This window comes from Cricetulus griseus (genome assembly GCF_003668045.3).
Source record: "Cricetulus griseus strain 17A/GY chromosome 1 unlocalized genomic scaffold, alternate assembly CriGri-PICRH-1.0 chr1_1, whole genome shotgun sequence".
NCBI classification, from domain to species: domain Eukaryota; kingdom Metazoa; phylum Chordata; class Mammalia; order Rodentia; family Cricetidae; genus Cricetulus; species Cricetulus griseus.
The window spans coordinates 185,700,005-185,821,900 of NW_023276807.1; the positions used below are offsets into that span (position 1 = coordinate 185,700,005).

Genomic DNA, 121,896 nt, shown 5'->3' on the forward strand with positions numbered 1-121,896 from the left:
TTCACACACTAACACAAATACAGCTCTGACCACTGAGTGATGAATTCCTTTCAATGTATCCTCAACCACACCCTCAGGGACTATTTGCCCAGACTTGAGCTTTCTGGGTCTGGCTGTGTGAGGTCCAACAAGTGTGTGCTCGGCTGAGCATTCAGCTGCCTGCCCTTTTGGCTATATCACCCATGTGTCTCCTGTACAATGCAGGCTAGTTGTCCTCAGTTACCACAAGTTCCTCATCCATAGATTTAACCAACCACAAACAGAGAAGATTTGGAACACACAATTATGTACTGAGTGAGCACATGGTGCTGTCATTCTTCCGTCAACTATAGCCTAACAGCCATTCACATCGCATTTGCATTGTATTTAGTGAAAGAAGTCATGTAGAGATGATATAATTATACAGGAGGGGATGCAGGCTCTAGCTAATGCAATGCCATATAAGGTGCTCACCACCCATAGTCTGCTGTCTGTGGGGAGAGCTGGGCTGCACCTAGGTCTCCATGCATACAGAGAGATAGATGTGTTGAACTGTGTTGAAGATGTGTTCACTCTTCTCCCAAAGAGGCCTAAGGGCAGAGGCCTTGCATCACTCTGGCATCTAGTCTTGCAAGACCCCTTCTAGTCCACCCTAGCCCTCTCCTTTCCATGTAACCTTCCTACACTGTCCCCTACTCATGTATAGCCTGGTCTTTTGTCACATGCTACACATAGGTCACTAGTCCCAAGTTCCTAGATATCCTGCATTCCCAGACCATGTCTGCCATGGTCTTTGGAGCCTTTGTATACATGACAGCTCCCAAGACCTTTGAGCCTACGCACAGGCCCATGTCGCTCACACCTGTTCCCATATGAGTGAGGCCCAATTCTAGGTTCCTTGCTACTCTGTGGTTCTCAGTTGCCTCTGTCCCTGTTTCATTCCTACTTTCATCCCATCTCCCTATTGGACTCAAGCCTGAGAGTTGGAATAGAGTCTGCATTGACTTACAACTTAGTCCTTTGCTTTTTCTGCCCAGGGTATGCTTATGTGGCTGCCTGAGGCCAACCTGAGCCTTTTAAAACAGATTCCTAGGTGGTCAGGGCTCTGGAGGAAGAGAGGGGAAGATGATGTGAGGTTTGCTTCACAGTGGCCAGTAGCCACTTTCTTCCCCATTGGAAGCTTGAGACTAACCAGGTACATTGCAACTTGGGCTTCTGCAGTCATGAGTTGGAAATGTTCTCCATAGGCTCATTCATGTTGAATGGTTGTTCCCTAGCTGGTGGCGCTATCTCAAGAGGCTGAGGAACTTTAGGAAGAAGAGGTAGGTCACTAGATGAGCCTTTGGCACACCTGTCCTCCACTACTGCAACTCCTGTCTTGAACTCTTCTTCCTGGTCCCCGTGTGTCTGGCGCATGCTCCCTCAATCATGAAGTGAGTTGCAGAACCATGTCTTCTCCATGACACACTGACACCTCTGAAGCTGGGATCCAAAAGAAATCTTACTAACCTTAAGACTGTGGTGTCTTAGCTACTGTTCTAGTGCAGTGACAAAATACCATGACCAAGGCAACTTATGGCAAAAAAAATGTTTAATGGGGCCTACCAGTCCATGACAGCAGGCAGGCAAGCAGGCACAGCATTAGAGCAGTAGCTGAGAGCTCACATACTGATTCACAAACACAGGGCAGAGAGAGAGCTACCTGGGAATGGTGTGGTCTTTGGAAATCTCAAGCCTGCTCCCAGTGACATACCTCCTCCAACAAGGCTATATCTCCTAATCCTTTTGAAAGAGTTCCACTAACTGGGGAATAAGTATTCAAATATATGAGACTATGGGGGGCATTCTCATTTCAACCACTATATGTGGTCACAATGACTTGAATGTAATCAGTTCACCCACAGTCTTAGGGACAGACCAAGCAACAAAAGGGAGGGTCACCAGTGAACAAACAAAATGGGGGACACCTGCTGGGGTCTACAGGCTCCAAACCTTGCCCCACAGAAAGCATAAGAAGTCACATTCACTGGATATGGAAGTTTAAGTGTCACTTCAATTTCCTCCCAAATATGAAAACGGCATGATATATCTCAGCTAACAGTATGGAATGGCTTGTGGGGGCCATTTCCCTATTATCAAACATTTGGGCCACATAGGGACAGTAATTCTAAATCACACATGGAGACACAAATTCTAAATCAGAAAAAGTCTGTCCTTCTGGGAGAGTATGCTTAGCTGCATCATTTCTACAGTGCACGGTAGTACCCACAGGAGAGGCAGCTCTGGGAAGGGCGGAAGGATGCTTCTCACTGTCCTCTTGGCTGTGGGAATATGAAGGCCTCCCTGCTCTTCCTTGGGCAGAAGTGTCCTGTGAGAACCCGGCGTGCAGGAGGTGCCCAGCAAAGGCTGGTGAGTGCTCCCCCACTTGAGGAGCGCTGAGGTTCACAGGCCATTGGTGGATGTGATTCCTGTCTGAGGCCACGGCCCTTTGGCTGATGTGTGTGTCTGCCTCACTGAGGGAGGGAATTGTGTTGGGACAACTGGAAGCCTCTTTTCATTCCTCTGCCAAATGGGCCTCATGCCAGAACTATGATCCAGGGCATCCTTGCCAAGTTTCCAGGCTCCTGTCATGCTACACTCCTACCCTGGGGGGACCTCTGCTCTGTCTCACTTCTTGTGAGACAAATCAAACCGAAGAGAGTTGGCTCGAATAGAAGATGAAGACTCCTTTCTGTGCACACACTTCTGGGGAGGGGATGAATTCTTAAGGATCTTTTCTATGAGATGCCTGTGGGGAGGTGCCTATGGAGGGACCCCTCAGGCACCCATCACTATCCCAGGGTGGAACACAACACAGAGGGACACAATGCCAATAGCAGCAGTCTCCAAGATCAAAAAGAGACATGTAACTTGGGTCTCTAAAGGCCAGTAGTGATTGTGGCATGCAGGGCATGCTGCAGCCTTCATAGTGCCCTGAGAGCCACAGGCAGTGGGAGCCACTGTAGATGCTGTAAGGATAAGCACAAGAGGCAGATCTGGACTCGGTGCTTCTTTTGGGTCCTACCACCTTGAGCTTCCCAGCACACAGAAAACACCCAAAGCCACTGGGCATCCCTAAGTGGATGCAGAGCCTGCTGCCCAAGTACCAGGGTGGAAGATAAAGTCAGACTTGGATGAGAGGCTGTCATACCTGGGGCATCTGTGTGGTAGGCTGGAGCCTGCATCTAGAGCAGGTTAGTGTCAGATGACGGGCAGGACCACATGGAGGTTCTCTATCACAATGTGGCACAAAGCAAAGACGTGGACCCTGGGCAGACCCTCAAAGGAAGACTCCCCACCTAGAGAAAATATCTGAGGCATTGGCCATCCCATCAGTGAGGAAAGGAATGAGAAAACCCAGCCACAACAGTTCCAGGGGTACAGCACTTCAGGAGAAATCCTTCACTGGGGGAGAAAATGGTCCTAGAACAGGACACGGCTTCTATTTCCTTTTAATCTGAAAAAAATAAAATGGTTGACCTTTGCTCCCTTTACCTGCAGGTCTGATGAGGTAGAACCTGGAGGGAACACTCCTCCTGTAACTCTCTGGGAGCTACCCTCTCACCTCTCAGGAGTTCTCTCCTAATAGTTCTACTCCCCGTTCCCTCCTCCCCCCTCCCCCACCCCACACATTTTCCCTTTCCTATGTCTCCATTTCCTCCACAGGATCCTGCATCTACGACACAGTGTGTACTTTGTCCATCCAAGCGGCTCTGCCCCCTGCTCTGACTACAGGTTGTTTTCTCAGTCCCCAAAGCCACATTCCTTCTGTGATAGTTCCCTGGATTCATCCAGCACCTCCTGGGAGGCATGCACTCTTTGATCTTCATTTTATAGTCAGAAAAACTACAGCCCAGAGGTGCCAAATGACCTGCTGAAAGCAACCAGCTGGCTAGTGGCAAAGTAAGGACTCCACCCAGCCCTGTGTGGTGCCAGGGTCTGTGCAATAAATCTCCAAGTCATAGAGTCTCTGATAGATTAATATAGTGACCCGTAATGGGGGTTTGTAAATATCTTTCAAACAAATGAATTTAGACAACCTTCATTAAATTTTAACACCCCTACCCCATACCTACACAGTACAGTGTGAAACTCTTGTTGTGGTGAAACACCAGAACTTTCCCCTCAAGGGGTAAGAAATGCCTTGGAGCCAGTGAAGGCAGTGTACTCCCTGCCCCACATTAGTGTCTGCGTGGGCAGGCAGTAGAGTGTGACCTTCGGGCCCAGCAGCAGGCACAGAGCACTGAGTACTGAGCACTGGGCCAGGGCTGCTTTCCTGACACAGTATCCTTAGTGTCCTTCTACACAGCTCTCCTTCTTCCCAGCACATCCTAGAAAGCAAAGCCCCCCACAGAGACCTCATGGAACAGATACCATGTTGTTAGTGGAGGGAGTAAAATGGGCTGATTCCCCTGTTCACATTCAGAGGCTGTGTGACACTGGGAAAATGATCCACATGCAGCTGTCCAGTGGAGAAAGCCTTACACTCTGTTTAGCACACAGAAGTTGCATACTTATGGGTCCTCTTTGTTTCCACTGGGAGGCAGGAGTGAGTCCCTGAATAAGAACCTACTTCAAAGCCCATGTCACCCCTGATCTCCAGGAGGCCAGCTGGTATTATGCTACATACACAAGGCCAGTGGCAAAAAGTGTCCCTGTTCAAAGCTCATTACTTGAAATCCCACCATTCACCTTAGAATAAGTGAAATTTGACAACTCCTTTGGTACCCACATCCAGGGCATTGAACACCCAGCTCGTTATGTGAGGATGCTTTTCAATGTAAACCACTGCTGTGCTGAAGATGCTGTTGAGAACTAATCCACATGGATATATCGCCAGCTGGCCACCAAGATGTCACCAATGGGAAGGAGTCCTCTCCATAGAGGACTTGGGATTCAGATATTGTCTTCATGGGTAAGGAAACTTCTTCACACATCCCGTTAGCAGGAACCTGGTCCTAGGGCATCCTGTCCATGTCCACTCCACTAAAGATGAAAACATCTTAATAAAAAGTATTTTCGACAAATAACCTGCCACTGCTGTTTATCAGCACCAGGCTCTAACTAGCTGAGATAGCTGGCCAGTCCCCTAGTGCTGAGCTGAGAAAGTAAACATAGCTCCCTTCCCTGTTTCAAAGTCAGGGGTGAGTTCATGTGATGTCCAGTCAATTTCCTATGGGCACCAGGAAGCTCACATGAGGAAGGTGTGTTGCTCAGATTTTTAAATTGTGCTTTTAATCTTTCTGTAATCATCATCATCATCAATAAAAAGAAAGACTTCTCAGTAAAAGCCACACCAGAGGTAAGATAAACCATATTGCGAAAATGCTTACCATGTAGCTGAAGGCGGCACTAGTTTGCCAGGAGCCTGTAGTCCTGTGGAAGCCACCTGCTGCCTTGGTATCTTGCTTAGGAGAAGCAGATAGCATCTGCCTCATAAAGCTGTTTGCTCACACACTCCAGGTAGTCCCTGGACAGCCAATGCCCACATCCCTAAGCTGCATTGTTTGCCCAGGTGTGGGGGCCTGATGGCAGCACACTCTGATGACAGTGTCCTGCCTCCAAGTTTGGAGAAACCCTTTCTTCCTTCCTCCTACTCCTCCTCCTCCTCCTCCTCCTCCTCCTCCTCTCCCTGTTTCCTCCCTCCTTTTCTCCTTCCTTTTCCACAGTTTTAGTCCACCATCCTGGATGAACTCTCTGCAGTGGATACCAAGTATGGGGCTGTGCCAAAGGTCCCTGTGTGGGATTGGGGAACCAGTGTTAGCCTCTGTGGCTTTAGCTCCCTGTTGGCTGGATGACTTTTAGCAAAGGCACCTCAATCTGTAACCTGGGGACAGTGATGTGCACCTCAAGGCTAGTGTGAGTACCACTAGCCATAGGGGGTAGACAGCAAATGGTTACTGTTGGACACAGTCCTTTAAACAGCCATGCCGGTCTGGGTGGGGCCCACTGAACAGCCATCCCTATAGACAGGACCTGTGGGGGAGGGTAGGATGGTGGTGCCAGGCTTCATATTCTCAGGTCCACCCACCTTGCATTGCTTATGTTAATGTCACAGCTCAAGAGCATTATCACCAGAGGCCACGAGATACAAAAGGAAAAGTCTTTTTCCACCCCAGCGAATAGTGCTCTGTCTATAATTAGCACGAGTTTCCAGGAGCCCCGGGCTGGGTGGGGGGATTTGCCCTGCCCCTGCTGGTTTGTTAGTGCAGTGCATTCCTGGGGCTTCTGCAGTCAGGGCTTCCTTTAGCCCCTATCCTTCTCAGGCAGCTGTACCCCTCATTAAAGAGTTAGCAACATTGGCCATGCAAAGCAGAGAGCTACAAGCCTTGTGCAGCCACCGCGCCCCAACCCCCTGCCTTATCAGTGCTCCTGGGCAGTGTTTGTTCTGGGAAAGCCAAAGCTGGGCTAGGGCGGAAATCATGGATCACTGGTGTCATGAGCTAATTAAAGACTCTGGGGTCAAGTCCAAAGGGGAGGACACAAATTTTCCCACCCAAGACCTCTCTGGTAGTGCATAGCTACAGGCTGAGGAAGCTGAAATGCACGTGTGATAAATGGGGACTGTGGTGGGACTTTTTTCTTCACAGAGAGAGGCAGAACTGACCCACCTTGTCCCAGGGTATGGCTGCTTAGCTGACCACAAGTTGTGGAGCACCTAGCCCAGCACCCAGGTTCAGCAGCCTCTGCTTTGAGACAGGGAGAGGGGGTATGCATGGGCTGTGGAACTCTCGGATTGTAAAATGAAGTTCCCAGAAAAAAAGAGACATGCCTGTGTAAAGATTCTACTGGCTCACTGGTTAGAACTTCTGTGAGTATGGTTGAATTAGAATGGTGCCGGTCAGGAGCCACACTCTCTTGGGTTACCATTAGCTTTTTATGGTTTGTTTGTTTTAATATTTCCCTTTATTTCAGTGTATTTTAATAAAGTTGTATAATGAATTCATTTTTAATTTCATGCATGTATATAATGTATTTTTGTACATGTATATAATGTATTTTGATCATATCTACCCCTCACTCCCCTCTCCGACATCCCCTAACAACCTCCCATTATGTCCCCCTCCTTACTTCATACTTTCCTTTTATAATTATCTATTACTTATTTAATCTTTTAAACTATCAAGTCCAATTAGTAAAACCTATATACACGGCCACCTTCCTAAAGAAAAGTAACTCCCCCTCCCCCAGCAGCGACCAATATCTCCTCAACTAGGAATGTGGCTTAGGGAGCTGCCCCGTCTCCATGCTGGACTTTTGAACTTGGCTTGATCTTGTGAGTGTCTTGTGCAGGTAACTATAGCTACTGTGAATTCGTGAGTGTAATGGCTCCTGCAAGGTGTTAACTCCACTTCAGTGATTTCTGCTCAGGTGCTCAGAGTAGGAAAGCCATGATCACACATTGCACATGGGCAGAGATAATGCCCCAGATATGGATAATGTGTTCTCTTCTCCCCACTCCACTGAAGTCATTTCGGGGACCTGAGCCCAGTGTGTGATTCCTAAGGACAGGAAGTTCCAATGCAGCCTGGTTGAGCATGGCAAACAACACTACACAGAACATTCATTCATTTAAAGATGGACCCCAAAGCTTACTGTAAGCCAGGGAGAATATGTGTTCTACTTTCCCATCCCAGAAAGGGTGGCGACCGTGAAAGTCAACAGCACAAGACTCCAGCAGCTCCCTGGCTCATTGGTTGGGACCCCCTAACAAAACAACGCCATCTAATTTGCAGTGAGGGTCAGTCACTTCCCAAGACTATGTAGCATGCCCATTCAACACACTCAGCTACCTCTAGGATCCCAGGATACTCTTTCAGCCCTTCTCAGGAGCCTGTTACTGGAGGTGGCCCTATCTGTGACCCATAGCATGCCAGGGGCAAAAGTGTTATAAGACAATGCAGTAATACCCAGGAGGTTCTTACCCTCTCCTCTCCTGCAATTCTCTATGCCTAACTTGTGGTAACTATGTTCCTCAATGTGTCACTCAGTTCTGCTTCTTCTGTCAGGTGGGACCTCACATTAACTGAACATATACTGTTTTCTATAGGAGGCTTTCTGAATATTCAGCTTTCTATCAATAAATCTTTATTAGAAATTAATGTTCATCTGTTTGTGCATTGTCTATGGCTGACCTCAAACCATCATCACAGAGGTGAATGGTTGTGACAGAGACCATAAAATATCCAACATTCATTTTCTGATTCTACACAGAAAGTCAGTGTCTCCTAAGGGGTTTACAAACAAGTTTAGTTAATCTCCATAATGTTTTTTGCATGCTCAACTCTGTTTTCTATTTAAGGGAACCTACTAAGACTTAGCAAAATCATACATACCCCTGAGGGCTCTTGGGAGAGAAGGTGAGAGCCAAGCCCTCATCTCTGTTTCTGAAGCTCACTCTCAGCATTTGTCATGTCAGAACAAGAGGAGACTGAATCACTTTCCAAGGACACTGGAACTTTACCTTCTCCTGAACCAGGAAGATGCTTAGTGACAAGACCTCAACTTTCTCTTTCAAAACCTTAGTTAAAATCAGAAGGCAAACGACATTCACCTGGTTATCTCTCCATAGGCCCTCACATAGACAACTGGCATCTCCCTCTCTCAGGTCCAGGCATTAGGCACCAATGGACAAACTGGGTGGCTAAGACTCTGTAGGGCACACGAGCCAGTTAAAGATGGCACTGAGGGGAAGTCAGATGGGTGAGTTTTGAGTTGTTTACAAAAAAAAAAAAAAGATGATTGGTTGCCTAGATTAAACCAGATGAGGTCACTGCATGAACAGCTCCTGTTCACTAGGTAAAGACTAGGGCACCTAAGTACATGCTAGGCTGACCTTTAAAACCATTGGCTGGCTGTTTTCCCATTGTTCGGTCTTTTCCTTTAAAAGATGTTTGCTGTGTGGTAATAAACAAGTTCCTGCTTGACTAGACTCCCTGCTGTGTCTAATTGTCTCCAGAATCCCGAAAGGCTGGGAATTGGCAAGCAGCATACTTACTCTTCCTTGGACCCAGCTCAACCTTCCTTGGTTGAGCTAAGACCCTGCATCTGGCACCCAAACCTGGGGCACGAAGGACCTAAATCTCGGCAGAGGCCAAGCAGTCTCTCGGAATAAGTGAGACCCTCAGTATGGGTAACTCTATATTCAGTAAGAAGAGAGAAGGAGAGGAAACAGAGAAGTCCGCCAAAGATGAAGTGAAGGAGGAATGGGCCAAACCATCCACCCCAGATAACTCCAGACCTCGACCTTACACTCCCAGGAGTGAGGAGGCTGGGTCCTCCTATACTGCCCTCAGGGAAAATCAGAGGGACCTGGACCCCTAAGATCTACTGGACAATTGCAGGTCGAGACCTGGAGGCCCAGTTTAGGTGGAGGCCTACCCAACCAACTCCCAAGGGTTGGGAGGATGCAACTAGGGTCCCCCAAGCCTACCCGGTAAACTTGGCCCCTGGGCCGGGCAGGCCTCTAGACTGGTATCCTTGGAAGGCCAAGGATCTTTAAGAGGTCCACAAGGCCGTGGTGGAAGATGGCCCTAATTCCCCCGTTGCAGGACATCACCTACCATCCTTGCATCCCTAAGGATTGCCTGGATGTGGCTAAGGCAGTCCTCCTAGTTCTCAGTTTACCAAATGCTGTGCCTTTTATAAGGAGGAATGTAGGCTATGAGCTGAGGCAAATAGACAAGCTAATCCTGCCATCCCTATTACCTATGCTATGCTGTTGGGAATGGGAGACAGTTACTCCACTGGGGTTCAGCAAGCAGGGATCCCTGAGCCATATCGGGATCAGGTGAGGCAGGCTGGGTTGAATGCCTGGGCTAAACTGGATGATGGGCCTACTGAGTCCTCCATAGCTGGTGTGAGGCAGAAGCCCAGCAAGTCCTTGCCAGAGTTTATAGACTGGCAATAGAGTATTTGGCACAAACTGCCACCAGGAGACCGCAGAGAACAATTTATCAAACTGCTGGTATGGGAAGGGATGAATGGGGACCATAGAATGGCCTGCGCAGTTCTCTGAGCAAATGGGTGGTAGCCTCCCAAGATGTAGGTACCCAACAACACCAATTCTAGTCTCTGACCCTGGCCTTACAGGCACAGATGACCACCATGATGGAGGCCATCACCCAGGCCCTGGCAACCCAGGGTCAAGGGTCCTCGAGGCCGCTGAGAAAAGGGACATGCTTTAGATGTGGGCAGGAGGGACATTTTAAGAGACTGTCCTCAACAACCCCCCTCCCACAAACAGGCCAGGAGGGGCTAAGCCCCCCTCTACCCTGTGTCCTCAGTGCAGGAAGGGATACCATTGGAAGAAGGACTGTAGATCAAAATTTGACCTGGAGGGGAAGCCTTTAAACTAGAGGAGGGGCAGCCTCCAGCCCCATTTAAAAAAGGAGGAAGCATCTCTAAAGGTAGGATTGGAAGGTCTCATATCCCAACAACACAAGCCTACTGGACTTGATTGAAGGACTTCGTCCAAAAAGAATGACCATTTCTACAGGCAATAAGAAGTTTCACTGTTTGTCATACACAGGGGCAGACAGGACAGTATGCCAGGAGTGAGGAAGTACTTTCCACCTGGGAGCTTGCACCTGGGCCCTCAGTTTTGTGGGTGGGAGGTAACTCCCAATCAAGAGAAACAATGACCTTAATGCACTGGACCAGCCCAGATGGGGACCAAGGAAAGATAACTCCCCTTAGTGATCATGTTAGACCCCCGAAAACTCAGGTATCCGGGGTCCCAGGCCACGTTCGTGGTCACCCCAATCACCAGGCAGATTCGAGAGCTTGCTGCAAACTGCACCAGGCTTTATTGTAATTTAACGAGCTAACCCCATGTTAGCTCGGGTCTTTCACCCACCCGCCATGGCGGATGGCTAGAAAAGACAGTTTGAAGCCGCTGCGCACAGATCTTTATAGGGCAATGTAAGGGGAGTGTCTAGGGGTACGAACAGGCTCAGAATTGGTGTGCCTCCAGGCTTGGAGGGCTTGCCCTGTGTTGATTGATCAACTGGTTGTTATGGCCCATAGGCCCTCCCAGGGTGGTTGCTATGCTCTCTATGTCATTGCTGTGTGCACACCCAGGGTCGTAAAGCATAGTGCCACCAGCTAACTTCTGATTGGTTCCTTGTCACGAGGCAGGCATCTGACTTTCTAGTGACTAACTTCTGATGGGTTCCTTGTCACGAGACAGGCATCTGACCTCTAAGTGACCAAGGCAGGTTTATGGCAAGCACGTGTTCGGCTGTTATGGCTGCTGAAAGGGAAGCTGGTCCCTTCAATCAAAGGCCAGTGATTACTGCCAATTTGCTGAGATAGGACATGCTAGGTCAAATGGACACTGTTGTGACTACAGATCATCAGGCTTTTTATGAGAAAGAGGAAGAGGCACAAAGGGTGGGAAAGGACTTAAAGGGGGTCACAGAGAAGGATTTCTTTCAACCTCCACAACTACAGGGGGGAGGTCTATCTGGGCATACCTCCAATGATAAGGGCCACTGACCCCCGAGTGCTGCCTATCAGATGGGCACCAGGAAAACCCGTATGGGTGGAGCAGTGGCCGCTGACTAAACCTAAATTGCTAGCACTCTATCAGCTGGTGGATAAACAATTAAGGCTGGGACATATTTGCCCTTCTATGAGCCCATGGAACACCCTGGTGTTTATAATTCAAAAAGTATCTGGGGCTTGGCACATGCTCCAATATTTGTGCAAGATGAATAAGAGGTGGACACCCACTTAAGGACTCCTGCTATTCCCACAGAATATACATTTATGGTAATTGATATTAAGGATTGCTTCTTTTCTATACTGCTACATCCAGAGGACTGTGATAAATTCGCCTTCTCTGTTTCTTCACTTAATATTCCAAACCTGATAAACATTTTGAATGGGTAGTGCTACCACAGGGAATGGCCAGTTGCCTGGCTTTCTGTCGAAAGTATCTTGCTACTCTCTTAAGGCCTATGCTAAAGTAAGGAGTCAATAATATATGTTTATATGGACGATTTAATTTTGGGACACCAGGATCCAGCATATCTGGAGGATTTTATGACACAGGTCCTCTGTGTCATAAAAGGGGGCTTTACTGTAGCTCCAGAAAATGTCCAAAAGGTGAGCTCCTTCAAAGTACTTAAGTCATGCCTCACACTGACACAGTCTAGCCCTCTTAAGCCTGTTCTGGAGGTGCCTGAATCTATGAACCTGACCCAGCTCTAATGCTTACTCACAGAGATTAATTGGCTAAGACCCACAGAAGACATGATACCCCATATGCCCTGCTAAAGGACAAGGTGCCTCATGATAGTATAACTATGACAAAGGAACACTACAAGATGCTCCTTGTCTTTCAGAAGGCCTTGGACAAATGCTCTCTAAGGAGGTATTCAGTGGCTAGGCCCTTGTACCTTTGGCTGTTTGCTGCAGCCTCCCTGATTACAGTGGTTCTAACCCAGAAGGGGAAGCCTTTGGAATGGATCCATATGTCTTTGGGAGGAACACACCAGGTCTACTCTAAGTCAGATCAGCTCGCTGACACCATCATAAAGGGCAGGACTCAAGCCCAGCAACACTGTGGGCTAGACACCCATACCATTGTTCTAAAACACAAAGGAGGAACTAGCCCCCATTTACAACTAGAAATGGCTTTATTCACTATTAATATTTTAAATTTTTCTAAGGGAGCAACTGAATCTAAGTTCCAAAGACATTGGGGCCACCTAAACCCTAAACCCCAAGTGAAGGTCAAATGGAAAGACCCTCTAACATCCCGATGGAGGGGCCCAGTGAAAGACTTAAAAATTAGCAAAGAAATATAGCCCAGATAAGGAAACTCTTCAATCTGAATGTAGGGCAGCCTAACCCAGAAACTAAGGCCACTACTATGACTTAGGGCCTGGAATTTACCAGCTTACAAGGCCATAAGATAACTGGGTACCAAGAATTCCCAGATGGCCACCCTCCCCGAGGGGCTCATGTAGGAAACAGATTGCCCCACTGGCCAATGTGTCAATAATTAACAATTAAGGGTCCCTATGAAACAAAGAAATAGCTACCATTTGCTCAAGCAAGATAAGCATATCCTGAGGTCTGCAGGTTTTACAACTGGTGGGTCAGGAGGCCATCTGATTCCCAGCCCTCTCCTCAAGACAAAGGGCCTCCTAGGAACTCATGACTCTGGTCATGACCCTCCCTAAGCTTGTGGTTTTTGCCTTTAAAAACACCTGTGCCTGGGAGACAGGGCTGCTCTCTAGCCTGCATGCTGAGAGAGCCCGTTTGTACAAACGTCCACCTTTCATTAAAGCCTCTTGCTGTTTGCATCAAGTTTCTGCCTCCTCTCTGGTGGTTGGGGTGGCCACAGTCCTGGGAAAAGATTCTGGAGGCCTGAGCTTCTGGGGGTCTTACACCCAGACCCATTAGTTGCAATGGGAAGAGGATTTGGATGTGTCTTCCCCATAGGGGAGGGGAAGCACCCTTCTGGTTTCTGGACAGAAATCTAAAATTCCTGCCTGCTCCTACAATGTAGGAAGATGACCAAGAATAGATTGACCAACAAGGAGAGGAAACAATAATGGTGATACCTAACCATGTCCCTTGAGAAGCTCTTGTGTTCTTTAAAAATTACATATAATGTCCTGCTTCCTGACTGCTCTGACACCCCCATTGCTGATACTGACTACTCTAGTGACCACCAAGCAGAACCCTCATCATTTCCAAAAGATGATGTGGATATTGATCGATGCCACCAATGGAGATGTCCTCAACAGCACCATGAATGAGGCAGTCCCCCAGACCAGATGACCCATGTTCTTTTTCGACCTCTGTTCTTTTTCGACCAAGGATCTCGAGACTGGTCTTCTCTTCATCAAGGACAGTCTGAATGTGGAGGGTTGTGGGGGTGCCACCTGCACCATGTATCGCACCCCCAATCCCTGGGCTGCTTACATGTTTTCAATAGGGCAGCCTTTAGGGACACTTACTTTTCCATATGCCTAGGAGCAATATAACAGCAATGGACATATCCAAATGTGGTGGGGTGGACACCTTCTATTGTGCACAATGGAGGTGTGGGAACAGACTCCTAGATAAGGCAATCTCCACCCTGTGGGTTCCTTTATAGTAATAACCTTAATTTGTGTCTTTGGGCCTTGCCTTTTCAATAGGTTGGTGAGATTAATCTGAACAAAGACTCAAGAGACTCAATTGATGACCCTTCACATGCATTGTAATAGGCTCAGCCCTGAGGATATCTCCCTTTTGAGTGAACCTTGACAAAAGGAGCTATTAGAGGTGGAGGTGCCAAGGGGCCTGTACTTCCAAATGAGGCGGGCCATAGTCTAAAACAAAAAGGGGGAATCTGTAGGGTACAGGAGCCAGTCAAAGATGGTGCTGAGGGGAAGTCAGATGGGTGAGTTCTGAGTGGTTTACAAAAAAAGATGTTTGGTTGCCTAGATCGAACCAGATGAGGTCACTGCATGAACAGCTCCTGTTCACTAGGTAAAGCCTAAGACACCTAGGCATGTGATAGGCTGGTATTTAAAACCATTGGCTGGCTGGCTGTCATATCCCCCACCCCCTGCTCTGCAGCATTTTCCTTTAAAAGATGCTTGCTGTGTGGTAATTAGCGAGCTCCTGCTTGACTAGACTCCCTGCTGTGTCTAATTGTCTCTGGAAGGCTGGGAAAGAACAAGCAGCACTTACTCTTCCTGGGACCCAGCTCTATCTTCCCTTCCACGGTCTAGAAAGTCAATGGGCAGTGAAATCATGAGGTTTCCACTTAAGGTCCTCACCATGTTCTACTTCTAATGATTCATCTTCACATGTGGTCACCTACCCATTAAGCTGACTATATTTTAAGTACTCCAAAATGAGCCATCTGAATCAAGAGAACCCATCCCTGATGGCATTAGTGGAAGTGACCACTCATGGCAATAAAGTTACCTTTCCTGTGACTCAGAAAATTTACTTTTGCTGGACCAGAGACTGTCTTCTGAGAGCAGGGTGTGTGTGTGTGTCACTTTCTAAGCATCAGATGGGATCTGCAGGTGGGCAGTGAAACTGTGTTGTGGCTTTAAACACAAAGACTGAGATTAGTCTTTGAAGATATTGGCCACGAGCCTGTGTCCATTTCCTTATCTACAATATGGAAGAAGACCCTAAGGATCCTGACCTCAGAGTTGTGGGGCATGCAACTCACAAGAAGAATTAGCTTTCGAGATTAGCACAGGACCTGTCCATGGCATGTGCTCCCGAAATGGCAGGACTCATCAGCATCAAGATCAACAGCTGCTGCCTCAGCTCACCATCACTGTCATCAGCATCAGCACCGTCACTAACCTCCCCACTGCCTCCATTTTACAGCCTCCTCTGCTGTCAGTGTCTGCTAGCTGGGGGTTTCTGAAGGCCTGGGACAATGATTAAGAAGAGCAGTAATGAATACAAATGGCTCCCTGAGCACCAGAGAGGCTGTGGTGGGCGGAGTGGCCTCTCAGCACTAGCCATCCTTGCTCCCTCTGGATGGCTCTGTCACTCTGCTGAGGCTGGCTTGATGAAGACAGATGACGAGGTACTACAGCAGAGCCGAGCATTTAGTTAGAACGCTGCTCTCGCCAAAGCAGAGTAATTGGAGGCAGGTGCTAAGAGCAATTTAAATAAAATGTTGAGTTAATAAGGACAGCTGACAAGGATGTTACAAGTCCCCTGTCCAACTTTTCAACAGGAATTTGTAGGCAACTTGGAGGCCTGAGAAATAGTGACTTAATTTCCTACATTTCTCTTTAAAAGAAAAAATAAACAAGAACAACAAATTGCAATTTTTAAAAAGCTTATTTCTTCTCACATTGGAGATTTAAAAATGGCCAGAGAAGCAGCCAGCATATCTAAGACACCCATGATGGAGCTTACTGAACGGGTCTCCCTGCCTCTTTCAGTTCCTGCTGCCCTGACTCCCTAGCCATCTACCCTTCCTCTTCCAATCCATCAACCTTGGCCTGGGTGCACCTCTCATCTTGCACCATGCAGACCACGCCAATCACCAGAGCAGTTCTTCTGGTGTGTACATGGCACCATCCTCCTGCAGAAAAATGAGGAAGAGCTTTGTCCCCTACCAAGTAGAGCTATGCCACTCAGGACACCTTGCTAGGTCTCCACAGCTCATGCTTGGCCCTAGGCTTCTCTCATCACTCCTGGCTTTCCATAGCTGTTCCAGTATGGTATGAACCTCTGAAACCTTCTTAAACCTATCTAGAGGGCCTACCATCTCCATGTCTTAACACCCTTAATGCCCTCCTTCACTACTGGCACTCGGTTCTGGAGCGCCTCTGAGCATAGTCACAGCAGGGAACCACCATAGTCTCTAAATGTTCTGCAGATGCACAGCTGGCTCTCATCACCAGAGCACTCTGAGGTGACAGTGGACTCTGTCAGGCACTGTGAAGCCTGTATAGCAGCATGCCAAATGTACCTCTTTGGGTCCCATAAGAGGTGCCTGCCTCTCCCTGTACAGTTTGGTACCACTCATCCACAAGAATAGCCCCTCAATGCTTTTTGGATGACATCATGACAGTGTCGGCAGCCACGCTTCTCAGCCCCAGTTTGTTATTACATGTCAAAACTGCGTCCTGGAAACATGCAGAGAGAAGACAGAGACAGAGAAAACATTTTATCAAAATGACAGACAAAAGCAAAAGGCCTCCCATGCACTGTCCAGGGAAGGCTGTCTCTGAGTGTCCCCTCAGGCTTTGTCTTCAGTCAAGTGAAGTCTTGTGGAGACAGGCTGTGAATTGTCCACTCCTCTGGCTACTCCACAGAGTCCAGAGGAACCCATCTCAGCACTGAGGGAAACCTCAAACATCCACCCGACCCTATAGGGAGAACCATGCTGTGGTTTGACCCTTTCCTGAGGGATGGTGTTAAACTTCTCAGTGCCCAGTGAGTCCTTGTCTTCCAAGACAGGATTAGTGACCACAAGAATGTGCTGTTCTAGTGTTTTATCTATTTTGCAGGTAGTTACCCACCTGCCTGTTGCTGTGGGGCTGTCACTAGAAGCCAAGCAGGTATTAGCAACATGCTCTTAGGAATCCTAGACACCAGAACCATCACTTCTTTATAAATCACACCTTCAGGTTCTCTTTTAGGGGTAAACACCCCAAACCACATAGGATCAAAACCGGCATTTCTGTGTTATCTCTAAACTTGTAACCTAACTTCACAAGACACCAGAGGAAAGTTGCTGTGAAGAGCAGCTGCTCTGAGGTGAGAAAGACCCTGTGGTATCTTCACACACCCCCCCCCCCGCCCCCAGTCTTTCCAGTAGAGCTGCTGGGCCAGCTGTAGGGGAGCTACCCCCTCCCCTGAGAACAGTGTGTATGCTCCTACGCCACTCTGGGGGAATGGTCCCTTATGGTCCCAGCCTGCTCTTTCCTGCCTAGCCATAATTCACTCCTCTCCAGGAGACCTGGTGGAATCCAAGCCACACAGAGGAGGCCTCACATCCCATCCAGACAGCTCTGTTCTCACTGGTGAAAATGGCCCTGGGAACACACTTCTGGCAGCTGTGACCACACTGACTTACCCTGAGCTTGAAGCCCAACTCTCTGGCCACGTGAGAATCTCTGCACATAATGTCCCGATCCCTTTCCATCTCCTATTCAAGCCAGAGTTACTCAGTGGAATGCAATGATGTGAGGGCTGTCTCACGGTAGGCTGGGCCAGGGCTGCACCCAGCTTATCCTTCATGCGCCCCGGGAGCCCTTCCACCTCCCACTGTGCCTCCAGCCTGGCCTCCACAGTCCCAGCCCTTCAGATCCTTCCAGAAGTTCTACGGAAGTTCACATTCAACATGTCCTAAACTGAACTCTACAGATTCCTCCAAACTATCTTGCGCTCCAAAGAATGACATCAACGACAACCAGACCCCCATGGCAGAAACCTAGAAATCAGGGCCAGTGAGATGGCCTAGCATGTAAAGATGCTTGCTGTAAAGTGTGATGACCTGAGTCCAATCCCCAGGACAAACATGGTGGAAGGAGAGAACCAAATTCCTGGGACATGTGCCCATACACATATATACAGACTTAAAAAACAAATAAATGTAATTTAGCAGCCTGGAAATTTTTTAAGTACTCATTAACATCACGTACCTAATGATTAGTTAGCTCAGTGGGCTGCCTTTGATCAAATCCAATCTGTCCCCTCCCACCCTCTATTATTTTCCTGAGTCGGGTCTTCAGTTTCATTTGTCTGGGCTACTTAACTACAACAGCCTCCGAGGGTCATTTTGTTTTGTTCTCCAGGCAAGATATAGCCAGAGAGGATGGATGACCTTGAGTTTCTGATCTTCCAGCTTCTGGCTCCTGAGGGCCAAGATCACAGGATGAGCTACCAAGCCCAGACTATGTGGTGCTGAAGGTCCAACCTAGGGTCTTGAGTGTGATAAGCAAGCAATTACCAACTGAGCTATATGTCTAGTCTTGACTGGCCTTTCTGTTTCTCAGCTGGACCGTTTCCAGTCCACCTCCAACACCAGCTTCAAGATGATCTCCCTGGATGTCCAATGTTATCTCACCGTTCCTGTCTACACCCCTCAAAGTATCTCATGGACTATAAGGAAAACTCAACACTAGTGCTACAGAGTTTGAAAACTTGAGCACCTGGCTCAGGCCTGTGCCCTCAGATGATTGCCTTTTCCTATTGCCCCCTGGCCACTCCTTTCATTTCTCTATGACCCTCATATTCTGATGCATGCTGCTCCCTCCCCAGGCCTGAGAGCATTCTAGAACAATGGATCTCAAACCTGAGTGTGCTTCAGAATCAGCCATGAGGACTTCATAAAGCACAGAGTGCTGGGACCCTTCTGGGTGTTGATGGGTGAGTCAGCTGTGGCCAGGAAGCTTTCACTGACAGTGTCATGTTTTTATAATTTGGGTTTTTTATTTTTTATTTATTGATTTTTTTGAGGCATGATCTTACTATGTAGTCCAGGCTGGGCTTGAATTCAAGATCTTCCTTTCTCGACCTCTTGAGTATTTGATTACAGGTGTGCACCTCCTATGCCCAGTTCTAGGATCACATATTCTTTCTTTCTTTCTTTCTTTCTTTCTTTCTTTTTTGTTTTTTTTTTTGTTTTGTTTTTCGAGACAGGGTTTCCCTGTGGCTTTGGAGGCTGTCCTGGAACTAGCTCTTGTAGACCAGGCTAGTCTCGAACTCACAGTGATTCACCTACCTCTGCCTCCCGAGTGCTGGGATTAAAGGTGTGCGCCACCACCGCCCGGCTTAGGATCACATTTTCAATGATGCTGATGCCACTGCTGCCGGTCTAGTGGGCACAACAAGAAACTCAATTGTAGACACACTCAGAAAGGACTCTGAAAATGTCAAATGAATGGCTGAGTGCACAGGTAGCTGTTGTGGGATTTCCATCTGTTCAGCAAATGATTTTCGGGCCAGCAAGCCTTAAGGTGTGGTCTTGTCTCTGCCTACGTAACACTTTAAAAGCTGAAAGACAGGTTTGAGCACACTCTCTTACTCTCGAGCTCTCTTTTGTGATGGGTCAGAGATTGGATCACAGCTTCCAGCACTCCTGGGGAGAAGGCTGCCGTGGTCTCTACCTCATTTGTCATTCGAGAGTGACTCCCCAGTAAATACCTGCTATTCCTTTATATCATGCTCTCATGGACTCACTTACAATTGCCATTTACAGGTAGCACACACTCTGACCCACCAGAAGTTTGAAGCTGACCCATAAGGATCTGTTGATTGGGTTTCATGCATGTGAGCAGTCTTGGGTGGAACTTCTGAGTAAGTCAAAAGAGATAAGTAACATCCTGCCTACCAATGGTCCTATGGACCTATCTCAGGCTGTGTCTGTGGTTAGGGCCCAGCTGTATGTCTTGAGGGATCAACATCTTTCCCAGGCATAGAGGTGGGAATTAGAAGACTTGGGCCTGGGCCTCTGTCTGGATTCCTGTTACATCATTTGGATTTCTTTACAGACTAGAGAGTTTACAACATCGTCAAAACACATGTTTTTGTGATTTTTCCAATAGCCTTGATTCCTGCTACCATGTCCTGTTCCCAAATCACTGCCAAGCACCACCGGCACATGCCAGCACACATCTGAGCTCTCAAATGCATACAACATGTCCCTTTTCATATGGGTGGGGCTTGGAAAATGAAAAACAGCCAGTGTATGAGTTATCTTAAAAATGCCAGTTCCACAATGCTGCCTAGAAGTGGGCAGAACATCCAGAGACTTCATGAGTCTACCGGGTCTTGGTGCACATAACAAAGACCCCAGTGCTATCCAGGTAGAGGCAGCAAACACTAGAGGATCATCAAGAGTTCTAGACCAGCCATAGTGAGATCCCATCTCCAAAGCAAAAGAGAGCTGGCCATCTGGAAGGAGGGAGACGTCAGGAGAAACCATTCCTGCTAGCATCTTCCTCTTGGACTCCAAGCCCATAGAACTTAAAGGTTGGTGATGGAAGCTGTACAGCCCATGGGTAATTATTTAGAACAACTGGGGCAAACTTCACAGATGCCCAGGAACTTCCGCCAGTGGAGCCCCACCTTCAGGGTAGACAGTCAAACAGAATGATCCTTTTGAAGACTTGGATGCACCCTCTTCTAGGGGAGTATTCCTCAGCTCCAGCCAATCAAGGAATCTTCAAAGATTTCTCTTGAGAACCTCTAGCACCCACACTTCACCATGAGTTTTATTTTGTTTTTGTTGTTGTTTTAATGCAGATGTGTGCCTTACATTCCAGGACTGAGTTTGTCTTCTCAATGACATTACCCAGTCCCAGATGGCAATGCTGTAGCTTGGTCCCTTGGGCTCTGTTCTCCCAGGAAGATGTGCTGCACATCCTGTTGCTGGTCCCCAAAGATGTGGCATAGCTGTTTGTGTGAGAGACTTTCCATCAGCCTCTTAAGTTTCCTTCCTCTTGGGGCCCTGCCACGACATCCCAAGGGGATTCTTTACAGGCGGCTACCACTGGCTCTCTTCTTGCTTCTACCATGGGGCCTTTAGAAGTCACCTGGCTCTTGGTGGGCTTCAGGATCTTACAACAGTGAGCCTGGGAGTTGTCCTCGAAGATAGCATGCAGGAGGTGAGTTCTTATAAGGAGACTGACCACAGTTCTGCCTGGCTGACTACATGTCTAGGTATACACACAGATCACCATCTTTGGGGTTCATGATTTGCTAAAATGACTCAAAATACTCAACAAATGAATCTTCTCACTATCAATTTGTTGTAAATCCAAGAAAAGCAGGAGGCAGGGTGCAGCCACTAAGCCAGATGGAAAGCTCTTGTCCTGTGTGTATCAACAAGAATCTGTCAAGCCACCTGGATTTCAGTTTTTATTGGGGTTTCATAAGATAGCCATGGTTGAGTAGATCACTGGTCACATGATGGAATGTACTTTCTATCCCTGCACTCCTCCATGCAGGTCAGAGATGAGAAGGGCTAAAACTCAGTCCCCCAAGATGGTGCCTGGTCTTCCTAATGGCCACCTGCTTTAATTCATTCAGACTATAAAACAAAGTATCATAGTTGGGTGGGTGATGAACAACAGGAGTTTCTCACACCGTTGGTGGCTAGAACATGGCATCACAGTTTCTATGAGGACTTCTTTGTGGTTTATAGCAGACACCTTCTCCTTGCATTCTTGCCTGGAAAAAGAGGGCAAGAGAGCTCTCTGGGGTCATTTCCAAAGGGCTCTGACTCCATTCAGGTTGACTCTAACTCCATGATGTAAATAATTTCTCAGACACCATTGCATAATCTTTCACCTTAGGTAGGATTCAATATATGCATTTGGAATAATGTGTATGTGGCAAACAGCATGCTCCTCTCGGTCAGTATCATGCAGATGGATATGCTCGAGCCTGCAGATTCTCATCTTGCTCTCATTGCCAGGATAGTCCTGACCCAGAAGTGCCACCAAAGATTACTTCTGGGGTGCCAAAGCAGAGCCTCAGAGGCAGGAGGGCCCACTGAGGGGTGGATGTGCCCTGCTCTGTCTTCCAAGAGATGGAGAAACATGGGGAGAGGAGTGACATGGAGGAGCAAGGCCCCTTGCTGTCCATATGGAAAGCTTCTCACTGAATTTTTCTTGAATGGAGTTAGATGGAGTTGGGGGTAAGAAGATTGGAAGGAGGAAGGAGGCCCAGTCATGTGGAAGATTCTGTTTATACAGAAAAGTGGGAAGGGGAAAAGGTGGAACCCATGTGTTTCAGAACCCAAACTCGGTAATTCCATGACTGACTGGCTAAGATGGACAGAGCAGGGACCTCCAGGCTTCTGGAACAGCCTTGGGAATGCAGAATGCCAGGAGGGCTCAGACAGAGAGGAGGGGAGCTTCTTTGTAGACATATTGAAGAGGAGAAAGTGGGGTACTAGGCATGAGGACACTTGTGTGTAGACTTCAGCAGTGAGGGCTGGAGCCAGAAACTTGGGGTGAGCCACATGCCATACCGTGGCTGCTGAATAAGTCAGCCAGGTCTTGAGGAGGTATCCTGCTGAGAAGTCCCAGAACCCCTCCTCCAGGTTCTCGCTCTTTCTCCTGGTCATGCCTTCCCAAGGAAAAGATCTGGCGCCCATCAGCTTGATGATGTGAGCCCATTGCTGCTTTCACTGTACCATCCTGTCTTGGGGCAAAAGTTTTCCCAAAGAACCAAACCAGAAGTATGTATGCCGTGGATGTTCCCCACCCCTCTGTCTGACATTGGTTTGGAGGAGAACTTGTGATTCCTCAGTGACAACCTTTTGTTTCCTTAAAAATCATAGGGGAAATGAGATTTTCTGGCTTGTGGTGATGTGTGCTATGAGCATTCAGTTGGGGGCCACATCATTGCAGAAACACAGGAGACTACCTGCCCTTCCTTTTCTGAGCACCCACCCTTCCCACAGGCCTTTCTTCTGGGCTCCAACATCTTATCTCCAGAAACTGGCTTTGTTGCATCTCCAGAATAACTGTGACATTCCTCCCCGCACTTCTTGCAGCCTGCCCCCACCCCAGCCCAGCAGAACTGCTAATGCAAGCATTAGGGGCACATGGGGCCATTGACCAGAAGAAACACGGCAGCTTCAGAATCCAGCTATACAAGGTCAGAAACCCCAGTACCTCTGTAAAGAAAGAGGTCATTAATGCCCACCTCTGTGTGGGGGTGATGAATTTGGGAAGATGGAAGTCTTGAGAAAATGCCTTTGTAAGATCAGGCTGTGAGAAAGCCTGTAGAGACTTTTCTTAATTGGTGATTGATATAGGAGGGCCCAGTCCACTGTGGGTGGTGCCATCACTGTGCTGGTGGTCTTGGGTTCCATAAGAAAGCAGGCTGAGTAAGCCATAATGGACAAGCCAGTAATCAGCATCCTCCATGGTCTGCATCAGCTCCTGCCCCCAGGTTCCTGCCCTTCTTTAGTTTCTACCCTGCCTTCCCTTGATGAACAGTGATGCTGATGTGAAAATGTAATAAGTCAAATGAACCCTTTCTTCCCCAACTTACCCTTAGTTATGGTGTTTCACCACAGCAACAGGAACTCTAACTAGGACCACCCTCTTCCTCCATGAAATGAACATAAAGAGCTGCTCTAAGAAATCAAAACCTAGTGTGACTTAAGTTCCTGTTCAAATATGACTCAGGTCTAATGGTAGCTGTTTTCAGTGAGCTTATCTTCTAGACATGAACTTGTGCCCCAGAACAGAGTGGGAATGCACCAGGGCGGGGTGGGTGTTTAGTAGGAGGTTCTGGGAGATCTGCTTTGCCAAGATTCTCTGGCGCTGCAGTGGCAGGCTCACATGCAGGCAGTGCCACCTAGTGGACATTCTTGCTACCATGAATGCCAGGCTAACCCAAATACCCACCCATCCCCAACACACACACACACACACACACACACACACACACACACACACACAGAGGCACACTAGACACACAGATGGTCACCACACCTTTCTGCACACCGGAATCTAACTGGGCCCTACCATTGTTTGCACCTGCGCACAGCTGATCCCCAGCCCCTCTTTGTGACTCATTTAGGCATTGGCATCAGCAACCCTAAAGCCATGCTTCTTTCTCCTTCCAAAGGCTCATTTTGGTGACTGTGTGAGGACAGCCAGATGGTCTGAAACGGAAAAGAGGTGAGCTCACACTGGGACTAGGGGTACAGTAGTGTGTGCCAAGCTTCAGCCCATGAGGTAGGTGTCACTGTCACAGGCAGGGTAAAGGTACTCGCCCAAGCCCACCCAGTAGTGGGATGCTCTGCCAACATCAGCCTGCATGGCAGTGTGTCTAGGTTCCTACAAGTTTCACAAATGCCTATCTGTAAGAACTGCTTGTCTGGATCATTAAACTCCTTTCTTCAGTTGAAATTCTATTTGAAATGGAATTACACTGGTCTATAATTCTAGCTGTGGCCCCAAAGAGATTATGTGACACCCAAACCCCAGCTCCCAGTAGCCTTTATCAAACCTGACCTGGCCTCCTACTGGAGATGCTGTGTGTGTGTGTGTGTGTTTGTGTGTGTGTGTGTGTGTGTGTGTGTGTGTGTACATTTGTATATGCATGCATGCATGCATGTGTGCTGTGCTTATATCTATGTATATAAATGTATGTTTGTGAGTATATATATTACATGGTATGTATTCTCTCTGTAAAATATGGTGTGTATAGTGGGTATATTAATATAGTGTGATGTGTATTGCTATATACATTGTGCGACATCAGTTTGTGATATGGATAATGTAGTGTGGTGTGATTGTTGTGTATGTATCTATATGGTATATGTCTGGGTTGTTGAGAGTGTGTAGTGTGTGGAATTGTATATGATGCACAATCTTTTGTGGTGTAGTATATGTACACATGTGATGTGTGCTTGTGTGTTGTATGTAATGTGGTATATGGTGTATAATATGATGTGATGTGGTGTGTGGTGACTGTGAATGTGAAGATTGTTTAGTGTGGTGTGTGTGCAGCATGGTGTGGTGTGGAGTATGTGTGTGCATTGTGTCTCTGATGTGGAGAGTATGTGGTATGGCATGTGTACAGTATGATTTGGTATGTGTCTGTGATGTGGAGAGTATGCAGTGTGGTGTGTGTACAGCGTGATGTGGTGTGTGTATGTGTGTGTGTCGAGTGTGTTTGCTGAAGTCAATGAGAGATGGGGTCAAATCCTAATTCCTCCTCTGGCATCAGGGCGTGCTACACCTTGATATCTTGCTTCAAAGCTGGGCCACTCCTAATGGCTAGTTCTCCAATATGAGCTCACTGTAGAGTCTTGCCTTCTGTTTGGTGTCCGTCTTTTTCTCCCTCACTGGCTCTGATGCAAGCTAGCAGTTTCCCTTTGACATGAAAAAGCCTAGGTGGGAAGAACAGAGATAGGCATTTGTTGGGAGCCAAACCAACTGAAGACTTCCTCATGGGCCCTGATGAAAGGACAAGGGGAGCTTTAGTTCCGTGTCCTTGTCTAGGAGTAGACTTGGCAAGGCATGTCTAACATTGGAGCCAGTACATCAAGGTTGCTGCAATTTCTCAGGACCCAACTCTTCCCCTGGGCTGTAGTTATCAGTCCTTAGGCAGCTGTGTCTGAGGTAGCCTGTGTTCTCTTTGCTAGCATTGTCTGTCTTAGCTTGACTGACTTTAGCCATCCCCTACTCTGCACTCCTGCAAATAGTATATAGGATGCTTGCTGCTTAATAAACTTGCTTGGCATAAGTCATCAGTTTATGTAAGTCCTCCTGGTCCTAGAAATTGTTTTTGTCTTCTTTATTTCTCATCTCTGTTCATCCCACTTAACACCTTATTCCTGTGGGTTTGGGACAGGTATCAGCCAATAGGCAGCAAGGAACTGAATCTTGAATCTCACTAAAAACCCTAATGGAGTGTGGAGAGGAGCCACCTCCATGGAGTTTTGAGATGACACAGTCCTAACCAAAACATGATTAAGTCAGTATCTGAGAGCCCAGCCAGATTACTGACCTGGAATCACATGTTACACAGGCAACAATACTGAATACACTGGGTTATGTGATGCACCAACTCAAAGCTGGTCCTTCCAGCCCCACACCCTGCACCAAGTGGAGCTTGGACAGGCCATCCCTTGAGGCCAACTCACAGTGCAGCTTCACCAGCTAAATAAATTATTTTAAGGCACTAGTTTGGGGCAGATTTTAAAGAGGTGAGCAATTCATGTGATGAGCTGAGATCTGAGTTAATGTCTGTTCAGCCATGGCTGCCTTCGTGGTTCTCCTTGAATTCACCTGGGGAACTTGTCAGGATCCATAGAGATGGTCCAGCTTTGAGAACACCGTAAACTTAGGCTGTTCATCCCACCAGGCTCAGCCTCCACCAGGAGATCCTTTTAGGCCCATCTTTACATTTCAGTTTGTGCCCTAGTGGCAAGGGTACAAGCCAAGATAACCACTAATGACTCTTCAATTAGTCTGTTTTCTGTTACTATAACAAAATACCTGAGTCTGAGTATTTCCAATGGTGAATGGCTTGCAGTTTGAGAGGCTAAAAGTCTAAGGTTGGGTGGCCCCATCCCTTTGTTCCCCACCGAAGAGTCCTCTTGTCTGTACCTCAACATAGCAGCTATCATTATAGCTAGGGAGGGAAAGTCACATAATGAGACAGAAAGTCAGAGGGATTGACTCATCAGTCAGGTTCACTCTTTTATAATGCTCTGCTCTGACATTCACTGAAGCACTCCTGCAGAACCATGTTAATACCTCCAAGGACAATACCTCCAATGACTTAATCACCTCCCATTAGGCTCTACCTCTTAAAGGTTCCATCAACTATGAATACCATCACACTGGGGACAAAGCCTTAAATACATGAACTTTTAGGTAAACCACATCCAAACTATTGCTCCCTGGGTGCTTGTGCACTGTTCTTCCCTTGAAAGTCGCTAAAATCTGTGTTAATGATAAGACATCACCCACCCCACTCCCTGTGATTATGTTACCTACTTGACATCAGGTGGCAAAAATTGTTAAGGGTCCCAATCAGTTGACCTGAAGATGAGATTTTCCAGGCAGATCAGGAAACCTTTAACAGCAGAACATTTTTCCTGATTATGAGAGACCAGGTAATCATATTTGAAGTCTGAAGGGCTTAGGAAACTTGGAGAAAGTTCTCTCTTCCTAGGAGACAGGAGACCATGAGACTAGGGCCCAAATGACATGTCTAGGAGGCAGAGCAATCAGCCAGTAGGAAAGCATGACTCTCAACAGTAAGGGTCAGGAATTTGCCAAACCTCTGAGTGAACTGAGTGAACGAAGCACAGACTCCAGAGTTCCTGGATAGGACCCTGACCCAGCTTATCTTGATTTCAGTCTCGTGGGAGCCAAGGTAGGTATGTCAGTCAAGCCCAGCAAGACCTCTGACACAGAGCCCTAAGTGATAAATAGCTGTGTCTTAAGTTGCTCAAGTGTAAAATTTGTTGTATTTAAAAAAACATCACTGGGACAGAATTCCTGTCCCAGGATGCCCTTCATCGGAAGCATCCTTCCTGTTTTCATAAGAGACTTCATGGATAATGACTAAGACAGGAGTCCACAGCCTTAGGTAAAGCCCCAGGGCAGGCTGAGCCTCCACAGTCTGTCAGAGCCTTTGTGGGAAGGCTGAAACCCAAGTCTGAGTGACAGTAACATGAAACTTATCAATCCCCAATAATCAGATTCCAGATGTCCCGTGACAGAGACTAAGCCAGAACTTAACAGCTGGACTCTTACACTTGGAAACCATCCTGATTCCATCAATTCCAGACAGTAGCAGACTCACTGTTTATCCCAGTCTCTCTGCTAAAGGAGTCAGTACCAAACCTCTGCCCACAGGATATAACCTGCTCCCTGTCTGCCTCCAGCCTTGACTCATCTCAACTCCTCTGAACCCAGCTACACTCTGACAGAAACCCCTTGCAAAGATGTGCACCTTGTTAGTTGTAAGGATGGGGCCTAATAAGCCAAAGACCTTTGCCTCCTTGGCCCCCAGTCTCCTAGCACACACCTAAGGCAAACAGAGCAGGAGTTCCCATCTCTATTTATTGTATGAATATTCTGAGACTCTTTGGCACAGAATGGAACTTAGTACACAAAGGCAGGGCATTTTTTAGTCACCACACTTCTTAGAAACTTCTGTTAAAGTCAGCTGTGTTGTCTTAGTTATCTTCAGCTGTCAACTTGACACAGCCTAGAGTCACATAGGAGAGTCTAAATAAAAGAATTCCCAGATCATATCAGCCATATATGTAAGGGATGGTCTTGACTGAGTATTAACATGGGAATATCCAGGCCATTGTGTGGGTAGCAACATCCCTAAACTGGTTTGCTTGGGCTACATAAGAAAGCATGATCCATTAAGCCAATAAAAAGCCATCCTCCACAGTTTTTACCTACAAGTTTCTGCCTTGAATTCCTGGCCTAACTTCCTTCAATGATTGAGCATTAGCCAAATAAACCTTCCCATCTCGAGATGCTCTTGGCTAAGAGTGTTTTGTCACAAGAATGCATTAGAAAATCACACTAGACACATGCCCACTGGTAATAACCTCCTCAGAGGAAGCAAAAGCCAGGCACACCATGCATTATACGGAAAATTATTTATTAAGTGAAAGGTTACATATTTATCATCAAATCGAGCAGAGGGACAGGGTTTGACTCCCCAGTTCCTTATTAATTGTCTTACCAACATGGATTTTCCATTTATTTAACAGTAAATAGAAACCTCCCATGGTGATTGGGTTTGCAAACTTTTTAGTACTAGTAATTTGTTTTTTATGCAAGTTAGGGTAATACTGTTTTTACATTCTAGGGCCATATTATTAAATCTATATACTTCATAATTGAAGATTGTTTCCTTTGTGACAATGCACTGCTACCCACTGCCTCTACATGCTGTCTGCCTTCAATTTATTTCATCTGTTAGTAACATCGCTCTGCTATATGGGTTTGTGTATCTGCTACAGTTCTCCTGTCCCCTGAGTTTTTCTGTGGCTTATTTTAATTGTCACTTATAAGCAACAGACAGCTAATTTCCTATGGTTCTCCCTCCCCCTCCTCCCCCTTTCGTCCTTTCTTTCCCTCTCTCTCCCCCTCCTTCCCTCTTTCCTCTCGATTAAATCAGTCCTTGCTTCTTCTCTGCTTTTGAAATTACGCATTTTTTTTCTCTTCTGGTAATTGGTATCTAACTTTTCCAATCCACACAGTGAAGTTTATCCTTTCTCTCAGGAAACTTCAGTGATTTGTTAGTTCCACTCTTCTTCCAAGTACAACATGGACTTTGCCAAACTTTAAACACTTCTTCATCCCTTTTCAGTGTGCTGTTTCTGTGTGGTTAGTTCTCTCTCTCTCTCTCTCTCTCTCTCTCTCTCTCTCTCTCTCTCTCTCTCTCACACACACACACACACACACACACACTGCTTTTAATTTTTATAATCAAAAGTTAATTGTACACATGGTCTACATTAAGACCCCATGCCCACCTTAACTTCCTGCCCCTCAGTGTTTGTTCTCAAGCCCCTTGGAAAGGCAGGCAGCCTGGATGCACAGTTCTGACGGATCCCACTTCCATCAACCGCTGCCAGTCTCCCAACAGCACCAATCTGCTCGCAGGTACCAGGATACAGTCTCTGGAAGTGATTACACAAAGTACACGTTCTGACTGGGGACCTATCACCTCTCTGAAAGCCCTTTAGGGATTGGCCACAGAGCACATTATTTGCATCACACATAGACACACAGCACAGGTGTGCAGCTGTGCTGTCTCCTTGACTCATGCTGACATTTTACAGGATTGTTTTGAAGAAGGGGCGTAAGAAATGGGAAGTGTTTAGTTAGGCAAGCTCAAGCCACTCTTTCCAAGTTTCTTAAATAATCTTTTCATTTTCATCATTTACATTATAGTATAATAAATATATTAAGTTTCTCTGCTTATTATTTCCTCCATACTGGTTATAACCAACCACAGAGGACTTTGATATCTTGAAAGCAATTTACTAAATAGTTGCAACCTCATAGATTAAAATTGCTTTCTGTGATCCGACCTGCACAGTTCTCTGTGATGTCTGCTCTGTGCCAAGCAAGGACTTCTCAAGCATGTATGCTGGCCTCACCCTTTCACTGAGGTTTGGAAGGAGACAGCTTTCACAGACTCTGTTGATGCATTCCTCTATTCTTATTGTTATCTTTCAGTTTTGTCTGACGTGAAAGTCAGACAATCATTGTTTTTGAAGAGAATTCTGCTATTGCCACTCCATATGCTCCTAGCATTTCTGAGCAAGGAACAGAATCTGCTGTTACACTGACCTAAAAGTTGTATGTGTATGCATGCAATGTATGTATGTATGTATGTATGTATGTATGTATGTATGTATGTATGTATGTATTATGTGTATAATTACTTATTCATTCATTTATTTAGCAAACTTGGTCATATCTGATTTAGGACATCTACATACAAAGCTGCTAGGAACATGTATTTTATGTGTGGGCAAGAATTTCCATGCACCTAGAATAGATGCCCAGAAATGTTATCTGGGTCACCTGGTTACAGTATGTTCGGTTATATAAGAAGCCACCACACTACTCTCCAAGTGGCTGACAATTTAAGTTTGCACCAGCAAAGCTTGAGACACCCAGTACCCCCATCCTTGCAGGTGTTTCTCACAGTTTTTAATCATGATCACCATTTGCATTTTCCCCAAACAGTATCTGTTCAGTGTTTATTTACCAATAATAAATATAACCTCTTCAGGAAAATGTTAAGGTTTTTGCAATTTTCTTTTTTTCTTTTTCTTTTTTATTTTATTTTATTAGTTCTAGTTAGGGAACAAGCTTATTTCAAGTCCCTTCTCCCTCTCCCTCCCCTCACCCCCAACCCTCCTCCCCCATCCCCTTCCCAACCCCCACCCCATCCACCCACCACTCCCCAGGCAGGGTAGGGCCCTCAATGGGGGCTCTGCAAAGTCCACCAAGTCTTCCTATGCTGGTCCTGGGCCCTTTCCCATGTGTCCAGGGCCAGAGTGTAACCCTTCACGTGGGATGGGCTCTCAAAGTCCCTTCTTGCACCAGGGAAAAATACTAATCCACCACCAGAGGCTCCCTGGAGTGCAGAGGCCTCCTTATTGACATCCATGTTCAGGGGTCTGGATCAGTCTTGTACTGGCCTCCCTGACAGCATCTGGGGTCGATGTGCTCTCCCTTGTTCAGGTCAACTGTTCCTGTGGGTTTCTCCAACCTGGTACAGACCCCTTCGTTCTTCATTCCTCCCTCTCTTCAACTAAATTCCCGATTTCGGCTCAGTGTATATCTGTGGATGTCTGCCTCTGCTTCCTTCAGCCACTGGGTGATGGCTCTAGGATGGAGGTTTTTGCAATTTTCTAATCATCTCTTTATACATTAAATCATTTTTTGACAACACCATACATGTGTATAACATATTCTCCAATCAGCTTATTTTGGACAAAGGATTTTTGAAAGCCATTGTATATTCCAGGTATGAGTCCTTGGTCAATGCATGACTTGTGGGCTTTCCTTTTACATCTGAAAAATATTTTTACAATATCTAGAATCTGAAGTTGATAATTCTTCTTTCAATACCTAAAACACATTACTCAAATTTACTCTGGTTTTATAGCTTCAGATCATACTGCCACCAGCATCCATACAGACAACGCGCTATTCCTCCCTGCCTGCTTTCAAGATGTCGTTGTCTATAATTGTCAGGGTTTTCCTATTGTGCATTATCTTGTGGATTTGATCTGTGTTTTATGTTTTGGAATTCATCCTACTTAAAAGTCTTATGCCTATGTCTTTTTTTCACATTTTGAAAGTTTTCAAACATTGTTCTTTGGAATACTTTGTAAACCTTATCTCCTCCTCCTGCCTAGCCCCGTCCTGGAACTCTGTTGATACTAACATTAGACCTTTCTCAAGACTTCTTTTCTATTCCCAGTGCTCATTCCTCTTCACTCCAAACACATCAGGCGCTGCTTTTCCTTTCCCTCTTCCTGGACATCCGTCTGACACCACCTCTTGGGGTTCCTGCTGCACTATGGGCGGCTCTGCTCAGTTGCATTTTCTGGGACTTCCTTACATTCTTACACTGCTAAGTTCTAAATCCTTGACTTTTTACAAAATTGGGACAAGGTCTCATTATGTAGCTCTGGCTGGCTGATCTGGAACTCACGAAATAGGTCAGGGTGACCTTAACTCATAGAGATTGGTCTACCTCTGCAACTCACAGATATCTGCCTGCCTCTGTCTCACAAGTGTTGAGATTAAAGGTGTGTGCCACCATGCCTGCCATTAGTCTTTGATTTCTAACTGTTCCTAAGCACACAATCCCAGTAAATTTTTATTAGTCTTATGGCTTTTGTGACCTCTTTGTATTAGTGGTTGACCCTGAATTTGGCACTTCTAGCTCTGAACTCCCCCAAGGTTCTCTCTCATAACTTACATTTCAACATCTCCACTAAAGTGACAACTGCCTGGTCCTCTATTTCATCTTCCTCTGTCCTTAAGTTGTGTTCCCAAGTCTCCATTCTCCTTTCCATCTTTATTCACCAGGTGACTAACATTCACCACTTGGGTGATCTCAGTGGCGTCAGTCTTGGAGTCTCATCATGCTTTCCTATCATGTTGGATGTTAGCATTCTCAACCCACGCCTGTCCATCTCCCCATGTTACGAATGCCTACTGCTTTGTTAGTAATTGACCTGATTTCTCATATATACTAGATGCTATCACACACCACTCCATGACATGGCTCTAACACTTGGAACATTGGTAGGAAAAAGGGTTTGCCTCGCATTTTGAGACTCCTGTGATTCATCACACTCCTAAGGCTCCCTCATGTCAGAGATGCTGCCTGCATCCCTGGACCTCATTTTCACTCTATCTCTGCAATTAGCCACCAGAACAGGATATGGACATGACAGCAACCTCTAGGCTGGCCAATCACTTAGAATTCCGCTCCCCTTGCCTCTGGTGACCACCAGTTCTACTCTTTCCAGCCCTGCAGTGATACATTTCCACCCCGTTGTTTCTCTATCCCTCCAGAGACACGCCAGCTGCAAAGTCATGTCCTCTGCTGTCACACTGCTAGTCCCAATCTGCCCTTCCATCTTTCTGCAGGCCTTGCTCACCCACTCTTCAGCCCTGTTCAGACCAGCATTTCATCCTGTAACTTTCTCCTGAAACTATTTTTAACTCTGTCTTCGTGCTCAGCCCCAACTCCTGACCCTCCACTCCTGACATTTGTCTATTCCCACCGTGTCACCAATCAACTCTAGATCAGCTACCGCCTGCCTGCCTTTCTCTCCTGGCTCTGTCACCCTGCAAATGTATACCTTGCCCCCCAATAAAGCAGTGCTTGCTAGCCTCCAGAGCTCCAGCACTGCTCAACAGCCTTCTTCCCCAGCAGATCCCCCAGCAGCTGTTCCCAATCTTCCTCCTCTTCCGGAGCCCTCAAGCCAGACCCCGCTTCCTGGACTCACAGCAGATGAACGCGCATTATAATTTATCGAGAACTTCATTCAATAATGACGTTCTCACTTTCTCTCCCTTTCTCAGAATGTCTCTATCTCCCCCCAGTGTGTCTTTATCTGAGAAATATCCTTCCTCTTTTCAAGACAAACTTTCCCCCCTGGACTCTGGATCCTTCTCCTTCATGATTCCTTCCTGACCTCCTTCCATTTCTCTGTCTCATAGCTTCTTCCTGCTAAGTTTAATATTTAGTTTTATTAATACATACTTATGAGGTACAAAATATTATACACATCTGATGTAGATAGCTCTCCATGAATTTGGATATATGCACACACCTGTGATGTGTCACCATAGCCAAGTGAATACATCCATCACTTCCAAAAATATTCTTTTGTCCTTTTGTGGCTCTTTGTTTTTGCAGGAACACAATGCGAGATCTAGCCTCATAAGATTTCAGAGTGCACACCAGCATGTCAATCATGTGGGTCTCTAGAACTCATCTTGCATAATAGAAAATTGATGCCAGTAAAATGAAAATTTCCATTTGTCCTCCTTCTTTGAGCCCATGGCAACCCCATTTCATTCTCTGCTTTCTTGTAGTAGATTCATGTAAATGGAATCACAATGAATTCATGATTTATTTCACTTAAAATCATATCCTATAGCTTTATCCATGTCACAGCTACAGCGTATTTCCTTTGCCATTGATTTACCAGTGGATAAATTCATGGGAGAATGTATGTTATGGGATCTGGCAAATATGAGTAATGGAATCAGTTACTGATGACAGGTGCTCCCAAGATAAGGAGGTGGAGTGATGAGGTTTGTGTCAGGTCTGCCTGTCATACTGTTATGATATTCTGGGCATATGGGTGCAGAGACCTCACCAAGATCCCAATTCAATTCTTTTAGAGAAATATCTAGAAACAGGATTGCTGGATCATATGGTAGCTCCATTTGCATTTCAGACAATTGTAGTGGTTGTACCACTCTGTGGTCCCAACCATAACAGTTCTGTGTCCTCCACACACTTAAACAGCACTTTTTAAACTTTTGTCCTTTTTGTAGTTGCTATCCCAACTGGTGTCAGGTGGTATCTCACTGTGGATTTGACCTGGATTTTGCTTATGACCGTGACAGTGAGCACTTTTTATGGCACTTGCTGGTCATCTGTATATCTTCACAGGAAAAATGCCTGTCCAAGTCTCTTGTTCATTTGTAACTAGGCCATTTGGGTTAAATTGTAGATTAAAATACATTTTAGATATTAACTTCTTATCAGCTAGATAGTTTGCAAGTATTTTCTCCTGTTCCATCGACTGCATCTTCACTCTGTTGTTTTACATTTTCTGTGAAGAAATGGTGCAATTTGGTGTTGTTCCATTTGCCTATTAGAGTCTGGTTACTCAAAGAGGCTGTAAGGAAAATATTCGTGACATCAGTCTTGGTGATGGCCTTTTGGATTTGAGATAAAAACATTTGTAACAAGAAAAATCCATCACCAAGACTGATGTCATGAGTATTTTCCTTACAGCTTCTTTGAGGTGCTTTGGGTCTAAATCTTCAGTACATTTGGAGTTGGATTTTGCTTATGGTGTGGAAGAAGGGTCCAATCTTATTCTTTTTCTGCATATATTCAGGTGTTTCAGCACCATTTGTTAAAGAATCCTCCTATATTTTGGCATAACTCTCTTCCACAAAATTCATGAAAACAAAGTTTATTTGTGAGTTTGAATAATAAATTCAGCACGTGCTGCTTCTTGAGCATCTTCCATTTGCCCTTGGCCCTCAGGTGCCATTGGTTCGGCCCTCAGACTTCCTAAAGGCCACGTGTAATGGTTCTTCCCTTGTTCTCATTCTCCACAGCCTGCTACACACAGAATTGAACATCAGCTTCCCAGCAGTAGTTTGTGCTCTATCCCAGCTCCCCCTCTGCCTTCCCTCAGCCTTATCACCTGCTTCCATTCTTATCACCAGGGATCCCCTTAACCAGGTAGAGGGGACACAGAGATGCTTCTAGACTGAAGACTGTCACCCACCCCAAGGAGCCTGTATGTTACTGTCCAAATTCATTATTCGCCAGCAATGCATTTCAGTGTGAACAGAGGTCTCTAAGAAGGATACTGTCTTAGCCTGGTGTTGCCATTGCATGTTACAGGGAGGACCCTCTTCCTAGGCAGTAGGAAGAAGCAGCATGCAGAGCGAGCAAATTCAACTCTGAGTTAAAGGAAATGGTGGTTTGCTGCTCTGAAAAACTCTGTACTGTTAAAATATCCTCCTTAGGGAGGAAAACAAGGCACATGGGGGAGGGGTGTTGTTATTGTTATTGTTAGTGGTTTTGTTTTTGCTTATCTGTTTTTGTGATTTACTTACTTTTTTTTTCTTCAGGCTCATGGGAATAGTGGTTTTGAAAGACAGAATTGCTTTAGGGGAGGCTAGAGTTCTCCTTACGCAGGTGGGACCTACAACATCCTATGGGACTATAACCTATTTCACTGATGTGCAACTATCCCAACCTCAAATTATGATGATCATTGCTCTTTGATGCTACTAAGTCCCACCTGCTCCTTTTTGTTGGTCACCCCAGAGACATAAGCTAAGATAACCCATCTCCTTGATGGGTTTTGAGTGTGCCTACACAGACTCCAACCTGTATAGGTAAGTCTGAAGTTACATGGTGTTTCTCTTCCCACTTACTTTCTGATGAAGGGCTTCTGACAGGGTCAGAAGATTCTCACAATCTGGGCTGTGTCCCACATGTAGCCTAGATTTAAAGCATAGCATCCGCACTTCTGCCTAAAGATATACTGTGTTCTGGGACCACACACTCTTTAGCAGCCAAGTGTCATTGATCCAAGTGCCACTGACCTTGGCTTGGAGACGCCAGAATAAGAACAGGCTTAGGATGGGCAAGCAAATGGACATATGAGATGAACACTAATTCAGTTCCCAGAACACATCTGGCTTTGAGCTAAGCCCTCTGACCAGTGAGCTCATCTGATCTTGACCACCTCCTACTTTAATGATAGGCACCCATCCCTGTGACCTGTTAGTTGTTGTTCTAGTCCGTGCTCTGTACAGCATGGCAGTGGCTTTCCTGAGAAAGCAGAAGCTGTCAGTCCTGGGCCTGGCCCACTGCCATCACCTTGCCCACAGATTGTCGATAAAGGCCCATCAAAGTCCATATCTCCCAGGCAGGAAAAGCTGTACCTGTCAAAACTAGAGCAATGCTCATGCATTAAAGGAGAAAGAATTGATGGGGGCCCTCCTCCAAGACCATTTATAGCTCATACTAAATATGGAGTTTCCTCCTCGGAGAACAAACCTCTGGGAAAGGCTGTACTCACTGAGACCAGAAATTAGTTGCTGGGCACTTTTGGGGATCACAAACAAGAAGTGTGTCACACATATACCTGGCCCATAAATAGGTGCTCACAGATTCAGAAGGGGACAAGAGAGTTCCACATTGAGTTTTGTAACAAACATTTGTCTACGAAAGCCCAGACACTGCAAACCCAAGGTGACCTGGACCAGGAACTGTAGCTTTCTGTCCCAAGCCATGGAGATCACTAGGCATAGCAACTGGTCAGCCTGCCCAGGAGGTGCCTCAGCAACATGCCTGTTACTTGCTAGTGAAGCTAAATGGGGTATATGGTTGTAGCAGAATCTAAACCTCACCTTCCAAGCTTTCCCAAGCAGAGCTCTGGAGGCAAAAACACCTCCTGGTTGTTCTCATTCCCCAAATGGCCATGTTTTATGATGTGTTAAGTTTGGGGAAAAGAGAGAGTTCCTCCAGCTGTGGCGTCCTCCCAGCTGAAGGCATTCCAGGATTGGAGATTTACGACCTGCTGAGTGCCAACAGCCCACTGGCTCCACTAGAGGACCTGGGAGCACAGTGGGTTGCCAGGACTCTGTACCCAGCCCTGCAGGGACTATAGCCATGGCTCCCAGGCCAAGGCAATCCTCTGTGGGCTCCTGACTCATATGTGCTGGTTGAGCTGTAGCTTGCTGTGTCCTGTCACCAGTGATCTGCAGGAAGTTGAGGTGGTCTGAAAGAAAATGGCCCCCAAAGGGAGTGGCACTGTTGTGGCCTTGTTGGAGTAGGTGTGGTCATGTTGGTGGAACTATGTCATTCTGGGGGCAGGCTTTGAGGTCTCTTTTCTCAAGCTTCACTCAGCGTAATACTCAGTTGACTTCCTGTTGCCTGCAAAATGTAGAACACTCAGATTGTTTCTCCAGCACCATTCTTGCCTGCATGCTGCCATGCACCCTGCCATGATGATAATGGACTGAACCTCTGAACTGTAAGTGAGCCACCACAATTAAATGTTTCCTTTATAGAAGTTTCCATGGCCATGGTGTCTCTTCACAGCAATAGTAACTCTAACTAATACAGATATCTTATATGAAGGCTTGGATTCCTTGAGATCCCAAGGCCCAAGCAGGGATGCTGTAAGTGAGAAGCCCTTGCCTTGCCCTTCCTCAGGACCAGGGCCAGATGGTGGCCTCCAATGAGCCTTTGTTTGTCAGTATCCCACTCCCTAATCTACACATGAGCTTCACTACCGACCCACGCTTCCTTTCACAAAAGGCAAAAGGCTGTACTAAGAAAGTAGACTTTGCAGTGGTCCAGCCTGGGCTGCCTGTGGTGGGACTCTTGCCAAGATCTTTAGGTTGGCTTCTTCCTTAAGAGTGTGCCAGAGAAATGGGCCATCCTGGAAGGCATGTTCAATGCCTGCTCCATCAGGGTACATGTGTGAAAATGCCTGATGCATGTGTGTGAGGCAGGGAAGAATGAGCAAGGTGGGAGGGCCATGACAGGAAGATCCTTCTGAGACGGTTAGAATGGTCCAGCTCAGGTCCCATCTGGATCCTCCCTTCTTCTGTGATGGTGCATATCCTACCTGCTACAATCTTGCTTGCAGCCTCCCCTCCCCATGCAGGATGTGTGTACCTCCTGTAGGTTAGGAAAGCGAGAACAGGGCCCTGATGCAGACTTCTGTTCCTACTGCCTGTGACAGGGCTGTGTAAATCATGTAACACTGTGGTGGGTAAACAGGAAGTGCACACACCAAGTGTCTGGTCATGCTCCTGTCAGCAGAAGTCAGCTGTGTCATCATTTCCAACTCCACATAGAAAAAGACCCCAGAGAGGACACTTTGATTGCTATGCACACTGTACACCAATAGCCAGGCCCTGTGTTTGCCTGTTCTTGGAGTCAGCCTGACCCCATAGGGAGAGCCTGTGCTCTGAGCTCCAAGTGGAGAAAAATAGAACATCAATATCCAGTTCTGGCCAGCCACAGTAACTGAGCCTGCCAGGCCTCAAGTCCTCCATAGGCCGGCAAATCTTCCTTGAGGACCGCTGTGTGCTGCCTGAGAGATGCTGGCTGGGAAGGGCTGCTGTGGCCCTTCCTACAAATATTTCTTCTTTGCAGGAAGCATACCCTTACACCTCAGGAGGGCATTGCTGCTCTCCCCAACAGGTCATGCAGGGAACACGCTAATATTTAGTTAATCTGAGCTCACCCTGCTGCCCGTCCTCACTGGCATTTACTTATTCAGTTATATAACAAACATGTCCAGGATCCAGAAAACACACTAGGCACCAAAAATACAGAATAAATGTGCCAGAGTTTGAAAATTTTTTGACCCAAGAATTAAACTTCTTCTTAATCCAATGATCAACTTGTAAAGTTGTGGTCTGTTGTTCTGGGGGCAGTCTATAAGAGGAATTTCAATTAGACAATAAAGGTTCTGGTGGTTGGCTTGCCTGGTGTGAGCCCTAGTGGGTGCTGGTCTCTGTTGGTTCACAAGAAATTAGTATAGATAGCCCTTGAATTATGGTGGGGTCATTTCACAATGTAAGTTATACCACCAGTCTCAAATGCATTGAATAACCCAACCTCTGAATGTCAAAGCTTAGCCTAGCCCACCTTAAATATCATACATATTACTATAGTTAGACAAGATCATCTCACATAAGCTTATTGTATAAATGACACATTGAGTGTCTCATATGATTTATTGAGTGTTGTAATAAAAATGAGCAACAGAAGGGCTTTATGGGTATGTTTACACCATCACACAGTTGGAAATTGTGACGTCCAACCATTGTAATTATGGGACCATCTGTTCATGACCAAGGGGAAGACAAATGCAAGTGACACAGCAAGCCGCCTTCCCTGGCTCCATACCCTTCTTTCCCAACAGCCAGCAAGAGACCAAGGCTTTCTCCTAACAAGAATGGATTCTAGCTAGGGCAGAACAATACTAGTCAGAGAAAATCATGTCACCAAGCATGCCATAGGTTTTTAGTAATGTCTGTAAGGAAATGAACAGGCAAGTCAACTTGAAGAAATCACAGTCCTACATGGAGGAGCTCTCATATAGACCACACCTATTAAAAAGGGCTCTTTACGGGGCCAAGGCAAGACCACAATAAGAGAAAACCAGGCAAGAGTCAAGGTTTCCTCACCCCAGCAGAGCTGTTAGGAAGAGGGCCACATTTCAACCTTTCTGTTATCAGAGGGTCAGTCACACATGCAACAATGATCCCAGAAAGTTCCAGTTGAACTAGTTCTCAGCATTTTTTCCATACTTAGAAATGTTGCCATTAGGCTACTACTGCCTATGTTACTCCTACTGTACTTTTCTGTACAGCAATATGTGGTACCATTCAGCCTGAGTGCACAGGAGGCGGTACCATCTAACCAAGTGTATGACTCTGAGATGTTTACACAATAGTGCAGTTCTAAGTGACATAGGGCTGCACTGAGGAAGAACCACATACACTGTGTTTGGTTAAGGGACCACCTCTTCTCCTCCTCTCTTTCCTTTCCTGCTTCCAATTGTTCTTGGTGAGTGGGCTGTCCCTGGTACTGTCCAGAGTGAACAGATGCTTATCTACTTTTATCACGTGGCACCACCTTTTCCAGCTTTCTGAGACAGAATGGGCAGGGGGATGTGATGGCTAATTTTGATTGTTGACTTGACACATCTAGAAAGAGGGAGCTTCAGTTGAGGAATTATTCCCATCAGACTGACCCATGGGCATGTGTGTGGGGCATTTTCTTGGTTGCTAATTACTGTAGGAGGGCTCAGCCCACTGTAGGAGGTATCATCCCTAGGCAAGTGGTCATGGGCTGTATAAGAAAGGTAGCTGAACGTGAGCCTCAGAACAAGCCAATGAAAAGCATTCCTCCATCATTCTTGTCCTACTCCCCTCAAAGACAGACTGTGACCTGGAAGTATAAGATGAACTAAAACCTTTCCTCCTCAAGTTGCTTTTAGTCATGGAGTTTAGCAGAGCAGCAGAAAGCAAACTAGGAACCGGGCTTTGCAATATTTAAGCCATCACACACAAAGGGCATCAACCCCTTTCAGATGATATATTTTAACCAGCAAATCTTTCATCTCTCTTCTACCAGCAGAAGGGGATAAGCAAAACAAGAATTCCAAAATTTGAAGGTTTAAATTAACAGATTTCCCCAATGCCTGTATGAACACCAGTGTTCATCATGGAGAGTTTGTCTCTATTAAGAGATGTCTTAGGAAGGACTAGGACCCAGGTGCCGTCCCAACTGTCAACTGTCTATTTAACCATCCTGGTTGGCACCACATAATGAAAATTCAAATGTGTCTCTTTCCACTGAACATAAAAGGAAAGCCCCTACGGCCTCTTATGACAACATAGCTCTATTTAGTCTTTGCTCTGGAGAGGTGCTTGGCTTTTTTTTAAGGCAAAGGAGGACTTGTGGTGCCTGTAAGAAATTACATAGTGAAAATAAGGCCTCTCTGTATTTGTTCTGTGAACTGAAGCTCGGTGGTGGTGGTGGACACAGCTACACCCATGTTCAAGTTTCCATAATGCCAAATGGCTCATTAGATTTTTTTGACTGTGGAGCTTGAATGTCACAGGTTCAGAGCCACTCAGTGCCCACCCGTGTTCCCTACCTGACATCCTTTCAACTATCAGGTAAAATCTTTGGGGTATATTAACAGACCAGTAGATTCTACCAGCCCCAATGCTAAGAATATCATCAGAAAGCAGTAAAACCTACAGCTGCACTTTGCTGTGACCCACTTCACTAATGTCCCCATGTACATATTAGGGAAATGCCTTGACTTAAGACTTTTTGTTCTGTGACTATAAGTGTCACCTGGAACACATTATTTGGAGCAATCAGAGTCCATGCTCCTGGGCCACGATGTGTAGTTCAGAATAATCTGTCTCTTATTTCCATTGAAGTGAAAGCTGTTTTGCACTGGCAGTTTTACTCATTTAAAATGTGAACTATTTGGAACAGGACAGGGACAGGCAGAGGCCCTTGTCACTGAGATGTTTAGAGATAACAGCAAAATCCAAGGTTCCCCTAATGGCCAGGGATGTGACTTGGGCAGGGGGAGCACTTTCTAGAAAAGTAAATAAGAAACAAAGTAGACTGCAGGTGGAATATCCCTGTGCCCTGCCAGCTCTAGCTGGTAGAGAGTAGGGCTGCTGTTCCATGAGAGAAGAGTGACAGGAAAGCTGCTCTGGGATCCTAGAAGAAAGGACAGCAACAGCTCACTGCTAAGGATGCTCACAGGACAGAATGACACTGAGGCTGCCACAGGACCAAACGGAGACAGGCTCTCTTTGGAGGTAACAGAAGGAGTTGCAGCAAGAAGATAGTGCATGCAGGGGTGGGGGAATAGTCTTGTTTATTATCCAACCCAACTCTTTTGCCTTCCTGCTGGCTTACTGAGCAGAAGGAATCAATGAACTGTGCTGTGCGTATGAAGTTTGTGTTCATTACTTAACAACATTCAATGTTAAGAGAAAAGGAAATGATGTTTCGAAACCTCCAACAGAGGAAAAATTGACACATGGATTTGACAGGGATCTAAAGTGCCACCCACACAAAGACAGTCCACACATACAATCAAGGAAGGCAGAGTTCAAGGGCCCACTTTGAGAAAGTGAATGAAAGGTGACTGAAGTGACTGAAGGCTCCAATCAACCATGCCATGCATCATACTGACCTCAGAGACAAAAATCAAATATGTTATGTTCTTCAGCTGTTTAACCTACTCATCCCTATTCCTACAGTCATAATTCCATACTGTCTTAACAAGAGCCCTGACACTTACCTCTTTAGAAGCCCCGCTCTTCTAGGTGTGAAGATATCAATACTCTGGAACACCAAGAGAAACAATGCAGTATTTCCTAAGCCCCTGCATTCATGGGGCCATTCTCTTTTGGACTGTTCAGTAGGACTGGATCTGTACATCATGCCTTAGCATTGGCATTTGGAGGTCACACGCTCATGTCAGAAACAAATTCTAAAGTAGGCAATTTATCTTACCCTCTGTGGAATCATCATGCTGGGAAAGCAACTCAAAGCTAAGCAAAGTCTGGGTGAGTCTTTGAAAAGATCATGGGAAAGGCATAAATGAATAGCTAGGTAATGAACTTACTGTAGCAGAGGTACAAACAATTCAGTCACAGAAGCGACACAACACACATGATGCTTCACAAATTTGCCATATTTCCTGACTTCCCTCACCTTTGACAGGACAGGGCTGATGACAAGAATAGTGGCCACAGTACTGCTTACCCTATGAAGAAGGCAGGTGTCAGGTAGAGTGCATAGAACACAGACAGGAGGTCCACACATGCACAAAGGCCTGTGCACACAGGTGTCAAGGGCTAGAAGTTACCACCCACATGATCCCCAGTGCAGAATGGAGTCATACCCTGGTAAACCCATCAGTGGTGGAATGCATTGAACCAACCTAACTTACTTAGCGTCACAGCTTAGTGACACAAGCACTGTAGAGTACAAAAGGTTTCTCCCTAATGATTGTAGGGTTGACCAGGGGTGCTGGCTTCTGCTGTTGCCCAGCATCTCGAGTATCATGGCGTACATTCTATCTAAATTCGAAGTGCAGAGTAGGGATTCTATTAAAAACACACTGCCTTTGGAGTTAAAGTGTATAATAATAATGATGATGATGATGATGATGATGATGATGATGATGATGATGATAGGGGATCCCCTGGCCTGGGGATTGCTGACAGGTTGACTCATCTTGGTGGACCAAGCAATCATGAATCTGCTGATATCACTGTGCTAGTCCGGGCCCCACTCAGGGGAAAGGTGAGCATGGGCCCCTGTCTCAGGCCTGACTTCTGCTTGCCCACTCTAGGATCTCCTGGCCTGGGGACTACAGGCATCAACTCACCCCCAGCAGACCAAGCAACCCAGAATCTGCTGACATCGCTGTGCTAGTTCCACCCCACCCTCTAGGATATGGAGTGACTCAGACCTGCCTGCATCCACCATGAAACCCATCAGAGTATTGGACCTGCTTGCACACATCAGTAGAGAACCTTAGACCCATACCCACCAGGAGAAGAGACTCCACCTAAACCCACTGGAAGAAGGGATGGGAAGACAACAATATAATAACAGAAAAATAACAGAAAAACCAATATGACACTAGAGTCTAGGAACTCTACACCAGCAAGACCTGAACATCCCAAGACAGATGAAGCAGAAGAGAATGACCTTAAAAATAATTTCATGAAGATTATATAGACACTAATAGAGGAAATGAGAAAATCCTCTAAAGAAATGGAAGAAAAAAAAAAACAAAAAATTCAAGAAATGGAGGAAAAGACAAACCAAAAATTGCAATTCAAACAGTGCAAGGTTTGAAAGCTGAAATAGACAAAAAAAAAAAAAAACAGTCTAAGGGAATGCTGGAATTAGAAAAGATGGGTAAATGATCAGGAACTACAGATGCGAGCATAGCCAACAGAATACAAGAGATGGAAAAGAGACTCTCAAGCATTGAAGATACACTAGGAGAAATAGATTCATCAACCAAAGAAAATCTTAAGCCCAACAATCCCTAACACAAAAATATCCAGGAAATATTGGATACCATGAAAAGGCCAAGCCCAAGACTAATAGATAGAGAAGAAGGTGAAGAAACCCAAATCAAAGGTGCAGAAAACATATTCAACAAAAATCATAGAAGAAAACTTTCCCACCTTAAAGAAAGACGTGTTAATGAAAATACAAGAAGCTTACAAAAAAGTGAATAGAGTGGACCAAAAAAGTTCCCTCACCACATAATAATCAAAATACCAAACATACAGAATAAAGAAAGAATATTAAGAGAAGCAAAGGAAAAAGGCCAAGTAACATATAAAGATAAAATTACCAGAATTACACCTGACTTCTCCATGGAAATTTTGAAAGCCAGAAGGTCCTGGATAGATATTCTACAAAAACTAAGAGACCACAGATGTCAGCCAAGACTACTATACCCAGCAAAGCTTTCAATCACTGTAGATGGAGAAAACAAGATATTCCATGACAAAAACATATTTAAACAATACATATCCACTAATCCAGTCCTACAGAAAGTACTGGAAGGAAAGTTCCAACCTAATGAAGTTAACTACACTCACAAAAACATAAGCAATAGATAATCCCACTTTACCAACAGCCAAAAGAATAAAGGGGTAGAAATCCACACACAATAGCACCACCATCAACAAATCCAAAACAAACAAGAATTAACACTCAATGGTCCTTAGTTTCCCTCAGTATTAATGGTCTTACCTTACCTATAAAAAGACACAGGCTAACAGAGTGGATATGAAAACAGAACCAATCCTTCTGCTGCATACAAGAAACACTCCTCAACTTCAGAGATGGACGTTACCTCAGAGTAAAGGGTTGGGAAAAGATTTTCCAATCAAATGGACCCAAGAAAAGCCTGTATAGCTACCCTAATATCTAACAAATTAGACTTCAAACTAAAAATCAACAAAAAGAGATGAGGAAGGTCATTTCATATTCATCACAGGAAAAATCCATCAGGAGGAAGTCTCAATTCTGAATATTTATGACCCAAATACAAAGTCACCCAGGTTTGTAATAGAAACATTACTAAAACTCAAAACACACATAAAGCCTCAAACAGTTATAGTGGGAAACCTCAACACCCCACTCTCACCACTAGACAGCACCACCAGACAGAAACTTAACAAAGAAACAAAGGATCTAACAGAAATTATGACCCAATTGGGTTTAACAGATATCTATAGAACATTCATTCCAAACACAAAAGAATATACCTTCTTCTCAGCACCACATGGAACCTTCTCTAAAATTGACCACATACTCTGCAACATAGCAAACCTCAACATATACAAAAAATTGGAATAACCCCAATTATCTTATCAGACCACCACGCTTTAAAGTTTGAATTCAACAACAAGACAAATTGCAGAAACCCTATAAAACTCATGGAAATTGAAAAAGTGCAATTGCACCATACCTGGGTCAAGGAAGAAATAAAGAAAGAAATTAAAGACTTCCTAGAATTCAATGAATATGAAGACACAACATACCCAAACTTACGGGACACTTTGAAAGTAGTACTATGTTACGATAAATCTTTCTGCCAAAAGTTGCCACAGCCCCACAGCCACGTGTGAGCTTTAAGCCAGCCGCCCACCAGAGTTAGGGCCCAAATGAATAACACAGAAACTTGTATTAGGTTCAAAGCTGCTTGGCCAATGACTAGGATTCCTCATCTGTATTAATTTAGCAGCATTTATAATAAATCTATATATTTTATAAGACTTATCTTATCGGACGCCTTATTGGCGTCCCTCCTTGCTGATGGATCACATCTTGCAGCTGGAGCAGGAGCAGAGGGTAAAAAGAGGGCCCTTCCTGTTTCTCCTTCGCTTAAATATGAGTCTCCTTGCTATGTCACTTCCTGCCTGGATCAGCACTTCTTACTACATTTCCCAGAATCCTCTCTGACTTCTAGTCCTGTCTAACTTCCTGTCTCATGGGCCAAACAGTATTTTATTTAACAATCAATAAGATAAACATACACAGTAATTCCCCATCATCTCCTCTTTTCTGTCTAAATAAAAGAAAGATAACTTGTCTTTTATAATAACTGAAGAAAACTATAACCGTAACTATCTGTCTTCAACTCTATCAAAGACCACAGAAGGATAATATATAAACTCTAGAATTGACAGAGACTTCTCACTACCTGGACAGTCACCCAAGTTCCTCTGTAACGTTACGACATCCATCTTCAGCCCCTAGGCCACAGTGTGTCTAGCACACTTCTCCATTTTAACAGGAACCCTTCAGTACTGTCTTGTTTTGTAAGTTTAGCAGTCACTTTCTTGTGGGTCCTGCATGTCCAGTTTATACAGCAACAGTCCAGGCAAGAGCAGTTTCTTGCCCAAATGGCTAATCTTGCCATGTTGAAAGCAAACTCTATAATGAGTTTCTTCGATGCCCATCCTCCTTTCTGACGTAATTGGTGTGCCAGGAGCAGTTGTGTCTCACTGCCAAGAAAAACCCTAAACCATTTAAATGCCATATTTCTGTAGGTCTTTGAAAGGTTTGAAGAATACCTATCCATCTCAAATACATCTCTGTATATCTAGAAAACCTAACTAACCTAATTGTAAGTTCTGACTATTATAGGTAAAAGATCTGTATAAATACAATACCTAAACAAGAGGAGACATATACTATACATATCACAAAATTGACCTTAAATTTGTATCAATAAATGAAAATCTATACCAGTGCAAAGTATTCATTCTTATATCCTATTCCCCCTTTTGTTTTCTTTAAAAAAATTGACTATGCTCATTATCATTTATAACCAACCCCATTTAAATGAAAACAAACATTTATAAACAATATTTGGGAATATGGGCGTCGTTCTTTTTATACTGCTTCCTGCTGATTGGGGGAGATGTTCATATACCATGGGGATCATCATAAAACATAGAAACCTGATCAAGTCCTTGTTTTTGTAGTCTGTAAGGCTGTATCATCTCAGCTTCAGGGGGTCTTGCTTGATCAAACCATATTAGTCTGGAAGGAATCCACAGTTTTTTTTTTTTGTTTTTTTTTGTGGAAATACAAGCAAAACCTTTATTTCTAAGTAGCCTGTCCTTAGACTTAAAATTTGAAGTTAGAGCATTTTTAAAATGTATAAGTTGGATTAATTTAGTAGTATTTATAATCAAATGTATTTTAGCAGCAGTAAGTCTTTCCTCGGCAATCAAACAATTTAAAGACAACAATATGACATATAGTATTCAGATTCTCTGTGTATTTTCCATCTTCATATGGCTTTTTTATTACTTTATTTTTACTTTCTTTTGTTTCTTTTTTCCCGAGACAGGCTTTCTCTGTGGAAATCCGCCTGCCTTTACTTCCTTTAGCAAATCCTACCTGTGTGCACCACCACAACCGGCTACTCTGTTTCCTCCTGTTACTTTTTCTCTCACAAACCTACATATATTTTTTAATATAGTATAAACCTTTAGAGGATTTGGTGTTTTTTTTTTTTTTTTTCTGAGACAGGGTTTCTCTGTGGCTTTGGAGGCTGTCCTGGAACTAGCTCTTGTAGACCAGGCTGGTCTCGAAGTTACAGAGATCCACCTGCCTCTGCCTCCCGAGGTTTTTCTTTTTCTGGATCTGTCTTTATCATCTTGGCAGTGCCGAGTCTAAACCCCAGAAGCGCTGGGATGGCGTGAGCATATGGAAGCTACTCTGATGCCTCTCAGTGGCCCGACAGGGCAGGCTGTGGTGGCAGGTTTACCTCTTTCTCTGGCAACCTTGGGGCATGGAGTCATCCCACTCACTGACACCATCCGATAAGATAAGTCTTATAAAATATATAGGTTTATGATACTTAAGACTGAGCTAACACATGAGAATCCTAGTCATTGGCCAAGCAGCATTGTACCTAATACAAGTTTCTGTGTATTCATTTGGGCCTAACTCAGGCGGGCGGCTGACGTAAAGCTCACACGTGACGGTGGGGCTCAGGTGGCTTTTGGCAGAAAAATTTATCGTAACAGTACTAAGAGCACTAAGTGCCCACATGAAGAAACTGGAGAATAGTCACACTAGAGAATTAACAACACAACTGAAAGCTCTAGAACAAAAAGAAGCAAACTCACCCAGGAGGAGTAGACACCAGGAAGTAATCAAATTGAGGACTGAAATCCATAAAGTAGAAACAAAGAAAACAATACAAATAATCATGTAACAAAGAGTTGGTTCTTCAAGAAAATCTACAAGATACACAAACCTTTATCCAAACTAACCAAAACGCAGAGAGAGAGGATGCTAATTAACAAAATCAGAAATCAAAAGGGGGACATAACAACGGACAATGAGGAAATCCAGAGAAACTTCAAGTCATACTTTGAAAACCTGAACTCCACAAAATTCAAAAATTTGAAGGAAATGGACAGTTTTCTGGAATGATATCACTTAACAAAATTAATCAAGAACAGATAAGCAATTCAAACATAACTATAACACCTAATGAAATAGAAACAGTCATCAAAAGTCTCCCAACCAAAAAAAGCATAGGGCCAGATGGTTTCACTGCAAAATTCTACCAGAAATTCAAAGAACAGCTAGTATCAATAATCCTCCACGTGTTCCACACAATAGAAGCAGAAGAGTCATTGCCAAACTCTTTTTACGAGGCTACAACTACCTTGGTACCCAAGCCACACAAAGACACAACTAAGTAAGAGAACTACAGACCAACATCCCTTATGAACATTGATGCAAAAATACTCAATACTGGCAAATCAAATACAAGAACACATCAGAGAAATCATCCACCATGATCAAGTAGGCTTCATCCCAGAGACACAGGGACTGTTCAACATACAAAAATCTATCAATGTAATCCACCATATAAAAAACTGCAAATGAAAAACAACATGACCATCTCAATAGATGCTTCAAAAGCCTTTGACAAAATTCAACACCCCTTCATGATAAAGGTCTTGGAGAGATCAAGGATAACCGGAACATACATAAAAATGATAAAAGCAATAGACAGCAAACCAACAGCCAACATCAAACTAAATGGAGAGAAACTCAAAGCTCTTCCTCTAAAATCAGGAACAAGAAAAGGCGTCCATTTTCTTCATATCTCTTAAGTAGTGTACTTGAAGTTCTATCTAGAGCAATAAGACAACAAAGGGAGATTAAGACGATACAAATTGGAAAAGAAGTCAAACTTTCACTATTTGCAGATAAGATAGTTTACATAAGTGACCCAAAAAACTCTACCAGGGAACTCCTACAGCTGATAAGCACCTTCAGCAAAGTGGCAGGATATAAGATTAACTCAAAAAAAAAAAAAAAAAAAACCCTCAGTAGCCCTACTATATACAGAAGATGAATGGGCTGAGAAAGAATCACAGAAACATCACCCTTCACAATAGCCACAAACAACTAAAATATCTTGGGGTAATGCTAACCAAAAAAGTGAAAGACCTGTATAGAAAGAACTTTGAGTCTTTAAAGAAAGAAATTAAAGAAGATACCAGAAAATGGAAAGATCTCCCACGGGTAGGATCAACATAGTAAAAATGGCAATCTTGCCAAAAGCAATCTACAGATTCAGTGCAATCCCCATCAAAATCCCAACACAATTCTTCACAAACCTTGAAAGAATAGTAATCAATTTTATATGGAAAAACAACCCTGTACAATAAAGGAACTTCTGGAGGCATCACCATCCCTGGCTTCAAGCTCTATTATAGATCTATAGTCCTGAAAACAGCTTAGTATTGGCACAAAAATAGACAGGTAGACCAATGGAATCAAATTGAAAACCCAGATATTAACCCACACACCTTTGAACACCTGATTTTTGACAAGGAAGATAAATTATACAGTGGAAAAAAGAAGGCATCTTTAACAAATGGTGCTGGCATAACTGGATGCTGGCGTGTAGAAGACTGCAGATAGATCCATATCTATCGCCATGCACAAAACTTAAGTCTAAATGGATCAAAGACCTCAACATAAGTCCAGCCACACTGAACCTCTTAGAAGAGAAAGTAGGAAGTACCCTTGAAAGAATTGGTACAGCAGACTGTTTTCTGAACATAACCCTAGTAGCACAGACACTGAAATTGACAATAAATGAGGCTCCTAAAAACGAGAAGCTTCTGTAAGGCAAAGGACACAGTCAAGAAGACAAAATGGCAGCCCACAGAATGGGAAAAGATATTCACCAACCCCACATCTGACAGAGGGGCTGACTTCTAAAATATACAAAGAACTCAAGAAGCTAGTCACCAAAACACCAAACAATCCAATTAACAAGTGAGGTACAGAACTAAATAGAGAATTCTCAATAGAGGAGTCTAAAATGTTAAGAAAGTGCTCAACATCCTTAGCCATCAGGGAAATGAAAATCAAAACAGCTCTGAGATAACATCTTGCTGTTGTCAGAATGGCTAAAATCAAAATCACCAATGACAGTTTATGCTGGAGAGGATTTTGGAGAAAGGGGAACACTCCTCCATTGCTGGTGGAAGTGCCAACTTGTACAGCCACTTTGGAAATCAGTATGGAGGTTCTTGAGAAAAATGGGAATCAATCTACCACAAGATCCAGCAATTCCACTCTTAGGCATATATCCAAAAGATGCGCATTTATACAAGGACATCTGTTCAACGATGTTCATAGCAGCATTATTTGTAATAGCCAGAAACTGGAAGCAACTTAGGTGCCCCTCAACTGAAGAATGGACACAGAAAATGTGGTACATTTACACAGTGGAGCACTACTCAGAAGAAAAACATTATGGAATCTTGAAATTCGCAAGCAAATGGATGGAACTAGAAGAAACCATTCAGGGTGAGGTAACCCAGTCACAAAAACTCAAACATGGTATGTACTCACTCATATATGGATTTTAGACATAGAGCAAAGGATTACCAGCCTATAATCCACACAGCCAGAGAAGCTAGGAAACAAGAAGGCCCCTAAGAGAGACATACATGGTCCCCTGGAGAAGGGGAAAGGGACAAGATCTCCTGAGGTAATTGGGAGCATGGGGGAAGGGAGAGGGAGTTAGGAGAAAGAGAAGGGGAGAAGAGGAGGGGACAGAAGGAAATGATGGAGCAGGAAGGTTGAGTCAGGGAAGAATATAGGAGAGCAAGAAAAGAGATACCATAATAGAAGGAGCTGTTATAGGTTTAAAGAGAAATCTGGCACTAGGGAAATGTCCAGAGATCTACAAGTATAACACCTACTAACAATCTAAGCAATAGTGGAGAGGCTACCTTAAATGCTCTTCCCAGTTAATGAGACTGATGAATACCTTTTATGCCATACTAGAGCCTTCATCCAGTAGGTGATGGAAGCAGAAGCAGACACCAACAGCTAAACAATGAGCTGATCTCTGGGAATCCAGTTGCATAGGAGGAGGAGTGATGAGCAAAGGGGTCAAGACCAGGCTGGAGAAACTCACAGAAACAGCTGATCTGAACAAGAGGGAGCTCATGGACCCCAGACTGATAGTTGGGAAACCATCATAGGACAGACCCAGATCCCCTGAATGTGTGTGTCAGTTAGGAGGCCTGGGCAATCTATAGGCCCTTGGCAGTGGATCAGTATTTATCCTTAGTATGGGAATGGACTTTGGGAGTCCATTCCACATAGATACTCTTTCAGCCTAGACACAGGGAGGAGGGCTTAGGCCCTGCTCCAAATGATGACAGACTTTGAAGATCCCCCATGGAATGCTTCTCCCTCCCTGGGGAGCAGAAAGGGAATGGGATAGGGAGTTGGTGGGGGGGCAGGGGAGGAGGGGAGGGAGAGGGAACTGGATTTGACATGTAAAACAAGCTTGTTTCTAATTTAAATTTAAAAATCTGAAAAGAAAAATAATAATGCTCAGTAGCTGTTGTTGGGTGCAGGACAGTCACTAGTTTGAGGATTTCTGTCCAGCCAGGGTAGAACAAAACCACAACTTCTCATCCATAAACAAGCCTTCCATCCAGGGTTACAGCCATTCTGAAGTTCCCTGTTCCCTCTCACATCATTTTCTGTCTTGTTCAGTGGGCTCTGTCCTGTTCCTGGGTGCCTCTTGGGATACCTTTGGTCACCAGTGCCCCTCTGGCTCCTAGTCAGAAAGCAACAATTGCCTGTGTTCTCACCCTAAGCGATGAGTCATGCACTATGTTCTCTCATTGAGATGCAGAAAGAGCCAAGCAGTTTGCTCCCCAGGCATTCCTGGAGCTGCCCTACTTAGCTTTTACATGCATCACTGCCCCAGCCCTCTCCCAACTTGATGTTGTTAGCAGGACCACTGTTAGGCTCCCCGGTTTGGGGGGGGGGGGTCAACTATGACAATTCTTGAAAATTGAGTAATTTGGTCTCTACATTCTTGCTCTCCAGGCGCTATTGACCCAGTAACAATTGGCCTGGAGACATGCTTATCTATCACCTCACATTTACTTCCCCCTCCCAGGCTACCCCTCCTTAAAGTCAACTTCTAACCAAAACAAAACTTCAGTTTCCTTCCCACTCCTATCATCTGAATCCTATAAGGGACCCCCTTTATCTAGGAAAGAATCTCAGGCTCATCTCCAGCCCGGATGTGTAGCACAGTTTCCCCACTTCACCCCATCTATCCTTTAGAAGACATGAGAGATGGTACATGAGTTGTAGGAGACAAGGCTTCGGTCCTAATGAATGCCTGTTGTGTGACTGCTTCTGCTTTAAGGTAGTGTCAGTGCAATTTCCTGCTATTCTTAGTTTTCTAAGACTCCATTTCTAACATTGAAAATGAGTAACAAGTTGGTGTCTGTATCTGTTGAGTTGTATAAAGGGCGGGCTCTCAGGAATACTCTCCCAATACTCTCTGGATGTACCACTTGTACATGAATGTCAGTCTTCTAAGATAAAAATCCTTGGCTCTTAATCTCTCATTAGAAATCATTTTATATCTCTTTTTGTTATAAACCTTTACTATCAAAAAGACTGAGAGTAATCTAATTTTCCTATCACATTCTCTTTGAATAGATACCCAAAAGAATTTTAATTTCTTTCAAACAGAAGTAACGTCACCAGAAAAATCTTTAGTATTTATTTTCACTTGTGTGCTATCGTCAGGGATGTACTATAAAACTTCAATATATAGATTGTAATCTTTCATTTCAGGACAGTTTGAATGATGATTCAAAACTGTTCTTGAGTGACTGCATTTGTTCTGAATCCTTGTTTTATGTCTTTAGAACCTGTTATCTATGTACTAGTTGTCTTGGTGACCTTTCTGTTGCTGTTATAAAATACCATGACCTCAAGCAACTTATAGAAGAGTTTATTTGGGCTTAAAATTCCAGAAAAATCCATAATGGCCGTGAAAGCAGGCAGCAAGATCAGGAAGCTAGCTGATTATATTTTATTTGTATACAGAAAGCAGCGAGAAGACATGGGGTGAGTCTATAAACTCTCAAAGACCTGCCCCTGTTACCACCCTGTGAATACTTCCTCCAGCAAGGCCCCACTTGCAAAAGGTTCCATAAGCTCTCCAGACACCAACAGGGTGCCAAGTGTTCAGACTGATCCACCTGTGGGCGACATTTCTCACTCAAAGCACAATGCTCAGACCGTAAGTTTAAATCTTTGCAGGGATATCCTTTGAATTACTAGTCAGAGTTGTTCATGAGTGACTGCTATGAACCCTCACCTTGGTTACATCTCTAAGGTTATCTATACGCTTGCCATCCTCACTTGTCAGCGGTGATTATTGTGATTCGCAAATTCTGTTTTCCCCTCCTTTGTTATTGTCTCCTAAGGTGTCAGTTACTGGGTTTTCTTTTGTTTTCAAGTTCTTTCTAGATGTGTGAACTGATTGAGTTTTTCTGGTTTTGCTACTCTTCGGGTCCCATGTGACTTTTCTAATGTGTCTGTCTGTAAATGAACTTGGAAATGGGCTATAGGTTTATCTGCTTTTTGAATAATATTTTTATTATTTGGGAATTAATTACAAAAGTACAATGCACCCAGATCACACTTGCCTCCAATTCCTGCCAGGTCCACCCTCCCACCCTTGCACTCGCCCCCCCAAAACAAACCAAAACCAAAACCAAAAAAACCTACCAAGTACAGTTTGTGTTGTCCATATACTCATTGGAGTATGGTCAAACTCCCAGTGGCCAACCCCTTAAAGAAAACAGAGTCGTTCCCGACCCATCCCCTGACAAAAGCTATCAACTGTGTAAGAGCTACACTTCAGCATCTTTATCACTATGCTTAAGGATGCTCTTCAATGTCTTCCAGTCCAGATTGTTTCTTTCCTGTTGGAGACAGGAGGAGACGTTGTCACAGAAGCCTCCACTATCTCATCTACAGTCATTGATTTCACGGAAACGTTTCTTCCTTGCTCCTAGCAGCCAGCAGCAGTATCCATCTTGGCTTCTGGCTGCAGCACAGATCATGGACAACAACATTGTTTCTTTCAGCAGCATGGACCACTGTCATCAGCATGGCCTCTGGCAGCAGAAAGGACTACTGTAACTCTTTTGAGGAGACTGTATCCAGGAAATGAACATTCTTCATCTCCATATCTTGTTACTCAGAGTCAGGGTGATAATGACTCTGGGCAATGTGTCTTGGGGCTGGACCTTCCTGAGCTCCAGGCTGCTGTAAACCACCCCAAACTCCACACTGGCAGCCCCATGGGGCATCATAGTACCTGCTCTTCCCCAGGCAGGTGAGCAGTGAGACCACCAGCAGGGAAATGGGTGTCGTTCATTCCTAACTGCTTCCTGCTGGTTGGAGGCGATGTCCATACCATGGGGATCATGATAAAACACAGAAACATGGCCAGCTCCTTGTCTTTGTAGTCTGAAAGGCTGCATTGTCTCAGCTGTTTTAGATGTTGGATCGCCTGGGACACTGTTTCAGGGGGTCTTGCTTCATCAAATCATATTAGTCTGGAAGGAATCCATAGCTTTCCATTTTCTGTGGAAACACAAGCAAAAACTCTTTTCCCAAGTAAACTCTCCTTCTATATAAATTTAGAAGTCAAAGCATTTTTAAAATATATAAATTGGATTAATTTAGCAGCACTGATAATCAAATGTATTGTAGCAGCTGTAGCTCTTTCCTCGGCAATCAAACAATTTAAAAACAACAGTATAATATTGTTAGACCCCCGGAAAACTCAGGTATCCGGGATCCCAGGCCACGACTGCGGTCACCCCAATCACCAGGCGGATTCGAAGGCTTGATGCAAACTGCACGAGGCTTTATTGTAATTTAACGAGCTAACCCCATGTTAGCTCGGGTCTTTCACCCACCCGCCATGGCAGATGGCTAGCAAAAGACATCTCCTAGGGCCTTCCAAGAGATCTTATAGGACAGCGTAAGGGGAGTGTCTAGGGGTATGCACAGGCTCACTATTGGTGTGCCTCCAGGCTTGGAGGGCTTGCCCTGTGTTGATTGGCCAACTGGTTGTTATGGCCCATAGGCCCTCCCAGGGTGGTTGCTATGCTTTGTGCGTCATTGCTGTGCGCTTGTCCATAAAGCGCACCCAGGGTCGTAAAGCATAGCACCACCAGCTAACTTCTGATTGGTTCCTTGTCACGAGGCAGACATCTGACTTTCTAGTGACTAACTAACTTCTGATTGATTCCTTGTCACAAGGCAGGCATCTGACCTCTAAGTGACCAAGACAAGTTTATGGCAAGCACGTGTTCGGCTTTTATGGCTGCCGAAAGGGGAGCTGGTCCCTTCAACACATAGTACCCAGACTCTCTGTGTATTTTCCAACTTTATGTGGCTTATTTATTATTCTATTTCTTTTACTTCCTTCTTTTTTCTTTTTTCCTGAGACAGGTTTCTCTGTGGAAATCCGCCTGCCTGCCTCTGCTTCCTTCATCAAATCCTACTGGTGTGCGCCACCACTGCTTGGCTACTCTTTTTCTTCTTCCTTTTTTTTTTTTTTTTTTTTTTTTAAGTTTATCCTGTTTCTTTTTCTCTCAGAAGCCTAAGTATATTTTTAAACACAGTAAACCTTTAGAGGTTTTTCTTCATCTGAATCTTTACCTTTTTCTGGCCACATGGTCTTTTATCTGGTAAACAACATTGCTAAAGTTAAAGTGGAGGCTTTCCAAGATGGCGGGGGTACATTTACCACCAGACTGAGAGCTGTGCTCACTGCCTTGGTATATGCTCCCATAAGCAGCAGGCTGCCACTTGGAGATGTGGTCACTGCCACTGCCAGCTGTGTGGGGCAGGAACCCACCACCCTGAGATTAAGAGTCTCGTGCTCTACTGACTGAGCTAGCCAGCCTCTTAAAAAGAGCCCTGCAGTTTTTTCCACTTATGCTGAGTCAGGAAACCTCTCTTAAAGAAGCTGCTCACTCTCTCTCTGCTCTGGAGTCGCCATGTGAGCCTGAAAAGAGAGGACACACAACACCAGCATCCTCGATCAGATAAGTCCTTACAAATATATAGATTATGGCTATGGTTGATACTTAAGACAGGGCAATCCTAGTCATTGGCCAAACAGCATTTGAAACTAATATAAATCTGTGTGTGTTATATGGGGCCCTAACTTGGCAGGCAGAACTCGGGCGGCTGGCGGAAAGACTTATTGTTACAGGGACACACATGGTGGAAGGAAAGACCCTACTTCCTTTACAAGTTATACTCTACCCTCCACATTTATACAGTGACAAATGTGCCACCCCCTTACAAAATAAAAAATAAATGTAAAGGATATAAAACTGCAGTTGGACAAAAGGCATGGACTCGCTGAAGTCTTGAGGTCTACTGAGAGCATGATAAATATGGTTGATAACAATATGCTGTATTTTAAAAGTTGTGAGATAGTATACTTTAAGTGTTCTCAAAACAAAAATGATGAATATGTGTGATATAACATGTTAATTGGTTTAATTTAGCCATGCTACTGTGAACATACTGTATTCTGTATCATAATTGTGCATGACTTTATTTATGAGCTAAATAAATGAATGAAAAAAATAATTTTAATGACTCTGTAACTGACAACTCTATTGTGTTCCATTGATCCATGTCTCTGCACCCTAACTGCTTGCTTTCTTTTTCTTTCTTTCTTTTTTTTCTCTAGTGCTTAAACTTAGGGCCACCTGAATCATAGTGTTTAAGCCACTTTGACTTTTCCACCATAATTTGATTACTCTCCTTTCATCACAATTAGCCTTTTTCAAAAAATATCTTGGCTCTTTAATGAATTTATTGTCATCTAGAACACAATCATTAACTGCTTGATTCTTATTATGTTTAATCTTAAGTTGTTTTGGTTTTTGAAAGAGGGTCTCACTGTATAGCCCTGGCTAGCCTGGAACTTACTCTGTAGGCCAGGCTGGCCTTGGACTCACAGACATCTGCCTGCCTCTGCCTCCTGAGTGCTGAGATTAAAGGCATGCACCACCATGTCTACATCTGACAAAAATATTTTATATAGCTGTTTTTTAATGTTTATATCTTTCTGTTTGTGATTCAGAGAAAGGTGGCAAAACTCCCATTTAAACAAGCCACGCAGTAAATACTTGAACCACATGATCCCTGTAATATGCGTAACTCAGCCCTTTCTATTGCAGCATAAAAGCAGCTGTAGATTATAATTTGTAAGTGAATAGGCCTACAACATTACAAATAAAAGCAGGCTATGGTGTGCTATCTAAAGATGGCTGAATAGCCATAGAGAAATATTAAATATTAAATTTTACAAAGGTACCTTGAATTCTAACTTTGTAATATATTTTCTAATATACTTTTCAGTAAACTATTATTTTTATATGATGGCAAACAAGTCATTTTAACTGTCCAATATTAACAGCAATGATTGTATTTTGTATTCTTATACTATTACCAACTGACTCCTTAGTGACAGTGCTGATGACTTTGTCAAGGGGTTCTACTTTTCCACCCTCAAACATAATGTGATTTTTTTTTTAATTTTTATCATGTTAAACATTCAGTGAAGATAGTTATACTGGAGAGCTTTTGCAATACCCTCCAATGCAGGCTGTTTCATAACTCCTACTTTTGGATCATAACTATAGAATGACTGCGTGCTCTGAGCCATCCATCTTCCCTCTCGAGTCCAGTGACCAGTTTTTGCCGAGTGGACACATTCCAACTCTTCTTCAATTTTTCAAATCTCAAGACAATACAGAAGAAAAATTAAGTCTTTCCAGTGCTTAGAAAAACTAAGTAGGAAATGGAAATTTCATTTTAAGTTTTCCAAGGTGTTTTCCTTTGAGATTTTTCAATAAAATAAATCACTGAAATGGCTTTTGAGTCATAAATGTAAATTTCATTGGAAGTTGAATGTTATAGATAGACTGAGAGTGAAAAGACTGAAAGAAAAATAAATTAGTAAAACCAGCAAGGGTAAAATATGTAGACTTACTTCTGAAAAACCTTGGTCTAATATTTAAGCATCATTAAAATATTTATTTGAAGCTGAAAGTTAATAAATATCTATGCTTATATATAAATATTCCAAAACTCTCTTTAAATCAGCTTTTACATCCTTACAAAGGTGCCAATGTGAGTTGCATATTCACATCCTGGGTAGGAAATGACTCAACACTAGTACAGAAGTTAGGGTTTCAATTAATCACACGTTTTTACCTTGAAGTTCACCTTAAAGAATGAAATGAAAACAAATGCAATCAGTACTTCTATGTTTACTTACTTAAATTCCCTGGAAAACTCAAAATAGTCCAGCTGTAAAACAATGACACATATTAAAAAGGGGGCATGCTCTTCAAGACATGGAGAATATTTCTACACAAGACATCACAAGATCCTGATAAATAAAAATACTTCAGGCAATACATAGTAAAGATTTTCATTTAATAACAACATACAGTCCATCTTGGGAACATTGTTCTATATCATGCTTATTATCTTATAGTAACAGAATGAAAATACAAATATTAAAAACCAATAATCAAGATGACATTGTTCAGCATAAACTGTTATGTTTATAAATAATATAAATAGCTATAATCATCAACTTGAGTTGAGTCAAATATATGGCATGTAATTATTTTAAAGTGAGAATTATCAATTCTAATTCAACCAATTCAAGTACTCATTTAACCAAAGCAATAAGCCTCTTAAAAGTTTAGGATTTATAATTTTAAGAATTTTCAATATGATTCACAGCTCTGATCGCTACTGAATTCACTGTACAAACACACTTATCAATTGCTTTGTGGCTTATAATTAGGAATGACTGATCACCAAAATCCCTTAACCAAGGAATCACTATAATTGTCTGAGGCAGAATCCTGATATGATGAATATAATAATGGCTAGACTTTTTTTTTTTTAACAAGAATAAGAAGTTTTCACTTTCACAACTATGAATTTAGTTTTCCAAAATCTAGTTCCAATGTCCAGCATCTAACTGTTCCTGAAGAGGAAAGAATTGACTTAATGGACCTCTAAAGGAAAAACATAGAGAAAAAAAAAAAAAAAAACTTCTCTTTTAGATCTCAGTTTAAAAAAAAATGGTATAACAGGAACCAAAAATGTCTCAAACTTACATAGCAATATCATTATATTAAGGTTATTGGTTAGCTAAAGATTAAGAGGCAAGTACCACATAATACTTGCTTCTGATAAAGCAGACAGAATGGTAGTTAACTGTCAGGGCAGTAAAGGACAGAAGCCTAGTTGGGCCTGGCAAACATTTCCATTGACTTTACAGATAGAGGAGTATTTTCATTTGAGGCTGTTCACCAGTGTGTTCATGTGAGGGCGACAAGGGACTCTATTCACCCACAAGGTGTTTCTCAGGGCAGCAGGACAAAGACCTGACTGCTCCAGGAAGGTAACTCTTCCTTGAAATCCCTAGCGCACTCTGGGACCATGGAAGTGCAGGACACAAACAACCAATTTATATCAAATCCATTCTGAGTTATTCAATTACCAGCTGGGAGTATAGACAATAGCTCCTTTAAAGAATACAGATAAATATGTCTGCAAAATGCCCTGAGAGGTCAAGATATGAATCTGCAGTTTATTGGCCCCAAGTTCTCCCAGAGTAAGGCTTGTACTGTCTTAGAAATCTTCTGAGGCCTTTGGCCACCCTTCCAAATAAAATCCTAATGAATACATTTAAGTCTTTTATTGAATTCTATAATCCTTTAAACCAAACAGCTAAACTGAGTTTGTTTCATGTAACTTTTGCTCCACTGGAAAACATGGGAGGGTATTTTGCTATTGTCCAGGAAGGATCAAGTGAAAAAGAGTTCATTCTGTGCCCAGCGATGCTGCCTTCAGGGAGATTTCAGAGAGAAAATCGAAGGCAAACTGCATGGCCAGCAGACCCTTCAGCACGAGCTTCTTGTAATCTCAAGTGAGAGGTGCAGAGTCTTTCTTAACTCAAAGCCAGAATATTCTGAAGAACTTCAAGCACAATTTCATAACAAAATTGATACTGCTCCTGCACACACATAAAAACGACACAATGGTAAGTCAATAGTCACCAATGTCTCCTTTGGAGAACACATCTGTAATTTTTTTTTCAGTCACATAAGAAAATTCCCCTCAAAGAACAAATGTTTATCTACAAACACTTGAAAGCTTCTTTAAGCAAGTATTTATTTTAAATTAATGAAGAACATAAATAATTAAAACAAATGTCTCAGTCTACAACTCTTTAAAAGACAAGTATCTAAACAGAAGAAAAATGTCAGCATCCATTTCTTTATATTTTCTTTAACAAAGCTAATTCTATAAGTCTCTCATGTAATTTTAACATTTCAAATGTATACCACTGTTATATAAATATATAACAAATATATCCCTATGTATAGTATACATACAGTGTACATATATGATATATAGTATACATATCTGTTCAGAGACAACTGTTTTTATTATAAATATTCTCTTTATTTCTCCTGGTGATCACAAACTAATCTGTGATATAAAAATATCTTTTTATAACATGCCAATAACCAACATATAGACAGACAGACAGACAGATAGAAGCAAAGAAACATTTCAAATTATTGTCTAGAAATTTAGTAATAAAATTAGATATATTGTTTATGCAGCATGGCATTATGGTTAAGGCTGTGACTTCAGTTTTAGTGCCAACTCCACCCCTTGCTTCTTAAGTAACCCCATGGAACAAACTCCAACATACTTTATCAAGATTATCAGAGTAAACCAACTCCACTAATGTCTACCCACGACAGAAGGAACTGCAAAGTGCTACAATATGCTAATCTCTGTTCTTATTAGATTTATGAGAGGAGCACCTACCTTTGTTTGGATCATGCCATAACGCTGTTTTCGCATCTGTGTCACTATGTTCATAATGTTGAACTGAAATGAGATGGTGGTAATTGAATTATCCAGACAGTGGAAAAACACAAATGCACAGATTGCCAAGTGAGTACTCTATACCTCTTTCTAATGAAAAGAAATGTCAAGTTGTAACTAGAAAGGTCACCTTTCCAGTCACAATATATGATTTAAAGCCCAGTCTAATGAATAAAAAAGACTTGTTTTAGTCGACTTTTCAAGGGGAAGAAGCAAACCATCATTTATAAGGAAGAATGTTCCCAAAGGAATTACATAAAGGGATGTTAACAAAGGGACAACTGAGAGTAGTAGTATAATTCTGGACAAGCACAGACGACCTTCCTTGGCCACAGGAGCATAGCTGTTTCTTATATAAAGTGTCTTGTCAATTCATAGAGACCTTTGGCAACAGTCATGAAACACAATAGTGGTGACCACTGACTGAAAGTCACAAAGCTCTGCTGCTAGTCCACAATGACATGAGTCAGGAAGCCTGAAGAATCTAGGAATTCTTCAACAACTGGACACTGGTGGTGGATCCCTGCTGAGAGTGACCAGCTGAACAGCCTATGGACCCGCCCAGGCACAGGTAACTCATCTGGGAAGTCAGTGTGGTGCAAGCACATTACAGGCATGCTAATATGGTCCATGCTGACATGATATTTAAAAAAAATTCAATCATAATCCCTCATATTTTGTGTGTGTGTGTGTGTGTGTGTGTGTGTGTGTGTGTGTGTGTGTGTGTGTGTGTGTGTGTTCCTTATTTTTCTAGACAGTTCCTTCTGGGATGTGTGACTCATCAATGATCTCTAGGGATCCACCTGCTCTGCCTCCCAAATGGTAGGATTACAAGTGAGTGACATTATGTTCAACTTCTTATGCGGGTTCTGAAGATGGACCTCAGGTCCCCATGATTACATGGCAAGCTTTAGTGACTGTAGCCATTGTTTTTCAGGGTTCTTTCTGCATTCCAGATGCATGGGGTTTCTTGGATACATAGTTTGCAAGTATTTTCTACCAATCTTTAGCCTGCCTTTCATCTTCTCCCTAGTGTTTTCTATAGAACAAATTATAGAGGAATTAGTTCAGAAAATAAAAAGGCATGCATATTGAAAAGAAAGCAATAAATCTATTTGCAGATGCCACAAATCATCTATGTAGAAATGATAACTAACTAATCCATAAATAAGACTCTCGGAATAAATGAGTTGACAAGGTTACAGAACATAAAATTGACATGAAAAGTCGCTTGCATTTCTACATTTCATTTTTATTGCAATAAATGTGTGAAAACAAAATTAAAATAGTAAATTTATAATTTCCTCAAAGAAAATGAAATAGGATAAATTTAACAAAACACAATTTAAAAAAACATCTATATTCAGAAAATTGTGTAATTCTTACAAAAGAATGTAAAAAAAAACCTAATAAATGAACAAATATGTAGTATGTTCATGGATTTTTTTTTTGATTAAATAGAGGAAAGATGTCAGTTCTCCCAAAATTTCATATATATAGACTTCAAGTACTTCTTACCACAATCCCGTCAGGCCAGCTGTGCTATCTAGTTTAATGTCAACTTGACAGAGGTTAGAGACATATCTGGGAAGAAGAACTCTTAACTGAGCAAATGCCTCCATAACACTGGCCCATAGGCAAGTCTGTAGTGTACTTTCTTGACTGGTGATGGGCGTGGGAAGGCCTAGCCCATTGAAAGTCGTGCCATCCCTGGGCAGCACTCCACCTGCCTCTGGTTCCAGTCTTAAATTTCTGCCCTGATTTATGTTTATGACATGGAACTGTAAGCTGAAATAAACCCTTTTCTCTTCAAGATGCTTTTGGTCATGGTGTTTTATTACAGCAACAGAAATTCTAACTAAGACACAAACTAATCATAAAATTTTTATTTGAAAACACAGACTCTGAACTGGCTAAGACAATTTTGAAATGTATGAATAAAGTATAAGGAACCATTCTATAGAATATTAGATATTTTACATAGTTTCAGAGACAAAAAGGTTGATACTGGCAGTAAAATAAGACACACAGATAATAGAACAGATTACCGAGCCAGAATAGCCCCATGGGAATACTCCAAATGATTTTAAATAAAGGTATATCAGCAACTCTATGTAGGAAGAATAATCTTTTCAACAATGGTCTTGGAACAACTGGTTATCCATACCCAATAAATAAATAAGTAAAATAAATCTCAACCAAAATCTCATGCTTTATACAACCAACATGGAGTATGGACATAGGTACAAAATATAAAACTTGACTTATTGGAAAACAGTGGAAAGTTTCCTCAGAATATAAGTTCCTAAAGTTAATATTTGAAACATGATGCACAAAAAGAAAAACTAAGGCTAAATCATTAAAATTAAATTTTCTATTTATTTAGAAACTTTTAAGTTATAACTTAGTGCTAGGTAAAATTATGGTAATAAATCTTCAGGCCTCAACCTTAATTTATTGATGGCAAAAGAAGCTTTGCTGAATTATCTTTTTCCAATTTTTTATTTTAAATTTTTAATTCATTTTACATACCAACCACAGTTTTCCCTTCCTCCTATCCTCCCGATCTCCCCACCTCCCCCATACACTCCTCCAAATGGGGAGTCAACAAAGCCTGGCATTAAAATTAAAATTGAGGCAGGACCAAGTCCCTCCCCTCTGCATCAAGGCTTGATTGTGGTCAACAAAAAATGTTAAGTGACTAAGAAGAAATGAAAACTAAAAGAGTTCATGCAAATTCTACAGGAATTGAGGCTCCTCATATAAGTGAGTTTTATAATAATTATTGTTTGTGTATGCTAAAACCATACTTGTATTATTTACAAAGATGTCCTGGCTAACAAAACAAAGGAACCATTAACTTAATTGTCATTCATAATAAGAAGCATTTATATAAGAACAAAAGAGTTATTTTATTTATTAATTTTTTATTTGAATTAGAAAGATTATTTTACATGTCAATCCCAGTTCCCTCTTCCTCCTCTCCTCCTCTGCCCCCACAACTAACACCCTACCTATCCCATACTCTTTCTTCTCCCTAGGGAGGGTGAGGCCTTCTGCAGGAGGTCTTCAGAGTCAGTCATATCCTTTGGAATAGAGCCTAGGCCCATCCACTTGTGTCTAGGCTCAGGGAGTATCTCTCTATGTGGGATGGGCTCCCTAAGTCCATTCCTATGCTAGGGATAAGTACTAATCCACTACCAGGGGCCCCATAGATTTCCAAGGTCCTCTCACTGACACCCACATTCAGGGGGTTTGGATCAGTCCCATGCTGGTTTCCCCATTATCAGTCTAGGAACCAAGAGCTCTCCCTTGTTCAGGTCAGCTGTTTCTGTGGTTTCACCAGCCTGGTCTGGACCCCTTTGCTTATCAGTTCTTCTTCTCTGCAACTGGATTCCAGTTCAGTTCAAAGTTTAGTTGTGGGTGTCTGCTTCTACTTCCACCAGCTGCTGGATGAAGGCTATAGGATGGCATATAAGTCAGTCATCAATCTCATTATCAGGGAAGGGCATTTAAGGTAGCCTCTCCTCTGTCGATTAGATTGTTAGCTGGTGTCATCTTTGTAGATCTCCAGACATTTTCCTAGTGCCTGATTTCTCTTTAAACTTATGTCTCCCTCTATTATAGTATCTCTTATCTTGCTCTCTTCTGTTCTTCCCCCAACTCAACCTCCCTGCCCCATCATGTCCCTCCTCTTCTCCCCTTCACATTCTCCTTGCTCCCTCTCTGCTCCCCCCCATGCTCCCAATTTGCTCAGGAGATCTTGTCCCTTTCCCCTTCTCCAGGGTCCCTCTTAGGGGCTTTCTTGTTTACTAGCTTCTCTGGCAGTGTTGATTATAGGCTGGTAATCCTTTATTCTATGTCTAAAATCCACATATGAGTGAGTACATACCATGTTTGACTTTTTGTGACTGGATTACCTCGCTCAGAATGGTTTATTCTAGTTCCCTCCATTTGCCTGCGATTTTCTAGATTCCATTGCTTTATTTTCTCACTGAGTAGTGCTCCATTGTGTGAATGTACCACATTTTCTGTATCCATTCTTCAGTTGAGGGGCATCTAGGTTGTTTCCAGGTTCTGGCTATTACAAATAATGCTGCTGTGAACATCATTGAACAGATGTCCTTGTTGTAAGAATGTGCTTCTTTTGGGTATATGCCTAACAGTGGGATTGCTGGATCTTGTGGTAGACTGATTCCCATTTTCCTGAGGAATTGCCATACTGATTTCCAAAGTGGCTGTACAAGTTGGCACTCCCACCAGCAGTGGAGGAGTGTTCCCCTTTCTCCACATCCTCTCCAGAATAAACTGTCATTGGTGATTTTGATTTTAGCCATTCTGACAGGAGTAAGATGGTATCTCAGAGTTGTTTTGATTTGCATTTCCATGATGGCTAAGGATGTTGAACACTTTCTTATGTGTCTTTCAGTCATTTTAGATTCCTCTATTGATAATTGTCTATTTAGTTCTGTACCTCACTTTTTAATTGGATTATTCGGTGTTTTGGAGTCTAGCTTCTTGAGTTCCTTGTAAATTTTGGATATCAGCCCTCTGTCAGATGTGGGGTTGGTGAATATCTTTTCCCAATCTGTGGGCTATTGTTTTGTCTTGTTGACTGTGTCCAAAAGGATTATTTTATAGAGTATTAAATTAGAAAGTCAACAAAAGGAGATTTCACATATTACTGCTTGGCAGACTTCATTTTCGAGACAGGGTTTCTCTGTGGCTTTGGAGGCTGTCCTGGAACTAGCTCTTGTAGAACAGGCTGGTCTGGAACTCATAGAGATCTGCCTGTTTCTACCACCCAAGTGCTGGGATTAAAGGTGTGCACCGCCACCACCTGTCTACATTACTGTTCAGCAGACTCCTTACAAAATAGTGTTTGAATTGCTAACAGTAAAAACCATACATAGTTGTCAAAAATGGTTAAAACTGCTCTAATGATTTCTTTGTTTGAGATTTTGGTAAACAGACGGCAAAAGACAGTTTTTTCTAATGATGCTGTAGGTTGATAAATTTGGGAACTGGCTAATGACAGGGAGTGACCCTATTGCTGGTAGTGAATGCTTCTATAAACACCAAAAGTGCTTCATTCTGCATGTGTTTGATAGGAGCATGACACCACAAAGGAGAGTTTTGCTCTTGTCAAGCTGTGTTTGCACTACTGACAAATGCACCTAGTTCTAAACTATAAAACCAAAGCACTGCAGCACAAATGTGACTTGCAGCTTATATTTTGTAGGATGAAATTCAGGCATTTAAGATGCAATGACAAACTTTAAATCAGAAGGTAAATCAACACCCTGCTTCATCACCAATCCTACTCTACTAACAACCTAATATCTTCTAGATGAGACAGTAGTTAATACTGTTGTGTATAAGTTAAATTATAAAAAGGAAAATGTGTTAAATTTTGGCTTATTCTCCTCATTGCATCACAATTCTCTTCATTGTGTTAGCTGGTAGTTAACAGTTACTACATGCTCACAACAGAAAAACAAAAAGAAAAATGTTTTGCTGAGAATATTTGACAAACTCGATGTTTCTTAAGACAAGAACTAGTTTGCTCTTAATGTTTTAAGGGGAGTAAACCTACCTGGATTAAAAATTAAAGTGATTGTAAATAACAATAAAAAGACACAAATGGTTATGTACTCTCCTGGCTTTCTAGCTGTAGGGAGCAGAGGAATAAGCCCTGAGTGACTGGAGTCCTGAGGAAATGTGTGCTGCTGACACAGGCATGAACATGCCAAGGACTCTGAGTCCTTCTACAGACTTAGTTCTCTGATGACAACAAACAAGCTCTAGTGGACATAATTTTCCAGGCGAGGAGGACATGGCATCAGCAAGAATATGAGTTACTGATAGAATGGGGTTCTATGGAAAGTCAAGAAACAATGGATATAGTTCTGATTTTTAGCTACAGTATTTCTTCAAATAGAAGCATCATTTTGTTCAGTGCTGGACATCATACCTTTCAAGCACTAGGCAACATCCACTAGCTGAAACCTCAACTCAGACAAAGCACCACTAAGAAAGAAAAACCATAACTATAAACTATATAAGATCAGCAATAAGACACATTTTAAGTGTAAAGAAGCTATTATGTAGGGGAAACAGTGTTGCTTAGATTTGACAAAAGGCACATAGCTTTTGCAGCTGCTACAGGAACGTGAAACAAGAATAAACATTCACAAATCACTCCAGAACTTATGATAGAGACATTATACCAGCGTATTCACTGCTAAAGGATAAAACAATATTAGTTACAAGTTAAGTTTTCAGAATTTTAGGACATTTGTCATTTTTTTGACTAGCCAGTTTATATTCATCCTTCATAATGATATTCTGAGTTTGTTTTGGGAAACTATCATTCTCATTCTAACTTGCACAGCTTGCAGAAGTTGACTGATCTAAGTAGGCTTTGTCCATACTTCAGTGTTCAGACTAACACACAATCAGAAAAGCAAAGCTAGGAAATATGAGCCCATGATTTTGAAAAGAAAGAGACTCCCCTTTCCCTAGGGACTGTTTTTCTGGTTCCTCCTTGATGTCATCTGAGGGTAAACACTGAAACTATAGCAGCCGTTTTCCAACACAGGGAGGCCTGCCTCCATTGGGAGTACGACTGTGCAAAGCCAGAGACTTCAGTAATTTACCTTGTCCCACAGGAAGATAACTGTGGAACATGCCGGCCAGGGTAAATGCTCTTACTCTGTTCCCATTCTGTATGGGCAGTGCCTCTATGCTAGGCCCACAGATTTCCCTCCTTAGAACTGCAGCACAGAGTAGGTCAGGAGGTAAACCATTGTGCCGCACATCTAAACCCACATTCTCAATCCACTTAGGTAACAGTAAGAAACAGAATAATCACCATATAGTCTCTTACACATCTGTTTAGGAGAAAAGTAAGGGTTTGCTAATGTTTGGCAAACCATTTATATTTCTCTCCTCATTTTCTGTGAAGAAAATTGATTTTTGAGGGTGGAAGAGATGTCTCCATGCTTAAGAGAGCATATTGCTCTTGCAGAGGACTTGAGTTCAGTTCTCAGCACCCATGCTGAACAACTCACAACAACCTGTAACTCCAGCTCCAGGACATCTGATGCCTCAATCCTCTCCTGGCATGTGCACGCACCCACACACATACACACAGTTAAAAATAATACATCACAAAGCATAAATTAATACAACTGCTATTTGAGAGAGGGTGAACAACTTAAATAAAGTCACCCAAATCTAAAGCATATAGTAAAACTGGCAGTTAATCCTGGAGATCTCTCATTTCCTCTAAGCTCAACATTTTTTCAACATACATGCATGTCAGATTTGTTCACTAAAAGCAAGCATACTTCATTGAAATTACCGAGCAAAATACTAAAGTCATTAGCAGCACACAAAGGAAGGAAATGAATAAATACTTAGAGTGTCCATTCCTTTCTATATTATCCTAGCCAATTATTTATATAATAAACTTTAATTCTCACCACCATTCCCAGGAGCCTGCAGCAAGCCCAGTGAGAATAAGATCTCCTAAGCTACTGAGCATCTGCTGTGCTATGCTGATCCAGACCAGTCTTCCAGTAACACCAGGCTGTTAAGAACCATGTTTAGAGAAAGTGTCATTTCACCTGCTTCATCAGACACTTACTAAACAGTTCTTCTCGATGGCACAGAACACGACATCCACACATATGAACACCCCTGTTCGGCCTACGCCAGCACTGCAGTGAACAACCAGAGGTCCTGTAGCGTGGTTCTTCCTCACATATCGGACGTATTTTATGAAAAAGTCTGCTGAGGCAGGGGTGCCATGGTCTGGCCATCTGGTGAACTGCAAGTGTTTTACACAGTGACTCATTCCTGTCTGTTAGAGAGACACAGAGAGGGTTATTGATTTTTTTATATTAGAGATCTCATTTCCATACATTTCTAATGTATCACCAACAATGACTGTGATGGTCGAGACAACGCACATAGGTATACAGAGCATTCAGAGTACTAACTTTGATGTTTACAGAAACTCTGGAATTTGCCAGAATTAGCTTCAGAATTAGCTTTTCTCCACTTAAAAAAGGAGAACACAATAATGAAAACAATAAAAATAAGAATGCTCTTAGGAGGCAGGAATCCAACACTTGATCCTCACCAGGTAAGGTGGCAGGAGTGTCACATGGGTTATCTAATTTAATCCTTGGAGCATCCTAAGTGCTATTTTGTCTTCATTTTTAGAGGCCAGAATTGGGAGGGCTGGAGGTATATTCTAGGCCACAAGGCCTCCATAATTAGGCCTTGGATTTAAATGTATGCCTTCCAAATCCTAAGCTACTACCTTTCTTCTATATCTGGAGGCTGCAGAAAAATCAAGATTTCAAAGTACTTAAAACTGTGCTGACACATTCAGAAGGACCTGCACATTCTGGCACAGTAGCCAAACTCATGCATGAGCAGCATGGTTTTAAAACCCTCTTTGTGTCATAAGTCACAAGTCCTAAGCACCTGATAAGTCTGGCGATTTTACTTTAAAAAACAAAACAAACAACAATCCTACCTGTGAATGTTTCATTCCAGCTACCACTCATAAATTCCATGTTGTTTTGCAGAAATAGGGCATTTCATGTTTTAGCTGCTCCCTGCTTTCCATCTCCAGCCACACTTTATCCCTCATTGTTCCTTGATAATGAACAAATTTATGCTCCGCAGCATTTAACTTACTTATATCTCTCTATACATGTACCCAAAGCAATTCCTTTTTCAATTGTGTGTGTTCTTTCTTTCTCATCTAGGCCCTTCACAATCCAGGTGTGATGTTAACTTCAGTAGTCCTTTTTTCAAACTCCAGATAACACTAAGTGTTTCCCATCTCAGCTCCCAAAGCACCGCCTGTGAGTCTTGCCCTTGTCACTTGGCACACAACAGATCAAGGACAGGAGAACACAACTATCTCATTGTTCACTGCACAGCACTAGAATCCTGTGGTAGCAAGCATCCTTGACAAACTCAGTACACAGCTGCCATACTTGACAGAAGCCACCAAAGTCATCAGAGGACCAGAAACATCTAGTACCTCCCCCTCCCCCTATTTTCCCCTTTCCATTTTCTTTTCCCTCCAAAATTTGGCTAAGCAGAACTGAAAAATTATAGCTTTGTTTCTAGAGAAAAAAAAGAGATAAAAAGTTACTTTTTTTCTCTTAGAGACAGGGTTTCTCTATATAGCCCTAGCTGTCCTGGAACTCTCTCTGTAGACCAGGCTGACCTCAAACACACAGAGATCTTCCTAACTCTGCCTCCCGAGTGCTGGGATTAAAGGCATGTGCTACCACACCACTGACAAATGTTCTTTTTTATTTTCTTTTTATTTGTTCTTCATCCCAACCACAGCCTCCTCTCCTTCCACTCCTCCCAACACCTCTGCTCCCCTCTCCCCAGATCTATGGCTCCTCTGTTTCCCTTCAGAAAAGAACAGACTTCCCAGTGATGTCAACCAGACATGGCACATCTTTAGTCCATATTCCACCCTAGTCCTAGCACACCAGCTTATATCATAAAACATGCTTCTAATAGCAGCATTTTAGACTTACGGACTTCTTCACAATTTGCAATATTCGAATGATGAAATATCGAGTTATCTGGAAGTTCTCCAGAAGGATGCGAATGTGTTTCAATTCCAATGGCTCCTTTAGAGAAATGGGCCAGTAACTGTGACACTTGATAACTCCACCTTCTATCTCTCTGGTTATCATAGCAATAACATTACAATTATTTTCCATAACCATTTGCCAAAAGTCTTCTATAGTTTCTGGCAGTGGTCCTTGAGTAGCAATATAAAAATACTCTTGTTCATGATTTACTATTCTAATATAACTAGCATTGATGTAGTCCTTGTTTTTTCCAAGAGGAACACGTGATGAGTCATCTATTATAGAAACAGAAACAGAAACATGTGGTGAAAATAATGGAAGAGTGGAATATGCAATATATCCAGACTTCATAAAAGCACCCCACTTAAGTAAATCCATTTTTTCTTTACCTTCCCCCTCAAAAAATTCATAGGAGATTCTTTTCAAAAAGGCTAAGTTTAAATCTATTCCTCCATAAACCTATTTGCAAGATTTGAGATATACAATCAGGAGGATTTTAAGAGCAAGTGCCATCACCACCACCCAGCACCTGTGAGACACAGTAGTATTAGACCAAAGGCATGTCCAGTGTCCACTACTATGCAACTAAATATAGCAAAGAAGCAGTTTTCATGGGCAACAGTAAATGGCATTCTCCTGAAAACCAGGGAAATCTGTAAGGATAGGGCAGCAGAGACCAGAGTTTTTACAAAATGGACACGATAATTGTTTAGAGATGGAATTCTAGTACTAAGGGAATTACACCAATGCTCTTATTGAGGCCATACAGCCATCTTTTACAATCCTTCCTCAGCTTCTACTGGGTGCAATAATGTGCCAATCAAAAGAAAATGTGATTAGAATGTAATTGGCTCCCATAAGCTCATAGGGAGTGGCACTATTAGGAGATGTGGCTTTGCTGGAGTAGGTATGGCCTAGATGAAGGAAGTATGTCACTGTGGGGGTGGGCTTTGAGGTCTCATATATGCTCAAGCCATGCCTAGTATCTCAGATCACTTCCTGTTGCCTATAAGTGAAGATGTAGGACTCTCAGCTCCTTCTCTGGCACCATGTCTGCCTGCACACCACCATGTTGTGCCAAGTTGATAATGGACTAAACCTCTGAAAATTTAAGCCACCCCAATTAAATGTTTTTCCTTTATAAGAGTTGCTATGGTCATGGTGTCTCATCACAGCAATAAGACCCTAACTGAGATATAAGGTATGTAGTAAAAAGATGGTACCCAAAGTACCGGCTCCAAATATCATGGGGCTTGTCTAACACTGCCAAGAAGTAAGAGAGGAAAACTGGCATTTGGCCCATAATAAACCTCATCATCAGGAGTCAACTGCCTCTCCATACTTCTCAGAATAACATGAACAGCCATTTAGCAACTATGCTATGCTTAATGGTCACCAAACAAGGTCTGTGGCTCCTGACAGAGTCCTTCTTGAATTCTAACCTAGCATACAGAATTCTCTTATAAAGATTAATAGGAAATCAATTGCTAAAAATAGAAAAACACCAAATATTTCCAAATGGGAGCAAGAGCAGTACATTCTGTTAACTGATAGGTCATTTCTTCATCTCAAATGTTACTTTACATAAACATTTTTTAGTTTTGGAAAGGGAGACTAAATGTGCTAAATTAAATAATTTAACAAAACCTACCTTACTGATAGAAACCACACTCAATTCAAGCTCCTGTCCTACTTGTCCCATACTATTCAGCCTCTCCTGGGCTTTACAAATCCCCAAGTAATTACATGCTCTGTTGACTCTAAAGAAAGACTCAAGTTTGCAGAAAGACATCACTTGAGTTGGGATAACATTAAAGAGAGTTGTTAAGACCTTAAGGCCAACATCATAGAAGTAAACAACAACTTTCTGATTGGATTAAAGGTACATTCCACAAGATGAAACATTCCCATATGAACACCATTACCAGGCCAAGAACCAATGGCTACACAGTTATAGACTCTAGGAGAAAACCTACTACTATTATGCTGCTAAAAGGCCACAGCATTAAATCAACTCCTAATGACCTATCATTATACTTATATATTAAAGTATCCCATTCCTCATCAGAGGATCTACATTTAGGTAGATAATGATCAGTGCAGAGACCTACAATTAGGCAAAATGCCCAACTGAGAATAATAGACTGCAGAATATTCAGCCCTAAATGAAACCAACCTATAGACCATACTCTTCCCTCCAAAGACTCGGGCACCATTGCAGGAGAGGGTGCAGAAGAATGTAAGAGCCAGAGAAAGTGGATTACAACAAGAAATGTGCTTTCTGGATATAACAGGCAGTTGCATATATGAACTCATAATGGTTGTGATAGCATATATAAGACCTGTGAAAGCCCAAGCCAGATCAAATGCTAGGACAGAGAGGAAAGTTGGGTCCAAAGTTCCACTCCTCATTGAAGTGCTATTGGAAACTGATAGCTGCTGGGAAAAGCTTTCTCTAAGAGTGTAGTGCCTGAGAAGTAGGCCATGCTCCAATAAAAGGCCCACACATTCAAGGATTTTTGGACAGATCAGATTGGTCTTTATGGGGAAGAGGAGGACACAAAGGTGGTGAAAAAGGAAGGAGGTAAATCTGGGAAGAGTTGGGGGAGAGTGAATGTGATCAAAATATGTATACCATTCTCAAGGAACCAATGAAAATATTTTTAAAACAACATCAAAAAAGACAGAGTGAGAAGTCAAATGTTCAGGAAGCAAAAAATTGTGCTGATGGGTTAGTAGGATGATACTGATCCTGTACGTACCACTTAATACCTGAATCCTGGCTACAGCAGGAACCGTGTGTGCATACAGTCTACTAGAGAATATTGTCCCAGGAAGATGTTACCTATTTACCACTATAATTGTTTTCAAAAGAATATTCAACCACTATATCAAGTAAGTCTCCCCAGGATGGTGGAGTCTATGATAAAAAACTCATAGAAAAAGCCACTACCAGGAGACATTTGCCACAAAGAGTGTGTCCTTTTCTGCGGTATACCATGATGGTATGTAAGGCACTTTATAGGTGTACAGATGGTAAATTTGGAAAAAGCACTGTGCCTAGGAAAGGCATATCCATATTCAGAGTAAATTAATCTTTTGTTAGAAAGAAAAAAATCACTATTTCTTTCATGATAGAAGTGGCTCAACATAACCTGCCACTTGGGGAATGGTTTCATGTCAGGGACTCAGTGCCACTCAGCACTTCTGGAAGCCCACATACTCACAATGACTGTAGCCTGGCTGCTCTTGGTAAGTGGCAAGAAGTCTATGAAGCTGACTCCATTCATAATCTCCAATAGTGCCAAATAAGACTGTTCTTTTCGTGAGCTAGTGAAAAACAGCAGGGTAATTGGGGGAAATGACTGCTGTCCATAGAACAATATTCTATGTACATGGTGACTGTCCTCTGCTGAAGTCACTCTTCATAAGTATACACATGGGACATCAGGATCTATGTGGGCTTTGTGTAGGGAGAGACCCTGATACCTGTCCCCAGCTGGGTGTGGTCACAGGTATGTAAAGGGTAGGATAAAGAATGAGGAGGAGGCAGGCTTGTGCTCTCTCTCGGGGGTTCAGCCAGCTTTTGGAAACATCTGGGACCAGACTTCTCAGAGTGCCAATCCTGGTTACTGATTCCTTGTGTGAGTATAACTTCCCAATAAATTACGAGTTAATAACCTATCTCGGGGTCCATCTTGTTCCTCATCAGTTTTGCTTATTTAGGAAGCTCTAGCTACATGTCTTTTCCTTAGACTTCCATTGTTATTAAATTTTCAATTATATTTCTTCAAAGCCTTGATCATCTGTCCGGTTAAGGCTCTGGCTAAGCTTACCCTCCAACCATTTCTCCAAGAAAAATGAGCAACCATGTACACCAACCACTGTTATTCCCAGTAGATATATATCCCTTCACCATTACACTTCAGAATGTCTCAAAAAAGAGCTATGGTAATACAATTGTCAGGTTACACAGGTGATCCATGGAAACAATACAAACCAGGCAGAACCCTTTGTTTCCCTGTCAATCATCATAGGGAACTCCTCATAAGAATACAGGCAGAGAAAGCAGTGTAACTAGGAATGAGGATCACGGATACTTGGACAATTTTTTTTCATGGAACTTATCTGTGCCTTCAAGGTTGTGGTGGTATGAATGAGAATGACCCCCATAAGCTCATATATTTCAATGTTTGTTCTCCAGTTGCTGGGACTGTTTTTGAAGGATTAGAATGTCTGGTGTTATTGGAGGAGGCGTGTCACTGAGTAGACTTTGAGATTTCAAAAGCTCATGCCACTTCCCAGTTCACTCTCTTTGCCTCATGCTTATAGATGAGATGTGACCTCTCAGCTGCTGCTCAAGTGCCATGGGGCTTGCCTGTTGCCTCGATGTTCTAATCACCTGGAATCATGATCTCCCAAATGAAATGCTTTCTTTTATAAGTTGCCTTGGTCATAGTGTTTTGTCACAGCCATAGAAAAGTAACTAAGACCAGGGTCTACTCAAGAGGAATCTCACATCTATTCTTTCTCCTAATCATCAAATGCTGTTGTCTACATCCAGCTTAATGGCTTGGTTGTTCAGAGAGAAGCAATCTCTACTTTGTTCTCTACTATGCAGATTCTGCTAAGGTGGAATAGGCTAAAAAAGGAAAGTGGTTCACACAGGGATTGCAGAGCATTGCTCCAAAACCCTAAGAATCTGTAGAGCACTGCAACTGGTTCTGAACAGCATCACTGCCACCGACCATTCCATCTGCTGAATCCAAGTGGCAGGGCCTTACACTGTGGTACATTGCCACCCAGGAGTACAAGGCACTGTGTCTCCTTTTTGGCCAGAGAAACCTGACAAAGTAATTTATCCTTTTCCATAGAAGGGTATATTTCAAAATGTCCTACAAACTTGGACCCCTAGAAATTTCAACCACAGAAGTTCCTTTTAGCTGTATTTTCCATTCTCTGATATGAAAATGTGTTGTGAACAAGTCTAGAGTATTTGCTACTCTTTGCTTGCCATAATGGCCTGTGCAATACCTTTTAGCAGGAAAAGATGATTTACAGCCCTTTGAACTAAATTATGTCAGAACTGAAAAGCTGATCTATCCCTGAGTTCAGACAGTGAAGAGAATTCCTGGCTTTACCAACTGAAAGCAAACTACTTTCAGTGACGTCCATTCACCTGTCAAAAGTGCCTTCTCAAATCTTTGCACTCGTTTATTACAGGATTGATGTTCTTTGAATTATAGAAATTCTTACTACAGCATAAATGTATATCCTTTGTTAAGTAGATAATTTGTACTTAATTTTCTTCTAACCTACTACTTGCTGTTTTGCTTTTAGAATGGTATACTTGGAAGAGCAATTTTTTTTTTTAAAGTTTGATGAAGTCTATTTTTTCCCTTGGCAGTTTCAGAGTTTTGTGTCCTGCTGAGAAAATTTTCACTAAATAATGATGCTAATTTTTTTCTTGCTTTTTCTCCAAGAAGTTGTATGCTTTTATGTTTTTAATTTAAATTATTATTTTATATGTACGTATGCGTGGATCTGTATGTCTATGCCACATGGTGTGTGTGTGTGTGTATGTGTGTGTACAAATGTGTATGTATACACATGTACAGAGAACAAAAGATGTCAGACTCCCTGAAATTGGAGTTACAGGCAGTTGTGAGTCATTTGCTATGGGTGCTGGGAACTGACATGGGTGCTATGGAATAACAGCAAGCGTTCTTAACTACTCAGCTATCTCTCCAGTGTCAAATATGGTTTTTACTATATTTAGTTTTGTGACCTATTTTGAATTCATTTTTATATAAAGTATGAGGTAAAGATTAGAAGGAATTTTGTTACATAAATATACAGTTGGCCAGACTGTATTGTTGGTTGAAAGAGTATTTTTTCCTTATTGTTTGGCATCTTTAAATTCATATGCTATCATCTCCCCTGCCCTCTGTACATTGTTATAAATAATACTCAGAAATTGAAGACACTATCATTCTTAGTTCTAGTTACATCTTGACCCAGAGGCAAGTAACAGAAAAAGTATTCAGCCTGGAGTCAGAGACTTGACATACAATGTGTTCTCACTTCCCTTTCAAACATTAAAATGCTTTGCAAGTTGTAAAGTGTTAAATAAATGCTACCTTGTGTTTCCACTTGAAAACCCTTATTTTTTTAAAAAAGGTCCTCCTTGCTTTGCATGATGGTACAAGGCTATAAAAGTATGACTATGTAAACTGAAATTGCAAACATATCTTCACAATCAATAGGAAGATATGATTGTTCCATGGCCCTTAAAATTTTTGTCAAAGCTTTAAAAACTTTTGTTGATTATATATATAAAAATTAAAGAAAGATTGATATTTATTTTGAACACTAATATAAAACATTAGAACCACTGAGATTTAAAGCACTTCATTTTTAGTTTGTACGGGTTTACATCTTCTTTTCATTGCATAACTTAAGGTGAGCCTCTTATTGTGTGTTGACTATCATATTACTTCCTATATTTGGATTTGTTCCTATTATTTTGCCCTTTATATTTCCATTGTTGTGAAACTACTCTAAAGTTCCTGTGATGCAAATCTTCTAGCTAGCACACTTCTAGGTGCTCTTCATGCTGGTCACCGCAGCTACTTTGTGCTTTCCCTTTGGTAAGTCATCCTTCAGCAAGTCCCTCTGAGTGCAGCAGTAGAGTCTCTTGCTTGGTGACAATATTACATGCTCCTAGTGAGCTATTTATTCTATAAGGCCATTTGTGTTCAATTCTAATTTTGCCCCTAGAATTATAATTTTTCTTTTCTCTGCTACCAATGACTGCTATCTTTGTTGGTTAGCTCTCTTTTTTCCATTTTTAATTATTTTTAATTACTCATATTTACATATCCACCCCCCATTCCCTCATCCTCCCCTCCTCCCATGTTCCCCACCCAACCCATCCCAACCCACCCCCCCTCTCGACTCCTCTCCAGGGATAGTGAGGCCCTCTACCAAGGACCTACAAAGTCTGTCATACTGTTTGGGGGGAGGGTCTAGACCCTCCTTGCTGTATCTGGGCTGCAATAGTATTCCTCCATAGGGAATGGGCTCCCAAAGTCCATTTGTGCTCTAGGGATAAAGACTGGTTCCACTGTCAGAGGAGCCATAGACTGTCTTGGGCTCCTAGCTGGTACCCATATTCAGAGGGTTTGGTTTGGTTCAATGCTGTTTCTCCAGCTTTATGATTAGAGTCTCCATTCTATTAGTAGGTCAGGTCCACTGTTTCTGCAGGTCTCTCCATCCCCGTCTTGGCTCCTTTGGTCAGCTCTCTCTTGATTATCCTGTTTGTAGACTGCCATGTGGGTTTCTCACTGGGAGATAAAGGGACAACACCCTACATGCTTTGCTGTTCATTCACATAACACTAACAGACTTTGAAAGAAGTCAGGTTAGCCCCTGGTATGCTGCCCATGTTTTACTGGCACAGTAATCTGTTCACTGAGTAGTTAACAGTCATATTCTCTATATTTGCCACTGTTCACAGGTAATACACAGTGACAACTGAAGTCTGATTCATGTTTCAATATTTTTAACAATATGTTGTGTTAGTAATGATAGTGTGCATGATGTCAGGCTTGCAAGGTGAAGACTAACAAAGACTAACAAATAGAACTCCCTCTGTATGTGTGATGAAGAAAGAAAAAGAGCTTTCATGGGTCTCACCTACACAGGCTGACATTCAGATTAGATTATACTGTGTCATGAAGTAAGAAAATCTTAAAAATAGAACTAAGTTGAATTACAGTTTAAGTAAAGCAAAAACTTTAGGAAGATTTTCCTTATTTTTAATCATTTAAGCGAACTTTTTGTGTCTCTATAACTCATCAACCTTTGTTCCCAGGACAGAACTCAAGAAGCTGTACACTTTACTCCTAAATTGCACTTCTTACTTCTTATAATCCCTGAGAGGGTCATTTTAAAAATCTTTTTGGCTTTTGGTCTCCTTGAAGAGTAATTGTACATGTAGGCATAAAAGTCAACATATGACACCTCTGATCTTTCACAGTAGTAACAAATTGTTTGCACCACTAAAATGTTGTATAGTGGGTTACTGACCTGATTTTCAGAAATACTCACTAGTGAATTTCATATTGTCTCCAAAAGATAACAGAACACATCATTTTAACCATCTTGAGAATGGTCATTGATTTATAATCAAAATTATTTTAGTGTGAATGAACTAACTAAACATGAAGGTGTCTATTTTATCTTGACAATGCCACACTTTGATTTGTACTACTTCAAATCTATCTGGAGAAATAACAAAAGTCATTAAAGCATAATTTGGTAAATGGGAAGAGTTCTCACTAACAAGATCTAGGACACTTGGAAAACAACCAAATCTAGCTTGAGGCAAACAACAAAGGTAAACTGACAAACTCCGAAGACAGGGATTACCACAGCAGAGAAGAAGATAGCTCTTGCATGGATTGAAGCTTTAATCATATGGAGGGAAGAAAAAGAATGACTTCCAGAAATGTAAAGAAGCTATGGAGACACAGGCGAACACCATGGAGAGCTTCAGCGTGACAGTGACAGAAGGTCATAGAAGAAGACAGCTAGGTATCCTGATTATGTTGTAAGGAAATCTCTTCATCAGTCCTTGTGAATGGGTAGGAGAGGGGCAGAATGAAGACAGAAACCATCTGAGAGGTGAAAGACACTCAGTCCAGGTTGTCAGCGATGTCAACAGGGAAGTATGAGGGAGATTCTAGAGGTATTAGAGAGATAGAAGGAAAAGAATTTGCAAGCACATTTTGTATATAACAAGTGACTTAGATTTCTGGCTTGAACAGTGGATGATTGTATTACAACAGAAGTTAATAATGGTAGACAGTCAAGTTAGTAGAAAAATAATAAATTTGATTTAGAAAATTTTGAAAGGGATGATCATAGGACAAAATTTCCATTAAGACTGCATTATCATATTTTGTTTCTGTTCTTTGTATGGTTGAGACTGACAAATGTTATGAGCAAATACACAGTGGAACAGGAAACAGTTCTACCCTCCACTCAATAGAGGAAAATAACAGGTAGAACCCTGTGGATATAATGCAAATGTAGCTGCCTATTGGGCAGTAGACTGATGAGTTATCATTAATGTCTGGGGCAGAGGACATAATTGCTCCCACTGTATTTTAATGTTTAAAATTACCAGGGAAGGTAGCCAGGCTTAGGATACCAGGTAATATATGGTAGCCTGAAAAATAAACTTTGTTTTAGATGGTGATCAAGGCTAAAGGTTCTGTGTAAATTGACAGTAGTCAGAAGAAATACCACAGATCCTAGACTATGCCCAGGTAACCCAGTGCTAGCTACAAGAGTTCTCCATGATAAAGTTCAAAATTTGTCATGCAGAAATTCAATTTAGTTATTACCTTTTCCCAACTGTTAACAGGAAAATAATTTAAAATGCTCTCAGCTTACATGGAAGAATATCTCGGTATCTGTTTTTGTCTTTGTTGAGTAGTTCATTCCCAGAGCGGAGGTCATCAAGCAGAGGCATTTGTTCTAACTCCTTCAAAAAATAAAAAAGCCACATATTTACTATTTAAAAAGAAGGAAAACCTCCATTTGTTTAGTATTTATTATTCTTAAACTCCATATGGTCTGGCCTGCTATTGAGTGTTATGTAACAAACCAGGGATAGTAGAATCTCAACCAATAAGGACTATATAGAGTATCCCAAGTTAAGAGAATCAATCCTAAGTTAAGAGAATCAGTAAGTTGCTTGATAAAAAAAAGTTCAGTTATCAAGATGGTTTTCTTCCTGAACACTGTTCACCCTTTCATAAAAAATGAAATACTTTTTAGTTTTTATGATTTAATTATAACACTATTATTTCATAAACAAAATATAACAGAAACATTTTAAAAGCTGTAAAAAGCCTTAAAATTTCTCCTTGAAATTACAGCTGGGATACTGACTAAAGAATTTTCTTCCTCTCAAAAGAAATTCTTAAACAAATGAGAATTCACCAAAATTTATCAAGCACTTAGTTCTAGATATTAGAATACAAAGACAAACTAGAAAAATTTCCCATCCTTAGCAGTGAATAAAGAATATTTAATCAAATATGCAACTTACAGAAACAATAGTATTAATGATATCCTTTAATTGTACTTGAAGATACATAAGAAAACACCAAGAAAGTAAGCAGCATTTAACATGGGTCTTAGTGAAATGTAATGTGTATGGAAGGACACAGGAAGGATGGATATAGCATGGTAACAAGAATATAGAGCATTTGATCTAGCTCAAAGGTAGGATAAAACTAGAAAAGACCTGTTTCATCATCCCTTGGCATTCACAAGGATTGGTCCCAGGACTCCCATGGAAATAAAAATCTATAGATGTTAGAGTCCTGTAAATAAAATGAGGGACAGTGTTTTCATATGACCTGTACACACTCTTTCATATTAAATGACCTTCAGATCACTCATACTCAATACAATGTAAATGCTACATACACAGTTGTTACACTGTATTGCTTAAGGTATAAAGACAGGACAGGCAAGTGTACAGTTCAACATGTTGCCAAATTTTTTGATCTACAGTACATTGAGACCACTAATTTAGAGCCCACAGATACAGAAGGCCAATGGTAAAGAAGAAACTGGAATGTATCAGGTCCTTTTTACTCTAATATATGTGGATAAAGCCTGAAACTCTGTATATTTTAAATTTTCTTTGCTAATTTTTGTATATCCAATATTTAACAACCCGTGCTTAAATAAGGGCCAATGACTGTGGCCATCATATGAAGGTGCTTTTCTAGTTGTCACCACTATGGTATTATGGCCAGATTGACAGTTTTTACTCCTTCAGAAAGCCAATTCTAAAACTAACCCAGAAAGAAATCTTTATGAAGAATAAAAAAAGTCATACGACAGTATTGAAGGCCTGTCTTAATATATGTTAAAAGCCTAGAAACCTGAAACCAGTACATGAATAATAAAGTCAATTTTTAAAAATCTAAAAGAACATCAATACCCGCCCCCAAAAGAACTTTAAGTACAGGCTTAAGACAAATTGACAGATAAACAATAGTGGCTCCCTCCAAATTCTAACTGGATACTGGATGAAAGATTCAAATCGTAAAAACCACCTTAATAGTACCAAAAAATATAAAATAATTATTATGTTATTAGACTGAAATTGATATTCCTAAAATATTTAAAAATCCAGGAGTCCTTTGGTCATCAAATTTGAGTACTAAAAATTCCTTCATGATAAACAGGTATATGTGCATGTGTTCATATTTGTGTGTATAAATATACTATGCATAAAACACACAAAAGGAATAATTTCTTCATTACATGAAGAATAATCAATATGAAAAATAATAAATAAAATTTTGGGTAAAGAACATAATGCTTAAAAACATGGAAAATGATTCTGTATCTAATAATGAAGAAATGACAGATCATCAACAAAAGTCATGATGGATAAATCTGACAGCCCAAAATACTGTCTTTCTAGAAATGTGTTCTTTAAAAAGACACATGTAAAATATGCATATGAAGGATGATTGATGTTTAAAAAGCAGGAGGGGTAGAATAAGCTAAATGTCCTGGAACTATTACAAGAAATGAAGATATTTGCCACATACTTAACTCAAAGTTTCAGCTGTATTAACTGGTAACATGAATGAAAATTGTATGTCACAGAAAAGTTTCTTTAAAGAGATAAACTTGTGAATAACAAACATTCCAACACTTCAAGTTTACAATGACAAGCCGAATAGTTAAAGGGTGCTGTAGAGGGAAATGGGGGGGGAGCATATCTACATGTTTTATAGCTTTTTATGCTAGTTGATATTTAACCATGTAGATCTATTATTTTAAAGAATGGCATTTAAGAATACAAGCAATGTACTCAGTAAAAAAGGAATTTAAAAAGCAAAGAAAACTTTTGGTTGTGGTATAGAAAAGGAAATTATAAACTTTTCCTTAAACCAACATATTTACCAAAAACTCACGGATGATATCATATTCGTTTTTTCCCTGGAGCATTTTCAAACAATCATTCATGGCAGATTGTGAAGAATAGTTGAATATTAATGGTCGAATCTGAGCCAACTGAGTCAGTTCCTTCTCAGAGACAGTTCCAATGTCTGAGCAACAGAAATGCCCACATTTGTAAGTCAATGCAGATACTTAAGGGATATTGTGCACTTTTTAGAGTTTTTTCCTCTTTAAATACAAAGCTTTAAACATCAATAGAAGTTTACTTTTCCAGAATAAATTATCATTGTTTTAGGAAAAAAATATTCTATGTACCTTGAAGCTATAGAAAAAAATCCATTCAGTGTTATGACAGACACAGTAAACTAAAGCATATTCTGTCTTCTAATGTGATTATGGTGGGTAGATTGCCAACTACCCCAAGGCAAGAATTCGTAAGACTTCAGACTAAGACAAAGACAAAGCTTTTTGCTCTCCATGGATTTAGTATTTAGAAGTATGTAGAAAGTATAAATGAGAGGACAAAGAGAGTCCACTATATGTCTCACTCTACTAAAATAGATGAAACAACATAAAAGATAGAGAGGGTCTAAGTATTAAAACTCACAAGACAGAATAACAGAGATATATCATATATAACAATAAACGAGTATGTTCTTTACCAAATAGCACATATGAAATCTATCATTTTATAATGACCTTTAGGTTACACTGTCAGTATAAGTTCTAAGTATCTGAAATTTTACAAATATCATATGTGGGTCAAAATTGCAGTAAGACTAGAAGTTAATAGTAAAATTTACTTTTTTTTTTCTTTTGGTTTTTCGAGACAGGGTTTCTCTGTATTGTTTTGAAGCCTATCCTGGCGTTCGCTCTGGAGACCAGGTTGGCCTCAAACTCACATAGATCTGCCTGCCTCTGCCTCCCGGGTGCTGGGATTAAAGGCCACCCATCTACAGAGTGAGTACCAGGACAGGCTCCAAAACAATACAGAGAACCCTGTCTTGAAAAACAAATGAAGAAGAAGTAGAAGGAGGAGAAGGAGGGGGAGGAGGAGAAGGAGAGGGAGGGGGAGGAGGAGGAGGAGGAAGAGGAGGAGGAGGAGGAGAACAACAACAACAACAAAAACAACAGAAAATGGAAAGATCTCCCATGCTCTTGGATAGGTAGGATCAACACAGTAAAAATGGCAATTTTACCAAAAGCAATCTATAGATTCAATGCAATCCCCATTAAAATCCCAGCACAACTCTTCACAGGACTTGAAAGGACAATACTCAACTTTATATGGAAAAACAAAAAAACCCAGAGCCAAAACAACCCTGTACAATGAAGGAACTTCTAGAGGCATCACCATCCTTGACTTCAAGCTCTACTATAGAGCTGTAGTAATGAAATCACCTTGGTATTGGCACAAAAGCAGACAGGTAGACCAGTGGAATCAATATTAACCCACACACCTATGAACACCTAATTTTTTAAAAGAAGCTAAAACTATACAATGGAAAAAAGAAAGCATCTTCAACAAATGGATGCTGGCATAACTGGATGCTGGCATGTAGAAGACTGCAGATAGATCCATATCTATCACCAGGCACAAAACTTTAGTCCACGTGGATCAAAGAGCTCAACATAAATCCAGCCACACTGAACCTCTTAGAAGAGAAAGTAGGTGGTACCCTTGAATGAATTAGCACAGGAGACTGCTTCCTGGACATAACCCCAGTAGCACAGACACTGAGATTGATATTAATAAATGGGACCTCCTGAAACTGAGAAGCTTTTGTAAGGCAAAAGACACAGTCAACAAGGCAAAATGACAGCCCACAGATTGGAAAAGGATCCTCACCAACCCCACATCTGACAGAGGGCTGGTTTCCAAAATATACAAAGACCTCAAGAAGCTAGTCACCAAAACACCAAACAATCCAATTAAAAAGTGGGGTACAGAACTAAACAGAGAATTCTCAATAGAGGAACCTAAAATGGCTGAAAGACACATAAGAAAGTGTTCAACATCCTTAGCCATCAGGGAAATGGAAATAAAACAACTCTGAGATACCATCTTGCTGTTGTCAGAATGACTAAAATCAAAATCACCAATAACAGTTTATGCTGGAGAGGATTGGAGAAAGGGGAATGCTCCTCCATTGATGGTGGGAGTGCAAACTCATACAGCCACTTTGGAAATCAGTATGGTGGTTCCTCAGGATCAGTTTACCTCAGGATCCAGCAATTCCATCTTTTAGGCATATACCCAAAAGATGCACATACATACAACAAGGACATCTGTTCAACTATGTTCATATCAGCATTATTTGTAATAGGCAGAACCTGGAAGCAACCTAGATGCCCCTCAACTGAAGAATGGATAGAGAAAATATGGCACATTTTACACAATTGAGTACTACTCAGCTGTGTGTGTGGGGGGGAGCATGGAATCTTTAAATTCTTATGCAAATGGATGGAACTAGAAGAAACTATCCTGAGTGAGGTAATCCAGTCACAAAAAGACAAACATGGTATGAACTCACCTTTTGGGGGTTTCATACATATTTTAGTATATTCTCCCAACTCTCCCTTCATCTACCTGTTCTCCCTTCCATGCTTTACCCTTTTACTACCATCCCCTTTAAAGTCTCTTTTCCCCCTGACATATAGTTCTTTCTAGTTTCCTGGCCTTTACCCATATTTATTCCTACCTGGATATGTATTATTTTATAGTTTGAGGTTAGAAACAAGAGAACAAATGGTGTTTGTCTTTCTAAGCCTAGACTACCTCACCTAAAATATTCCAAATACATCCACTTTCTTGAAAATTTCTTAATTTTATCTTTTCTCCATTATGCTTATACATCATATTTTCATTATCTGTCTGTTGATGACAATCTAGGCAGATTCCATTTCCTTACTATTGTGAAAAGAGAAGAAATGTATAAGCACCTTTGTAGCAGAATGTAGAGAGTACTTTGGGTATATGCACTGAAGTGAAAAACTGGATCATACACTAATACTTTTTCAGAAGCCTCCACAATAATTTCTATAGTGGCTGTTCTACCTTACACTCACACTAACATGTGTAAGGGTTCTCTCTCCTCACTTTGCTAGCATTTGTTATTATCTGTTTACTTGATTGTGGCCATTCTCCCTGGGATGAGATAGAAATGCAAAGCTGTTTTACTTTGCATTTCTCTGATTGCTACAGATGTTTAATAGTTTTAAATGGCTTTTGGAGAACTTCACACATAAGTTTTGGATCTATATCATTACCACCACTCCCTCCCCCTCTAACTCCTCCCATGCCCTGCCACCCCCCCAAAAAAATTCATGACCTCTTAATTATTTTACATACATGCACTCATGTGTGCACGCACACACACACACACACACACACACACACACACACACACACACACACACACACACAACCCATTGAGTCCACTCAATGTTGCTCTTATATACATGTGTTGAGGACTGACCACTTGTGATTGGGCAGCCTGCACAGAAGCTTGTCTCTGGAGAAAACCGAGTCTATCTCTCTGAAGCCACTGACCACCTGAACCTGTCATTTAAAAATGAGACCTTGTGGAATTCCCTCATCTATGTTGGTCTATCACCTGGTATTGTCACTATGTCTTGTTCAAGCAACCACACTGCTGAGAGTAAATGGGTGCATTTTCCCTGCTGTGTTTAGGGGAACTATCTAGCAGCAGGCATCCTGGTTCTCCAGCTGTTACATTCTTTCTGCCTCCACTTCTATGTTGTTCCCTGAGCTTTTGGTGCAGAGGTTGCATTGCAGATCTATCAGCTGGTGCTGGGCACCCCTTAAACAGTTTTTAAAATATTGCCATTTGTATTTCTTCTTTTAAAAACTGTTCAGATCCTATGTCCATTTATGAACTGGCAGCTTTGTGTCTCTGGTGTTTAATATTTTGCAGTTCTTTATATACTCCAGATATTAACACCTTGTCTGAAGTACAGCTGGCAAAGATTTTCTGCCATTCTGTAGGCTGTATTTATTATGTTATCAGAAACTTTTATTTAAATTTCATGTAATCGCATTTGTCTGCTTTTGGCATGTTCTTGGGATGTTACGGTTCTATTCAGAAATTTGTTGCATATACCTATGTCCTGAAGTATTTCCCTTTGCTTTATTTGATGAAGAGGGCCTAGGCACACTGTAAGCAGTATCATCCCTGGGCAATAGTCCTGGGTTATACAAGGGAGGCAGCTGAGGAAGCAGCATTCTTCAATGGTTGCAGCTTCAGTTCTTGCCTCAGGGTTCCCTTCCTTGAGCTCCTTCCCAGCTTTGCTCAATTATGAACTATAACCTAAACCCTTCCCTCCTATATTGCTTTTGGTCATGAAGTTTATCACAACAATTAAAAAGCAAACTAGGATATCCACTGACCCATTTCATGAACGTGTGTGTGTGTGTGTGTGTGTGTGTGTGTGTGTGTGTTTGTGTGTGTGTGTGTGTGTGTGTGTGTGTGTGTGTGTGTGATGGGGGAAGTACTTCTGTGTATGTTTATCTTATTGATTGTTGAATAAAGCTGTGTTTGGCCAATGAAACAGCAAGTTAGACAGGACTAGGAATCAAAGAGGATTCTGGGAAATGTAGTAGAGAAGTGGTGATCCAGGCCGGAAGTGACATAGCAAGGAGACTCATATTTAAACAAGGAGAAACAGGAAGTGTCCCTTTTCCCCTTCCTCCTCCAGCGGTGCAATGTGACCCCCTGGCAAGGGCGGGTGCCAGCGGAAGGCATCCTCTATAAGATAAGTCTTATAAAATATATAGATTTGAGCTGACAGGTGAGGACTCCTAGTCATTGGCCAAGCAGCTTTGTACCTAATATGTCTCTGTATTATTTTGTCCATCTACGCAGCATGCAGAACTCGGGTGGCTGGCGGAGACCGCCCACGTGGTGGTTGGGCTCAGGCAGCTTTGGCAGAAAGATTTATCGTAAAAGAATGGTGTCAGTGAGCGGGATGACCCCATGCCCCAAGGTTCCCAGAGAAAGAGGGAAACCTGCCGCCACAGCCTGCCCTGTAGGGCCGCTGAGAAACATCAGAGCAGCTTCCATATGCTTGCGCCGGCCCGGCACTCTTGGAGTTTGGACTCAGCACTCCCAAGATGATAAAGACAGATCCAGATAAAGAAAAACCTCTAAAGGTTTTTTAACCTGCGTTAAAAAATATATGTAGGCTTGTGAGAGAAAAAATAACAGGATGAAATAGAGTAGTCGGTTGTGGTGGCGCATGCTGGTAGGATTTGCTGAAGGAAGTAGAGGCAGGCGGATTTCCACAGAGAAATCCTTTCTCAGAAAAAAGAAACAAAAGAAAGTAAAAATAAAGTAATAAAAAAGCCACATAAAGATGGAAAATACACAGAGAATCTGGATATTATATACCATATTGTTGTCTTTAAATTGTTTAATTGCCAAGGAAAGACTTACTGCTGCTAAAATACATTTGATTATAAATGCTGCTAAATTACATTTTAAAAATGCTTTGACTTCAAAATTTAAGTCTAAGGATAGGCTACTTGGAAAAAGAATTTCTGCTTGTGTTTCCACAGAAAATGAAAAGCTATGGATTCCTTCCAGACTAATATGGTTTGATCAAGCAAGACCCCCTGAAGCTGAGACGATACAGCCTTACAGACTACAAAAACAAGGACTTGGTCATGTTTCTATGCTTTATCATGATCTCTATGGTATATGAACATCGCCCCCAATGCTTCAGCAGGAAGCAGTTTAGAAGGAACAACACCCAAATGCCCAAATATTGTTTATAATTGTTTGTTTTCATTTAAATGGGGTTGGTTGTAAATAATAATGAGCATAGTCAATCTCTTCAAAAAAGGGGGGAAATAGGATATAGGAATGAATACTTTGCATTGGTATGGATTTTCATTTATAGATACAACTTTAAGGTCAACTTTGTGATATGTATGTCTCCTCTCATTTAGGTATCGTGTTATACAGATCTTTTAAAATGATATGTATAATTAAATACAGGTTATATAGTTACCTATAATAGTCAAAACTTATAATTAGGTTAGTTACATCTTCTAGATATATAGAGATGTATTTGAGATGGTTAGGTACTCTTCAAACCTTTCAAAGACCTACAGAAATATGGCATTTAAATGGTTTAGGGTTTATCTTGGCAGAGAGATACAACTGTTCCTGGCTCACCAATTACGTCAGAAAGGAGGATGGGCATCGAAGAAACTTGTGATGGAGTTTGTTTTCAACATGGCAAGATTAGCCATTTGGGCAAGAAACTGCTCTTGCCTGGACTGTTTGTTGCTGTATAAACTGGACATGCAGGACCCACAAGAAAATGACTGCTGAACTTAAAAAACAAGACAGTACTGAAGTGTTCCCATTGAAATGGAGAAGTGTGCCAGACACACTGTGGCCTAGGGGCTGAAGATGGATGTCGTAACGTTACAGAGGAACTTGGGTGACTGTCCAGGTATTGAGATGTGTCTGTCAATTCTAGAGTTTATATATTATCCTTCTGTGGTCTTTGATAGAGTTGAAGACAGATAGTTATGGTTATAGTTTCTTCAGTTATTATAAAAGATAAGTTATCCTTTTTATTTAGACAGAAAAGAGGAGATGATGGGGAATGTACTGTGTATGCTCATCTTTCTGATTATTGAATAAAGTACTTGTTTGGCCAATGAGACAGCAAGTTAGACGGGACTAGGAGTCAAAGAGGATTCTGGGAAATGTAGTAGAGAAGTGGTGATCCAGGCAGGAAGTGACATAGATGCATATTTAAGCAAAGGAAGCAGGAAGGGTTCCCCTTTTTTTTCCTCTGCTCTTGTTCCAGCGGTGCAATGTGATCCACCAGCAAGGGAGGGTGCCAGAGGAAGGCATCCTCTATAAGATAAGTCTTATAAAATATATAGATTTATGATAATTAAGACTGAGCTAATAGATGAGAATCCTAGTCATTGGCCAAGCAGCATTGTACCTAATACAAGTCTCTCTGTGCATTAATTGGGGCCCTAACTCAGGCGGGCGGCTGGCATAGAGCGCACACGTGGCGGTAGGGCTTGGTGGCTTTTGGTGGAAAGATTTATCATAACGTGTGTGTGTGTGTGTGTGTGTGTGTGTGTGTGTGTGTGTGTCTGTGTGTCTGTGTGTGTGTCTGTGTGTGTCTTTGTGTGTCTTGTGTGCCTGTGTGTGTCTGTGTGTGTGTGTGTGTGTCTGTGTGTGTCTTTGTGTGTCTTGTGTGCCTGTGTGTGTCTTGTGTGCCTGTGTGTGTCTGTGTGTGTGTGTGTGTTAGCACTTACAGCTATAAACTTTCTTCTTAAGAATGCCTTAGGAGCTGGAGATGGCTCAAGATGGTTAAGAACACTGGCTGCTTTTCCCTAGGTTCTGAGTTCAATTCCCAGAAACCTCACGATGGCTCACAACCATCTCTAGTGGGATCTGATGCCCTCTTCTGGCATGAAGTTGTACATGCACATACAGCACATACATAAAATAAATATTTTTTAAAAAGCCATAGCTATCCATAAAGCCCTTCTAACAACCCCAGACTGCATCCCTTCCCCTGGCTTCACATTGCAACTTGTGAAAAAATTTGTAGAGATCCACAGCCAAACATTTGGTGGACCTTGGGGAATCCTGAGGAAGAGAAGGAGAATAGATTATGAGAGCCTGAGGATACCACAAGAAAACCCACAGAATCAACTAACTTGGGCTCATAGAGACTGAACCACCAACCAGAGAGCTTCCATGGGACTGATCTAGGCTCTTTGCACATAAGTTGCAGTCTGTAGCTTGATCTTCTTGTGGGATTCCTAACAGTGGGACCAGGGGCTGTCTCTGATTCTGTTACCTGCTTTGGGGACCCTTTCCTCTTCCCTGGGTCGCCTCATCCAGCCTTAATAGGAGAAGAGGTGCCTAGTCCCACAGCAACTTGATATACTATGGCTGGTTTATATACATGGTAGGCCTATCCTTTTCTGAAGAGAAAGGAGGAGGAGTGGTTGGGAAAGCAGAGAGGGGAGGTTGGGGAGAGGGACTGAGGGAGGAAGAGAAGGAGGGAGGGAGGAAGGAAGGAAGCAAGGAAGGTAGGAAGGAAAGAAGGGAGGGAAGGAGGGGAAAATGTGATCAAGTTGGGGAAAAATTCCTTAACTATATCTCAGAGACTCTCATAGGTGTGTTCTCACTTTCTTTTTTTCATTATTTTTTATTTTTGATTTCATTTTACATTCCAACCACAGTTCTCCTTCCCCCACCTCCTCCCATTCCCCCTCACCTCCCCCACTAGCCTACCCCCAGTTCACTCCTCCTCACAAGTAACTGCTCCTATGAGGAGTCAACAAAGTCTGGCACAATAGGTTGGGTCAGGGCCAGCACCCTCTCCCATGCATTAAGACTGAGCATGGTATCCCACCATAGGGAATGGGCTCCAACAAGCTAGCTCATTTGACTCTAGGAATTTTTAAAATTTCACTAGTTATTCATTCAATGGTGTATTGTTTAATTTACAAATATTTGTGTATTTTTTATTAGTCTTACTGTTGATTACAGTTTTACTCCCAGGATGCAAGGAATTGTATCAAGTATTTTATATTTATTAAGGATTATTCTGTGGCCTATGATGGGATCAATTTTAGAGAAATTTCCATATGCCAAGAAGAATGTGCATCCCCTATCTGTTGGGTGAGATTTTTCTATAGATGGAGGTAAAGTCCAATTGACCTGTGACATAATTTGGCTCTAAGGTTATGTTTTGATGCATGAATATTTACCATGATATGTCTTCATATGATAATTCTTTAAACTCATCAATATCATTAACAGAAAAGTATTAAGCATTACCCTGGAATTATTTCTTCCCCAAAGTGGAGGCGCATAACAAAGGCAGCCTTTCTTCCTTCTCACTCATTATTGTTCACCAGCTCATGCAACAAGTTCAGAAAAATCACATGCAAGCAAGTAAGGGGAAAGGTAGAAAAGCGAAGCTGAGTCTACCCTCAGGCATAGTATTTACATCAAAAATTTAAAAAATATATACAGGTAGGACTAGAGCGATGGCTCAACTGTTGAGAGCACTTACTACTCTTGTGTTCTGTTCCTACACCCACATAGGTGACTCACAACTGCTGTAACTCCAGCTCTAGAGAATCTGATGCCCTCTTATGAACTCTACAGATACCTATAACCTATACATATAATTTTTAAAAATAATAAAATCTTAAAAAAACACATGCAGCCAGGCACAAAAGTGACTGGCTGCATAGCTTTAATCTCAGCACTCAGGAGGTAGAATCAGGCAAATCTCTGAGTTCAACCCAGCCAGTACAACATAGTGAAACCATGTCTTTAAAAAGCTTCAAAGTGCATATGAATGTGCATATGTATAAGTATGTATGTGTATATGTCTTAGGGTTTCTAATGCTGTGAACAGACACTATGGCAACTCTTATAAAGAAAAACATCTAATTGGGGTGGCTTTATATTTTCAGAGGCTTAGTCCATTATCATCATGGTGTGACATGGTGGTATGCAGGCAGATATGGTGCTGGAGAAGTAGGCAAGTGTCCTATATCTTGACTTGCAGACAACAGGAAATGGTCTGAGACACTGGGTGTGGATTGAGCATATAAGAGACATCAGCCCACCTCCACAGTAACACACTTCCTCCAACAAGGCTATAACCACTCCAACAACACACCTTCTAATAGTGCAACTGCCTTTGTGGGCCATTTTCTTTCAAACCACAGTATATACACATACACATATCCGTAAATTAATGAGTTCAAGAAAGTCATTAAAGACCACAAGAGCAATTTACAATTCAGTCATATTTTTACATACTGGCAATGAAAGTTCTGTGTTAAAATACTTTCACAAGTCCCATTTATAATAGCACCAAAACATGAAACATTCAACATACAGACCTAAAAACAATGTATATAGTCTGTATGATAAAATTTCAGAACAACCAAAACTTGATGAAAGAAATCAATGCAGATATAAGAAGACTGAGAAATGGGTCTGTTGAGGAAAATAATGATTATTGAACTGAAAGCTGACAATGCCACCAGGCCCTCTCTCTGTGTTCCTTAATTACCACTAACAGGTAAAAGGGGATTATTATATTACCCAGTGTGATAGATTGCATTACCAAGGGAAAACTGGGATACCCCTATCAATGGGGGAAAGGAGTATGGCCTTCTAAGGTTTGCTAAGACAACTGAAGGCAATAGAAAACCATGGTGATCCAATTTAAGCAGAACTGCTAATTGCTCAGATATTGAGGAATGAATGCTGTGATCATTTTATCAGGTCAAAAACAAAAAAAAAACCCACCATCAAATGAGGTACTTGTTTTGTTTGAAAGAAAGAAAGCATCATTAGTGAGAGCAGATATAGCACAAAGGAATATAATAGCTATGAGTTTCTCTCTTTAATATAAATATATGATAAAATAAATCACCTTTTGAGGGAGAAGGGAACTGGGATTGTCATGTAACTCAATCTTGTTTGTAATTCAAATAAAAAAATGATAAAAAAAAATTGCCTTTCTCTTACAAAGGGAATGTAAGTTAGAGAAAACCAAGAAGATGGAATTATTTCCTCTTCTGGGAAAAGAATATAAAGTCCTGTGTACACATTATTTCCATCATGACACATGCTTACCAGTATGAACTCTTAATATATTTTATAACAACCAATCAGTTTATACTGTTCATATACTTTTTACAATTATTTCATTGTTACTGAATTTTTATTTTCCTGATTTACAATTGGATTGAAAACACTTTTTTATATTTCTCTTCTACAATGTGCCTGTGAATCTCTTTAGCCCATACTTCTATTGGTGGTCCTTTACTTGTTAAAATATAGTTCTTAATATCCTAAGGTTAACTCGTTGTCACTATGGCTCTAATAGTCAGCTCTTGGAGGAGTCCAATCTTAGTCCTGCACTGAAATTGAGAAGGAGAGTACCTAGAATTAAGTCACTTCTCCTGAATATCTCTTGCTTTATTGAGGATTGGCCTACTATAATAGTTAGGCCATGACAGTGCTTGGTGGAAATAAATTAATTTCATGCCACACAAACATGCATTGTCACTCAGAGACCATAATAAAGCAAAAAGGGTCATCATGTTTGAGTATTGGCAGAACTAAAAACAACAGCCCCAGATACAGAGGATGTAAGCATTTGATTTTCTATGGCTTCTGACTCCTCTTTTTTTAAAGCCTCTGAGCCTACTTATGGACTTGTACTGTTGGCACAGGAGTGTAAATCTAAGGGTGTTTGTTTGTTTGCTAGAAAATTCAATCAATGAGTATTACTAAAGACTCAGACCCAGGGATATTTATCACAACATCTACATATCCAACAAGAAATCAATAATATAGATTATGGTACAGTCATACAATGGAGTGTTATTAACTATCCTGAAAAGAAACTGTGATGTGCATAGCTATTGGTTTTGAAAAAGAAATGTTTACAAAGGAATTTATTCATATCTTATAGACATACTTATATTACAAGTTCTACTTTTGCCTAAACTATAGAAAGCTATGATGAATATCACTCACGTCCTAATAATATATGAAAGTTTCTAAAGCCACTAAATTATCCTTTTGTTGAACTTATCAGATAGCTGAAACCAGGGCGACTGAAAAATCGGAAGTCTAAGGTATGACTGAATCCTCTCAAGAGTGACAGGATGTGGAATACTATTTCACTTATAGTGGCCATTGGAAAAGAGAGAAACAGACAACTGCACACCTGGAAAACAACCACTCAGACACAAGCAGTGTATTGCTAAACATGACATGGGCAGTGTGACAGTACAGAAACCTCAAAAGTCAAGGGCACCAAGACTCTGCACACACTCATGGACTCACAGATCATCAACTTCACAGATCTCCAACTCTCAATAGAAGGCTTGGGAACACAGCAGGAAGTGAAAAGATCATTTCCCAAGTAGTACAGGCTTGGAAAGGGGAGTTACTACCACTGTGGAAAGTGCATAATGCCTGAGTAGGATCTAGCTCCCCCCAAAATAAAAGTTTAAATTGTAGACAGAATATTACAGCCAATCTTATTGTAGCAAAGTGAAGACCTACTGCAGTAGAAAAGAGGACCCAACCAAGATTGCTCTCCAAGCAGATGGGAAAGAAACAGTGCTGGGCCCACGTTACAATGGGCCAATACTGTTATGAATCTCCTATCACTGAGAGGGGACAAGAAACCTTCTCCCACAGTAGAACTGCCAAAGACACTAGGCAACGATACTATAAGAAGTTGCAGTATCACTGACACACCACATTATGCAGACACCACAGACAGACAGACAGACAGACAGACAGACAGACAGACAGACACAGACACAGACACACAGACACAGACACACACAGACACACACAGACACACACAGACACACACACACACACACACACACACACACACACACTGAAATACAAATGGATTAAAGAGTAGAAATTACTCTCATAAACACGAAGGGCAGGTGATTTATTTTTAAAGTATTTTCACATTAAAAAATTTTCCACAGCTCTTCATTTCTCATTAAAAATCTTTGTGCATACACTTTGAGAACTTACTACCACCAATGGTGCAATACCATACCAGAAAGCCCTGGGGGGAGAGTCTTTGATGGCCCTGCAGGCTCTGTGTCCACACTGTTCCACATGTCTCTGGATGAAAATTCACTGACATTCCACATAGTCTCATCACTCTCACTAGAAAAGAAACATACACAAGATTTAGAAAAACAAATAATGTGTACATTCAGAAAAGAATCTCTAATAACCTCATTGGTCAATAGACATCTATCTTCATTTCAATCAGCCATGTGTTCCTGGTATTCCCACTCTCATCACCTGTAACTGATTCCCTTCTAGGGTTATTCTAAACTTCTAATACCTGGTCACAAACTTCAAGTCCTCTTGTGCTGGGCTTGCAAAACCCTTTGGTCAATCCACCATTCTTCTCTTCTCTCTTAGCCAGGCAACAAGAGGTATAGGCACAACTGGGTTTCCAAATACCAATTTAGGAGCCATTGCTATGTTCTCAGACAATGTCTACCATCCATTCACTAGAGCTCACTACAATTATTCCCCTCATATAGTCCTTATCCAATTCTCTTCCTTCCTGAAAAATCAATAACCACTCCTAGAAAATATGAACCAGAACATGAATATGAAAACAAATACTTAGATTCAACTTTTCTCATCACTCCTCACTTGTTCCCTGTTCAGAATTAATCAAGTATTGCTTGTCTGTTTTTCAACAACTTATTACTATATATTCTTTCATATCCTGAAATATTCAATTTTCCTTCATCTGTCTAGCTAATAATTACTACTTTTTTTTTTAACTTACTGTACTGACTTCCTGGTCCCTTTCTGACTTCTTATCACTCAATTTCCTTGGTTTTTATATGTGGCTCTTGCACTTTCACTTGCAATCTTATTTTGCAAATCCTCCTCATTTGATGTCTAGACTTAATATTCAATGTCTAGAAAATTCTTCCTAAAGTTATCATTACAAGGCTACTCTGTGTTGCACACATAACCAGTATTTCAGCTGCTTATTTTTCATCATGATTTCTACTGGTTTTTGATGGGGGAAGTCCTTCTGTATATATGTTTCTCTTATTGGTTGATGAATAAAATATTGTTGGCTAATAAGGCAGGAAGATAGGTGGGACTAGGAGAGGGGGAGAATTCTGGGTAAGGTAGGCAGGAGAGCCTGCCAGAGAGACAGTCGCCATGTAGGCCACCAAAGGAGTAATAGGTCCAGACCCTTCTCCTGTAAGATAAGAAGACATGGAAATACATAGATAAATAGAAGTGGGTTAATAATTAAGACAGAGCTAGCCAGTAAGAAGCCCTAGCATCAACCAACATTTTTGTAATTAATATAGTGACTCAGTGTGTTTATTTGGGGTTGAGGCGGCTGCAGAATCAGGCCAGCCAGGACAAAGAACCTCAACTAACAAGTTTTTACATGTACTTTATGTTTTAGCTATGTCTCTTTTTTGGTTCTGTAGGAACTTTTGATGTTTTTACTATTTTCTCCTCAATTTTTAGAACCACTGTAAACACGTTGTTAATGTTCATTTCCTACCACTCTAAGCTATCCTCACCTTTCCTTCAGTAACTTTCAAGGCTGGAGGAGGGGGCAAAAATATAGGATGGATGGATGGGCAGACAGTAAGAGGAATGAAACTAGAAATCTAACTGTGATTTATTTTAATTTTAGTAGGCTGAATAAAATATATACTTTGCTTCATACACACTGAGTTCCTTAACTCCAGCCTGAACTATATTTTTAGTTTTAATTCTCCTCTCTCCAGCTTACTGTCATCCCAACCCACATACATCATCTCATCTTGACACATCCTCCTCACCATTAGTAAGATATTTTCACAAGCCCTAACTTTTCTCAAACATCTCTCAGCTTGAAATTTCCTTCCCACTCCCTTTTTCATCTGCTAGGCTTTCTATTTACTTAAAGTCTAAATCCAATAATAGTTATATCTTTTTCAAAAAAAGGGGCTGGAGAGATGGCTCAGAAGTTAAAAGTGCATACTGCTTTTGTAGAGGACCCGAGTTTACTTCCTAGTACCCATAATCACCTAACTCCACCTATGGTCTCCATGGGCACTTACACACATGTGCACAGATATACATATACATACACATACATATGAAAATTAAACACATCCTTTTTTCAAGTTTGTGAAAAACTCCTTTCTGTAAATAGCTGTAAGCTTTCTATAGCATATATAGTGAGCATATAATACTCACTATGTAACCACTTGTCTTTCTATGAATATTTGCCTACTTAAGTTATTATCCAAATGGCAAGGGTGGTATTTTATATTGAAGTATAGAACTCACGAGACAATAGGGCCTCAAAATACTTGGAAATGCCAATACTTTTTGTTCCTTTAATGCACTCCTGAATATGTTTTACACAGATATACACATACAAAAATATTAACATTATCATATAATACTATTCTGGTAAGTACAGCTAATGTTATTGACAAATATCTCTGGGAACACAGTCCAATCAAACAGATTTTGATTTAATATGTAGTACCTAAAATTGAATATTTAATAAGCATAAAAACCCTCATTCTTATCACCAAGTATGGCAGCACACACCTTTAGTTCCAATACTTGAGAGGTAGAGTCAGGTGGATCTCTGTGAATTGGAAGCCAGCCCAGTCCACAAAGCAAGTTCTAGGACAGCCAGAGCTGTTACACAGAGAAACTCTGTCTTGAAAAACCAAAACAAACAAACAAAAACTCTCAGTTTTTTGTTTTTGAAATAGAAACTTACTTTTTTCTGGTCCTTCTTTTTTTTTTTTTTTTTTTTTCAGCTGCAGTATTAAGAATTCACCATTCTAGTTGTGACATTGGTTAAAAAAATACATTTTTCTTTCTGAAAACAGATCAACTGTTTAACAAATCTGAAGAGGAACTGAGTTTTATGCTACTTCAATGACACTCTCCCTTCCAGGAGCTCTACACACATTTACAAATGCTTTGTATCTACTGAGGTAATACAGATACTAAATCTTTTGTCAACTTCTTTTCATTGTTAATATCACATTTACAATATAATAAATAGAACTAATTTCTAAGAAAGATAAATCGGGTTAAAAAAACTGCATTGTGAAAAATGATCAGATATTAAGGGCTCGTGATCATCAACTCCATTTAGAGAGCCAGCTGTGAAGAAAATAACGAGAAAAGTCACTCAATAAATAGATTGTTCTTACCTTTCTGAAGGCTCCTGGAAAAGAAACTCATAATTCTTACTTGAGAATGTCATATGAGAGGATTTCACCGTCTCTGAATTAACTTTTTTCTCAAAAACCTAGAGGCATAAGAAAGGAAACAAATTACAGGCACAATTTTAGGAAAACAATTAAAAAATACAGTTGCTATGGTCTTAAAAGTAGTAAGATCTTCTATGATGGAATCAAAATTGTAATCATGCAGTGTTATATAACTCTCTGAAAAATCACTTCAAATTTACATTGACTTAGTAAATATTTTCCAATTTTCCAAAATTGAGTACAGATTATTAATATCATTACATAATTAATATTTATTGATTATGTAAGATTTAATTTTGTTTATATGTAATATTTTAATTTTAAGTAACTGTAATTAATATTTATTTCATTAAATACAAATAATATACATTGAATACTCAAGCTACCTAAAGCTAATCGAAATTAGCTTCATTTGAAAATATTGATTATTACTACAGGCTAAAAGAAATTCATGTAAGTGCTTATGACATTCTATTTACTGTGAAAATAAAATTCTTAGCATATGTGCTGCCAAAGCCAGCACAAAGAAAATGTAGTACATTTACACAATGGAGCACTACTCAGCGGAAAAAACAATGAACTCTTGAAATTCACAGGCAAATGAATAGAACTAGAAGAAACCATCCTGAGTGAGGTAACCCAGGCACAGAAAGACAAACATGGTATGTACTCACTCATAAGTGGATATGAGACATAGAGCAAAGGATTACCAGCCTACAATCAACACCCCCAGAGAAGCCAGGAAACAAGGAGGACCCTAAGAGAGACATACATGGACCCCCTGAGAAGAGGAAAGGAACAAGATCTCCTATGTAAATTGGGAGCACAGGGAGGGGGAGGGAGGTAAGAGGAAGAGGGAGGGTAGAAGGTAAGTGGGGAGAATAACATGAGGGATTAGGAAGGTCAAGTTGGGGGAAGAACAGAAGACAGCAAGGAAAGAGATACCTTAATAGAGGGAGCCATTATGAGTTTAACAAGAAATCTGGCACTAGGGAAAAATCCAGGGATCCACAAGGATGCTAAGAATCTAAGCAATAGTGGAGAGGCTACTGTAAATTCTCTTCCCCTAAAATAAGATTGATGACTACCTTAAATTATAGACCCTTCATCCAGTATCTGGAGGAAGCAGAAGCAGAGATTCACAGCTAAGCACTGAGTCAAACTCCTGGAATCCAGTTGCAGAGAGGGAGGAGGAATGAGCAAAGAGGTCAAGATCATGCTAGGGAAACCCAACAGCTGACCTGAGCAAGTGGGAGCTCACAGACCCTAGTCAGACAGCTGGGAAACCAGCCTAAGACCAAACCAGGCCCCCTGAACGTGGGTGTCAGTTGGGGGGCTTGGGCAGTATATGGGGCCTCTGGCAGTGGAACCAGTATTTATCCCTAGTGCACGAATGGGAGGAATGGGAGCCCATTCCCTGTGGAGGGATACTCTCTCAGCCTAGAAACGGGGGGGGGGGGGAAAGGGGGGTAGTAGGTCCTGCCCCAAATGATACACCACACTTTCATGATCCCCCATGGGATAAATAAAATTCTTAGCATTACATTTATCTTTAATTTAGTACTTTCACAATCTAAATTCAGTAATTCTAAATATGTCTTTACCATGAAATTTTGCACTGCCTAAGGGGAAATTGTTATTCTTCTTCCATATACTTGTAATGTTCAGTATTGTATCTGGCTTATTGGCCGACAACACTGAATTTAATTAGAAGGATAAAAATCACATTACAATACTTTCCAAATCACACTTTAAAATCATACAATAACATTTTTAAAGAAGCAAACTATTCAAGAGGCAGATGAGATGGCTTAGGGGTTAAGAACACCTGTTCCTGTTGTTCTTTAAAAAAAAACAGGTTCACTTCCCAGTTCCCATGTGCCAGCTCAGAAACATCTGTAATTCCAGTTCCATCCTATGTGATCTAACACCTCTTCTAACATCCAAGGATACAAAATATGAACATGGGTTACATATGTACATGCAGGCAAAACACACTTAGGCATAAAACAAAATAGATTTTTTAAACTTATTTTAAAGCAAACTATTCTAGATGGCTGAAAGTCAAGCTGAAGGCTCTATCATGTCTCTGTTTGAATGAAATGAGATTAGCTAACAATATCAAGACAAGAAGAAACACAATACATTATTAAGACACCTGGTCTTTGAACAATTGCTCAACGAATCAAATTAATAGGAAATTAAAGAAAGGGTTGGATAATTTTTTCTGAAAGGCCTAAGTTTTTCTACTGTATACAACAAGGATATCCTTGCTGGACAAAGTGAAATAGTAATATTAGGAGGCAGGGTCTTTTCTCTGCTCCTGAAGAGCCATATATTCATGGCCCAATTACTTCACCTTTGTAGGTGTCAGTTTCTTTATAACCGAAATGAGTAACAGACAATAATGTAACCACCTTCTAGTATTAAATTTGCAAGTCTATAAACAACACAATTCCTAACAAACAACATCATATTAAAAAAGAAAGCAAGTAGTTATAGTATCAAATTGTCTTATGAAATATAAGCTAAGTAAATTCTGGCAAAATTAGTTAATTTCCTCTGACATATTACAGAAGCCATCCAGTAATATTTTGAGATACTACTTAAAAGTAGGAAAAATATAGAAACTCTTTCTAGATAAACAATGCCATGAAATTTGAAAAGATAAATAAAAACTGAGTCATAAAATATATTCCATTTTAGAAGGAACCAAGTTGGATGTTGTGGTACGTGCCTGTGATTCAAGTACATAGGAGATGCAGGCAGGGAGAATCATTAGTTCAAAGTCAGCCTATGCTACAATAAGAGACCCTATTTTAAAATAAAAATGTACACAGTAATTAAATAAAGTTATATAAAACTAAATTTTAAAATATTTTTTTAAAAAATCAAGAATTTGAACAGAAGAATCCTGTATGTATGATGAAAACTGATCCCAGAAATTACAATTACTGAATGAGGATCCCAGTACCAGGGCTGGGCTACTTCCCTACAAGTTGTTGTTCAAGGAAGCTTCTGAGAGCCCTAAAACAATACAGGCAATTGCCACTGTGGTTGGTTGCTCACGACAACTACTCGGTAAAAGACATCAGTGTCTCTTGCTAAAGAGTAAATGCTCTGGTTGTAAGACATGCAGAAATCAAGCTACAACTGAGATGGAAGCTACCTGCTGGTTAGTCCTCATAGTGCTACAAGAGTGTATTGGAGGGTGCTGGGGAGGGATATCAACAACCTTGCTAAGCCACAGACACTGTGTTCTATTCTTCTGACTTGTCAGTCAAGATGTTCCCACTAGTACAATAGTGACAAGTCTGTTCTGGGGGTAGCTAACCACTTTCTGATTAGAACAAGATAAGGCCTACTCCATAGGAACAAACTCTATTTTCATAAACCTAGTCAAAAGCCTGTGGCTGAGGAAGTCATAGATACTAGTAGGGAAGCTACAAATATTTTCTTAAGTATATACAATGTGCTCATCAAATTATCTTCTCAATAATTACATTTAGTTCCATATATTAGTGTTACTGTTGTGTTTGGTCACAGAAGCTTCATTTTTGCAATGGGCAGGAAAAATAGCAGAGGCTCATAACTGGTCAAAGTTCTAAGAGTAAGTGACTGTTGAATGTTTAGCCATAAATGGCACATTTATATCACAATGTTCTCCAAGACTTGGGGGGGGTGAAACATTGTGGATGGGACAGAAAGAACATAGGAGCCAGAAGATAGAGTAATTAATGTCAAATGTTGTCTCTTGGGCATGACACAAACACAGAACTCTTAAACTCACAGCAACTATGATAACCTGTCATGGGAGGAGGAGGTTATAATAAGGCTCATTTTTCCCTGAGGATTTTAAGGGATTTTGATTTTTAAAGTTTATTTATTTTTACTTTATGTGCATTGGTGTTTTGCCATGGGTGTTGGATACTCAGAAACTGGAGTTGCAGACAGCTGTGAGTTGCCATAAGGCTTATTGTTGCACCCAAAGCTTGTTCTAAGGAGACTCATAACATTAAGGAGAAACCTAATCTGCATTGAAACAATAAGAGTACCTCAGAAAGACCCCATCTAGCTAAGCTTCCAACTTGTGAAAAAAGCAGAGAGACTGAACATAATCAAAACACATTGTATATATACATGAAAATGTCATAATGAATGAAATCCATTACTCTGTATAATTAAATATGCTAATAAGAGAGACTCCTTGTGACATTCTGTGAAGTTACTTTCAAATCATCTTTACTAAAGAAAAAAAAATCACTCCGTGGACTAACAAACACTACACTAAGCTAGAGATGCCGAGCCAGATGTGATGATGACCTTGACTGTCTACCTCAAAGATAATGGAAAGGTAGACAAGACTACATACAGACTGCAGCCAAGTTCCATCATTCTTTAAAGCAGCACTCTTGCCAGCCTTAGGGAGAAGCAGAAGTGTGAAGGAAGTGGAAGGAAAGTGTACAGAGCAGCACTTGCTCATGGTACAGATCTTTCTGTTTCTTCTGGAATTTCTAGGAGATGAACAAGAGGACAGCATCATCATCAAAGTCCCCTAGCTCCAGTTGATTGGATAAGAGAAATAGAAAATGCAGCTCAGCACGGTGACACACATGTGATCCCAGATGAGGGAGGAAGGTTATATAGACACAGCCTAAGCTCTCTAATAAGACTCTTCTCAAAGCATTAAGAAGTGCAAAGCACCTATAAGCTTAAGATGTACCTCCCTTCTTGTGCTGTAACCCTGGCAGCATCTCCCCAAGAAAGGCAGAATGCTGAGATTACTGGTCTTGCTAGGTTCTTTGCAACTTTGTCTTGCCATAATTTGAAGACAGTATATCATATTGTTTCTATCAACAAAAACCATCATCAATGAATCTAAGTGTGCTTCATACTTCATGAGATTTTTATTTTGTACCTGTTAGTATCACAAAAGAGCATTAATATCAAAACAAGTTAAAATTTCCAGAGTAACTATGAAAGTAGTTTTCTTTAGACTGGCAAAAACAGAATCCTCCAATCTTCTCAATTTTGGTCACTTTTAATATCAGAAGTATCTTTATAAATCTGACATAATTGTAGTAAGAAGAAGTCAGTGATCTAAGAACTACCGCTATCAATTGGCAGAGAACCCTTCCCTTGTAGTTTTACCTTTTTTGTAGGTGTCTTTTTCTGACTTGATGAAGGCAATGTCTTCCGGAAATTCAGGTTATCTGAATCATCCTCAGCATCATCATTCTCTCTTCCTGAACAAAGAGAAGCAAAGACTTGATCAAATGTGAAGCACTGGCAGAAGCTGAAATCCTAGTGAGAAAAGACAAGCTGTATGAGAGAATCTCGCCTACTTTTCAAATCATCTTATCTTTATTGCTCTTATTATTTCTCCCCACTGCTTAAAAAAAAACAACAGCTTAATATTATATTTAAGACACTGATTTCTAAGTAATTTCTTTTTTCTTAATTGCCATATTATTCAATAAAATATTCTTCAGGTAAAATTTAAGTGTATATAACGTATAGAAACTATGCATTGAGAGATATAAAATAAAATTATTTTGTATTTCAGAGTCTATGAAATAGGAGGCTATCTGTGAGTTACAGCCAGCCTGGTCTACACAGTGAGTTCAAAGGCAATCAGGGTTATATAATAGAAAGACCATGTCTCAAGAAGTTGAGTTAAAACAAATGGAACAAAATAATCATAGACATTTGAGAAATGAAAACCAAAGGAAATTCCAGGTAGTGATTTACAACAAATTAGTAACATTTACTTTTGCCATTATTCCATAAATGCTGGCACACTGCTGATAAAGTGCTTATAACCTGTTCTGGAAAATGATACAGCAGTTGAAAACATCATCCAGACCCATTATGTCTAGTTTTCAAATCCTGCATTAAAAAAGCAGTAATTCAATCAAAAATAAAAGCTACTATTATCAATATGTGGTTCACAGCATATCTATAGTAAAAGCTGAGAAAGATACATGTGCTAAGAGAGAGAGAAAGGCCTTCTGGTCTGTCCAAGTATAGAGGACCAGAGGACTTCCAGCGTTGGAGCTGCAAAGTCAGGAAATAACTGCCCTATGCAAAGCCTAGCTTAAGCCTAGCTAAGGCAGTGATTACAAAAGATCCTGTAAAGTCCAAAAAAGCTTCACCAAGAAGAAAAGGCTAAATCCATTACACTTCCTAATTTCAAATGATTTTTCAGAGCTATAGATATGGTAATCAAAATAGTATGGTGCAGGCATTAAAACATACACATGGACTAATGGAATAGAATATTGAACACAGAAATAAATCCACATTTTTACTGTCAATGGATCTTTGTCTGGGGGGGGGCAAGAATACACAATGAAGAAAAGGGTAGTCTCTCTCATGTGTGGTACTGTGCACCTAGTCTATTACCCATAGCTAGAGAAGCCAGACTGTACTACTGCCATTTTCCTAGATAATACAATATTTGACTATTCTGAACACTTATCCTATATCCACAGATAAGGTAGCTGTCACCCCTCAACAAAGAAGCCTCTTTTTGCAGCAGATGGACACTACTAAAGGGATCAACAGTTGGTCATAATGCAGAGAATAAGTGCGCTCAGGGTGTCTAACTCCAGATGGTACAATACAACCTGTACACCTAAGGCTCAGAGAGCATTACTAAAGAGGGAGCTGAAAGATTGTGACTGCCAGATAGCCAGGATGGCTTGCACTAGATAGTGTCTTCTAGACATGACAGTCAAGTATATGAAGCTGTGTTCATGAAATCTCAACAACCTGGTTGCCTAAATAAAACTGGCATAACAAAGGTCCACCCTTAGATCAAGTGCTATGGGCAATCAATGGCTGTTGAGAGGAGAGTCAATCTTCTCCAGGGATGGGCTCCCTGATAGATTACCTAATCCCAAGTGATCATTTCTAAATACAAATACATAAAAACAATCCTAAGTGGGCTTGTGTGTGTGTGTGTGTGTGTGTGTGTGTGTGTGTGTCTAAATGGTTTCTGGTACGCTTGACAGAAGCTAGAATTATATGGGAAGAACTCCTGTTGAGAAAATTCCTCTACCAGACTGGCCTGTAATCAAGTCTGCAGGGAATTTTTTTTATTAATGACAGATGTAGGAGGGCCCAGCCCATTGTGTGTGGTGCCACCCCTGGACTGGTGGTGCTAGGTTCTATAAGTAAGTGGGCTGAGCTAGCCATGTGTAACAAGCCAGTAAGCACCACCCCTCCATGGCCTCTGCATCAGCTCCTGCCTCCAGGTACCTTCCCTGTTTGAGTTCCTGCCCTGACTTCCTTCAATGATGAACAGTGATTATAAAAGTGTAATCTGAATAAATCCTTTCCTCCCCCAACTCTTGATTTGGTTATGATGTTTCATCACAGCAATGGTAACACTAATGAAAACAATGGTCATGGTATTTTATCACAACAACACCCCTGAATCTCTCTCTCTCTCTATTTCTCTCTCTATTTCTCTCTCTATTTCTCTCTCTCTCTCTCTCTCTCTCTCACTCTCTCTCTCTCTCTCTCTCTCTCCCTCCCTCCTCTCTATGGTGTGTGTGTGTGTGTGTGTGTGTGTGTGTGTGTGTGTGTGTGTATGTGTGTGTCTATGAAAGGGAGGGCAGACACTGGAAGAGCTAGAACTGGAAAGGTAGGTGTGGAAATAATAAACAGTACTCATGTGTGAAATTCTAAAAACATAATAATAATTAAATTTAAAGGAAAGGCTAATCTCTTTAATAAGTGGTATTGGGATCCACATGCAGAAAAATAACACTGTACTCCTAACCCAAACCAAAAACAAGTCAAGAAAAAATTTATGAATACAAATTTATATTAAATCTAAAATATAAGACAAAGTCTATAAAAAATAGAGGTAAAAATTCTTGGAACTGGTTTGAATAATGGGTTTTTGATATTACACCAAAAGTTAAAGTAACGAAGGCAAAAATAAACAAGCATCAAACTAAAGTACTCCAAAAGCATAAGAAACAACAGAATGAAAAGGAAACCTTGAGAATGAGAGGCTATTAGTCATCTCAGATAAGGAGCTAATATCCAAAGCATAAAAGGAATTAAGACAACTCAAAAAGAAGGAAGGCAAATAACCTGATTCTAAAATGGGTAGAGGGCTAAATTTAGACATTAAGCCAAAAGAAATAAAAATGGTGACTAGATGTATGAAAAGGTGTTCAGTGTCAGTGATCAGTAGGAAAATGAAAGTCAAAAGCACCATGAGTGTGACCACACACTTGTTAAGAGTACTTCTACTAAAAAGACAGAAGGTAAAAAGTGTTGACAAGGATGCTGAGAAAGATTTAGGTATATGCTATTAGCTGTTAGTGAGAATACAAATTGGAAGCACCTGTTACAGAAAACAGTATGACATTTCCATACAAAACTTGGAACTATCATAAAGTCCAGAAATCCCAACTGCTTGGTATATTGTACTCAAAATAAATGAAGCAAATATCTAAAAAGAACATATGCATTCCCATGATCACTACAGAATGATTCTCAACAGCCAAGATATGGAACCAACCTACATGCCTGTCAAAGAAGAAATGGATAAATAAAATATTGTTAACATAAATATAACACAACAGTCATCATTAAAAGAAGGGAATCCTGCCATTTATAACATATATAAACCTATGCATAGATAGAGGACATTGTGCCAAGTAAAATAAGACAGACACAGAAAGACAAAACTATATTTATCTCAAATACAAATGGAATCCAAAATCACAGGCATAGAAGCAGACAAGAGAATGGTGATTACCAGAGGCAAGTAGGGTGTTGCTGGTAAAAGAATATGAAATATTGCTTCCATAGAATGAATGAATCCTGAATGTACAATTCCTATATTTAATGATACTGCCATCATAACTTGAAATTTGCTGCAAGTGCAGACCTTAAGTGTTTTTAACTATGCACCAAAAGATAAAAATTCACTGGCTGGTTTTGTTTTATCAACTTGAAACAAGCTAATATCATCAGAGACAAAGGAGCCTCAGTTGAGGAAATGCCTCCATGAGATCCAGATGTAAGGCCCTTTCTCAACTAGTGATCAATGGGAGACTGCTCAGTCCCCAGTAGGTGGTGTCATCCCAGGGCTGGTGGTCCTGGGTTCTATAAGAAAGCAGGCTGAGCAAGCCAGGAAAAGCAAGCCAGTAAGCAGCTCTCCTCCTAGGCTTCCACACATAAGCTCCTGCCTCCAGGTTCCTGCCCTGTTTGAGTTCATCCTGACTTTCTTTGGAGAAAGTGTAAGCCAAATGAACCCTTTCCTCCCCAACTTGCTTTTTGGTCATGGTGTCTCATCACAGCACTAGAAACCCTAACTAAGACAGATAACTATATAATGTGTTGGGTATGTTCATTAGCTTGATTATAGTAGTTATCTCATAATGTACAATATCACTGAGTAGGGGAATCCTCAAAAGGGCAGAAGGACAGTGTAGACAAAGACAATAGAAAAGGAAATAGGAATTAAGTTGGATACAGAAAGAATAAAGAGATAAATACTAAAAGCAAGGGCCAAGGCGGGGTATAGTGCCACATGTCCATAATCCCAGAATTTGGGACGCTGAGGCAGAGTTACCAATTCCAGGTCATTCCACTGGTGATTCTGAGGCCAGCCTGAGCTAAATAGAAGACCCTGCCTCACAAAAACTAAACAAGGAGGAGGAGAAAAATAGAAAGTGGAAGGGGTAGGAAAGAAAGGAAGACAGAAAAATGACAACAAGCTACTGGTGGAGGCCAGAGAATGACAATATGGGCCAACTGAGACAGGTGACCTCTGTATTATGAACCAAGGTTATAGAAATGTGTGTACCCTGAGCTTGTATCTAAGAAAAAAAATTAGACATAAACACAGCTTTGAATAAAGTTGCAGGTTTCATTATCTTTGTGTTCTGACAAGGGGGGTGGGTGTTTTGATATTCACAAATTCTGTATAATAAACTTGGTTTATGATAAAGCAAACGTATATTTGAAAGGAGTGAAGTCGGACTAGAATGCACTCCTTAGTACTTTGCATATGATGGCTTCTTAGATGGTGCTCCTAGAGTCTGGGAATTGGCCTCTGGGGTTAACAAAGCCACAGCTTGTCCCTATCCCTGGCTACAGCATGAGAGGCACAGCTCCAGCTGCTTCTATCCCCAAGTTCTTCTAGGTACATAATGCATGAGACCCTACCAGATTCTCTTCTACCCTCCCTGGGTGAAGATGTGTTGATATAGAAATATTTTAAAACTGAGAGATAAGATATTAATAAAAATTACTTAAAATTTTAATTAATTAAGCAAAAAGACAGGTGGAATGGTCTTCCAATGGTTATTTATGCAAGAAAATTATAGTCTGTTCAGTTGTTTATTTTTAAGTTTTCTAGACTTATTGAAGTTGTATAATAACCTGTGCACTTTTGTTTAGTTGTGATACAAATACTTCCTTTCTAATAGAAAGAAATAGACAGAATTTACTGCTGTGTTGATCCTTAACCAGTGTTTTAAATGTAATTGGTACTTACTCTAACCTTAGCTCTAAATTCCAGTGAGAATCTAGAAATTTGAGCTGTCTCAGAACAACCTCTGTTGAAACCTCTTTCAGTGATTAACAAGCTTATAAGATCCTAGATGCAATTTCTAATTTACGTGACTTGCATTTTTAATCTCTTGGAAATTCTACTTTAATACAGAAAAAAGAAAGTATCTTTTATATAGGAGGAAGCTAACCAAAGCTTTGTAGCAGGTAGTGAGGCAAAGAATGTACCTACGGAGCAAGTATTCCCAGAGGTAGAGCTGAGACGCTACGACTGTGTGCAAGAACCTCTCAGAATGGCATCAATCCTTCATCCTTCCAACTACATAGTTGGAAATATGTTCAAAAGCTTGTTTTTAATTAAAGACAAAATTAATTCCCCTGGAATCTTGTCAGTTAAGTTCTAAATATTCCTTGGTAAGCAGAGACCTAATTTCTTATTTAAGTATCACGGTTTAAATATGTCATACCTGACAACCCACTAAATAAATGTATGAAAAACTCAAATCCAATGATTTGTTCTCTTATATAAATCTACATAAAATGGATCTCTCCAGAACACAAATAAGACTGAAATCTTTATTAATCTATACCCAATAATCACTAGTTCCAAATCTTTAAAAATCAGCAATGAATCCAGACAAAGTTTTACACCTTTTAAAAGTTATTTCTACAGATGTAGAAACCCACAGTCAAACATTAGGCTGAGCTCAGGGAACCCTGCTGAAGAGAGGAAGGAAGGATTGTAAGAGCCAGAGGGGTCAACGACACCACAAGAAAAAACACAGCATCAACTAACCTGGGTTTGGAGGAGCTCACAGAGACTGAACTGACAATAGGAAAGCCTGCATGAGACTGACCTAGGCCCTCTGCATATGTGACAGTTGTAAGGCTTAGTTTTCTTGTGGGACTGACTCCTAACAGTGGGAGCAGGGTCTGTCTTTGACTCTACTGGCTTCTAGAACCCTATTCCTCATATCGGGTCTCCTTGCCCAGCCTTAATACAAGATGAAGTGCTCAGTCTTACTGCAACTTGATATGCCATGTTTTATTGTTATCCAGGGAGGCTGTCCTTTCCTAAATAGAAATGGAGGAGGGACAGAGGGGACAGAGAGAGAGACTGGGAGGAGAGAAGGAAGAGGAAACTGTAGTCAGGACATAAATAAATTTTTTAAAAACTTAAAATAGTTTCTAGCACAGCTGGGAGGATTTTTTATTTTTATTTTTTACATGTCAATCTCAGTTCCCTCTCCCTCTCCTCCTCTCCTGCCCCCCACCAATCCCCTATCCTAACCCCTTTCTGCTCCCCAGGGAGAGGGAGGCCTTCCATGGGGGATCTTCAAAGTCTGTCCTATCATTTGGAGCAGGGCCTAGACCCTCCCCTGTGTGTCTAGGGTGAGAGAGTATCCGTCATGTGGAGAGGGCTCCCAAAGTTTTTTTGTGTACTAGGGGTAAATACTGATCCACTACCAGTGGCCCCATAGATTGTCCAGAAATCCAAACTGACCTCCTCTTTCAGGGGGTCTGGAACAGTCCTATGATAGTTTCCCAGCTATCAGTCTTGGGTTCATGAGCAACCCCTTGGTTCAGGTCAGCTGTTTCTGTGGGTTTCTCCAGCCTGGCCTTGACCCCTAGCTGGGAGGATTTTTTAAAAACAAACTTTGTTTCTTTTTCTAATTATAAAGATAAGCAATATTCATATTGAAAATAAAATTCCTATTGGTACATTTCATTCAATTCATTTCTAAGATTTTTCCCAAACTCCTGTGCAGTGAGTCAGAGATAATCCTATAGAAAAATGAGAATCTAACTAGATGAATATGCAAAAATTAATATAAAGCTGATGAACATTTAAATCAATTTTTGAGCAGTAGCTTTGGTAATGAACAAGAATAGTGCAAGGTCATATAAGTCATCACTGTTGAGGTCAAGCTATGGCCTACTCATAAGTTACTCCCTATTGTATAAAACAGTGCTTTTTCAGGCCATTTAGTTCCCTCAGAGTTTTCATTTTACAAGCAGCCTTTATCTTCATGCAGCTTAGTACATTCAAAGTATTGTGTCCTTGAGAAGAACTAGAAGGTAAGCTGTTTCCAACAGAGGTTACTGCTGTTTATCCTGTGGTATAAAAATGCCTCCCATGAGAACAAGAAGCCAGTGCATTCATGGAGATGCTCTACCCACATTATCTCTCAATCAGCTCCAGTATGTCTACTTATCCTCTTGTCATTGCTGCTAGCCACTGTGCATACCTGATTTGATAAAGTACCTTTGTATTTTCTCTCTCTGTCAGGCTACTCCACATGTCTCTGCTGACGTTGTGCCTGATTTGATGCTGTTTTGTGTTAGGGGACATCTTCTGTATGCTATGACTATGTGTTTCTGTTCTTGGTTGATGAATAAAGCTGTTTCAGCCAAACTCATAGAGATCTGCCTGCCTCTGCCTCTAAAGTGCTGGGATTAAAAGTGTGAACCACCACACCCAGGCTTTTTTGAAATTTATTTTGAAATTTATTGCTGTGTTGCTTTAAACAACTTTTTAAAATGAATCCACAATAAGTAATATTTCTGCTATTCTGTACTGAAGTACAGGATATACTGTTTCACTCATGACACAAGTCCCTCATAAACAGATTATATTTAACTAGCCCACCTTCTAAGTTGCTGCCTGACAACAGGAGAGGGAAAACCTATATTCTGTATTAGTTACCTGTTACCTGTATTCTGCCTCTGGACAACCACAGAAACAGTCATCTCTGCAAAAGGAACACATAATTTTATTTACTTTTACTGTAAATAATTTTGCGTACAAGGCCAGTCTCTGCCTGTTCCCATATAAATGTTTCAGGAATTAATGAGCTACTATTTCTGTAGTATAAAAATATATCTATCTGACAAATTTCAACTTTTTCTAATATAAAGAGAGTGACTCCAGACAAACACCTCATAGTGTGTAGCCTTTGAGTACATATAATTAATATCTAAGACATAAAACTGGACAAAAGATTAAGATAGATACCATATACAGAGTACATGAGTCTCTCCCAGTGAGACTCAGACTCTCCCTGCACTATGTCTGTCCAGCCTATTCTCCCAAGACTAGGACACTTTATCAAACATAGCCCTTCTCACAGCAGTCTCCTAATAAATACATATGAGCAAGGCACCTCAAGTACAACAAAGCCTCTGCATAAGTAAGCCAAAACTTCCTGGCTATAGTCACTATGCCCACACATCCCTAAAAACTAGCCTTGTCATTAATCTTTAGCTTCTTAAACTGGATTGTTACCCAATATGGGACTGCTTAACTGAATGGTTGAGCTGTGAAAAACTGGTAACACCAAAAAGTTTCTGATAAAGCAATGACTAAAAAGTTAATTCAAAACCAAATCATAATGAATCAGAGATCACCTGCACTGGAGGAATTCCCTGTACCCTGGGTTCTGAATATGTAACACATGCCCATCATATGGGCAAGGTTAGTGCTACAGGTATGGGCAGGGTGTATATCTCACTACACCACACATGTTATCATACTACGAAATGCCAATGAGTGTTGCCTGAAACATCTTGTCTCAAACTGAAAGTGCTGTATGTTACAACCTGTAGCCCTCGTGTTCTACTCTTACAGAAAGACAATGGCTTAACTAAAGGGACAAAGACTTCCAATATTCTCCTACCATTGTTCCTTAGCACGCAAGTAGTACTAAAGTATTAATTAATGCAAATATGCATTAATACTTTAATATAGTGTTAGGATGTTTGATTTTTAACACTGCTTTATTTAGTTGCTAACTTCATTTTCATAATACTAATTAATAAAGTTTGGCTTGGGACTAGGACAGATTGCCAACTATTTCTATAAAAGCCCTGAATATACTTCTGCCACTTTGTGTTACATATTTATGTATAGTGGTGTCCTCAGCATTGACAATAATAAAATCACAGTACCAACCAACTCTGAAACATACTAAAGATTCTGTGCACCCTGCAATACTAAATATCAACAAAGATTTAGTTCTTTACACAAAAAACATAAAAGCACAGCTATCTTATTAGTTTGCTAGTTTGACTTCATCTTTAATAAATGGTCAAATGTATAACAAACAATTGTTGGAAGTACTTTTTATGACTTATTAGGAGTAAATATTTTATTTATATATCTATTTTGTATATGCTTATACCTAATATCACATCACAATTCCTCAGAGGAAGAGGGGCTACAAGAGCAAAAGGCTTAAGAAATATGTAATACAAATAATTCAGACAGGGCAATCAATAATGACGGTCTTTTCCATATGCAACTATAAAGTTCATAAAACCTGGCCTGAAAATCTTTGTTAGACCCATAATATTCTTCTCCGACTTAGAAGGTCTGACACAAACAGAAAAATAAAGCAAAGGCAAGCTGTACACCTCAGGCCTCATTAGACATTCTGCCTATGAGAAGTTAGTAGGAAGAAAAACCAACCTCTGTCTAAGCTATGTCAGTTAAAGGTGTAAGCCCAAATCTTCATAGACTGGTTCAAGGGGGGGGGGCAAGTTCTCTATAGCTCACTTCCCAGGGAACCTTTCTTCCTTCTCTATGGTCTCTTTTTTTCTCCATTTTTTATTTAAATTAGAAACAAGATTGTTTTACATGTCAATCCCAGTTTCCTCTCCTCCTCCCCTACCCCCCTCCCCCACTAACACCCTACCTATCCCATACCCTTTCTGCTCCCCAGGGATGGTGAGGCCTTCAATAGGGGTCTTCAGAGTCTGTCATATCCTGTGGGATAGAACCTAGTCCCCTGACCCCACACCCACACCCCTGTGTGTCTAGGCTCAGGGATTATACCTCTATGTGGAATGGGCTCCCAAAGTACTGATCTACTACTACAAGAGGCCCCATAGATTTCCGAGGCCTCCTCACTGACACCCACATTCATGGGATCTGGATCAGTCCTATGCTGGCTTCCTAGCTATCAGTCTGGGGACCAAGAGCTCCCCCTTGTTCAGGTCAGCTATTTCTGTGGGTCTTGACCCCTTTGCTCATCACTCCTCCTCTGCAACTGGATTCCAGTTCGGTTCAGTGTTTAGCTGTAGGTGTCTGCCTCTACTTCCATCAGCTGCTGGATGAAGGCTATAGGTTAGCATATAAGTTAGTCATCAATCTCACTATGAGGGGAGGGCATTTAAAGTAGCTTCTTCTCTGTTGCTTAGATTGTTAGTTGGTGTCATCCTTGTAGATCTCCAAACATTTTCCTAGTGCATGATTTCTCTTTAAACCTGTAATGACTCCCTCTATTATGGTATCTCTTCCTGCTCTCCTCTATTCTTCCTCCAACTCAACCTTCATGCCCCCTCATGTCCTCCTCACCCCTCCTCTTCTCCCCTTCACATTCTCCTAGCTCCCTCTCTTCTCCCCCCATGCTCCCAATTTGCTCAGGAGATCTTGTCCCTTTCGCCTTGTGGTGGTGGGGGGGACCATGTATATCTCTCTTGGAGTCCTTGTTTCCTAGCTTCTCTAGCAGTGTGGACTTCAGGCTGGTAATCCTTTGTTCTATGTCTAAAATCCATATATGAGTGAATACATACCATGTTTGTCATTTTGTGACTGGGTTACCTCCTCAGAGGGCTGATCTCCAAAATTTATAAAGAACTCAAGAAGCTAGTTTCCAAAACACCAAATAATCCAATTAAAAAGTGGGGTACAGAACTAAATAGGGAATCTAAAATAGATGAAAGACACATAAGAAAGTGCTCAACATCCTTAGGCATCAGGGAAATGCAAATCAAAACAACTCTGAGATAGCATCTTACTCCTGTCAGAATGGCTAAAATCAAAATCACCAATGACAGTTTATTCTGGAGAGGATGTGGAGAAAGGGGAACACTCCTCCAGTGATGGTGGGAGTGTCATGCCGTACGTACACTTTGGAAATCAGTATGGTGATTCCTCAGGAAAATGGGAATCAGTCTACCTCAAGATCCAGCAATTCCACTCTTAGGCATATACCCAAAAGAAGCACATTCTTACAACAAGGACATCTGTTCAACGATGTTCACAGCAGCATTATTTGTAATAGCCAGAAACTGGAAGCAACCTAGATTCCCCTCAACTGAAGAATGGATAAAGCAAATGTGGTACATTTACATAATGGAGTACTACTCAGCAAGGAAAAAAAATGGAATCTTGAAATTCTTAGGCAAATGAATGGAACTAGAAGAAACCATTCTCTATGGTCTCTTAACAGGTATGGGGTGGAAAATGTAAAGGCCCTGCCTTGTGAGGAGGAAGTGAAGGAGGACTCCATTTCTGGAAACAAACCTGTAAAGAATATCACATAGCTGGGCATGGCAGTACATGTCTTTAAGTCCAGCAGTCAGGAAGCAGAAGCTGGAAGATCTCTGACTTTGAGGCCAGCCTGGCCTACAGAGTAAGTTCTAGGCTAACCTGAGCTAGATAGTAAGACACTATCTCAAAAAAAGACAAATGGACTCAGCTTTGAAGGGTTTTTGAATATCAGGAAGTAACTAAAGTTGCCCATGAATTAATTCAGGAACAAAGAAAATGGAAGATGACAAACAGAAAGCAAGCCCTTAGCCTCAATCAAATAGTTTTATTTGGAGAGAAAACTCAGTAAAGTGCTTGCTATACAAGCATAAGGACCTGTGTTCAGATCTCTAGAACCCAAATAAAATCCAGGCATAGCTGCATATACCATAAGCTGCACATACTAGCTAAGAAGGAAGACCCTCAGGCTTGCTGCCAGTCAGTCTAGCTGAAACAGAAAATTGCAGTCCAGTGAAACCCTGTCTCAAAAAATAAGGTACAGAGCAAGAGAAGAAGACACCTAACACTGTCCTCTGGCCTCCACACACCCCTGTTCCCCCATATACATACTCCCACCACACACACATATAACACACACACATACTCCTCTCCTCCTTCCCTCTGTCCCTCCATCCTCCTGCCCCCCCCTCTCTCTCTCTCTCTTCTCTTCTGTGTGTGGTGTGTGTGTGTGTAGTGTGGCTGTGTGTGTGTGTGTGTGTGTGTGTGTGTGTAGGCCAGAGGTCAACACAGAGTGTTTTCCTCTATCACTTTCCACATTAGTTTCTGACCGTCTCTCAGTCCACTTGAAGCTCACCTCACAGACTCAGCTAGAATGGCTAGCCAGAAAGCCTCAGGGATCCACCTGTCACCATCTCCCCAGCCCTGGGATTCCAGAAACCACATGCAGCTTGTTCTACATGTTCTGGGGGTCTATCTCAGGTCCTCATGTGTGCACATCAAGCACTGTGCTGAACTGTCCACCATCTCCCCACCTCCACTGCTTTTTCTTGAAAGTAGTTTGATTACTTTGAAATTTCCTCATATATGTAAATCCTTATACCAGGTGTCTATCTCCCTCAATGTAAGTTTACAATGCTGGTGACTTGGTCTTTCTTGTCACCACTGTGTCATCCAGTACCAAGAATGTCTGGTACAAAGTGGACAGTTGGTACAAATTTACTAAAAGGCAAAAAGGGAGATGAGAAAAGGGAAAAAAACTATGAGTGAATACATGGAGACAGGGAACCTAGTTGAAATAGTCAATAGCAGGACAATAAGCCAGTATAAATAGAAATTAAGCCATTACCAAAGTGCGCCGTAGACTGGTGAATGGATCAGTGGGTGAAGATGCATGTCCATCAGATCTGGAAACCTGAGTTCAATTCTCAGAACCCAGGTAAAGGTGGAAGGAAAGAACTGATTCCACAACGTTGTCCTCTGACATCCACACATGTGCCATGGCATGTGCACACATAACTTCCCATAATAATAACAAATAAAAGCTTTCTTAGAGGTGTATAGTGTACATCCTGATTGCCAGTCTCATGTACATACTAGAATTAGCTGGGGAACTTTGCAAACTTCCAGTGCCTGGTCACCCCAGAGTAACAAAATCAGCATCTATGTGAATGAGACCCCAATATCAGTTGTTTTTAAAGTTCCCTCAGGTTACCCCAAGGTGAGCTCTGTAGGGGAAAATCCTGGCCACACCCACTTGGGGCCAGCTACAGGTAACACTAACCACGCCCACCTGGGGCTAGAGACAGGTGTCCCTGACCAACCATGCTTGCTTGGTCGTGGTCAGAGTGATGTGGGAAAGGTTTAAGGAGTTCAGGGACATGCACAGGCTTCCCGTCTTCCCTTGCTCCCTGCCACCTGGCTAAGCTGTCTGTGTGAGTATTTCTTAATAAACTACCCTTTATCAATCTATATTTGGCTCCATATTGTATCCTGCTTTAGAGCCCCAACTTGAGAAGCACTGGGGGAATCAATCTAGGCTTTGTAACAACTGTCTACGCCTAGATATAAAGCCTCAGAATTGTCGTCTAAATTATGGAAGGAATATACAATCTCCCAGAGTTGCTTTAAGATTAGGATGATACATAAAGCTCTTGAAAAAATGTTAATTCCTAGGGTGAGCCTGATAAACCTCCATTACTAAATATGAGAAATGCTAATTCAATCATCAATTCCCATTTCCAGTCATGTGAGTATTAGATTGAATATTTTTACTGAGGAGTTCATAAATGCTATATTTTGCTTTCCTAATAATATACCACCTGAAGCTATGCCTATTTTTAAATTCCTTCTATAGGAGAAAATCTGGCCGATGATGGCAGTGATCTTCAAACCCAGCACAGGAAAATCACCAGAGGACATTTGAAAAGTACCAATGTCCAGACTCTATATGAGCCAAATAAATCTGAGTCCTTGGGGGTGACACCAGAACACTGATAGTTTTAAAAGGTGACTATGCAACAGAGTCAGAGCTGAAAAGCTCTAGTTTGTACACTAATGAGGTCCCAAATGAACTGCACACCTAAGTCACTAGAGGAATTCTTTAAAAATTGATGGGTTCCAGAACCTTACTATATGACTCACTGATTCTGAATCTGTGGAAATGGAGCACATTGTCCTGCAAATTTTCCTACAGCTCTCAAAACAGACCTACCGGATCATTACCTTGCAGCATACTTTTACTCTCCCTGCCACTGTGTATCAGCAAAGATTGTTTGGAATTTCCACTGGTCCCAAATATCTAGTTGTTTCCAATCAGTAACAAATGCATCCAAACACAGTAACTCTCTAGCCTTACAGACTTTTTTCATGTCTCTTGTGTGGAGCCAAATAGCCTACATCATTTACCATGCTCGGTACCCAGCAATGGCCATGGAGATCACTGATCTTTCAAACCAAGTATCTGTTCTGCCAGTTTGGAGCCAAAAATTGGACTCACTTGCCAAGCTCTTTGTGGCAGGCAATGCCCACACTAAAGAACTGTACCCCGTTGATGACCTGCATAACTCCAGATGAAATGTGTTATTTTTTGCATCTATAAGCAAACTCATATCCATTTATTTTTCCCATGCAGACAATACAACCAGGGGGAAAAAAGTAAGCAAGCCCCAAGGGAGAAGAACTAAACACAATGACTACATGATTATAATGGAACCAATCAACCAGTAAAAATACCTCTCTGGTGTCATCACATCAACTCCTTTGGTCCTTACAATAACCTCATCAGGCACCTACTATTATGAGTCCCACATCATGAATAAGAAAAAGAAAAAAGAAACACACGAGTTAAATGATTTGCCCAAAGTCATATAACAAGGCAGTGTAGGATACAGTTGATCTGGTTTTGGCGTCAAATATTTTTACATATTCCCACTGAAGTTGTAAGGAGTTATGAGCAAGTAGCTGGGAAAAAAAGATACAGCTAAAGTCTACAACGAAGCTAGGAACTAGAGCTCATTCAATATCAGCCATTATTATATTTGTATTTTAATACAGCCCAAGTGGTCAGGGAGGGATAATAGCCTATTAAACCAAGTTTCCCCTTGGTGATATTAAAGCTGCAGATTTTGTAACTCTGGATAAATTAAATCCAATATGAAATATAGCAATAAAAAGATTTTTTCACAAAAACTTAATAATTGTCATTGTGACAACCCACCCACGGTAATAGTTTCAAAACACAAGCTAGACAATCGTAACCACATCAGGGCCAGATGTCTAAAGCAGCTGCAAGCTTCAGCTGAAGAATGTGCCAAAGGAGAAGTTCCTGTCCAGTGGTAACTCTCACCCCTCTTAGGCACATTTGTAAAAACAGAAAAAGAAAACAAAATAAGAACTCAAACAGAGGTTATATTATACATTAGATGCTTTTCATGAATCTAATTTAATCTTTATTAACCTTCCCAATGTTGAATACATGCACAGAAAAATCATAAAGTCATACTGGCTGGCCTCCCAAATCAATGACTACACATAGGCCCTTAACACGGCAGCAATTCAATCCCATCCCCTCGTTTTCTTTCCTACTCTCCAGAAGGGCATTCCTATCCCACATGGCCCTGACTGCTGACTGACAGATCTTCATTACCAACATCATCTGCCCCTGTTGTCTGTTTCCCTTCTAGCTGGTTTTAAAATGTAGAACAGTCTAACTCTCCTCTCAGATTTTCAAGGATTCCCTCAGGCAAAGTTCCCCTCTTTTACCTGTATCATTTCTCACTTCCTATGATCTCAATTACATTAGCATATGGACAAATTCTAGTTTCTCTTATTAAAAAAAAATCTATTTGACCAGAAGGCCTCTCTTTTGTATACACTAAAGCTGTGTTTATTAAAAATGATTAAAAATCTTCATAGTTATCAAAAGCATTTGGGGGTGAATTTTGTTTCCATTTGGCCTTGGTTTTTAGTTTTGAGGCAGGCTAGCCCAGGCTATCCTGAAACAATCTTGTCTTAGCCTCCCTCACAAACATCTTACACAGTAGTATTCAACACAAGTGACCACCAGTTTTCCCCTCCTTATTTATTTGATGCCATCCTCTTCTATATGGAACTCTCAATTTCCTCGAGTTCCTTAAATGCCATATGTAAGGCAGTGACTGCAAAGGGTAACTCTAGCCCTATTACCCTCTAGAGCTTTAGAACCAAATTTACACTGGCCTGTTTGATTTTGAATTAAATTTGATCTTAATTGTAAAATCCACTAAGCGATTTATGCTATGTTTTGTCACAACAAAAATCTACTTGGTGACTGATAGATTGGCTGGAACAAGTGAATATAATATGGAAAAACAACATGGTGGATGCCGGGTCCACTGTACGGTTCTCCCAAGTATGTTATCTGTACGCTGTCCAAACAGGTATCTAAACAACTTCCAAACAGAAAACCTACTCCTCTCACCCAGCTTTCCTGGAGTTAGATTCAACAGTGGCTGGGTACCTCCCACTTGGAATATGAGGCAGAGGACCCTACTTATTTCTTTCCTCCACGCCTAGCTTCTAGAACAGTGTCGGGTACACAGGAGACTTTCCCAAACAGTTGCTGGTTAATTAGTGTTCCCTAGACACCCCAAACTTCACTAATTCTTGAGTGTCCCTGGCACCCTAGGTCTCCAAACCTCCCTGGTCAGCAAAGCCAGGTCTTAGGGGCCCTGAGCGGCTTATTACCAATTCTATCAGAAACAGACTCCTCAGCAGCATCCCCCAAACCTTCCTCTACCACACAACCTGTGTCGGCAGGCCCACACCTGTCACCCCGACACCCCTCACGCTGAGGCTAGACCGAGGCCTGCCCTCCCACCCCCATGGTCAGGCTCACTCCACAGACCATGGGGTCCTCGGGGTCCAGCCTGGGCTCGAGGCCTCCGCGCATCCATAGCTCCTTCTCTTCTCTGAGAGGCAGGAGAAGCATGCCCCCTCATGTCTGAGCATCACCTGACTCGGTCACCTCTCCTCACCTGGGCCTATGGGCCCGCGTTCCCAACCGCCTACCAGAAGGTTCGCGCCCGAGCTTCCATGTGTCCAATCCAGGAGACTCCCACGAGCCTGCGCACTGCTCTTATTCTGGGACAGTGTAAGCCTGGTTGGAGCGGGCAGTGCTTCCCCTGCTGGTCTTTATCGGTATTGCAGCGCCCACTGTGGCTCCCAGAAATGAGTTCTTTTAGTGTTGTCCCTAGCCTGTGTATTTTATTTCCCTCATGCCAGGCTCATAAAGCCAACTGTTGAATGAAGCATCCCCACCTTCTGAGATCAGAGCAAGACAAGACAGATTAGAACAA

The 121,896-nt window shown here is 41.5% G+C and overlaps 1 protein-coding gene across 1 annotated transcript; it reads right to left on the reverse strand.

Annotated features, from left to right (window-relative positions):
* Window positions 1-60,781: 60,781 nt before the first annotated feature.
* Ptpn20 (protein tyrosine phosphatase non-receptor type 20) lies at window positions 60,782-121,529 on the reverse strand. Its single transcript, XM_027389318.2, has 10 exons — window positions 121,437-121,529; window positions 104,398-104,550; window positions 99,187-99,284; window positions 96,018-96,130; window positions 83,382-83,527; window positions 80,838-80,928; window positions 71,316-71,650; window positions 69,386-69,601; window positions 61,675-61,737; window positions 60,782-60,847 (listed from the first exon to the last, which is right to left on the reverse strand). Exons 1-10 carry the CDS (start codon window positions 121,527-121,529, stop codon window positions 60,782-60,784), a joined length of 1,374 nt encoding a protein of 457 aa, XP_027245119.1.
* Window positions 121,530-121,896: the final 367 nt, after the last annotated feature.

Coding starts and splice junctions, on each gene's coding strand:
- Ptpn20 (XM_027389318.2), bottom strand. CDS start 121,529: ATGCTTCTCCTGCCTCTCAGAGAAGAGAAGGAGCTATGGATGCGCGGA. Junction 99,285..104,397: donor AAAAGACACCTACAAAAAAG/GTAAAACTACAA, acceptor TTATGCCTCTAG/GTTTTTGAGAAAAAAGTTAA. Junction 80,929..83,381: donor ATATCATCCGTGAGTTTTTG/GTAAATATGTTG, acceptor TATTTTTTGAAG/GAGTTAGAACAAATGCCTCT.